The 121,235-nt window shown below is 55.7% G+C and overlaps 1 protein-coding gene and 1 long non-coding RNA gene across 4 annotated transcripts; one reads left to right on the plus strand and one right to left on the minus strand.

The window, feature by feature from the left end:
• Nucleotides 1-915: 915 nt before the first annotated feature.
• On the minus strand, nt 916-106,867 carry ZBTB16 (zinc finger and BTB domain containing 16). 3 transcript variants are annotated; one of them, XM_068916789.1, is made up of 7 exons: nt 106,784-106,867; nt 102,354-103,674; nt 60,507-60,604; nt 42,507-42,593; nt 11,861-12,031; nt 6,351-6,518; nt 916-5,223 (listed from the first exon to the last, which is right to left on the minus strand). In XM_068916789.1, exons 2-7 carry the CDS (start codon nt 103,598-103,600, stop codon nt 4,994-4,996), a joined length of 2,001 nt encoding a protein of 666 aa, XP_068772890.1. In that variant the 5' UTR covers nt 103,601-103,674; nt 106,784-106,867; the 3' UTR covers nt 916-4,993. The 3 variants fall into 3 exon arrangements, with proteins under 3 accessions (XP_068772890.1, XP_068772889.1, XP_068772888.1); XM_068916788.1 differs by lacking the exon at nt 106,784-106,867 and adding an exon at nt 104,028-104,155 and having other exon boundaries at nt 102,354-103,670; XM_068916787.1 differs by lacking the exon at nt 106,784-106,867 and adding an exon at nt 104,028-104,122.
• On the plus strand, nt 58,253-63,797 carry LOC138061910 (uncharacterized). Its single transcript, XR_011135917.1, has 2 exons — nt 58,253-60,409; nt 61,055-63,797. It is a non-coding gene; the product is annotated as an uncharacterized lncRNA (long non-coding RNA).
• Nucleotides 106,868-121,235: the final 14,368 nt, after the last annotated feature.

The raw sequence follows: 121,235 nt of genomic DNA on the forward strand, positions 1-121,235 counted from the left end.
CAAGCCCGGCTGGCTGCCTCCAGCTCGTCTGCCAAGGGACCACCGCCAGAGACCCCCAAGGACCGGGCGCCCTTGAGCGTGCACCCTCCAAGCAAGGCGGAGGCCGGGCGGCCCGGCACAGGTGGGAAGAGCACGACCCCTCCGGCTTTCACAACCGAAACGCCACAGCTCCACGCGCCCGTTCCTCTCCTCCAGCAAAAAAGAGAGGGCAGCAGCAAATCACCCGGTCAAGCAACACACAGCCCGCGACAAAACGCTGCCTGGGGATGCCAAGGGACCTGAGAGCAGGAGGCTCCTGCCAGCGTAAGGACCCTTGGCTACGCCACGGCACACAGGCACGTCCGCCTAAAGGAGACCAGGAGTAGTGGGAGCTGCTGGCTGTGAAAGACATTCTGGAGACCCACCAGGACGCACCTCGCTTTTCCCTGGAAAAGGATCTTCCAGCCGCCCGGCCTCAGGAAACCGGCAGCTCCGATTTGCCCCAAAGTGCAACCCCCCCCCGCCCCAAAGATGGAGAGACCAGGGGACTCGGACACCTTCGGGCTCGGGGCTGGGGGCGCAGCGCGGGACGCGGGGACACGTCCTGCGGCCGCAGCTCTCCCGGCACCTGCGGGGGGTGGCGCTTCACCCGCCTCTTCTCACCCGCGTCCCCGGCACCCACCTGGCGCGCCTCGGCCTCCGCTCCGACGCCATCTGCGAGAAAGCTGCTATGAAACGTGGTTGCAAAGGTGCAAATCTCGCCGCCTTTCCCCGTCTGTGGCGAGCGGCGGCGGGGCCGGCGCGGGCGCCGCGCTGGGAGGAGGCGCTGGCCGTCCCGCGGTCCCCGGCCGCCGCTGCGCCCCTGCCGCGGGCTGCTCCTCCTCCCGGCGGGGAAACGTCTAAGCAAAGAGCAGAAGAAAGAGGCAGCAGGCCGAGACAACTGAATTAACTTTATTATTTTTTCTAACTGCAGATTCAAGGTATACAACTGAACATTGCTATTTTTCTTATGAGACTTATAAATAAAAATACAAAAAATGTTCACTACAAAAAAATCTACTGTTAGTAGGATGTAAAAAATATTCTCTTTGCTCTAGAAGGCACGAACTTCACTTAGTGACACATGGAGAGAAAAAAACCTGCAGCAGTATACTTTTTTTTCTTTTTTTTCCTCTGTCAGAAACACTGAAGTTTTACAAAGAAATGCATCTGAATCTACACAGAATGAAGGCAGATGTGGAGAGCTGCAACTAGAAGACACCACAACTTGGGATTTTTTTAATTTTTTTTAACTTTTCAGCTAACTGCGTCTGTGGCTAGAGAACAGAGAGGACTCGCAAGCAGTACTGCAAAGAAACAAACAGAACGAGAAAGCAGAAACAGAGAAAGAGTTGTACAAAAAATAGTAACCAATAATCTGGAAAACCAAAAACAAAAAATTGGGCACCTTCTAAAATGAGGCTAACAGGAGGTGCTGAGGTAGACGGAACTATAACATCAATTAATTCAAAACACTATTTTTAATACAGAGCAATCAGACTGGCACTTGGGCTGTCACGACATAAAAGACAAGCAATGAAAGAAAGCCTTATTTGCTTGGTCCAGCAGGGCAGTTGGTCCTCAGTGCTATAATATACATATATATATAGTCAGATATATATATGGATAGGCGTCAAGGAGCTTTACCACGGCTTCTTAGCCTTAAAAGATCATGCATACGTAACACTATGGCAAACAAATACTATGACGCACACCCGGACGCTGGTACTGGCAGCGGGAGAGGCACGGCGCTGCTGCGAGGCCGGCACCGCGGCGCGGCACGGCACCGCAGCACGGCAAGGCATGGCACCGCGGCGCGGCACCGCGGCGCGGCACGGCACAGCGCGGCGCGGCACGGCACAGCGCGGCGCGGCAGAGCACAGACAACACCCGCGCAAACGTTACCGGCTGCTCCGACAACTTCTCGCTCGACCGCCTCCTGCTCTGCAGCTCTAAACACCGCCGAGACTTCCACCTCGCGCTGCTGGGTTTTGCCTTTTTGTTTGGAACTAACAAGAAACAAAACTTGAGCTTTGCACCGCGCCGAGCTCTGAAGCCAAAACACGCCGATATCCACGCTGAAAGGGGGCAGGGGAGCAGGGAGCGGGGAGGGGACGTGGTGACACAGCAACAGAAAGTGCCACGTGAGCTCGGCCGGGCGCTCCGCGGCACCAGGACGCCCCGCGACCGGCAGTACCAGCTCACCGCAGAAGGGTACCGTACACCTGTGAGGGACTGCAGCAACTTTTCGTAGGAAGGAACTGGTTTTTGTGTGTGTGTGTCTGTGTTTTTTTTATTTCACTTTATTTTATTTTTTTAGGCACAAAGATTCAGCAAGCCGTTCTCCAAAGTCGCATCCTGGATTGCACTCAAGCAGCGTCGGTCCTGCTCCTCCCTCGCAACGCGGAGCGGCGACGGCAGCATGGGTCGCATGTGCCCGTGGACGTACGGAGGCAGCGGGGCCGGGCGCGCGGGGCGCGTGACGGTGGGGCCGCCGCACGGCCGCGCAGGCAGGCCGGGGGCAGCAGCCGCCTCGCCGGCGACACGGCTGCGAGCAGCGCGGACACGGCTCGCGGGGGCGAGACGGGGCGACAGCCCGCAGGGCCGCCGCCGCCGCTCGCCCCGGTTCTGCCCTCGCTGTTCTCGCGCTCACGTGTTTCACATTATAAACAACGCTCTACGCTCTACCCACATATTCAAGTTTAACTCTTTCCTTTCCAAAGTACTAAATCGTCACTAGACGGCAACTGACCCCGCTCCACCGCCGCGTGAACTTATCTCCCCCAGTTTAAGGCCTTCAGTTTTTTCCCGACAGTCGAGACGGGGCTGGGACAGCCGTAGAAACCTTCCGCCCCTTCCGTTCGGTTCCCTTTACTCCCATCTACAAAACATCTCCCTAACTTTTTTTTTTTTTCCATTTAATACAAACGCAGCTAAGTTACAAAATAAGATACAACGGCAAGTAAAGCATGAGATGAAAACCGCACTGACGTCACAAAGCAAACACAAATATTGCAAAATGTGCTTCTGTAACTGCAAAGTAAAACAAAACAAAAACATAAGAGGTAGCTTTCAGAATCAACGAGCCAGGCTCTGTCAGGCAGGCCGTTCAACAAAATACCAATTTTGGTAACGATAATGCACGAAAGGAGGCCGACAAAACCATCCACCCTAACGTCCCTGCCACGGCTGCCCCGGCGCGGCCGCACTCGCGCCGAGCGGGCGGCTCGCACGCCGCCCCTCCGGGACGCGGCCCGCACACAGCCCGGGCACTTCAAAAAGCAACACCCCCGCCCCCGCTCCCCCCAAATCAATAAAAGCTCATGAGGTCACAAAAAAACGAGGTAATTTCAAGTAAAATGTGCTAAACACAGAAATAGTCAAAAATTTTAAAAACAAACACGAAGCAAAAAACACGAAGCGAAGCCATCTCTCGCCGTCCGCTCCTTCATAGGTTCCTAGAGTCGAGGGCTGGGCAAAAAATCACGGGCATGTTCCAAAAGCCCCAAAAAGGGGAAAACAAGAAGAAAAGCAACAACAGCCAAGTCTCCCCGGGGAGGGAGCGCGCAGCTCCTTGCAGCCAGCGGGGACGGGTCTCCGCAGGGCCCCGGCCGGGCAGGGCAGCGCCCCGCGGCCCCCAGCCCTCGCAGACTGGGGTCGGGCCGCGGCAGCAGGAGCGACGGCTCCTTCGGGGACGGGGGCGGGCGCCCCCAGGAGGAGACGATCAAAAGCAAACGCATAGAGAGGTCTTTGGTCAGGAGAGAGGGTGGCGGGCTCCGGGCGACGTCTGCCGCCGCCCTCCCGGCTCTTGAACAGACTGGCGTGTGCCCGAGGCACGGAAACAGCCTTTATCGTCGCGGGACAACCACCGAGGCCGGCACGGCCGCCGTCCGAGCGCCCAGCGCAACGCTGCAGGCACCAAGGGCGCCGGCGGCCGGCGGTTCTTCCGCGGCGAGGCAGGGGCAGCGGGCGCCGCGAGCGCCGGCCGCCAGCCCCTTTCGCTCCCTTCCCTTCCCCGCCCCGCTCCGTTTCCAGCCCCGGGGCTGCGCTCGCCCGTCGCGGCACCGCTGCCGGACAGCGGCCGCTTGGCCGTTACTGAAAAGGCTGGAGGAAAGCCTGCACCGCCCGCGACGCGGCAGGCCAGGAGCGCCTGGACGGGGCTCACCTCTCCTGCGCCCAGGCCGGCGGGCGGCACCTCCCCGCGCGGCCCCGGCGCCTGCCGCAAGGTGCTGAGCCAAGACGCTGCTTTCAGCAGGAGGGTTCCCAGCAGGTCCGCCCAAGCCTTCTTGCGGTGATGGAGGGAGGGGAAGGAGGAAGGAAAACATTTTAAAAAAGGGAAAAAATTAAAGCCTCCCCAAATCACCGGTCATTGCAAAATCGGGGGCTGCAACACAAACCGCGTCATCGGGGCGCAATCCTCCGCATACAGTCTTTCACATCGAGAGCCATCTGTGCTGGCTATGACTAGTGACAGTCAAGTTAGGGAAACGCCTCTAACCTGGGGCTTTAAACGATGCAGCTTTTCCCCACCTTGCCGCCCACAGGCCAGGTTGCAAGTGCAGCAGGTAATGGAGGGTGGGTGAGCAAGGAACTGCGGAGAGGGAGCAAGAGCAAAGACTTTGGTGGGGAGAGGACAACTCGCGAGACCCGCAGCCCTGGCAGTGCTGTCAACAGACCCCGTCCAGCGCGCGTGCCCTGCTCGTCCCGACTCCTGGCGGCGGGCGGTCAGGAAACGCAACCGAGCGTTTGGCTATGGCTGGGTCCTGCTGCGTGCGCTCGCTGGCTGCAAGGAGAACACGAGAAACGGCCGCCGGCCGCCCTGCGCCCCCGCCGCGGCGGGCGGACGAGCCGCCAACAGAAACAGAGAATCCTTCTAGTAACAGCAACAAATGAAAAATAAAAACAAAAGGCCATGGATGATGCGTTTTTTTTGCCCAGTCCTCCATGACTCAAACCCACTTCCCCTCCGTGTCCCTTAAACATAGCACAGGTAGAGATAGGTCTTCTCTATCCTCCAGTCGGTGGGGATCTCCTCTGGCTTGTGGCCCTTCATGTGTTTCTGCATGGCGGAGAGGCTGGGGCAGTACTCCAGGCAGATAGTGCACTGGTACGGGGAAGCGCCGTTGTGGGTCCGGAGGTGTTTGATCATGGCCGAGTAATCTCGGGACCGCTGGTGACACAGCTTGCATTCAAAGGGTTTCTCACCTGCAGGCCGCGCGGGGAACAGAAACACAGGGGAAACGGGAGCGTGAGCTGCCAGCGCTGCTCAGCCGTCCCGCGGCGCCGACAGCGAGCACCTCGGGAGAGCTCGGCTCTGCGGCGAGAGCCTCCGACGAGCAGCGCGAGGGCGCGTCCCACGGACAGGCCACCCTTCGCCGGCGAGGGCTGCGCGCCCTTCCGCGCGGGGCTGGCTGAAGCCCTCTCGCCAGGCGGCTGCCGACGCCGGCGGACCGCGGCTCTCGTAGCTCTGGCACCGACTCGGCTGCCCGAGAGCGGGGCGCTCGGGAGGGAGCTGACGACGGCTCCCGGCCGGGACGCCTGCGGTCTCTGGCTGCTCGGCTGGAGAAGCATTTTGATAACATGTGAGGCCCCAGCTGAGATTTCAGGGCCTCGCTTCGGTGCAGTAATTAACTGCCCAGCCTTCCCGATATTGATACTCGCTCTGTGCACAGACACAGCGAATAATGAAGTAATGAACAGCAAAAGTGATCTAAATATTGATCCACTATTTACAATAGTTACATGCTGACGCATTCAATGATTCATTATCCCCAGCAGCAAACCTGGATTCCTTAGGAGCCGCAGCTGCCTTCCCACAGCCCCAGCCTACGCTGCAGGCACCTTTGCATGGGGAAATATTTCCAGCCTAAATGGAAAGACTGCCACGGTGCTGGGTTTGCAGGAGAAGGCTCGCAGCTCTCCCTGTTGCTCCCCAGACTCAAGCTGCTCGAAAGCCAGGGGAGCAGCGGGTTTGGCAGCGCAGGGCATGGCAGGACCTGTTTTGGGAGGAGCCACCGGTGCAGAGGTGGCCGCAGCCTCACGGAGGGACGGTCCAACGCCCAGCCTCTGCCCGGGGGACAACCGGATCCCCACGGAGCAACACCTGGCCCCTACGGCTGCTGGAGCCAGCATGGCGCAGGAGACGTGTGCCCCAACACCAGGGCCACCGGGCGCTTGCTAGGGCACGGGGCCCTGCGCTCTCCATCCTGCAGCGGTCGAGGCGCCCCAGGGAGGGTCCCAGCGCGCCGCAGCACCGGGCCAGCTCTCATTAGCTTACAGGGCCCCTGCAGGGCCGTCCTGGCTGGCCGCGGAGCCGGGCGCGCAGCACATACCTGTGTGAACCCGGTAGTGGGTCTCCAGCTGGTGCTTGAGGCTGAACTTTTTGCCGCAGCCGTTGCATTCGTAAGGTTTCTCTCCAGTGTGGATGCGCTTGTGGCCCTTCAGTGTGCTCTCGTCCCGGAAGCAGCTGCCGCAGAACTCGCACTCGTAGGGGTGGTCGCCTGCAACCACACGAGGACGGTGTTAGAGGCACCGCGCGGAGCCCGGGGCAAACCCAGCGTCACCAGCGTGCCTCCAGAGCCCGCTTGGGAGGTCCTGCGATCTGCCCTGGCGCCAGGGCACGGCTCCTGCCCCTCCGCGGGGACGGACCGGCTGCTGTCGGGACCCCTCGGGCGGCAGCGCAATGCTCCTCTCACCCCACCGCAGCAGATGCCCCAGCTCAGCAGCTCCCGGACGGCTTTCCAGCCTCCCGGCCCCGCTGCCACCCTAGCCCCAACGGGGAGCCCCGCGCTCGCAGACGGCCACCGTCCCCGGCTCGGGGTGAGTCGGGGCATTTAAAATGCTCCGGATCGGGCGGCTGATAAATGAACTTCAGTTCAGCACCACACTCCGAATTATTTGAATGAAAGGTGAGGGCTCCAGCTACTTATTTATTACAGCAGTGAAGGCAAGGACAATAAAGATAGATTGATCGTCCAAGACTTTGTTCATGAATATTTAAATATTACTGATTTGTCTTGTCACTGTAATTACAATTTCTCTGTGCTGCATATCCTACAACCACAGTTTATGGTAAAGAATGGCCAACTGTATTTCACTTGTCCTACTGCAGATGTGCAGAGCTGCCAAGCGTGTAATGTTCCTCGCATTTCATACATTTTCTTCAGCTGTGAAGGCTTAAGTCATCCACAATGACCTACGTTTTTTCATTATCCCCATGTCAAACTGCACTCGTGCCTGGGCATAAATTGTCCTTCTAGTTATATACTCACATGCCTGTGCTTTCACTTCCTCTTTAAAATGATATTTTACTCTCTCTGTTTTCTCTTCAGACCTGGAGACAAAATCCACAGCCCTTTGCCCCCTCCCAAAGACAGACCCCCACCACATAAATCCTCGCTCCGCACCCGAGTTTGCAGCCCTGCCAGCAGCGCTACGTGATTATTCTTGTTAGAGCTTTGCACGTAGCAACGCTGCGATATTTCAGATTATTATTTTGTGATCACTGGGAACTAGCGGCGAGCTTGCAGGGCTGAAATGCATCTGCTCCGGCAAATCCCTCCATCCGCAGAGCTCCCCAGCAGGCTCCCGCTCCCGTTACTGCCCGAATACTCCATTTGGCTCCTCGCTCCTAAAACCGAAGAGACCGATTTCACTGCCAGGCCCCCATGTCAGGGCTCACAGCATTTCCATTTGTTAATTTTTTGAAAGAACATGTGTAAATAGAAGCCAGGTGAATAATTCCTATGTTTAACCTAAGCCACCGAGGGGAGCAGCAATTTTTTTCCTTCTCCTGCTGCTTCTTTGCAGCATCCTAGTACTTTAAATGAAGTGTTAAACTCAGGAGCTAGTTTGACAGGATCTTCGCGAATTTAATTATCAGCCCGATCACATGCTAAATGAGTTTAAACACAGCACCTCCAGAGTCAGACCAACACAAAAATGCAAGCAGGCAGCACCTGGCTGTAATCCTGGCACGGGGACATTAATCGGACCCAAGTCCTTACAGCATGCTCAGCCCTGGCTGCAGAACTGGCAAAAAAAAATCCAATTTGTGGCACGTTGATTAACTTTGCAGGGCCCCTTAATGAGCCTGGCGTTAAGCGCAGGACAAAGGGGAGGAATTAGAGCCCCCCTGGCCGGCCCCCTGCACCTGCCACCCCGCTTTTATACCGCTACCTGGCGCACGCGCGAGCCCGCTGCACAGCCCACCGCAGGGCCATAAAACGCCTTTTCGCCACAGCCGGGAGTTTATTGCCGGATGCGCCGCGGCCCCGTGCGGCGGCGCTGGCGCTGATGTGTGCCGGCTTGGACGCAGCGCTGCGGCGCAGGGGCTTCGCGCCACCCACCCGGCGCCTCGCGAATTCACGGGCGCTGGGAGCCGAGAGCAGACGCGAACCGCCCGCCGCCAAGGCCGAGTCGGCGCGCGAGACAAAGCGTCGGGGGAAAAACACTAATTATTCCCATTCTCCAGACAGGAAATGGAGGTAGAGAGATTAAACCGCCCATACAACTGCGCTAAGAAAATCAAGGGAAGTGTTTGGTTTAAAAATAACCAGTAGCAGAGTCCCGGTCTCACTTTTCACCTACCGCACCAACAATTCCTCCTCTGTCTTACCCGCTTCTACGCCGCTTGCGCTGCTTTCGTGGAATTTTTTGCACTCAGAAAAAAAATCATCATACCTGAGCCGGGAAGCACAACTGCACAATCACGAAGCACTACACGATCCTGATTTTCTTCAGATCAGGACCTAATAAACTATCACAGGTTGTGATGCAATCCATATGGTATAAGCTGCAATCCGGGTCAGTGCATTACTTGCTATAAATATCTATTGCACGTGGTATTAACGTGCCTATAGCCACTGAGCTAGCCTTTGAGTCGGTCCAGCATTCTTCTAATATCTGCTAGCCATGAATGGCACTGAAGATTAATTGCAACTAAAAACCTTACAACACATTTGACTAAAGGTAAAACACCGCCTGTGGAGGCATCCCTTCCGTAACCTAAGGACCAGAAGCTGCATCCCTGAGCGTACCTTTCCTGATTAAAACCTGCAGAAAGGGCCAGGTCAGACTTTTTCCATTTTGGCCTTAGCTAGTCTTTGTGAAGAAAAGGTGAGGGTCGCCTGGAGAAGCATGGTGATCTGACCGGGGCTTGGCTTGAAGAGGGCCCTGCGGAGGCTCAGCAAACACGTGGTGCTCGTGTTCCTCACTCGGACCAAGAGCCCACCCAAACGCGCAGCTCTGGAAATCACAGCTCCAAGCGCCTGGGACAGAGCTCACCTTTTGGAGATACCGCCAACGCATCCCCTGGCAGCCAGCATCCCCCTTTCAAGGCAGTATGCAAACTGCAACCCTATTAAAAGTGGGAAGGAAAAGAGAGATCCAGACTTCATACATATTTGCCAAGCTACCAGAAATAAAACTGCTATCAGAACGAAGCCGCGGAGGGAGTACGAGCCTCCAACTCCTGTTGGAAAAAGACGGGAGAGGAGCGCTCTCTCCACCCACCTGCAAGCCATCCTCTCCTCCCCACCACCAAAAAAAGCAATTTCAGTGCCTATGATTCATAGCAAAGCCGCAAATTACAGGCCAGCGTCCCCGCCACACAGCGCGGCACAATCCAGCTAATCACCGTGCCCGGCAATAGGTCACCGGCCCCCCGGGACTCATCAGGAAGCGTTTCTTTTCTACGGCGCGGCACGTGCGAGCGATGGGTGAGGCTCTGCCCGTCCGTCTTCGCCCCGGCACGGGGAGTCGCAGGTTCGGGAAGCGCCAGCCGCCCTCCCCCAGGACGGAGGGCAGCGCCCGTGCCGAGGGGCCGCGAGCACTCACCGGCGGCAGCCCCGAGGCAGCTCGGGGCACTGGCAGCGACGCCGGCGGGCCGAGGCTTGGGCTGGGAAGAGGCAGGGCAGAGGAGGAGGAGCAGGGAAGGGGCACGGCCACCAGGACGGCTCGGCTCCGCGCCCAGCTGCCTGCGTGACCGGCAGCGGGGTGCCTCGTGCCGCCGTTCGCTCACGCGCGGTAATACTTGACCCGTCTCTGCAAAGCTGTCGAGGTGCTCAGACGAACCGTCTTATGCTAATGTCGAGAGCCCGCTGGGAAAGGCACGTGGCGCCCGGAGGCGCCCGCGGCGCTGTGCTGCGACCAAGCAGCCCCTGCAGCCCTCCGGGCTACGCAGCAAACCGCTGCGGTGTCTATGTGTCCCCGTGCATGGAGAAGCAAGGCAGAAGGCAAAAAGCCAGCAAAAAAGGCAAAAATCAGCAAAAACCTATTACTCCTAAACTCCAGCACGCCTGCGTCCAGACGCAGACCCAAGTAGCACATGCATTGCTGCTCAAAAGAAAAAAGCAAGCTCCACTAACTTTAGGCCAGGATTTAGCAGCAAAAGGCTACTGAAATGCAGAGATCGGGATATTCAGCTCCTTTAGACTCCGGTTTTCGGATGAGACAGCTGTGACCGGTGAAGCCTGGCTTAGGTCCAGCTCCTCTGCCCCTCGCCGCCAGCACCCTGCACGTGTGTTCTCCCTCTCCGTTTTGCACCATTCTCCCAGCTTAATGGGAAAAGCACACAAACAGCCTATCCAAACAGGCTGCTATCTCTCAGATGCTCTGCACAAGTAAAAATTTCCAGGGAAACCATCCTGCTCCTGTGCAAGCATTTTCCATAAGTGATGACCAGTTTTGGGTGCCCGACCGGACAGAAGCAGCGTAGTGATTTTGCAGGGGACAACTAGCTTAGCACTGTCAGAAAGCGTCTGTTGTAGTACTTCAAATCAGGTAGCTAAGCCTACCAGCAAAGCTTTGAAATCTTTACTTTTCAGTTCTGTCTTGAACGTTACGGACGTATACACACCCATTTCTCACATATGACCACTCTTCAGTTGTCAATATTCTAAGAATTGCTTGTTCTTACACTGTAAGCAGTGAAGTTCTATAACTGGCATCAGATCACAGCGCTTATATTAGTAGGAAGCGGTGCTCCTGTCAGGGGACGTCTCGAGGAAGACATCGCTGCTCCGACCGGAGCCGTCAAGCGCGAGGCTGGGCTCGCTATACCGATTCTGCCGAAGGAGGGTACTGCCGTTCCCTTTTCTCAAAGCTCGGGTCACTCCTGGCAGCCAGGATTTGCTCCGCGAAGCGTGGCAGAGCACCTGAGGACACGGCTCAGCAGCCTGGCAGCGTGCTCCAGAGCTGCAACGAGCGCGGCCGTTCTCCAGCAGGCAGTCTGAGGACACCGCCTTACGCGGTCCCGTCGGTGCTTTCACACCCTGACTCTCCTCCAACCCAACAGCACTTTGGTGGAGCATGCGATTCAAACACCATCTAGACGTAGCACGGGCCGCTATAACCCCATCAAGGCTGAGGACCAGCTGATTATGTGCATCTACTGCGTGTAAGCCGATGAAGCGGGCTATGATTGCACATCCCCTAAGAAGGTCACATGTCACATTATACCGGATCAACTTATTACATGGGGCTTTTTTTCCTTTGTTTTGTTTTTTAAACCCAAACAACCTCAGTTGTGGGTTACAGCTGCCTTGATGCTTTTTGCTTTTTTTTTAAGTACGGTTTGACTTGGTTTTTTTTAAGTAAAAATGCAAAGCAAGCCTCTCCAAGTCATCCTTGCAGCTAGAGCCCTGACTGGCCCCAGGTTAGCAGGGATCGCTCCTCGACCGGCTGCGGCAGAGCGCGCCCGGGGCAGGGGACGCGCGCGGGGCGGTGCTCCACCGCCGTGGGCGGCTACAGAGCTCCCCGTGCCGCTGCTTGCAACTCGGGACGCTCCAGCCCGCCCGGCGCACTCGCGCAGCGAGCCGCCAAAGGGCGCGCGCCGCCTTACCTGTGTGCGAGCGCAGGTGCCTCTTGAGGGCCGTGTGGCTGGGGAAGGTGCGGTTGCACTCGCTGCAGATGTAGCTGCGCACTCCGGCGTGCACCTCCATGTGCTGCTGCAGGGCCGTCTGCGTCTGGAAGCGCTTGCCGCACAGCAGGCAGAACACGGCCATGTCCGTACCTGGCAGGAGAGGCAGAGATGCTCCTCAGTCACCCCGTCGGCAGGCGGGCCCCCCCGGCGCGCGCCCCCCGCCCCCGCGGTGCCCGCTTGCCCCTCCGCGAGAACGTGCCTCCCCGCGGGGCGGCGCGCGGAAAGGGCCGGGGAAAAAGCAGAGCGCGCCGCCCGGCCGCGGGGACCGGCCACCCGCCCACGCTGCCTGCTGCTGCCCCGACCCCACGCGCAGAGCTCCCCGCGCTCTTCTCCCTGCCCGAACGCCCGGCCCGGCCCGGCCCGGCGGCGCAGCGCTCCTTCCCCGGGGGCGAGGCAGCACCCGGCGGCGCTTCAAGCCCCTTCCCCCGGCCCGAGCGAGTGGCTTCACGCTCGAACCCCTGCCGGGCCGGGCAGCGCGGCAGCTCTCCAGCCGCTACCAGCCGCTCCGCGAAGGGCACGTTGTCCAGAGCGCCCCAGTACGCAGCCTGCTTGCGCCGGCCAAGCGGCAAACCAAAGGACAAAGACGGCGGGTGCGCATACGCGGGCTTTCAGGTGTCATCGGCGTAGGCGGCAGGGAACGCGTTCCTGACGGGCACCCGAACACGGAGCGCGAGAGGCTGTTTTGCGGGGAAGCGAAAAGCTATTAGCCGCTCTCCCCAAAGCGCCTCGGCGGGCAGTCGAGGGAAGGGGAGGGAAGGGAGTGCTTCTGCACGGCGCTTTCTCCGACAGCCGCGGATAACGGGAGCGTGACGGGCAGACGGTGCCTGCCCCGGCCGAGAGCCGCGTCGGTGCTGCAGGAGCCGCTGCGGGCCTCCGTCTCGCACGCGCGCCAGCGCTCGCGCCACCAACAGGACAGGACGCGACTCCTCGGGCCCCGGCCCCGGCGCTGCCCGCTCCTCGCCGCGGCGCCCGGCGCCGCCCTCCCTTGCCCGCAGCGGCCTTCGACGGCACGAGGCGCAGCGGGGAGCCCGGCGGCGCTCCTGGCAGCCGCCTCCCCTGCGCCCACCGCCCAGGCGCTGCCGCGTCCCCGGCCGTGCCGCCTCCTGCGCCCCCGCGGCCCTGGGAGGCTGCGCCGGAGGGCGGGCGGGCGGGCTGAGCGCGGGCGGGCAGCGGCCCCCTGCCAGCTGCACCCGCGCTACCAGAACATCGGCTGCAACAGCAGAGGAGCAAAGGTAAGGCACGTCAGCGCCGCCGCCGCGCCGTCAACAAGGACATAGGGCCTTTGTGTCGTTAAACCGTTGCTTTTGGTTGATCCGTAGCTGATTGCTCCGAACCGGAGTTGGTGCAAACTGTATTGCGCTGGGAGATCAAGCAAACAAACGCTAGCTTTTTGGAGACGTTAAAACGTGAGGACTATGGAAATACAATTATCTAGAAGATCGTATTAGCAATTCATTAGCGGCAGCAAGACGTTCAAGGTAACCGGCGCATCTGCACTGCCTTAAAAACCACCACCGAAAGGGGGGCGCGTGTCACGGTGCCAACGCCAACGGCCGGGGCGGGCAGGGCAGCGCCCTCCGCCCGGGCCGGGGTGCCACCGCTGCAGCGCGGCGCGTGTCCTCCGAGGAAGAGCAACGGCAACGGGCACCCCAGGGACGTCCTGGCTGCAGAGACGGCAGCTCAGCAAGGGAGGCAGGTCACGCGCGGCTCCTGCTGCTCGAACCGCAAGAGCAACAGGAACGCGTCTCCTAATGCTGTCCGTCGCGCCAAGGCAGGGGGAAAGGAGGGTCCCGAGAAAGGACGTGGGAAGCAAAGGGGGAAACAGACACAAGCGCCAAGGCAGCGCTCGGGCCACGCTTCGCCTCTGCCCGTCCTGCCAGCGCGCGGGAGCGACACCACGGCGTCTCCTCTCGGCTCGCTGCCCCGAGCTCGCCTTGCAAGGCGGGGACGCGTGGGCTGCGCGCGCGGGGAGAGCGCCGGGCCCCAGGTGCCGCGCTCTGCGCCCCACCGGGCAAAGCGAACGGCAGGGCAACGGCAACGCTGGCGGCGGGCGAGGCGGCTGGGGCGGCCAGGCAAGGGGGCCCGCCGCCCCGCACGCAGCTGCGCACAGGGCTCTGCCCAGCGCCCGGGAAACAAAAAAACAAAACCAAAAAAAAAGCAAAACCCCCAAACGGGTCGCGCGAAGCAAATCCCAAGAGGTATGCGGCCCGCCGGCCTGCAACTTTCAACATGACAGCAGGACGGGTCAAAGGTCCCCGGGGCTGAGCCCCGAGCGCCGCGGCCAGCTGCGGAGCGGAGGCCCCGGCCCGCGGGACGCCGGCCCGCCTAAGCCTGCGCTAAGCAGCACCCGCTGGGGCGGCGAACAATGGGCCCTCGCGGGGCCGGCGCGGAGGACAATGCCGCCGGGCCAGTGCGCAGGCCCGTAACAAATCCTCCGTGGCACCGCAGGGCCCTCATTTGTGAAACTAATTGGCCCCCGATGGAAAAATTGCACTAACTTGAGGGGCCGGAGCGCGGCGGATGAGCTGCCTTTTGCAAGCGGCGGCGGCGGCGGGGGAAAGAGGGGCGCAGCCCCGAGGCGGCGGGGCGCGCGGGCACCCGAGGCCGGGGGCGCCGGCTGGGACGCCGCCGCGACGCCCTGGCGGGGAGCCGCTGCCCGAGGGAACGGCGCCCTGGGGGTGCTGCTCGCCGAAACCGGGAGCGGCGGGCCTCGGGGGCTGCGCGGCGCAAGGCCAGCACGCGCAGGGAGGTCAGCTGGGCAAGGCAACAGGTCGCGCGAGCCACCCGCCCTCAAGGAGAAGGCCGCAGGCAAAGCTCTAGGCGCAGGAGACGCGGCGGGGCAGGAGACGGCCCCGGAGGCCCTGCCCGGACCGGCCGGGCGCCTGCGGCTGCCCGGCGAGACGAGCGGGCGTCGAAACGCCGCGGGTGTCCAGCCCCGAGGCAGAGGGGATGCACGGCCCCGGAGCACTAAGGAGGGCGGCAGGACGGGGAGCCGCGGGCTCGCCGCCCGCTGCCGGGCTGCAGGCCTTGGCCCGAGCAAGCCGCCGGCGCCTCCTCCGGCCCCTCGTTCGGGGGCTGCGGGAGCCCCGCAGGGACGGGCTCGCGGTGCTGGCCCAGCTCCTGCGCGCCGCCGGGGCGGGGGCGGACTCGGACGCCTCCGCCCGCGCCGGGGAGCGAGGACGGCACAGAGGGGAGCCCATCACGGGGCGCCGGCGCCTGCACGCGAACCCGGGGCAGGCGAGGCAGCGGCTGGGACAGAGCCAGGGGCGCTGGGGCCGCCACGCGCCCCCCAGCCCGGACGGCTCCCGGCGCAGGCGAGAGCCGGGGCAAGCAGCCCCCCGGCAGACGCTGGGGAGCACGCTGGCCCTCTTGCGAGCCCGCGTGGGCGTGCCACTCCCTGGCACCCCTCCAGCAAAGAACAAGCTTTCTGCAAGCAAAGCCGCCCAAGGTGACACGGGGACTCGACCCAGCCGCCGGCAACACGCCTCAGGCCACCGCGCCACCCCACCGCACGGAGCCGGGCCACGCACAGCGCTGCGGCCAGGCGGTGCCGGGAGAGCCCCCACGGCCGCCGGGCACCGCCGGGCTGCGGGAAACGCCCGGGCCAAGGTGCCAAGATGGACAAAGCAAGGCTGGGGGGGAGGAGGAGCGGCGCAAAGGGAAGACGCGACGCCAGACGCGCTCATCCTAACAACGCCGCGAGCCTCGCGCTCACCCACCGCCGGCAGAGGCGGCGCCGAATTCCCCACCTCGCAAAAGGGGGCGAAAAGGCCGACGCCGGGGCGGGACGCACCCGCAGGGCGGCCGGCGGGCGCCCCGGCGCCTCCCCGCGCATGCCACATGCCACGCGGCCCTTCAAGCCCTTGCAGAGCCGCCGGCGTGCGTGCGTGCGTGCTCAGCCCTTGAAAGAAAAATCGCCCTCGATAAATAAACACCGCCGCCACCACATACACACAAAAAGAGAAAGACGGATTTATTCATTTCCCTGACGTTTTAATGGTTTCTCTCCTTTTTCTGGAAGATGATTACAAATTAAGCAGCATTTAAACGCTTTTTACTGTCAACAATTAAAAGGAGCGAATATGGAACAGAAAGTATAGTGACCATTCATTTCCACGGTAACGCTGCTATCAGAGAACACCAAGGGGCCTTTCCTGTACTGTACGCTGCACAATGGCAAAAAGTGTACCATTAATTTTGCAGGACATTCAAAAGCAAATTAAAATATAAAAAGCTCTAGGCACAAAGATAGATACCAAGAGAGAGGGCAGAATAGGTCAAGCTTGTGGAATTAAAGTCTTAGCAACAGCGGAGGTTTAAGCACAGCCCTATTACACTACATTCAATAGCCACCTTCTCGCATTTTTTTCCTTTTAAGACACTATCTGCTGTTTTCTTAAAGCCAGCAGTAGTAAACAATTAATACAGCGTGCACCAGCGCTGAGGGTTTCAACGACAGAAGCAATAGTCTGCCACCGAGATGAGATTCTGGATGCAACGTTAACCGTTTGGAAGAGAGCACCGTCTGAGCTGAGCAAGGCGGGTTTAAAGGACCGAGCGTTACAGGACGGGTACTTACTCAAGGGAGCAAAAACCCCAAGCGGAGCAGGCCATAGAGTGCATATGCACGTCTCGGGTTTGTCGGAGCATTTCTTCTTGCTCTCAAAACAAGGATTTTTAGTCATCTATGACCAGGGATTTAAAAGACCAACGAGGTGCATTTCACATCTACTCGAGGACTTTTCTTCCCTTTTCAAACTTCTGGTGAGGAGAGATTAAAATCAGCACAATATTGCACACAGCACTTTGTTCACCCTCTAACTCCACAGCAGAAGGAACTAAAAGAAAACGTGCTTGGAGGTCGGCATCTGGCAACGATGCGGGGTGGGCTTTGGTGCCATTCTTTAAGGGGAGCCCTGTACGTTTCTGTACCGTAAAGTTTAACATGCAGGAGGTATGCCACAGAAATAAAAGAGACACGTCCCCTTTAAAAGGAAATATAATTTACAGTGTGCAGCCAGGCGGTCCATAGTTTCAATCTCGTTTACTATAGAGAAAACTCTGCTAGCTGTTCTCTATCCCACAAATCCGATTTAATCAGACAAGCCAGCCAGCGTGGCTTGAAGTAAAAACGGATAATTAGTAAACAGAGAGCTACTTCAGTGCTTCATTGGCATTCGAGCCGGGCTAGTGTGTCGCATTTAAAATGCAGTCTGATGAAGTTTACAAAATCAAACCATTTGTTACTCCTATTGAAGAGGCTTCAGGCCACTTGCAATTAAATTGGAATTAGTGCTCAGAATGAGATACAGCAAATTCATACTAAAAAGGGATCTGACTTTGAGACATTTGACTTCAAGTTTTTCCCCACCGCGTGCGTGCGTGTGCGCGTGGGCGGGCGGGCGGGCGCCAGAGCCGCTCTCCGGGCGGTGGAGGACCGGGCCGCCCGACGGCCCCCAGCCGCGCGGCAGCACCGTGGCTCGGGGAGCGAAACGGGACCGCCAGCCCCGCCGGAGGCCAGCGGGAGCCCCCGACGGCCTGGGACCACGCGAAGGGACAGCCCTGCCGAGGGAGCCAGCCCTGCCTTTGGGGCAGGGCAGCGAGCGAGAGGAGCTCCGGCGCTGCCGGCGAGGCGAGGACGGCCGACGCACGCCGGCTGGGCGAGCGCCGCCCGCCCGCTGACCGGCGAGGCTCGCAGGAGCCCCGGAGCAGCCTGTGCTGCTTCGTCAAATGTTAATCCTTACACTTCTCATTACCCTTCCCTCCACAGTCCTGATCGAGTGTAAGAGCCGGAGGGCAGGACGTGTGTTTGCCTTCTCTGCTGCTTCACCTCGAGGCATGGTGATGCCCCTCCTCGCCTTCAGGCTGAGAAAACCCAGGTCATCCCACCCCACTAAGTCTTCCAAGCACTAGGAGACATTGAATGAGCGGGGTGCGGAAAGCCTCCAAAAGCCAGAGAGGTTGCACTGTACCCTGCATCTTGCAGACCCATTTCAGCCTACACAAGGGCAGGTTTTCCTCCCCTAGCACCTCGCGGGGTGCAAGGAAGGGCTTGCTTATCCCGTTTATTCTGGATCTGCTCTGAGAGCCACTGCTCTGGCTGTTCATCGAGGTGAGGTATCTCCCAGCCAAGCTGGAGACCGGGTCCGCACACCTCCCACAGCCCCTCGTCACGGAGCACAGTTACTGCCTGTCACATCCACTGCAAACTTCCAGCCACGTGACTCATCTGCGGCAGGAGCGGCTCTCCCTGTCCTGGAGGGAGGCACTGACGTGCACAGTGACTCGCCTCAGGTCATGGAGCAGCTCCACGGACAGATCACTCATCTTCACTATTCCTCCACGCTGCTTCCTGCACACAAGGTGAACCTTTTCCTGCCACTCTAATAACGTACACAGGAGGAGACCAATTTTAATTGTGAGCTACGTAACTAAAAAATGCATACACGTGCATACGCACATGCACCTGGCCAGGGCCTCCAGCAAGACTTGGCCTTCGTTCAACCTTTTTATCTAATTAAATCTCTTGAACAACATACATTCAAAAGAGATACGCTAAACTTATTGTCATCATAGTCAAGACGGAGTTCGAATGCTCCCAAAAATCCTTGCAACGCAAAAGAGAGAGTCCAAGAGCTGGCTGTTGCAAGATTAGGTCTCAGAGAGGTCCGAAATTTTTTGGCCAGCATGTCAAGCGCTCCTTAGCAGCCACCATCTCTGGGACAAGCCTTCTCCTCCTGGCAGCTGGAGCTCATGGCTTCAGTGCCCAAGCCCAGGAGTGACTCTGGGCCCTGCCCCAACCTTTATTTTGGTTTCCTAAATATGTCAAGTGAGTTCGGTGGATGAAGCAGAGGTATAAATTGCTAAAGGTCTCTGCTTGTTCTTGGCAGCGTTGCGGTGCCCCTGCCTGGGGCTTGGTGCCGCCCCCCTCCCCAGAAAGGCGCTTAAGTAGGGATTGAGAACTATCAGAGTCCCTGGGACCTAAGCCTGTACCCGCAGCCCGGGGTGCAGCACCGCACTTGGTGTAATACTTTCACCTCTCACGACAGCGGCGGCAGGGACCGCACGCAGGGCACCAAGCACACTGACGGGGTCCTTTGGCTTGAGCTGCTGCCTGAGAGGCATCTCCTGCCAGGACAGCAGTCCAGGAGGAGGACAGACCGCTGCAGGAAACGCAGCAGCCCCAGGCCCAACATGCAGCTCGGCCCCGGCCGCACGCGCTTCCCCGTGGAGCTCGTGCCGAGGCTCCGGCTCGGCAGCAGCCTCCGCCCAGCGCACAGAGACGGCGTTTCGCCCCGACCTGCCGTGGATCTGCACTGCTAAGTGTAAGAAGATTAACCTACTTTCGGTATCTGGTTTTGTGATCGTTAGGAAAACAGAAACGGCATTTTGGTGGGCAGCAGCAAGGTAAACCATGCAGACTGAGCGAAAGTGAACTATGATAACAGTGTTTTCCCGAAAGCCGTTTTGCACACACAGACCTCTATATAATGCATGTATTTGCACACGAGTATGTAGCTATTTTCTAAAAGCATCATCCAAGAGCTCAGCAGACCCATGCTTTTACGATGGCCCCTCTCCTGTCACTCGGGCAATGCTTCTCCCTGAAACAAAGGCCCTATTGAGGGGCGAGTGCTGCTGCCTGCTCACCCGGCAGCCGGGCTGGCAGGCGACAAGCATATTCTGCACTAGGGATGCTGCATCTGAAGCACCTTCCAAGGGCTGAGCGTGGCAGCAGCGGTCCGAGCCGCGGCAGACGGGCCGGGCGGCTGCAGGCAGGGTGGGAGCGGCACACGGAGAGCTGCCAGCGGAGCGGGAGCAGAAAACCCACCGGGGCTAGCAGGGGGCCGGGAGCCAGGAGGTGGCCAAGGCTGACCCGCTCGCCACTGCTGCCCTGCTGGGGCGGCCTCGGCACGTCCCCTTGTCCTTCTGCCTCGGCAAAACAAACAACGTTCATCCCGCGAAAGGCAGCTGAGAGCGGAGAGGACGGGGCCGGACTGCAGCGGCACGAACGCGCTGGGGCGCCGCCGCGCTGGCCGCCGAGCCCCGGCCCACCAGCGGGAGCACGGCCCGGGGCTCCCAGGCACGCGGCCGGGCCGTAGGGAGAACGCCCCTTCCCTCACAAACGTCCAGGCAGCCTGCCAGCGAGCAGAGGCGCCTGCAAGGAAATACAGCCCCCCCACCCGACCGCCGGCATGCGTAAGGGGAGAGAGGGGGGAAAAACACAGGACGAACAAATGACACAGGCTCGTTTTGCGCCGGAATCACCAAATCAGCCCACTTTCAGAGGCTGCCTCTAGACTCTGCAACTGAGCTTTCATGCTAATTAACATCTTTATAGACGGCAAATTCTCTCAAGGGGGTATTTGTTTGATTATTATTATTTACTCAGAGATACCACAGCTTTCTTCCCAAGTTTAACTGACTGCAGAAAATTAATTCTTAAGCAGCAGCAGCAGCAGCACAAGCTGCCTGCTGCACCGCCGCTCGTTCTCCCGGCCGGGCGCGCCGGGGCTGCAGGCGCGCGGGGAGGAGAGCTGGCCGCAGCTGGCGGCACGAGCTCGCTTCCGCCACCAGGAGCGGCCCCTGCGCACGCTGCCTTTTCTCTCTTTCCTTTCGACCTGCACCCGCTCATCGCACCCAGAAGAGCTCACGTCCCTCACAGCAGACCCCCTTGCAGGGCCGTCGAACGTGCAAGCGCAGGCGGCTACCGAGAAAGCCCCCAGGGGCTCGGCCCTGCGGCGGCGCGCGGAGCGGGGCGAGCGAAAACCTGCACGGCGCGTTTGCCGGGAGCTTCCGAGCGCCCGCGCCGGGCGGCCACCTTCCAACGGCCCTCTGCTCTCGCACGGGCGGCAGGGAAGCGGCGCGGGCGGTAACGCCCCGCGGCGGAGGTGCCGGGGCAGGGCGCGGAAGCGGGGAGCGCCGCCGACCCGCGGAGGGGCGGCGCGCGGGGCAGCGCCTCCGCCGGGCAGCGCGGCCTCGGCGCCCCGAGCGGCCGCCCGCCCGCCCGGGCCGGGCCCTCGCTGCCGTCGCTAGCGGCTCGCCGGCGAGCGGTTGAGCAAACATGCCTGGACTGGAAGTTTGCTTATGCCCGAGGTGATTTATTCCGAGGGCCATCTGGACGCGGGGAACAATGCGGTCCCATATCTGAATGACCCGGCACATTAGTCACAGCCTCCTCGCTCGACCTCTCCGTCCCTAATCTTCACACTTTCTCTCATTCTCTTTGAGCGAGGCAAAATGACCGGATCCGCTTCTCACCTCTCCTGCGGCCGGCGCGGTTCACAGGCCCGGCGAGACAAAAGGCCCCGCGCCGCGCGGCGTGTCGGGGCCGCGCTCGGCAGCGACAGCCCGCATAAAAATGATGCATGTGGCCTCCGGCCCCCCGCGCGCCCGGCAAGGGCGCCTTCGCGCCGCCCGGCCCGGCCCCGCGCGCACGAGCCCCGGCGCAGCGCCCGGCGGTCCCTCCTGCCAGGCGCTGCTGCGCGGGCTGGCAGCCGGCAGCCGCCGCGCAAGGCCCTCTCCCTCCCCGCTGCCGCCCTTCGCCGCCATCCCTTTACTCCTTTATTGCACTTCCCGGCGACTGCTCCGGGAAGAATTATTACGAGGGAGCGCAAGCCGGGAGAAAAATCAAGTGACTATTAGCGGCGGTGGCTTTATTGCAACAGGCACAGAACTCATTCATTTCATGTTTTGCAGAATATAAAAGCACTGAAACATTTTAATTTTAAATTCTTATCATTGAATTTACTGCTTTTCTCTCGCAATGATTTGTGTTGCTTTTTAATTTTTACAGTCTCTACAGAAGCCAGATGCTACCGCCTCGGGCCAAAATAATAAAAACCTACTGCAGTCATGAGTTACCGAACAAAAAAGAAACGCACAGTTGACAGAAGTTAATATCTCAATTTAACAGTGCTGCTTTGCTAATGATCCTTTGATATGTGTTTATTTAGAAAGGTCTGATCTTGACCTTGAAAGCAAACTAAACCACAAAGTCTTTATAAGAAGAGAGAAAGACTTTATTTATAGAATGGCTTTATGTCAATCACGGCAGCAGCTGGACTCGAGGTGAAAAATCGCCAAGAAGGGAGCGGGTTCATATGTACCTCTCGGATTAACACCTTATTTAGATATCTGGGGGGAGAGCATGAATTTCAGCCGGAGACAGGACACGCGACCGCAGCGAGCTCGCGGCCTCCAGGCGACGCCGCAAAACCTTTGCGCGCGAGCCGCAAGGCGCCTGCCCAGCGAAGGATGGCGTGGGGCGCTGTGCGGCGCCGGCACCGCCGCCCCGGCCGTGGCGCCTGCCCTGCGCCCGCCCCGCGCCCGCCCCGCGCCCGCCGCTTCCGCGCGTTGCGGAGGAGACGCCACGCTTTCGGGAAAGCCGATCAGGCGCACTGCGTTACAGCTCCGGGGCCACGGAGCGACCGAGGCGGGCGGGCTATTCTACGACACCAACGCCTTTCGTCGTCCGCCGCGGGCGCGCGCAGCTCCCGCGCAGGGCTCCCCGCGGCTCCGGGAGAAGCCAGAGCCACCCAACAGGCGCAGGCCGGAAGAAGCCTCCTTCCGCGGCAAAGCCGTCCAGGGCGCAGCTCCTGCGCGCGAGCACCTCAGGGCGCGGGGCGCCCGAACCTCGCGCCGCCGGCCGGCCTGCCGTGCCTGCCGCCGGCCCGGGAGGCGCTCCCTTCTCGTTTGGCGCTCGCTAACCCTCTCTGTCCGCGGCGGGAGGCAGGCAAGAGCTGCCTCAGGGCGGCGGGCGCGCGCTCTCGCCGGCTCTGTCCCAGCGCGGCAGCCGCCAGGGCCCTCCGGCGGCTGCGGGCGCCCGTGGCAATCCCCGACGAGGGGACCCGCGTGCCGCCCCCGCCGCCGGCCCCGCCAGCGCGAGCCCCGGGCGAGGCTCCGACGCCCCCGGGGAAGGCAGGTCTCACGCGCCCTCCGCCCACACGGCAGGGACAGGTTTGCCTCCTGAAGACACCGACAATCGCACAAACCTTCTGTTTTGAAATGAAAATAAGATTAACTTTTTATAGGCCAATTACGTTTTACTGCATCCCCACCACGCGCTGGGGAGACAGGAGCGTTTGCTACACCCCGAACGCCGTGCGAGCCTGGAAACGTCAGCGGGCTATGGAGATGCCACGTTTAACGTGCTCCGCACATTCAAATCCACTTTCAACTTCTTTCTTTCTAGGTCAAACAGTTTTTTGGCTACATTTAAAAACCCCAGGTCCTGTCTGATGAAACGGGAGGCATTCCTCCCTCCTCCTGCTCCTTCTTGCTCCTGACTTCCTACTCCGGGAGGCTAGCAAAAGTCTTAGTCCTCAAAGTTGTTATCAAGTAAATATCACAAGCGTTCAGAAGGCCAAAAATTTAGCATATCAGAGGGGACGACCTTCACTTTTCAGCCCTGGGAGTACTCATTAGGTATTTCGGTACCAATTAGCTTACAGTCGCCGAGAGAACTGTAACAGCGGAACTATAACCTGCTCCGCAGAGCCTGCGTTGGACGCACGGCCCGGCGGCCTTTACATCCTTCTGCTGCGAAACAACGCCAACCCGAGCCTGAGGCGGGTACAGAAGACCTCTGTGCAGAGACCTGAAGGCTGCTGTAGAGTCCATCTGGCCGGGCAGCTGAACAGGGAAAGCTTAGTGATATCGCACAGCCACAAATGGGGCTAACTATAGACACACGAGGGAGACAGCAATGCTATTTCAACCCTAAAACAGGTGTGGAAGGTTGCAAGCTTCACGGCGGGCTTAAGCCAGAAGCAACTTTGCCTCCGAAGGGAAAGGCAAGTCCTTGCTGGTGTCCCTCGGGCGGCACGAGCCGCCCGCTCGGCAGCCAGCCCGCCTCATCCGGTCCCGGCGCGCAAAGCCACCTCGTGTGCACACATAGCCTAAATATTAGTGCCTTTGTTCACCTCTATTTCCTGGCAAAAGAGGCCTCGTTCGCCCAAAAAGGCATTAATGTCGTTGGCGTGCTGGTACGTCGGCAGAGCACCTCCTCGCCGCGCGGCTCCCAAGGCCTCCGTGCCTGCTGCTCTCCTCTGAAAGGCGGGCAGCGAGCTAGCTCCCCGCGCGCTCGCGCTCGCGCGCCCAGCTCTGCCCAGCAGCAGCTTCGCGCGCTGCCCAGCCAGGAAGCAATTCTTCCGCTTCCCAAGCGCAAACGCTTTCCCCTAGTCAACCAAAAGCAAATTGCTACGGCGTTTTTTGCCACCGCCTCACAAGCGAAGCTGTCATCCGCTTACTTACTCGTTGTCACCATTAAGGCTTCCCACATTTCTTCTTCCCAATAGGAATTTCAAATGAAACCAGCTGAAAAAATAATTTTTTGTTTTCTGTCGAAAATGTAACATGTTTTTCTCATTGCTTTTGTAATGATACTCACAGTAATTTGCTAGAAACCGCATGGAGGTCTCCATTTTTAAACAAAGAGCCTCAATGAGGAGATGAAATCCACAGCAGCGTTTCTGTTCAGTCAAAAGCCCCTCCTCCCCTTTTCTTTTTGGCCAAAGAGTCTCTATTATTAGCACTGGCAAACTGAAAGCGGTATTTTCAGAAACCTGGCCTGCTGACTTTTTCCCTCCCGTTTCCTCTGGACACTCATCCAAGTCCATTTGTATCCCCTCTCTCTGCACGGTTTTGGGACACCTCCCTAGTTAACGTTAGCAGCAGGCTGCACACGGCGGTCGGTGTCTCGTCGGAAGCCGCGCGGAGCGGGGACGCGGCCGCCGTCCGTGGCCCGCCGCAGCCGCGCGCCCGCGTCCCAGCGCCCTTGCTTTGGCCCTTTCTGGGAGAAGGTGTTGTCGCATTTCCTGCAGGGCAAAAAGCCCTCGGGGAGTCCTGGGTTGCCAACCAGCACGCAAAACTCTCCTTTGGCGGGGACCCCGCGCCAGAGCACACTGGTGGCATCGGCAGCGCTTGCAGACAAAAAGTACGGATCCACAAAGTCCGCTTAGTATTCCTGAAGCTCCATTGTCCAAAACCCCACCAAGACTCAAAACGGCGCTCAGCAAAATCTTGGAGACACTAAATAGTAACGGAAAGAAACATGTCCCCCACAATTTTTTTTTTTTTTTTTAAAGTAGAGAGACAAGAATCGCAGGACACAAAAGTAACTGTTAAGGTAAGTTAAACCTTGTCAAGATGAACTTTCCTGCTACTTTTAATTAAAAGTTCTTTAGAATTAAAAAGGACACTATTCAGAAAAGACTGAAAAAAAAATTCATTGACACCAGCCCGCCCCCCTCCCCTTTTTCCCAAGGAAAAGAAAAAGCTGTTTTTGTGTGTCTGCTCACCCAGCCCTCACTGTACAAAAGGAAGCGGATTTGCAGCAAGACACATGAGATGACCCTTTGACCCCAAACTGCTGAAAAGTCCTCAATGGCATAAATACCAGATAATCAATCACATACCAGGAGGGCCGGTCCCCCTGCCCTTACCCCAGTGGCCGAGTTTATGAGAGATGCACTGTAAATGGACACCAGCTTTTTACGGGAGGCCCCTTTCGGCATTCCTCGACGAAGCTGGAATATTTTACTCGGGCCGGGAGACCCCTGACATCTATTTTACGGCTTTCGCGGCTATTCTCCGCGGCCGGGGCCGGCTCTGTGGGCACCCGCGCGGAAGGCCCCGGGCACCCACGGCCAGGCGCTCGCCCGCAGCCCGGGCGCTCCCGGACCCGGCGCACCGGACAGCGCAGCTCAAGCGGCCCAAGAGCCCCTCTACCCTGCTGCAGCGGCGGGCAAAGCGCAACGCCCAGCCCCAAACGAGACGCAGCGGCGCTCGGCTGCTCTCTGCGCCAGGCTAGCGCCCTGCCATGACGGCGCCCGTCCGGAGCCGCGCGGCCAGCGTGCGGGCGGACGCGTGCACAAACGAAGGGGAAACCCGCCTGCCCGCCCGCCCGATGCACCGAGACCCCCAGAAGTTGCGAGTGCTTGGGGCGGTTCTGCTTGTTTTTCGAAACCGTAGGCAAGTTCCAACACCAACTGTACAAAGCTGCCGTCTCTTATCTGGGCTCTGACAGCCATCTCCAACCCAAACAGAGAAGAGGACTGCTAAATCGCTGAATGTTCCTAAGGCAACAATAGATTTTAAAGCTTTGAAGGAAAAAAAAAAAATTGCTGAGATACTGAACTAGTTCAGTTAAATGGGGAACCACTTGGCAACTAAATTTGATAATGCTTTTGTTTGCGGGTCAGAGGTTAAATATGTTCACACTAATCCCCTTCATCTAGAGTTAAAGGACAAGAAAGATTTTTCTGTAGCTTAGCAAGAGGGCTTTTCTCATCGCAGTTTAAATAGTATTTGCACAGGAAAATTAAACGTAGAACATCGGCCGTTCATTTTAAATACAAACGCATAGCGCTTCTACGCTTTTATTTGTTTGTTTATTTTTAGGTAAATATGTCGCAGCATGTGAACCCCAACGCCACTGCAGTCCCTGACAATTTGATCTTTAGAATATAAAGTCACTTTGAAGTTCACTGAATTTGTGTTTTTGTTTAATTTAAAGGTTAAAAAAAAAAAGTGATTTGAAAGCCAGAGAGATTCCCAGTTCTAGGAATGTGTGTTCGGACTCAGATTTCAAGCACTGTCACAGAACATTACTGTCACACAAAGAGGCTCTGTGTTGCACATCCAAGAACTGAACAACTTAAAAACCCACAAAAGCCAAGACTTTTCAGTTAAAGGAGCAAACGCTAACCTTAGCTCACCCTGATGGGCGCGCGGCATTCGCTCTGCGATAACCCCCTGCACGCGGAGGCCCGCGGCGCCCCGCTCCCGCAGCGCACCGGGCGCGGGAGCCCGGGAGCAGGGCTCAATGCCCACGGGGGACGCGCACCAAGCGCGGGGACAGCGAAGCGCTGCGCCCCTTGGCGGGACGCGGCGGGGAAGCCCTCTGCACGCTTAACGCGCCCTTGCCCGCGCAGCTTCGCTCTGCCCCGCGTGCCGCAGGACGACGCGGCGCCGCAACCGCAGGCAGCGCTCGTACGTGGCAGAGGGCAGCGCCAGCCGGGCGCCCGACCCGTGCCAAATCGTGATGGACCCAGCAGAGCCGCTCACGGAGCCCTCTGAGCGGGCACAGCCTGCCTGCTAGCAGGAAAATCATGAAGGCTGCTGCAGAAGTTAATTTGCCATGCTTAATACATCAAGTTACACACTTTTCCCTAAATCAGGCCTGTTGCATTCAGTGCCAGAGTCAGGCTCTAGAAGGAACGGGAACGCGTTACTGCAACAAGGACAAGTTATTGCTAAAATTTTTCACCAGTTGGAGCGTGCAGTGGAAACCCCACGTTCAAGTCAGGTAACAGCAGCCTGCCACAGTCACGAGGCGCAAAAGGGATTTATCTGGATTAGAGCAAGCGTGTCCCAAACCAACTATTTCTTTTTTTGATATACTTTCTGATGTCCTTCCCAAAGCTAAAAATGCACAACACACCTTTTGGGGATGAGTCTTGAACACCAAAGAGCTCGCTCTTCAACCCTGATCAAACTCTCACTCTGGGCCTGAGCCTCTCAGCCCGAGGACTGACTTCAACCCGCAGGAGAAAAACAAAGCCCGAGACCTTAATAACGGGGAACACGGACAAAAGTTTTGCTAAGACACTGCTGGTGGGTGAGGTGCATCACCAGAGTGCTTTTACGTACTCAAATTAATCTCATCGAGGCACAGAGCTATAGGCAGGCAGAAACACTGCTATCTAATAGACAGTGGCAAGCTTCAGACGCTCATGCTGGGATTTTTGCATTTGTCAATGTCTACATCAGGTTCTATTTAGCTCTAATTACACACGTTTGTGTATGCAGCCAATTAAAATCCAGCAGACCTTTTAAGAGATCTGGGGTATCTTCAAGGTATCTGAATTTCTCCATCTCCTCAAAACAGTACATCTGTCTAAAAACGTGCTGTCCTTGAGCCTGGCAAATGGATCTCAGTGAATCATCTCTCAGGACTATGTTGGATCTCACCAGCTCTGTGCACTCAACGGTTGACATGTTAAGCAGGGTGGCGATAATAGCAGATAGTGCAACTCCCAAGCAAGCTATTAATCTGCTCCTACAAACTCCATGGCAGGGCACATCTCCTTCCAGACAAGAGGACTGTGCCCACAGTTACTCCGGGAAGACAAGCAACAGTCCAGAACAGAGCTGAACTGAGCACATCCCCATAGGAACACAGCAATCAAGGGAAAAACAAACTTTTCTAATTCTTCATGTGCATACAAACACTAATTCTGGAGCGCTGAAGACCTGAAAGGAAGCCCAGGCCCAAACAGCCCTCTGTTAAACTGTTCTGCTATAAACACACAGACAACTTTTGGCTCTGCAGGATCAAACACAACACACGCTTAAAACTTTTATCTGAGTTTTTGCTGGCTGGGACACTCGGGGAGACGCGAGGCTTGTTCACATGACAAGAATGCCGGGCGTTTGATTTCTGACAGACCGCCAAAACACACAGCAAAACAATTCCGCTGGAAATTGTACGGTTCAGATTATGGAAGGAACCTTTGGAGAGACACTGGCTGCAGGACGCTCTGTCCCCAGCCGGCCAGTGGCACGCTTTCAAGGACGTGAGGAAGGTCGTGGCACGGCGAGCCACGCTCGCGCTGCTCCTCTCAAAGACCGCTTGTGACACTGTGGGGCCAGAAGTTAAACTCAGGCTCCCGACTCCATTTTTGGGCAGTCTAATAAATGGCCTGATTTCAAATGTGCTAGAGAGTCGGTGTCCTAATTGGGACGCGCGCTCCCCACAAGGCTTCGGGGAAGAGGGTGAACCACCAAATAAGAACAGGCCACTGTCCTGAACGCCTAAATATGGATTAAGGCTCTCGCGCTTGCAAAGCTTACCCCAGAGGCATGAAAAAACAGCTATCCGTTTGCAACGCCATCCCCGCCGAGGCTCGGCAGCGCCTACGAGCATCCCCGCCGCTGCACAAAGTGCATCGAAGTGCCGGGCTCCCGAAGTTGCAGCTCAGTCACGGGGCTAGAAAACGTCCTGAAAAGAACCGCCGCTCCATGCTCGTTTTTATCTTTAAAGGCTGCCCGTTTGTTAAACTGTCATCGTGAATTACGCTCCTAAATTAAGAAGGCTTCCGATGGGAAGTTTAGCTGTCACAGTCATTGTTTTTATAGAAATAAATGTCCGCAAAAACCGCTTCCCTTTGAAGATGTCAGCTTCCATATAAAGAGCACTCAGGCTATGCAGAACAGAAGTACAGGAGCGGGGGTAGTCTTTAGTTAAACAACCTTGCTTATACTTCTCTTGACTTACGCTGTTTTCAGCCCTCTTTTGCAAATAAGCCTTGGACAACAGTGCTCTCGTCGCCTGCCTACACGAAGCCCGTGTCGGGAGCCGCTGCGCTCGGCAGGATGATAACAAGGTGGCAATTCAATACAACGTTCATCCTCCTGGAGGAGGAGTTCATACGGAAAGGAAAAGGGGTGAGCTTGGTGTCTCTCTCGCTCTTGCTTTTGCAAAGGGACACGATTTATTCTTAAATCACAATTTGCAAGACAAAACTCAAGACTAGCGCTGCGGGGAGCTGCCCGCTCCATAAGAAGCGAACCTTCGGACTATGCCAACCGGCAGCTTCCCAAACTGCTGTCGGCAGGTCAGCCAGGTCTGCGGTGCGTTCCCCAGGCACTCGCGGTAGGACTGCTCCCTGCTTTCAGCTGCTAAACCGCTTGCTAAAACAAGCTCGGTGGTTATTAAGATATCAGCTCGTCATGATCTGATTAAGATGGATGTTTTGCCTCCCTATACTCGTCCAGCTGCCATTTTTAGCTTGGACTGCGTTTTGAAAGGAAGCTGCTCTCTTTATTTAAAAACTTGGTGGAAGAGTTTTTATTTTGGAAGTGTTCTGATCGCTCCCCTTTAAAGCCCTCTGCTTCATCCTTTCTTGGGTCACCTTTCTTGTTGCCTTCTCCACAGCTGGATGTTTGAGGTAATGAGTCCCTCTCCCTGCAGAGCATCTACAGCTAAGCACATACCATGTTCTCCAAGGTGCTTATGATTATACTTGCAGAGCGTGCTGCATGAAAGAGGCCTTGCCGGAACTGGGCAAAGCCGGCTCCGACTGGACGCCTGAACCCAAAAGCGTACTCTCCAAAGAGATGATGTGGCTGTGACTTCCCACGTGCTACTGGAGCGTTGGAGACCTCTCGGTGCAGTGTGCGGCAATGGCTCGATGTGACGAGCGAGGCCCTGGACACGAGGGCTCGGTCACTGAGCGCCCTGCTGTGTCTCAGAGCCCCGCGCCTGGCTGCGTCCCGAACCACTGGTGATGGAAACCAGCTCTGCTCCGGGGAGCTTCTGCGCTGGACCGCACTGCAGCGGCACCATGGATGGCCTGATTACACCAGGCCTGACGCTTGGCTCTGACGTTTTCACCATATCACAAATAACATCAGTTTGGTGCTGAATTTCCATGGTCTGATACGGACATCAGCGGAAAGACACTCAGGACCTGACACCGAGTATCGTCTGTAGGACACAATGCTCCTTGAGACAACGCTTCTCTAAAGCAACTTGGTTATTCCATGTCAGCAAGGAAATAGCTTGTCGAAGGCTGATCAATAAGTTAAACAAAAGTGGGGCTGTGCACTGGAAAACTGCTTGACTGCATGCGCGCGCAATCCCCAGAACCAGCTTTTCGTTTGGTAGAAAACACGTCAGACGCTGGATGTTCAGCTGATCCTGTCAGCTCATCAAAAAAACTGTAATGCGAGTTTTCGGTGCATATTTTGAAGGAGGAAAGGTGGAAATAGGTGTCAAGGTGGAAACACACACATATGCAGAGGGGGCACAAATATCTACTCAGTCACAGCCGCATATTTATTGTCTGCTTATCCAAAAGCCATAAAGGCATCTTCACAACTGCCATTTCTCATTTTCAGAGGTGCCTGAGTTGTTGAAACAACAAACCCCAGGAGGTGTCTCTTTTAGCAGCTCCCCCTGTGCCAAATTCAACTTTTTTTTTTACACTCAGTAAACAATTCCTGTTTGATCTCTTGGGCGCCGTGGGTATTTAAAGACGCCAGGAACAACGCCTTCTGCACCCTCTGCATGCAATGGCTAAAATTTCGGGAAACAGTGCAGCATTTCACTGGAAATCAGACCTATTTCATAAGCTCAGATTTTGCAGTTCACTTTCACCCCCAGCTTAGAAAATCGAACATCAGTTTTTTCCATTCTAGCTCACAATGTCGCACTCCTGCCTTCTATGTTAAAAAAAAAAAAAAGCATTCCTGCACCCGCATCAAAACACATAAGCCTCGAGCCTGCAAACACTAGTCACAGCCACGGGCACAAGCATTACCGGAATCGGGACTGTGGCGTGCTGAAAGATCGGAACAAGCGGTATTTCCAAACCCAAGCGTTCAAAAATCACACCTACTTCCAAAAGAAAAATCACGAGCATTTAATGAAAAGTTGTGAACAACTCTGGAGTTGATGTTTTTTTCGAAAACGAATTTTGCATTTCGTTTTTGTTTTCCAGCTTTTGCTATGTGCTTCTCTCAGATGCGTTCATGGGACTCCAGGTCTGTAAAGCACCGTGAGACCAGCCAAAAATGTTGCAACATTTGGCAATCATTTCTTAAACATTCTTCTCTGGCATAAAAGAAGCTGTGGAACAAAAAGTTTGCTACGTTGTGGAAAAATCCACAATTTGTGTATTCTCTAATTTAGCCACTCAGCCTCTACTCCACCCTCTCCCATTATACTTGTTGTTCACATTGCAAAGACCTGGCAGAGACGCATGGAGTGAGAGAATCCATGCCCGTTACCTGAGGACGCTTCCAGCAGGGCGGGAGCGCAAGGCGGGCCGCGAAGCGCCGCAGCGGTCATCGGTGACGCACCAGGGTCTTCTCTGGGGGGCGGCCCAACAGCCCAGCGCTGGCTCAGCTCTTGCTTTCTCCGTGTTGAAATCCGGGGCATCGGCAGAGGCCGTCCGCACAGCGGGGTGATGCTAGGGTCCTGCAGGGACTTGCATCCTCGGCAACCGCCCGCCCAGGGTTTGCTCTGAAAGTCATTTGTGCTGACAGGCTCCAAGGAGCATTTCTGTGCGAGTAAACCAGGGCTTTCCTTAAAGAAGAGTTATATTGGGAGCACGGTTAGGGAAAGGGGCTGAAACGTTTACATTCTGTCAGTGGGTAAAGCTGGCTCTTTATCAACACCCTGCTGAAAGCCACGGCTGGTGGATAACCGTGTCGGCATTTTCCTCCACGGGGTCTTGGTTGCGCCCCGCAGCTCCAGGCTCCCGCACGCTGAGACCCAGGGCCCCGGCGCAGGCTCGGCCTCCGTGCCGCCTGGCGTCCCCTCGCAGCACGCCCTGGGGACGTGCGGCACAGCAGCGCCTTCCACGCTTCTCCTGGCCTGGGACGAGGTGCAGCAGGAAGGGCAGAGCTTCACCACGCTGCAGTGGGGCACAGCAGAATTGGAAGGACGAGCACGGGTACGTTTAGCTGTCGGCACGTTTTCCCTGGCGACGGCTGCACGCACCTTGGGCGCAGCAGAGCAGGCAGATCTAAGCGGGGGAAGAAACCAGCCTGGTGGTCCAAGACTCTCGCGTTCAGGGAAGTTTTCTCTTCTTAATGAAAAACCAAAGTGTTTATTGTTCCCTTGTCTGTATTTGCATCTGAAATTGGAGCCATTACAGGGCAGACAAGCCAACGCTTCACTCAGCTAGGCAACGCACACTGGAGCCTGCAACTGCAATTTTAAATTTAACTGTTTTGTTTGTTTTTTAATAGTCAACAAGAGTCTAACAACGATTGAAAGGCTGAACTGGGAAAGTCCAGTTCTAAACAGATCGGTCCACGCACGGAAGAAACAGAAACGATGCGCAGGCTCACGTCGGAAGCCCTGCTCCTGGAGCAGCCTTGTGACACAACCTGGCCACAGTGACTTTCACCAGCCATCAGGAGAAGCATCTCTGCTGCAGCCTATGCAGCTGCACCATCCTAAGGGGAACCCGGAGAAGAGCCTGAAAGCCCAGTTCTGGTTTTGCCTAACGAATGCCTGGCTATTTTCTCTATTTACACTCAACCCCACACCTGCTATGCCTTTTCCTCTTCCATTTTGGGTCATGTAACTGAAATGAACATGGGAGAGAGAATTACCTTTAAACACGCTTAATACTACAGTACATTATCCCTATCTATGGAGAAAAATGCTATCTGATAGGATTTCTCCCATAAGCTTAATCAAGCTGCTCTCTTAAAACTCTCAGGAGTACCGTGAAACAGTAATAGAAAGTCATAGGCAGTCTGGGAAGATTTTATATTTGTTTTGTTCAGGAAACGAGCAGACTGTTTGCAGGCAGGCGCGCTGATAGGTATCGTTTTAAACATGCAGCGGCGTCTATCTGCAGTTATTCCACCACTGGGTCAACTGGTACTGAAAGTGTGGAAGACGGGCCCAAAACTTTGAAGCAAACCTCTACTCCGTGTCTCAAGTAGAAACGTGATTTTTCATTCGGGTTTTCTGGTTCTGGCTGGGCCACGGGACTGAGGGATGTTGATGGAAATTACTCCCTCTGGGCTCCGTGAGCTTTTGATCAAGCCTTCGATGAGAAAGCACTGAGAGGCGGCAAGACATGCAGCTCCTGGCTCCACCTGGCCTGCCTCTGGAGCAGGGAAATTTCAGAGGGTTTTGGAAGGATGGCGAGTGCTAGCCCATGGCCAAGGAAACCTCGGCGTGAACAAACGCGCGAAGACCAGCCTCCCCGCCCGGCCCAGGGGATCAGCAGGAGGTTCCAAAGTGCGTTCAGATCTCCAGGTGCCCGGCTGGACCTCCTGAAGTTTTGTGCTTCCCTCCTTACCGCCACGCGTGCTTTACACATTCTCCCAAAGTACTCAGAAAAACCTGCTGCAAAACAGCATTTGAGATGGAACATCTGTGCAGCCAAAGACACTTTCCAGGGTTTGAAAACAAGCTACCGAAGGCCCCTACGCGAACGCACTGAGTAACTTCAGCAGAGATGTCCGACAGACCCTGCTCATCCTGCTGACAGAAGAACCAGAAGATAACTGATAACGTGCTACATAACAGCCAGAGTAAATCTCCCTGCACAAAATGCACTGATAGCAGAGTTTATTTGGACACATGTTAAGAGGAACACCTGCACAGAGAAGCGTAGGGTCCCCTTTGCCCCAACACCTTTTTTGTTTGGTTAAGCAGCAGCCTATTATTTAAAAAGGATTAAGCTGTTCAGATTTTGAATTTGCCTCGCCCTTTGTTTGGAGGGCGCCCGCTTGCCGTGGCCTCCGTCCCCGCAGCGCTCCCCTGGATCTCTGCCAAACCTACCAGCCCGGACGCGGGGCTCCCCTCCGCTTCCCAACCGAGCGCCGCGCTCGCCACGGCTGGTCGTGCTGTGCTTAGTACGAGGCCAAGGCGGCACTAAAGAACGGCGTTATTTTGCCCTGCTCCATAATTAATGCTTGATGCCAACAAACTTGCACGTTGCACTTACTGAAAAACCTTAACCTCTCGTACTGGGAAAAATAACCTTCTGCGTGCAAATAAAAACATTAATTTTTCTAGGCTAGCACCGTTTTGAGGCAGAGAAGGTGAAGCAAGAGAAAGGAGATGAGATGAATACGTAATCAACAGGATCAGTGTAGATTTGCCAAGAACGCACAAAGACGGTGGCTGACACTGGGAAAACGGAGCCTCGCTCGGTCCTGCCCTCCGCCTGCGACAGGGCCCCACTGCCCAGCTCGGTCCCTGCACACCTGAAACCTGGAAACCCGAAAGAGCAACGTGGTTTCCGGGATGCTCTTCCACAGATAACCGCCACATGCTCAGTGCGGCATGGACTAAAAAACACAACAACAAAAACAAACCCGACTCACTTCAGGCACCTCCGTGAGGATTTAGAGCAGCAGCAGCAGCAGCTTTGGAAAAAAAGAAATAACGAGGAAATGAAACCGACAGCCAAGTCCCGACGCGCGCTGGGGAGCTGGGCTGACTTTCGGGCCGGCCCCCAGCGACGCTTTGCGCCGGACGACGCGCAGCGCGGCGGGCCTTCGGCCCCGGCAGCTCGAGCGGCGCCCCGGAGCGGAAGGCAGGGCCGCTGCCGAGCTCTCCTCTGCCCACAGCCTTCCTCTCGCGCGCAGGGCTTTTTTTTTTTTCCCTTTGTACCTCTGCTTACCGCACTACTGTTTTGAATCTCTAAAATAATGTGACAAGTTAATGATGGCACAATTATCTAAATGTTTAACAGACATGTTATCTAAGTGAATCGGATTGAGATTCCATCCCGCTGACAATAAACATCAATGGGAGAGCAGAAAGTGATAGGCAAATTATCGCAAACCCTGCAATTTCAATGCTATTAAATTTGGAGGAATAACAGCCCTGAGGCCTGTAAACTCCGAATAAAATAGACCCTTGTGTTTGTCCAACTATTAAATCAAAATGCTACCAACATCCCAGGAAAAAAAAAGGAGATTTATAGCTTTTCAATTTTCAGTTACACATTGGTGTTATTAACTCCTTTCTGCTCGCCGCGCCCCAGCGCTGGTATTGCCACGGAGGCAGCTCTGCTGGGTAGGAGAAGGGGGAGCGACAGGAGGCAGCAGCCCCAAAATCAGGCTTCTGCAGACAGAAGGTGAGTTTACAACCGACACGGAAATCCTTGAGCAGGGGCAGAGTACGGCCTTCCGTTCCTGGAGCTGCCGGCAATTACTGGCGCGTTCGGAAAAGCCTGGCTCAAGCAGGCAGATTGGTTCAGCGAAGCGCAGCGCTCCCAGAAACGGCCAAGTGATTTCGGAGCGCGAGGCTGGTTCTCCAAAGAAACCCAAGTCGCAACCTGCTAAGAAGTTACTCTCGCAAGGGAAACGAGGGCGTTGAACCCTCCGGCCCTCTGGAAAAATTTCACTCCCGAGTGAGAGACTTTGAGAAGCTCAAGGAGCCCGAAGGGGGCCCAGAGACCGGGCAGCACCAAGACAGCTGACGAGCGGGTGAAAGGGGTCGCCTGCACTGGCCCCGTCTCGTCCCCTTGTGAATGAGGAAGCACTGGCTGGGGAGGGGGCCTGCGGAAAGGCTCCCCCGGCAAGGAGACGCCCCGGCGCTGGGGGGAAGCGGCCGCGCAAGCCAGCGGGACGCCGCGGCCCGCCCGCCGAGGGGCAGAGCGGCACGACCGCGGCCGAGGAGGATGGCGGTCGCCGGGGCGCGGAGCCGACTTCCCCGGCAGAAGAAGGCAAGGTCAGGGAAGGCGCGGCGCGGCGCATGGGGGACACGGCGCGGCGAGAGCGGGACGGCCCGGGAAGCAGCAGGCCTGCACGACCTTCGTTAACACGGCGTTGCCAGGAGAGCCGCGACGGGCACGACCCGCGGCCGACGCTCCCGGGGAGCGGCGGGGTCCCCCGTCAGCAGGCACCGCTCCCCGCTCGGCGCTAACGCGGCAAGGCCTTCGCTCAGGACTGTAACAGCTCCTTCCCGAGGGCTTCCGAGGCGGGGAGCCGCGGCGGCCCGCCAGCGCCGCGGCAGACCAGCACCTTGCTGAGGCGTCCCCTGCCAGGGACGGAGCAGGAGCGCACTGACCCCACAAATCAAAAAGGCAACTACATGCCGGGAGGGAGGCGAGGCCATCTGCGAAGAAAATAAATGCTATATTAGGCATCAAACATGCCCGTGTAGTAACGCTGCGAAATTAGGTCAGGAGTAAATCTCTGCTAGCGTACTGACTGTGCAAACACCAGCACATGACACCGGCTCCCAGGCGCGTATGACGTTACACAGCGTTTCTCTATCTGCAGCTTTTGCATGTTACATGCTTTGGCAAACTGCAGGAAATTCTATACAAATCACCTCTGGTATTTATAGACGCGCACGGCTCGCACACGCTCGGCTCAGCGGCCAGCCCGCAGCCAGCCAGCGTGAACGCCAGCACCAGGCGTTACCAGCAGGCCACGAGCGGAAGCATGGTTGCTTGGCGGTAGGTGGGTTTTTTCCTGAACCCGTTTCATTTTTTCTTTAAATTTTAGGAGAACAGTAAGGAATTTTCCACACTCTCCCGCCGGCACGGCACTGAGCTTACACTGCTATGAAGACGAGCCAGAACAGTTGCTGCTTTTCCTATTGCTGTAGGCTCGAGGCCAAGGAAAGTGAACACCCAGAAAGAACCTCGCAGTCCCGAGTCAGCTGGGCTACATGCAACACAGCCGTCCCCATGTTCACAGGCAGAAGCCACTTTTTTCTTTCTCTTCCCCCCCCCCTTTTACCTTGCATCTGAAATAAGGGTTTAACTTTTCTATCTAATATTAGAGTCGGCCACTGTTTGACAGCGATCCGCACACGACAAGTTTACGCCAAGCTGGGTTAATATTTTGCGTCGTCTTTCAGGGAAGCAGTGAGATGATGAAAAAACGTCAGACAAGCGGGGGGTTCCTGCAGCCCAACTGCTCACCCCAGAAATGGCTCCATATTTGGGAAAGAAACCAAGAGATTCCTTTCTCTGATCCATCCATTGCAGCGATATCTCTCGAGCTTTAGGTGATCTAGAAAAAGAGCTGGTATTTTCAGTTTTCGGGAGGCCTGCACCAAATAAGCCCTCTTTACACTGCTAATTTTTTGAGCTCCTCCCCGCAGAATTTCTAAACCATGCTTGAAATCCTCTACCAGAGAATCTACCAGAAAGGGATAAATCTTTTTTCTGGAAAGTCTGAAGGCCTTTCACAAAGTTTGCCAAACAACCTGCTGCTGGTAAGGACAAAAGGAGGACGCCCAAAAATCTTTTCTGGGAGATGTTATTTGGAAAATGAGATAATTATAGCAACTATATTAAAGGAATGTTTTTTTATGCCGCAGGCAGCACTATTTGAGAGCTACCCAACAACAGGAAGCTATTAATTTCAGTGAGCGTGGGTTCCTTTGGCCACAAAGCCCATTTCTGATGTGTAACTGAGACGCGTCTGTTTACAGCGCGAGGAGGTGATGATAAACCTGTTTAACTCGGGTCATTGTGTTCCACCATGCTAAGTTTGCATGTCACCATTTGAGCTCTGGCATGAACACAGTTCTCTTTGGCAGCCTCTGCCCCGTTCCAGCCCAAGGTTTTAAACCAAGTAGACTTTAATCTCCTCCGAATTTTCAAGGTCATTAGTGAAACCTAGTAGCTGCTCTGTTTTACCTGTTTAGATGCGGTCGTCATTAAAGACCTGCCTGAGAGGGTGCATTCCTGAAGTTCTGCCTGCTTGGGCAGAGGTTGCAAAGCCCTGGTTAGCGGAAGGTGCTGGGCAGCCACGGGCTCCCACGCACTTCACTGAGAGCGCGCGAAGCTCCACGGCTCCGGAAGAAATAACGAGACCAGGAACTAGCTGCTCTTCGATGGTTCACTAGTGCTTGGCTAATTCAAAAGTATCTGTGTTAAAGGCAGCTTTTCAGCTCTGCAACTGCCCACCTTCCTGATAAATCCTTGCTGCTCCCAGGCTAGCTCAGCGCAGGGGAAGAGGCCGCAGCCTTGGAAGGCTCTTCCCCTCATTCCCGGTCCTTCATCTCCACAAAGTTGAGCAGACTAAGAACATACATAGACCCGCAGAAAGCATGACAAAGTCCCTGCCGGTACCTACAAAACTTCTCTCCCGGTAGCAGGGACCGTTTCTGTAACATAAACATAGGAATTGCCATCAAAGGCATGGCATGTTTAATCCAGCCTATTTAATCCATCATTCTGCAGCAGGCAGCGGGCAAACCCTTGCTCCCCAAAGGAAGGTGCAGGCTATTCAACCGGCGTTGCTCACTACCTCTCTTGCCACCACCCGGCCGTATCAGCAGTTTCAGGCAGTTGGGAGATTGCCTAAATACTCCATTCCAGAAAGCTTTCAGGGTGCTACAGTACTTGAAACCTGAAAGTCTATCTGGTTTAACTGAACGTTGTCTGCGTTTTGGGGAGATCATCTTAATACATCGCTAACAATTCTGGAGGTCAGCCAAATTCCAAGCCCACCAAGCTCTTCTAGAGTCATCCACCTCGGATGGCGCGCTTAGACTGTGACATTCAGAGAGGCTCACACAAACGTGTGGCATGGGATACACGTCAAAGTGGGTCCCTTTTGCTTTGCTGGCTTGCCCCTTCCAAGTCTTTTTCTCCTTCTTAACCTACAGTATATATGGTAGTTACAAAGATTATGATTTGTAAAGTCCAACCCCCATTAATATGACTCTGAGTAAGGAGGGCAAATACTTTAAAATTTATTAACTGCTGCTTGGCCAGCAAAGTTTCCAGATCAGATGACGTGGTGAACCTATTCCTGTCCAGTGATGCAGCAATTTGTATTACGGATCGGTCATTAAAACCTCTGGCATAAAACCGGTCATGTTTCCCATGCCAAGATAGTGTTCATGCATCAAATTTCAACCTCCGAGTACAGATTCAGCCATTAATGGTATTTACCTTTTTTTTCAGCATTAAAAGACTAGCTTGTACTAATTTAAACTGTTCCTAATATAATAAAGAAAGGAGTGGGCTCTTTCCTCCTCTCCATTTGTTCAGGAACTGTTCGAAGACTCTGAAGTTAAGTGGCATACAGACTCTGCCTGAAACTGCCGGGATGGCAATTCCTCGACCCTCTGCAACGAATCCACGCTAGAAAATGCGGCATTTGCAATATCTGTTTTCACCATACACAAAACAAAGAGGTCCTGGAGCTTACCAATGACCGCACCTACACCAAAGAACTTAAAAGTGTGATGCAAAGAAATGTGGCAAACTGTTGACAGAACTTTGGAACTTTGGAACTGACCAGTATTTTGCTCACGGAGCAGTCAAATTAGCTTGCATTTTGGAAACAACATTTCCTACGTGCATATTTTTGCACTACGCAATAATTGCAATAGAGCTTTAGGGGGTTGGCACCATGTGTCTAGGTTTTACTGGGAGAACAGATCAGGCTACCTCACGCTTACAAATCACAGAAGTTAAGATAATGCTGCAATATAAACCTTCCTGTTTATTAGTCTGGTGCATCACACAATGGTTTGCAAAAGTGACTCACTACGCATAGATGGGTCTTTATTTGCCTGAACATTGTGTGCTCGCTAGAGTCACTGCAGGCTCAACTTCTGATTGTGAGAAAGCAGATGGGGTTCTGCTCTTCAATATACAGATTTGCTGGAGCCAGCAGTACCGCATGTTAAAAACAGGCAATTTATTAACACGAAATCCAAGCCCACAGACAGAATAGGAGAGTTTGGAAAAACACCGAGAGGAAGCTCAGCGTGCCCGGCAGTGAGTCCTCCGGGCCCCCGAGCAGGCAGGCAGGGCCCAAGGAAGTGACCAGCTGAAGCACCAGGGCAGAGGCAGGCCAGGCCCCGCCAGGGGAACCGCTCCAATCACGTTTTTCAAGCTGCACGAACACACAGCAGAACCACCTCAGCCAGGGTTGTTTTGTGCAAATCAGTCATGTGTGCCAAAAAAGGGATGCAGAGACCTCTCTCCAGGAGGGCTGCATACAGACGGCCCTCCCTCCAGGTGCGCGCCCGAGGTCCAGCCTTCCCCAAAGGCCAGCTCTCCACCCCGCAGGGCCCATTCTCAGGTGAGACATCAGGCAACACCTTTTCCTAAAACCTGAAGAGACAAGGCTGTGTACCCATTCGCGCTGCACAGCCCAGCAGATACTTGAATCAATGGATAATCCTCACGGCAACAATACAAAACCTCCACTCTAGGCACAGGGCAATGCAATTATCCATATAAATGCTCTGAAAATGGGAACAACGCTATCAAAGTAGGTAGGGATTGTCAAATGATTTATAACTCACCGCTCTTGCGCTCCTGAGCCCCAAAACTCTTCTGACGATGTTATTTATCCGGCAGAAACCTTCCCCTAAAATCTTAAAAGGTGGCTAAGTACTATGATAATGCTCGAATTTGGCAAGCGCTTGATGAGTATTATACCTGAATTTTAGATCTGTATTTACAACTTCAGACCTTTCACCAGAAGAACAACAAACCAATCATTTAGAAGGCGGCAAGGAAATTAAAAAGACGTGCAAACTTCTGGTTTCAACAAGTTGAACAAAGCAGACTGGTGCCCAGCAGATTGGGGAAACATGATCAAGTGATACCTACTGCATGGATGCTGCCCACTGCAATTACTTCAGACCCTCTGGTCTACGGTCTGGTGCAAGGGCAGTCATAGTCCCTGGCCAAGTCCTCAACGCCCTGCACGCCTCTCAGCTAGCTTTCTGCTAGAGCAGAAGCAAATATGGAAAGCACCAGTGTAGTCTGGCTTCTCTGGGTCTCCCCAGCGGGCAGCGAGCTGAGACATGAGCGAGTGGAGAACCAGCTGTTCTACTGGAAGCTCGGTAGCACCATGGTTGCGGCTAGTGCACACGAGCTATCCGTATCCCAGGGATCCACTCAGCACGACCACAGACTTGTAAAAACTGAACTGCCAATAACGTCTGCATTGATTCCTCCGCATCCCGTCCAGGTTTTTGGCATATAAGGCTCAGAAAACACGGATAACCAACCATCTCAACAGTTCAGAAGACACTCGCTGTAATCACAGAGACGGGCTGCGATACTCCTTTCACCAGCATCACCCAGAAAGCCATTTGGGAAGGCTTTTCTTGTAAACTCCGCAAACACATTTAAGCACATGAATAAAAACGTTGCGAAGTAAGAGTTGGGGCGGGACGGGACCAATCTACCTTAATCAAATTAATTGTAAGACAGAAACGGACCTGGTTGGCCAGAAGCAGGACCTGCAAAGGGTTAATCTTTCGGCTTGGCAGAAACTTGCACAGGAAGTCTAAATATTTAACTTAGGTCTGAATTTTGTTTGATAATGAGGCACTTAGCGGTAGTTTTGTTTCCCAAAAAGTTTAAAAAATAGAGCAGGTGACAAAGCAACAGCCCCAAGCCATCTAGCAACCTAGGAGAGCAAGGCTTTTGGGGAGAGCTGCCCAGCCTGGGGCGCCCCAGCCGACGTGCACCGATTCCTGCGGCACCGTGGCCTCACCTAGCCCCCTCGGGAACAACCGAGGTTTGCTAATGCAGGCCTCCCCCGACAGCGCTGTTTCACACAATCTTTTTTCAATCTAATTTGGAGCCTCCTTGAAACCAAGGCCTCAGCGCTCTCCTTCAGCACGAACTGAACGGACCAGGCCAAAGAGGGAGAGTTAAGTTAAGGGCTTTCTCCCTTCTCTGCCATCGGCACCAAGAAAAGCTCTTGTGATTACAATTTACTTTTTAACTCGTTGCAGATCGAGCTCTGAGTTTGGGCTTGGAAAGCTGACGCCCTCCAGAAGCAGCTCTGCACGGGGTCGGAAGAAAAAGGATAAATAAAGGGCGGCTCGAGCAAGGAGGTCTCGCTGGGCTTGGGTTCTGCTGTCTTCCTAGGGAGCGCGGTGCTGGGATGCAGCATTGATGCCTCCCTAATCAGACGTAAGGGCTAATCCAAGGGAGAGGTCAGGGGAGCCTCTCTGGCTCCAGGAAGGATTCCTGGAAAGCCTAGCCTCCCCGGGCCGGTGTCACCGTACACACCGCTTCCTTCTCCGCTTGTTTGTTTGGAGAATGAGAGAGAGGAAAAAAAGTCAACATACCAGTATGCGTCTGCCTGTGTGTCTCCAGGGCATCTTCTTTTGAAAACTGCGCACCACACTGATCGCAGACAAACGCTTTGGCACCCGCTAGAAAGACAAAGAGGAAAAAAGTACGTTATTAAGACAGCGTGCACAATGGATGGCTTCAGATGAACCGAGCTGGGAAAACCGCTGCAGCAAAAGATAGTGCCAAGTTGGCCATTTAATCTACGAGCCCCCTCACTGTCGCTGAAGCTACTGCAATGCTGGTGACCAAACCCGTACCGGGGAAGGGCAAGAGCACAGGCCGCTCTGAAGCGGCTTCTACTGGGGTAAGAGCACAGCAGAGCCTCCCAAGCCCTGCAGTCGTCAACGTGGATACGGCCTGTTGCAAGCCGAAGCAGACCGCAGTAAGTCAGTAGCAAACGTCCAAAATCAAAATAGTCTTCTAATCAGCATCTGGTAAGAGGGTTTATCCACTCCTGAAGAGAAAGTACAATTCTCCACGGAGCAAGCAGCATGAGAGCGATAGGAAAAAGAGCCTCCTCTAGAAATACACGTACTTTTAAAGTCAGTCACTTCATAAAATGGGGAACCTGTTCAGTAAAAGGACTAAATGTTTTATAACCCATGCACAGCCACAAGAAGTAGCCACCCTACTTAATCCCGCTGTTGTATTAGTTCAAAATAATGGTGTAACACAGAGCTGTGCTATCGACGTTGCACTGCTCCTTCATTGTAAAGAGTTGCTCGCCAACAAGAAATTAAATATTTGTTTTTAAAAAATCATTAAACATCAATGAGTTTCATTAGAGTTGTAACTGATCTCATTTTAATTGCTTTCCTGCCCCTTCCAATTGTAGCAGTTGTTACCGGTATCTGAAGGCGAGAGAAGAGAGAAGGCAGTACCATCTGATAAGAAACGCGGCAGAAACAACACAATTTAGTGAAAAGCACAGATACTTCTGCGACTCTAATAGAGAGGTGTGGTGGTTGGGGGAATTCTTAGAAAATCACTATCAACACGTGCTGCGTGTAGTGGGTCAGAGGCTCTAGCTACAACGAGAAAAAAAACAGGATGTCTAACAGCAGATAAGTAACTTCCAGATAAAAATAGATTAACGATACACACGCTCTCCGAAGCATATGCTGCCAGGACAAAGCTGCGAACGCGTTTGCTAGGTTGTGAAGTTTGATTCGTCTGTTGCAAGGATCTAAGCACGGATTAGGAGACGACAGAGCAACCTTCACGATGGTTTGAAGGGAAAAACATTGAAAGCCACCGCACTTGTTCGTACCTTAGCTATAAAAGCTTCCCTCGCTACACTCACAAACGCTCCCGTCGCCCGGCCGCAGAACGCCCTGTGGCTTATTTCCAGGAATTCAAGTGCTGCTTCTCGGCCCTTTCCTATCCCCCTAACGCTCGGCCAGGAAACACTCCCCCCACACCTCTTCCCCGAGCGGAGGATTTGGAGCAAGGTGCGAACAAAAGGAGATACAGAAAGAGACAGGGGGCATCACGAGACCCATTAAAAAGAGAATTCCTTCGCCTTTAAATCGTCTTAGTAACGGCTGGCTCACAGGCAGAAATATTTGGCAGCAGTGAAATTAAAAGTGATAAATTTTCTCGCCAAGCTTTGATCGATAATAGAGGTCTCATCTGTTAATCAATAAGACAGTCTGCCTGTTTACTGTGCATATGTTGTTCTCTGCTGCCTTCAGTATGATGTCAAGTTTGCATTCAAAACAACTCGAGTGTGCATAAACCACATGGCTGTTCACAAAACCTAAATAAAAAAAAAAATGCATTGCAGTGACATCACGAAGCCAGGAACGCACTGAGGAGCCATCGGCGGGGACCCACTCCTTCCAGGCGCCTGCCAAGTGCAAGACGCGTATGTGTCTTGTGCGCGTGCAGATTATTTAAGAAGCCCCTGTACACAGGTGAGACCAGGTGACCGCACGGATGCGGGCAACCTGACCTCCAGGCAAACCCCCTCCACCTTCCTCGGAGAGGAAGGAGGCAGCAGCGCGGGCGACGCGCTGATGCCAGCCGCCCCCTCCCTCCACCACCAAAGCGCTGCTTTAATAATAAACACGGCTCTATTACCAGCATAATTAGAAAGGTCACTTCTATTTGGGCACCACTGCAGGCCGCCCTGCCGGAGCCTGCTCGGAGAATGTTTTGTTCCCGGATCAGTGACCCAAAAGGCCGGGCTGGCCCCCGCGGGCGCTGCAGCCCCGCGGCCGAGCGGGCTGCTTGCCGCGCATGCTACCGCATTCAAAACCCATTTAGGTTTACACGCAACGATAAAGCACAGCCTCCGTTCTACCCCAAGTGCTTACTAATTTGTGGTGCAGTGTGATTTTTTTTTCCTTTTATGTTTTTCGAGCAGGACGCGCTGAACGGGATGTGCAGGAACCCAAGACCGCTCAGCTCTCCTGGCCGACGGCGCTGCAGGCGAAGCAGCAACTTCTAACGAGAGGAAGTGCGTTCACCCGGCTCGGCGCAGCCCGGGAGCGCTACCTGCGCAGCCGATAAGCGAGGGGGCTCCCTGCCCTGCCCGTCCTCGCGCGGGGCTCGCTCCTGAGCAGAAGAGCCGACGCAGCTGACCCGCAGCCAGGCTCCAGCAGCTCGAGCCTTTACAGAGCGTCCAGGCCCCAAAATCACCACTTAGACATGAGGAGGATTCAGAAACACCCAGCAAGTTTCCAGGTCCCGTCACCGACTTTGCTGGTAACAGCAGCCCCACCAGCCTGAAGCGGGGGCGCGCGTTCGCCACGCTCGGCTGGCTTCCAGCAAGCACGGGCGAGGGAAGCACCTGCAGCCTCCACTGGAGGCCGCATCCTGAACTTGAAGGGAGGAACAGCCTCTGGCCTAATAGGCCCTTTCAATCTCGGGCTTCCCTGGAGCTTGTGATATACAGAAGACCTTGTTATCTTCCTCTCTTGCGCATTGTTAAAGCAAACGCAGCTTCTTTGATGAAAAACTGTCCAGCGCTTCTCAGCCCAGCTTTACGTTATTACAGCCTCACACTACAAACTCCTGGGACAGCAGCGGGAAAACGACGGAAAGGCCGAGCATCCCAACAGAGGCAGGTGAAAAGGGAAGGTCTGGCCAGCTCCTTCAGCAGGGCCAGCGAGACGGAGCACGTTTCAGAGAGCGGGGGCAGCGCGGAGGGGCTGAGCCGTGCCGGAGCACCCACGGGACTCGCATGGATAGGGCATCCCTTCGGAGCAGCCTCCCGACACAGGTGATGTGCGGCAGGCAGTTGCCAAGGCGATGACTCCGCGCGGCCGCCGGGAGCTCTTTGGGACCCGCTGCTGCGGAGCGGCGCCCGAGCCACGGGCTGCGGCAGCCCGCCGCGGCGACGAGCCTTGCCCCTGCGCGCAGCCCGTGCCCCGGGGCCGCGAGGCCGCCCCCCGCCCGCCCGGCAGGGCTGCCAGCGGAGGTTTTGCTTTCTTCCCTCCTCTGCATTTGGGGCAAGGACTACACACACCGGTGAACCCTGCCGGGAAGCCAGGAGCTCCAGTACGCAGACACTGGAGCACAAACCCACCGGACCGGGACCCTGTCACCGGCGGTTGCAGGCTCCCCCCTCTCTGCCGCTATCTTCCTCGTTCAAGGAAGCATGCGCCGTGGCAAGACAAAGTTGTACCAAGTACTGTCAACAACACCAACAGCAGAATGCCCCATAGCTTTCATTTCTCCAGCCCAACATGTTGTTTTGCAAACGGGGAGAAAGCAGGGCGCGCACGCGCTCGGAGGTGCTGGGCCACATGCCATCCAGCGACCAGGCGTGAGGCACAGCCGCAACTGGAAAAGGAAAAGAAATCTCAAAGATAACTATTACAAACGCAAAACAACAAAATAAAAAGAGCTTGCCAGCATCTAATGGGGGGACAGAAAAATTCCTTGAGATTTTAAAATAAACATCTTGAATGTTCTGATGAGATATGCGTGCTTGGTTACATAAGGAAGTACAGAGTGTACCAAAACAGCATACCCAAAAAAAGCAGAAGCTGTCAGAACAATAAGTACAGACATAGGGCATTTTACAACAGGCTATGCTGTACAGTTTTATTTACAGTACCTCTTATCAGCGAGGGAACAGCACGCTGCCTGCCAATTTCCAAAGGCCAGTACTGTGTGTTCTTTCACTCAAGTAGATGTGTACTCCAGGCAGGGAATTTTTTTCTAATCAACAAAACAAAAACTGATCCAGCGCCAGAATTCCTGTAATGTACACACGCTCGGGGGAGAGGAGGAGGAGGAGGAGGAGGACAGACTACGGCGACTGAATATGTAAATAGTTCAAGGTTAATTTTACTACGTGAGTCACCAGGAAAAATGTCATCCAACATCTGAGTTTATTATAACAGGGCTTAGAAAAAACAGTTAGATGTTTATTAAAGGGAGCATGACATATTTGAAAGCAATACATCAAGGGGCTGTGTCAGGGCTTTTTTTGTTGCTGGCTTTTTTTTTTCTCTCTCTCTCTCTCTCTCTCTTTTTTTTTTTTTTAAGTAACACCCATAGAAACTATTAGTCTACTAGAATGTAAACAGACGCTTTGGAGGGGTATTTTTAGTGAAGGGCTCGCATTGCCTACAGTATGTAGATATCTTCAGATGATCTTCCCAACGGGCCGGGACGTAACGTGCTGCCAGGGACCAGCGGCGTCCGCGAGCATGCCTCCCAGCTGGCACAGCCGTCTCCCTCTCGCATTTGCATCCGCGCACGCAAATTTATAGCTCCTGCCTAATAAAGGTCCTCGCAGCAAGAGGCCGGCGCAGCCGCGGGCGGAGGGGCGGCTTTTTCCGCTCAGGCCGTTCTGCAGAGTCACCGCCGCCCTCCGGCCCGGCGGCCCCGGACAGGGCATCTGCCCGGCGGGATTTGCCCCTTACGACCTCGTCAGGCGCGGACGGGACATGCCGCGAGAAACGCCCCTGCCTGCGCGCTGGGGAGAACGGTTTCACCCTCCCAAGCGCGGCCTGGCTTTCCTGGGGAGCCGGCCAACGCCGAGGGAACCCTGGCGGTCCCTCCCCAGAACCGCCAAGCCAAGGCCGATCCTCACTTCAAAAGCTTCCCCCGCAGCAGAGGGAAGACGACGGCCTCTGTCCCCACCTGGGCGCCGTCAGCCCCAAAAGCCTGCTCCGCTTCCCCGCGTGGCCGCGCTGGGCCGCAGCGCCTGGGCTGCAGCGTCGCGCCCCGCGAAGCCTCCCAGCGCCGCGCGCCTTCCCGCCGGCCGCGGCGCCCCGCGCCGAGCTCCTCCGGCTTTCCTCCCCGCGGGGCTCAGCACCGGGACGAACGACGAACGACGCTTGTCTTGACGACGCCGAATGAACGACGCGCCCGGCCTTCAAACGGCTCTCGGAAATTAGATCCCTGAAACCGTCACGTCAAGAATTGCCATCCACAAAACTCGCTGCCGGCGGGCGAGGGAGCGGCGGCGGCGGCGGGCGGCTCCCTGCGGACCGGGGGATGCCGGCGCGGCACCCGGGCCGGTGCAGGCACGAGCGCCTCGCTCGCTCTGCTCGGGGCTATTGCCCCGCTTCCAGCCTCCTTGCCCAGAGCCCAGGGGGACGTGCACGTCCCAGCGATGCTCTGCGGAGCCTTCACACAGGCCCCCACCCAGCTCCGGGCTTGGGACCCCCCATCCCGGGGCGATGTCCGCAAGCGGCAGGCGCGGAGCAGCGGGGACATCCCAGGAGCACGCGCGGGAGGCAGCTCACAGCCCCCGGGTACGACACGGAAATGGCAAACCGGCTCCTGGAGATCTCCCCGCTCGCCTCCCATGCGGCTCGACTCCTTTTCCTGCCTTGTCCCCCCCCAGCGCTGCCGTCTCGCAGATTCACCTGCCCACAGGTAGCGGCCCGGCCGGCGGCTCGAGCAGCTGCGCCGCCCCCGGGCCGCGCGCACCGACACCTTCCGGGGGCAGCAAACGGACAGCGAAGCCCTTGGTGAGCTTTACCCCATATTCCAAGGACACCCAAGAACCACAGTCCCTGAGCCCTCACTATTTTTAATTCATTTAAAAGAAAGAATAGATTCCTGCAGACTCCCCTGGGCATTTACGCTGCAAAACGCTGAGACAATTGATCAACTGCCAGCTGTCTGGCTCAACTTTTACTTTGGAATAAAGCAAACAGCAAGCCTTATCGCTTGACTGTATCTTCTGCAAAACATCCCGAGTCTCAAAGACTCAACTTAAAGCTTCTCCTTAAGCAATACCACTAGGACAGCTCTACGCCTTCAGAAAAGGCTCCGTGGATCTGAAAGCAGAGCTTTTCTATTTTTAGTCCCTATCAACCTAATAATACTTCCCAACACTCATTCAGTTTAATTACTTTATTGAGGACAAGAAATAGGCTCTCCAGTTTTAACACTTCTGATGTTAGGAAGTAGTAAAATGTTCTAACTGGTTAAAAACGACACTCGTTTGCCTGCCTTTAGTGTTCCTGAAACCTTAATTGTGGCTCCGGCAGCATGTCTACAGCTCCTCGCCTGTGTCACAGCTTTGATTTCTCCCCCTTCACCATAATTGAGGTGTTGCATTCCAGCAAGTGCAGCAGGGACATTTCCACAGTTAAAAGCAAAAAATTATATGGATATACATAGATACATTTTCCCCCGAAACACAAAGGGTTTGCTAAGAAAGTAGGAACTCGGTCCATCATTTAACGATCCTCAGCTTCTCTTGCCGCTGCTGCAAGGCCGTGCCGGAGGCTCGTGCGCCTAAGTGTTTTTACTGTATTCTGTGCACAGCGCTGGAGCCTCCCCGAGGGCCGCAAGGGCCTCACCCGAGCGCCTGGACAGGGAGGTTTGGCCGGCACGGAGCGAAGGGAAAGGGGCTGGCGCGGTCCCACGCACCCACAGGCTCTTTGCAAACAGGGACTTTCTAACTTTTCTACCACGCAAAACTAAGACCAAACTGACTGTTTCTACCTCAAACACTGGCTTTAGGGGCACTCTGTTCCCTCCTCTTTCTACTGGGTTTCAAACGGAGCTATAAACGTTATCAAGAGACCAGCGAGAGCGCATCTGTTCAAACAGGGATTTTCAGAAGAGAAGCGCCGTGCCACCGGCCCAGCCCTTTGCTTAGGTGCTCAGCTACCCACGGAAACCTGCCTTCCGACAAAGGCAGACACGCGATGCCTCATTACCCCTCCAAACTAATTTTACAATTTGCTAAAGCGCTGTTTTCCTGCGCCCATTTAACCATCCCTGACTGTGATAAACTTTTATGGGGCTGGTGGCCAGGAGAAAGCCGAAAGGAGGCTGAGGCTGCAGAAAGAGAGATACTTCAAAAAATGCAAAGTGTAACCCACGTGCTGCCAAAAAATTAGCAGCGATCGCTCAGTCCTCTGCTGCAGGCGCTCTTCTCCAGAGAGCCCTCTTCCGCCCTCCGACTCGCTCGGTCACGGGTGCCTCGGCCAGAAAGCACGCTTGCTAGCACCCGTCCCGTCCACCTCTCGGCACGCCGGAGACGGCACGCCAGCTCAGCCCAGCGCTAGGGCGGCCACCAGCTCAGGACCTGCGCGAGGGCCACGTCTCCGCTTCCCAACGCGCCCGTGGGCTCTGCGGCGACGCTCCCCGCTCACCCTGGACTTCTCTCGTTTATTCACCTTTCCTGACGTAAGAAAGCAAAGAAAGGCCGGTTCAGCCTGCCGTGAACCTCCGGAGCCTTGCCGGCCTCCTGAAAGGCGCTTCTCCCACGGAGAGTGATTTTCGGAGGGTTGGCCTAACTCCCTGCAGTGGAGGAGCCAGCTGGAGCAGGCTGACGGCAGGCTGCTCCACCAGACGCAGCCGGCCCGCTCCCAGCAGCGGCTGTGCGCGACCCAGGGCTTCACCCCTTCCGTACACACAGCAAGGGGCAAAAACAACGGTCTTGCCTCGGAGAGCAAGCTAACGAGATCGCCGGGAGCACCGCAGCGCGCCCGGGCCCGGCGCGGGCACAGAGGCCAACGTGGAGCGACCACCACGTCCAGGAGCCGGCGCGCGCGCCGTCGGGCTGGGCAGCCTCAGCCCGGCGCGTCCCGGCCTCTCGGAGAGGGGACGTCCAAAGGGACCCGCGTGACGGCGAGCGCGTCCGACCCCTTTCCAGCTACGGCTATCCTAGTGCGCGTTTTCTGAAGGGACAGTGCAAGGATGACACAAAATTTATTCCGCGCACCACCCCCCGCCACCCTCAAGCACGAGGGATTAATAAAAATTTGGGATTATATATTATTAAAGTGCTGTAATTGGCAAGGGGGTGGAGAGAGAAAAATATGGATTAAAAAAATTGCCAAGTAAATTTATGCACTGTCGTTGCTTTACTACCTAATTAATTCAGTAATTTCAAAAACAATTTTATTTATGTTCCATTTACCACATCAAAAGTGCAAAGAAAAAAAACCCACAGTGATGCTAAAATAATACCTCAAGGCATCTATTTTTAATCAGTTTAAAAAAAAAAAAAAAAAAAGTCCAAACGCGGGTTTCTATACAATCTCTCTTGGGCAGACCACCAACTCTAAGGGAGAGAAAACAGCCGAGCCCTCTGTGAGTGCCTTCCTGGCTGCCGAAAACAGAGCTTGTCAAAAAAAAACAAATCCATAATGGCCTGAGGCTCCTCTCCAATCTATTTTCTGCTCAGCTGGTTTTAAATGAAGTTATTATGAGTCATTAAAACACCCGCAAGCCTGTGGAAGTCAGCCAATTACAATTTTAAATTTAGCCTGTTCTCTACCCCATTCTCTTGTTTTCTTCTTTTGCCCACATAAAGCTGCTTTTTTATTTTTATTATTATTATTGTTATTATTTCCCTTCTCCCCTATTTCACCCCAGTGGCAGAGACAGTTACGCAGATCTCTAGTACTTTACACTAAAAAACAAAAATAAAAGAATCTAAATAGGGCCAAAAAAGATCAAACCACAAAATCAGCTGGGAATTAGGAAGGCAAAAGGCTTTTCTCTTTGTTCTTTTCTGAAGTATCATAAAAATGCAATGATTGAGCGGAAAAATAAAATAAACTGAAATAAAAGCACGGGTTTTAGCACGGGTACAGACAGACGCCCAAGGCGAGCAGGACGGCAGCGCGTTCAGCACGCCGGACGGGCTCGCGTGGCGGCGGGGCCCGGGGCCGGGCGGCGCGGGGGCCCCGGGGCTGCGCTGCGCTGCGCTCGCCCGCCCGCCCGGCCGCGCCGCCAACAGCCGCGTACGGCGCCGGCGCCTTCGGTTACGCGCAATTAGGTCTGCAGCAAGTTGCTACGGACGTTCAGACGACTGGCACAGCCTCGCGAGCGGGCGGCGCGCAGGCAGGCGGATCGCGACCGTCGTGCGCTGGTCCGGCCCGACCCGGCTCTTCCGCTGCTCTTCCCCTTGCAAGCCCCCCGGGCTGTTGCCAACCGCCCCATCCCGCGGACGTCCGCGGAGCCGCCCCGGGCGGCCAGCGGCAGCCCCTCCGCGGCGCTCCCCAGCTTTCTCCCCCAGAGCCACATCCAGTCTACGTTGCAGGGCGATGCGTTTCCACAAGGACCAGCTCAAAGGTCCGCCGCTCTCGGGCACGACCCCGCGGAGGCAGGCTGAGCCACTTCTGCTCCCTCCTGAGGGTCACACCGCTGACTGCCCAGAGGAAGCCCTACGAGCACGGCGCTCTTGGAAGGGGCAGAGCTCCCCCAGGGAGGCTCGTTTGCTCTTGGCAGTTTCCTAAGGAAAGGCAAAAGGCCACGTTGTGAACGGCCGCTAGCTGTCCTTATCTAACGTAAAAAGAAAGGAAGAAAAAAAGAAACGGTGAAAAGATGAGATGCAGGTAGCGCAGGAGGAAGGTCTATTCTGGGGAAGAAACCTTAATCATTTCTACATATTTTGCCAAGTAGTCACCAAAGAGCAACAAAACGTACCCAAACACAGCCTGGACCACAGCGGTTAAGCCAAAGGCATCCTCACTGGAGGCTCATCCGCTTGGAGAAGTTCTGGCTGAACTATGAAGGTGTTTTTGAGTTGCAATGCAAGAGGAGACCCTTTGGCAGCTATTCTTGCCCTGCAAAAATCAGGAGGCTTAGAAAAACCTCTTTGGAAGCAGGAACGGGTCAACCTAGGATGGAGGAGAAGGGAAGCGATGCACCCAGAGGAGCGGGGTCACTCAGCCCAGTGCTGAGCTCCCGAGGAGGACGTGTTTGCAGAGGCCTGCTAGCCGGGAGCCACAACATGGCTGCCCAGGGGCCGAGATGAAGGCTGGCCGCCGGCCGGGAACTTTGCCCAGGGTTGTTGTGCTTTGGTGCCACATCACCCAACTGAGTCACGCACCCGCAAGCAGCCTGAGGGTTGAAGGACACCCGTCACCCTGCCTCAGCCTGGCTGGCTTTGCTGCCCTCCCTGGTCGTGCACCGAGAAAGGCTGAACAGCGTGTGCAGAGGGGCGTTGCCACCATGGGGGCCCGCGTTCTGCTGAAGAAGCCTTTCTCCACCAGCATCTCACAAGCCACTCAAGAGAGAAAAAGCACGCGTGCAGGGGAAACCTTGGATCTAGAGAAAAGCATACACGAGAGGTAGGGAGAGTTGTCCGAGTGCCACCAGCACCGTCCTATAAACTTCATTAATCAGCTCTGCAAATTCAAAAGCTGTTTGGGGACAAGGGGAGAGAAGAGGGCGAGGGGGATATTTTCAGATTAAAAATAATAATAATCATTTTAGTTTAGCAACAAAAAAGAAAGGTTATTACATAATTCCCACTTTTCCTCCACCCTTAAAGTAATGTTCTATCTGACAGCCTCCTCTCAGAGGGGAAAAAATGACAAATCCAATCCAAAATTCAACAGCCTGTGTTCTGTTCAGAAAGCACACAGTGTACTATACAGCCCATAAAACTCCAAACAGCCTCCAGACACTTCTGCAATCGTCCTCCATCAAAACACTTTGTCTTGCATACAAAAATAAGATACAGTGCTGAACGGAATACGAAATCAGCCCATTACAGTACAGGGAGGCTGCTACTTAGCAACAAGGGGGCTTTAAAGCCGCGATGCTCTACAGGAAACAAAATCTGTCAAGCCTGTTGGGCAAATGATAAACATTAGCAGTATTAAAAAACACAAAAGCCATGTAAATGGATCGTACGCAGCGCGGGGAGGGATGGAGAGCAGGAATCTTGGGGCACGGGGGGAGGACGCTGGGCCGCACGGCGCTCCCCCCGAAACCTGGGCGGAAAGGTATTAGCGCGTTTCTGCTCTCCCCTCCCCGGAGACGGGGGCGGGAGGGTTTCGAGCGCGATGACCTACAATGAACTTTGAGAACTTTCCCATCTAGCATGCACAACGAGGAACCTGAAAGAAAATGGGCTGCACTGCGATGATCACATATATTTAGCAGTATTAATGTAGACAGATGTGCATAAGATTTATTTGCTACAGAGAGCACTACGGTGTAATGGGTCCTGGCATCACACTCTGCATAATGCTTAGCACAACACCTTAAATAACAAAAAGCAGCCAAAAGAGGGGAGAAAGGAGAAGCAGTGACAGATGAAAAATAAATATATTTCATCAGGTAAAGGGGAAAAAATAAGCTGGCTCTGAATCAGCAGCTGGGTCTAGGATTCCAGCCAAAACAGGAGCTAAAAAGCAAACCATATTCTTCTAGTCTCAGCTTAGACTCTTGAGGCAGAAAGGGGGGGGGGGGGAGGAATGTATTTTTCATCAGCCAGTGTATAATTTATAAACAGCATTAAACAGTTTTTGTTTTCTTTTTTCCTCTCTCCTGTGTATGAGGCTTGGCCAGCAGTCAAGCCTGCATTAATTTCTGCTTTGGGTACAGTGTGTTCTTGGATGCACATCTGCGAATGATCATAAACTCTCTGGAATGCTGGCAGAACATCCAGACCTGCCGGCAAGCCGATGACATCACTCTGGGAATAAGTTTGGGAGACCGGCCAAAATTGGGGGGGGGGGGGAAGGGCACGCGGGGGGAGGGTGAAAAATCCCCAAAGAATCTCAGTGCTTCCCTTTCTTCTTAATTTTACATCGCGGCAGCCACTGATGGGGGCAAACACGAGCAGCCCGCATCCACCCCGGCGGCAGCAGCGCGGCAGGCAGCGCGATGCCGAGACGAGCTATCTCCTCCATCTCTGACACCCTGCGATAAAACATCTTCCCGAGCGCAATGCTTAATAAGGAGATAACCACGGAACACGAAGAGGAAGAAAAGTTTACATTCATTAGAGAGATAGGCAGCAAATGAATTAGCCGCAGCGCTAGATCTTGGCAGGATAAACCCCGTCCCTGGAAAACACCGGGCGGGCATGCCAGCGGAGGGGAGAGGGGACGGGGCTGGCAGCGCACAGCAAGCAGCCGGTGCGCCGCAACGGCTCGCGGGCCGGGCAGCCCTGCTCCCCGCGTGCTGCCGCTGCCTCCGTCTCGCCTCGCGGCCTCCTGCGAGCCGGGCCTGGATTTCAGCTGTCGGCGCGCTGCTTCGTCGCCGCCGCAGAGCCGGCGGCACCTTGCCTCCGGGCCGCGCCGGTGACGCACCTCGGCGGGAGCCCGGCCAGAGCTGCCGCCGGCAGCAGCTCCCTGCGGAGGCCGCTTTCAGTGCCCTCCTCGATGCCCCACTGCTGCTTTTCCAGGCACTATCCTCCCCACAAACACTTTACATCCCCTTCCCCAGACCCCTCCTGCTCCTGTCGAGCCCTGACCCACGCGATCCCTCCTCACCGGGGCGGCTCTTGGCTGCCGAGAAGAGATCCAGCAGAGAGCAAGGGCCAGCTTTGGACCGCACACAGCAAAGCGGCACCTCGCTCCTCGCCAAGGGCCCGTCGTGGGCTCTGCTGGGGCGGGCGGGAAGGAGAAAGCCTCCCTCCTGGTTTTGAGGGTTCACCACCCTGAGATGGTCACATTCACAGCCCCTACCCTGGTCCCCACACAGGGCCCTTCATGTTACCAAACGGCAGTTTGGTGCTTTTTGTCTCTCCTCACGACCCAAGAAGAGCTTGGCGTGTCCAGATGGGGATGAAAACAGGCCGGCTGCCTTCCCGCTCCCAGCACCTCCGCGATAAGACCGGTCATCGCTCTGCAACTGGGTCAGAGCAATACAAATGCAAGGGCGCTCTTCCCAAGGCTGGGTTTTGCTCTCCTCCCTAGGAAGGCATCCTTCCTTCTGCAAAGGTACCACCTGGCCACCACCTTGCTAAGCATCGGTGGGGGAGCATCTTCACTCCTCAGGGCGATTCTAACGCTCCAGGCTCTCGTGTGCACTGGTCACCAAAGCTTGCACAATGCTCGGGCGTTTCGAAAGCTGTTTGCAAGAAGGGGCACGCAGCGCCGGGGCAGCGTCGCTGGCACTGCCCGTTTGCTGTGGAGCCGCACGCAACTGCCCACGCACAACACCCGTGCTGGCACGGCAGCCGGCAGAGCGTAGCCGCAGCGCTTGCCCAAGTTTACCCCCGCTTGCAGGGTGGAGCTGAGAAAGCCCACGACTTCCCTCTGCCCGGCAGAGAGATTTCCGACCGGAAGGAAAGGCGAAGGGAGCGAGAAGCGCAGAGCTCTCCTTTCCTCCCAGGGACGCAGGCCGGCGAGAGCGCGAAGCGAGGCTCCCGCGCGCGCAGCTTGCCGCCGGCGCACGGGGCCGAGGACTGCCCGCGACGAACATCAGGTCAATGCAGGCACTTGGTAACTGCCACCTGCGGGTGCAGAGACCCATGTGAAAGCAGATGCGCTGAGCACGTTTGTGAAGCTAGCTACAGATACACTCGGTCCTGAGCAAGCTGCGCACGTTCGGTCAGCAGCACTTATAAACCATACGACCAGTAAGTCAGGATTCTCTCACTTTCCCCGGCAACTTTTCTGGGAGAGGAAGAACTCTGCTATTCTTTTAATACATATTTTACAAGTTTTTAAAAGCACATCTCCACTTCGGAATAGGCAGTCGTAACGCAGCCACGCAGCGCATACATAAATACTTTACACTTCATTAAGGGTAAGCTTATATCGAAACGTAAACATTTGGTGGAGTATTTATCACGCACCTGAAAGGCTGCTGAGATAACACTGCCAAATAACCTCCGTATCACAGCAGGCACCACAAAGCCCCGTGGGGCTGGTTTGGGCATTTGTAAGGATTATAATTATTACAGCTACCCACACAATATTCACATCTTCCCCCCCCCCATAAGTTTCCATGAGAAATGCACCCACGCAAGCTGCAAAGCGTGAGGACAACAACTATCTGCTTTACTGGAGGATGGCATTTTTCCAAAGCCCTTCCCCACTCACTCTCTCGCCGGTCCGGTCTCTCAGTGGTACCCTACCGCGTCGCCACTCCGGGCGCCGGGAGAGCCTGCGTGCAGCGTTGGGAATCGGGGCCGCAGAGCCCCGTCCCACGGGCGGTGAGCGTGCTCACGCACGTGCGCACACCTAGCCCAGGACTCGGGCAACTCACAGCCAGAGAAAGCAACGCACCGCGGGCAAAGGTGGGCGCCAAAGCCAGGACGCGGCTGGAGGAAGAGAGCGCTCTGCCATCGCCATCCCCCCGTTCCCACGCCGGGCTGTCCGTGCGGAGCAGCTGAGGTCTCAGGGCGACCCGAGGGGACGAGGTGAAGCAGGGAGGACAGTGACATCATGGCCCAACTCTGGCAGAGCCCTCACGCCCGAGGGAAGGGTCCGCGCTCGTGGGCAACTTTTTCGGAAGGCTGCATTTGGAACGACCTGAAGCGACTAATAGTCACGAGCGTTACACAAACAAATCCCAGTCGGTTCTGCAGTTTGCCTTCCTGAGCTAGAACATTTCCACTTGAGAAACGTCACCATTTCTCCACAATCACGAAAACGAGAAAAGTTTGTTTAAAAAACACAAATAAAGGAGTGAAGATGACTGAATAGCAAGGCAGCTCTGGCAGCCAAGGCTTAGGAGGCAAAACAAAGAACCCCCCCAAACCCACCAAAGACTGAGAGACTCCTCCCAAACCCGCTGACGCCTACAGCGGTGCCTAGCCACCTCTCTAGGTGGTAGCACCCTCAGTAGAAGCGACGGTGAGAGAGCGAGAGGTCCCCACGTTGGCCTGCAGGACCGAGCATCGGCTCTGCCTCGCGGCAGGCAGGGAGCGGGACTGCCTGGATGGGTCTTATTGGTCCATTGGGTGCTTGGGTCTTTGCTAGTCTAGGCCTTTCTTTATCATCAGCTGTCTCTCATAAACACTTGATTAGTTAAACGCATCCAACCCCAAAGGAAAACTTCATCTCCACGTTTCCTAGCAGTGGGGTTGAAGGCCTTTGGAGGGGCAGCTGCTGGGGCGGGGGACAAGCCACCCTGCCAGCGCGCTCTCCGGCAGGGCGAGCTTCTAACCGAACAAACCGTCAATTTGCACACAACGCACACTGGTTTGGGAGCATAATTTTAGTACGCCAGTTGCTGCAAACAAGACCTCGCGCTGCCGACCCAGTACAACCTCGTTTCATCCTGGACTGGGGAGGGAGGAGAAGAGAGGGGTGCAAAGGTCTCATGCTTTAATAAACAACAGGGCTGGAATTTAATGTGGCTGTTTTCAAGCACCAGAACAGCCCTCGCTGCCTCCCCCCGCCGCCTCTCACCCCACCCTTGCCAGGTTAGAAAAAAAATTAATCTTGTGTGATGACAAACTTGGCTCAACGTTCACTGTACATACTGTACCCACAAAGCTGGCAGCCAGCCAGGGACTGGCTGGGAGCCAAAACTACAATAACAAACACGAGCGGCGCGAGCCAGGAGCCGGGGGGGCGGGGGGGAGGGATGCGCGGCCGAGCGGGGTGCGCGGAGCCCGCCGTGCGCGGCCCGGGGCCCCGGGGGCCAGGCGGGCGGCCCCGCTCCCCGCCGGGTGCCGCGCGGGCAGACACCCCGCACACCGACACCAAACAGAGAGCCGCAAGCGCGAGTCCTGCGAACGCTGCAGCCGGCTCCACGCTGACTGCTGTCGCCGGGACGTGGGAACTTGCGATTCCCTCCTCAGCAGCGAGGAGCGAATGCGCCTCCGGGAATTGCCCAGGTCTCCCCCGGCAAGCTGGGGGGCAGGAACGCAGTGGGGCCAACTAGAAACCTCCCCAAGAAAACCTGCTGCCTGCCCAAAGTTATCACTACAAAGCTCGGTGCTGTCGGCTCTCCTGGGGACGTAGGCATGGAGAAGGTACAGTGGGGGGGAAACAGATACACGTGCCCCGAGTACATCGCTGCCAGAAGGGCGAGCAAGGGAGGTGGGCAGGAAGAACCAAGCGCAGAAGCATCTGGAGTCAGCTGGAAGCGGGGAGGGCCTGCGAGGCTTTGCAGAAGTTAACCTGACAGCCAGCAGCTTTTCGGCTCAGGCTGGCCCTGGGATCTCAGGCACGGCACCGGAGAGGTTTGCCCAAGCCACGGCATGCGTCCGGGGCCAGCACCGCTCTTCTGGCTTGGGCTAGAAGACCCCAGCCACGGCCACGTCCCACCGTCACTGCTTGCACCGGGACCCTTACCCCTTCCCTGGTAGGCTAGCCAGTCTTGGAACCGACCCTTTGGAAACCACAGCTCGGTGCCTCGCTCCCAACGCTCCCCTCCTCCTTCCCGAGCTGTGCCGCAGCCGTGAGGATTAAGACAAAGGCAGCAGTGAATACCCAGGTCAAAGTACGCCCGTGAGAAAAACCCAAACAAAACCACACGGAAACCTCACACATCAGCGCAACCCCGCAGAAAGAGCACCAGGCTCATCCTACACAGAGGACAATTTGAGAAGCGTTCCAAAATCCGAGGGTGTTTACTGTGCATCCTTCCTTTTTCAGCGGTTTGTCCCACCTTTGTGGGCATGTCTGCGGTTAGCGTTGCAGCAGTTCTCCCTCCATGCAGGCTGCCCACCTCACTTGCTTTCTCTGTGTCAGGACCTCCATGACGCAGATGCTAATGACAGATGTCAAAATGAACCCAGAGGTGCCTGCTGAAGGTACCTGCTAGGGAAACCCATGCGTTTCCCTTCACGCAGAGTTCAGGACTCTCTGGGCTTGAAGGAGCAGCTCTCCAGGCTTCGAAGAGGACACAAACACTCGCCCTCAAAACGCAAGAGGCTGAGCTAGCGAGTCACCTGCCCTCCAGCTGCTCCCCTTCCCTTGCTACCAGCGACCTGCACCACAACCAGGAGGATTTTTCACACTTTCAGAGCGCTGAGCAGATACTAGCTAGTTCTCACTTCTCTCCCCGTCGAGTTCTGTGGGGACCCAAATGACGCCCGCCCCTTCTGACACTTTGGAGGGAGTGAGGGAAGTAAGCTAGGGGACGAGCTCCAGCCCGGAGCCAGCACCAGGCCCGGCAGGGCTGGAATTTGGCACTCGGCTCAGTGCGGCGACTCCAAGGACACGGACAAGGATTCCTACGCACATTTGAGCAAACGGGTCCAGTGGCTCCTGCATTTTTTTAAAATAAGAAACCTACTTGTACATGGGGTTGCATACCCAACAGGAATCTCAGACTGCATTAACTTGCAGAACGCAGAGTCTTCTCACCAGCTTAGCATTCCAACCTTTCTATATCTATTTAATTAAAGGGCCTGCATAATTTGAAGCTGATAGTTAGATTCATTAGACAGAGAATACCTAATTCTGCAACGGTTTTGCTAATGAAACTGCAATGGGTGTTTGTACGTGAAGAGTACGGTGTTGGGACAGGCACATTAACTGACACACGCAGAAGCTGCAGAGAAGGGAATACACATGCTGTTCGAGACCTCTTTGTGGCAGGAGGGGAGACAGAGAACTGAGTAACAAACAGCCGCGTGGTATTTGAAGTTTGTTATTCCAAGCTGCTTAGCCTAGAAAATATTTCCCCAATTAAAGAATTGAAAACTTGAAAACAAACTCAAAAAAAAAAAAAAAAGCAAATTACTGGCACTGGAATAGAAGTTTGCAATTCCCTGATCTGAAGAGGGTACAGTAACCTCTGCGTGCATCTCTCCCAGGTAAGGCATGGGAGCCAGGCGGCTCCAGCGCGTGCGGGCGGGCCACCGCGGACACAGGCAGCACGCGCTTCCCGCGCGCCGCCGTTTCCAAACGTACCTGAGTGCGCCAGTAAGTGCATTCGCAGTCGCAAGCTATCCAGAAACCGCTTCCCACACAACTCGCATCCGTACGTCTTCATACCGCTGTGCAGCTTCCTAGGGGGAAACAGAGACGCGTTAGTCCTCTTGCGTTTTTCGGCGAGGGGAGGGGGCGAAGGGGGGGGGGTTTGTTTAAAACGGTAACGCTGAGAACCTCCGGAACCTTTCATGAAATCTACACGTTATCCGGGAATTCGCTCATTAACTCAGTGGGAATACAAATCACAACGACGCTCGCTCCCAGCCAGCCGCAGGGACGGACGGGCTTCCCCGGGCCGGCAGCAGCGGGGGCTCCAAGCAGCGCCTGCCGCGCCGCCCCGGGGCCGGCCGGCCCCGAGGGAGCTGCTCGCCCAGCCGGGGCACGCCGGCCTCGAGGCCCACGCTGCCAGGGATCAGTTCTGGGTGAAAAAGTACTTTTTCTAACGTACTGATGGGAGGTCCTGCTGGAGCTTTCAGGATGGGCTAAGATTAGCTTCTCCTGTTTAATGTTTGTCATCGTTTTTTCAGTTGGAGTCTCTAAACAAACCTCATCAATCTGAAATTACGACAGTTTACACTGAACTACTTCATTTCAAATCATCTGAATAGATTGAACTATTCAAATATCTTCAAAATATATATTTGCCCCTGCCACAGTGGGAAAGAAAAGCAGCGGCCGAGCTGCGGAGCCAGACAAGGCGCAGCGCCTGCCGCAACGCGCTGAGCCAGCTTCTGGCGTACCGCAGCTTTCTGCAGGTGAAGAAACGGCATTTCCTCCGTTTCCATTCATTCAACTAATTCAGCCTGGCCTTTCGAAGGCAGAAATCAACTGGGAGTTCAAACACCAGGAAAGGTTACTTTTCTCTCTAACATACATTGGGTAACGCAATCGGTGGAAGAAGAGACCTCTTCGCTCCGGACGGCCACGGCAGACAAGCCGGCAGGGAGCCGGCCCGGCCCGTTCATTAGCCGTTCTGCCCGGTAACGCAACATAGGTTTTGACAAACTTCTTTCCTACGCATCAAGCGTTTTGTAAAAAAGGCAGCGTTAGCCGACAAAATTTTCAAGAGGTTGTTCACATGCGTTTTAAGGTGAATCGCAATTTCCACCCCAAGTCAGCTGGCCAGAAGTCACAAGCGCCCGGGTAATCAGGGGCTAGCAAACGGGAGAGGCGGCACTGCCGCCCTCCGCGCGTCGCCCGCCGGGGCCGCCCCATCCCACCCGCCGCCGCGGCGCCTACGGCTCCAGCTCGACGGCAGACGGCGCGGATGCCCTGAACGGGCGCTCAGCGCTGCGACTCCGCCACGGCGTCAGATGTTGAGAAACAGACTGCTTTTACCAACCCGCTACGCTTTGTAATTGACACAAGCGTTTCAGAAAAACACACACCCAACCAACAAACGCTTCCGGCCACGTTTGCGAGCTTCTCCCTGAGACACACCTCATTTAACAGGATCTTTTTAGGCTGAGGGCAGGACAGGGTTTGAGCTGCTGTAAACAGACAGCTCTGCGTATGTGCTTGAGAAGTAATACAGCAAATTTCTACACGTCGACCTCTGATCAAATCCACCGTTTATCATCGCTTTGCAATAAGACAAGCGTATTTGTATTGTGCTGTTGCCAAAGACAAGACAGAAACGGCCCTGCACGGGACCGCAGAGCGGCTGCCACGGGAAAGCAGCAGCCCCTGGGCAGGCCCGCTGCCGAGCCGAGCTCCTCGGCCACCCGACGCGGAGAAACGCCGCAGCGCGCGCGCGCACCGACGGCGAGCGCCGCCGCGCACCTTCGGCACACCGTGCCGGCACGGGCGAGGGCACGCGTCACTTTTATCCCGCATGATTTCTGTTATCCTGGTGCATAAAGGAACCAGCTGCTATCCCTGCCGTGCTCAACACCCAACCCCGCGCAGGAGCGCCCCTTCCAACACCCCGCTCGCAGCCCCCCGGAAAGCGAACAAGAGCCAGCAGCCCCAGGCCTTCCCCTCACGCTTCCACGCGGACGGCAGAGCACGGTGAGCGGTCTGGGTTCCTCGCGAGCATGCACGAACACGTCACGCCGAGAAGATGCCGGTGTCCAAAGCAATTTAAAATGGGAGGGGGCTACAGGGATTTCATTCACGGGCAAAGGCGCTTGCAAAAGGCTCGGAACGGGGTTTGCTTTTCTCGGATTTGCTTGCAAGCATTCAGTCATTTCATGTGTACAGAGAACGACATTCCTTTGCCCTTCTCAATGCAAGACCAGCGCGCACAAATATTTGTCAACATTACAGGTGCTTAGAGGGTTAAGACCACCAAAAGGAATTGCATACCTGAAAGCGCCGCTCTTAGTGAGCATTCTTTCATAACACTTTAGGAGAAGGTCATTAATTCAGCTCACAGACAGATTACTGAAATCACGCGGCTAGATGCTCTAGTCAGAGACTGAAAAGTTTTTTCCGAGCTTGCACCATGAAAGAAAACTGTCCGTCCATAACTTATCTCAAGACAGCGCAGTAGCGTGATGCACTCTGTACAAAGTCACTTCCCACCAGGCACGTCACAGAGCCTCCGGGCAGGTGCTGTGCGAAGCGCCGAGCCCCGCGTCCTGCCTCGCAGGCAAGCTGCCCGCGCGTGCCAAGCTGCAGCGCTCGCCACGCCAGGCTGTGGAAGAAGCGCTGCGACGTTCCTACCGAGCAAACACTCAAGAACAAAAAAAAAAAGAAGGGAGAAAAAACGGAAAAGAGCAAGTTTCTTTCAACTCTTAACTTTGCTGTATAATATAATTATTAATCGAGCTTGTCCTGAATTCGGTGTGTCATAGCAGAGGATTAAGAGTCATGCACGAATTCAGGCCAAGAAGGTTTAGAATCCAAAGGATTTATCTGCCTTGCAAAAATAAATAAAACACAGGCCTCCTGACAGATTTCTACTGCCAAGAAGTCAGCTAAATAAGTGACAATCTTCTATTTTTGCATTTTTAATTACGGACATGCCTGTCACAGTTCCACGGTTAAGGCTCAGTTGAGTTCTGCACTTAAAGCGAGGGCTAAACCACTTTGTTAGGAAGAACAGAGCATCTCCTTTGCCAAAGCTGCAGCGCTCGCCTCTCTGCGACTAGAATGTATTCAGTGAATTAAAATGTAATTGGTTAATTAGTTCAAGTAAAACTTGCATTTTTTTAAAGCGAGTCCTAAGAAATGTATTACTTGGGTTTAGAATATTTTTGTCCAAAGCAATCTTGAGAACAACAAACACTTTTAACGTCTCAAAATAAAATATTATCTATAATTACACTGACTGCATTCAAGCATTTTATTTCAGGAAATAATGGCTATTTTTTCCTGTTGATTCTCTTTCTCTGGATGCTTTTCTACAAGCGAAGACAAATTACGTTCTGCAGCAATGAACTCTGCTAAAAAACGCCTTCCTTCCAAAGCGCTGCCACCTCTCCTTGTCGGGCTGAAGGTCACCCAGGACCTCAGCTAAGACATCCATCTCCAAGCCAAGCGCGCTCCGCCAGGGCAGCGGGCAGGGCTGCCCTCCAAGAGGCGACGGTCCCGCACGGAAACGCCCCATCGGCGGCACGTGGCACCAAATCAATAGGGACACATCGCACTCTCCCGGTGCTTGCTTCCGCGATTTTAACCGCTAAATCGCGTGACCGAGGCGAGGCAGCCGGAGGGCTTCTCGCCCTGCCAAACGCCCCCCTCCCGCGTGCTCGAGGTGGGGTGGCACCGGCACGGGTTCAAGGGGGACGTGTTTTCTGCCCAATGCCGCAAGAGACCTGCTCATCTTCAAAGCACACGGAAGAAAAACCCCAAGCTCGTTTTGGTTGTGGCCAGGAAAGATATTCCCTTCTTGTTTTCTAGAGGGGGACGCCGATGTATGAAGTGTCTCCTACAGGCGGGGCAGGGCGCAAAGCGGGAGGGCGGACGGAGAAAAACGTAAGGGGGGGGGGGAAAAATAGTTAGGTTTCTCTGCATTGCACGACCCTACAGAAACAACAACAAAATCACTGCGGTTCCATTAGAGATACCGGTGAGTCAGGCCAAGCACGGGTCAAATTTACGCTATCTTCTCAAGTGCAGTAATTTATTCTCGGCCGCGTAACTACAAGACAGACCGCAGCATCTGATGCCAACCGCGGCCCTGGAGAAGGGCTTGCAGATAAGCCTCCCTCCTCCACCTTCCCCAGCAAAACGAGGGAAAACGGGGGGAAAAACGGACCAGCGTGTCAGAAACAACCAAAGTGCCCATTAATCTTACCGGTGCCACGGCTCCCTGGGATCTACATCTGCCATCAAATGTTGGCATTGATATTTCCAGTAGTTACATAACCTGCTTATTGTTTTAAAATGCTCAAGTTCTCACCGAGTAATTTATTTTCAATATCTCTATCAACAAATTTCCACCAGGAACAAAAGTTTTTCATTTGGCGCCTGCTTGTAGGACGATCTTATCGTTCGCAATCTTATACAGTCTCTTTCAACAAGGTCTTAAAGCGCTTTATCTGCTGGGTCCCTGGTAGCAAAATATGATTGAAATGTTCTATTTATGCTCACTGGATTAAGGAGATGTTGCAAAACGGCACAAAAACCTGGCAGATGTAAGCAAGGTATTACAGCTGCTCGGGCTGTTAAGATCTGAGGGAAAAGATCAATATGTGTTTCTGCAGTTTTGCTAAAGTTGTGCCTTTAAAAAGGAAAAAAAAAAAACCCAAACCTTAAGTACCTTAAAATACATCGCTTCTTGGCGATACTGTCCAAATTTGAGTACAAAAGGATGAACTATGCTTTATTATTCCAGCCTGATGCTAAAATTAAAGCCCAAGTATTCCATTCATCCTGAAAAGTCCCCAGGAACACGTTCAACCAAAAGGTGCTCATGGCATTGAAAGCGCTCCAGAAAAGGAAAAACAAACAAACAAACACATTTATATAGATATATGTATATATTTATATATATTTATTTTTAATCGTGCCCTGAGTCCTGGCCCGTCCCCTGTGTGGGCACTGCTAGGGAGCTTTGCCTCCCCTTCCAGAAACGAGGGCGGAAAAGGCTGCCCCGCGCCGGGGAGCTGCAAAATCCAGCGTAAGCGCTGCGGAGGGACCGTGGCTTTGGGAACGCTCCCCTCCACCTCCCTGCTGCAGCTCCTACCGCTCAAAGCGAGACGCATGGATCCTGGACATTTGATTACTTTTAAGTGTATATTTTTCCCTCAAATAGACTGAATACAATGGTTAGGAAATTTGACAGAAAACTATTCTGAGCCATTTATTGCCTTAATACGCACCTTTGTCCAACAGGCAGTTTTGACAAGAGCGATAAATTCCAAATTTATGTCAACAGAGCATATGTTGAACACCTCATTTCTGAGCTAAAGCGGCATGCTGCCCCATAAATCACAGTTCTGTTTGAAATGAAAGTAGATTACAGGCCTGTGTTATTGAGCAGTTAGAGCTATAGTCATATAAATCAGAACTTTTAACTCTAGGCGATCCGTGGTGCAATTAACTAAAGGGTACTTTGTCATTTCAAGGCTTGTGCGCAGACTTGGCAGGACGCACAGCTACTGGGGAAAGGCAAGAGGGGAAAAAAAGAAAAAAGGAAAAAAAACCTTATTGGCAAGTAAAGGCTTTAATACTGCAGAGTTTTGCTAAATACCTGTTGAAGTACTTACCTCCAACAACAAAAGCAAAAACCCCAATAAGCCCCCAAAACGCCACCGCAAACAAGCCTCAGCACTCAACGCGTGCAGCTGACGTTACAGACTGCCAACTCCGCCGCCGCCTTCCACGCGCGCCTCCAAAACGCAAATATTCCCGCGCAGCCCCCCGCACGCACACGTGCGGCGCAGAGCGCTGGGGCGGAGGACGCCGGCACGCGCGCAACCTTGGCGCACGCCTCGCTTTACGCTCTGCAGAGCGCCAGGAAACATCACGGGAGCTCAAATAATAAAAAAGGCAACGTGACATTCCCAACAAGGTGAACCACTCGCTTCCAATTTTGCAGGGAACAGAAGTAGCGCCTCGAAAGAAAACCTCACCTCAGCCCTGCTGCCAGCACGAGGCGTTAGCGCTCGTGGCTACGCGTCTTTAACGTTTCGGGATTAGTCGGTGGCCGACACTTTACGCGTAGCGCTTGCATCGCGCTCATCGCCAGCCCTTCACCGCCAGGCTTTCCACGGGGAAAAGCAGCGCCGCACGGCCGGCCGAGGGCAGAGCACGCAGGGCAGCAGCGGTCCTGCTTCTATGTCTTTGCCTTTCCTCCCCCTCCCAAGCTGCTCGTTCCAAATAACATAAAGGTCTTAAAAAAACCAAACTACTGTCCAGCTCAGTCAGCTGGATTTATTGCTCCGGCAACCTTGAAACCATCCCTCTAAAATGAAAAGCTGCATTGGTTTCCTTCCTCGCAGCCACGGGAAGGGCAGCGGGCGACGGTAACGGTAACTTCTCGGGCACGTCCTCCTGTGCCTACCTCCACATACATGTCACGCAACTAAACGGAAAAACTGCAGACTGTACAAGATGCACCAAAAAAGACCACCAGGTACTGACTGTGCAAATAGCGCTTGCCATCAGAAAAGGTACAGCTCAGGCAACGGCTGCCAAGAAGTTTCCAGCGATGCCTACAGCAGCCTACCAGACCAACTGGGAGGGGGGGACTTCCTTTCTTATTTATTAGAATAGCACAATAAGGACGCAATATCTGAAGTTAAGGGTGTTTGAGAAGACAACAGGCTCGTGCTATAAGCCATCGCTTCTGGCCAGTCATCCTGCTACCATCTCAGATACGAAGGCAAAGCACAAATTGTCCAAAAAGAACAAACAGGTTCCTCTTCAAAGAGGCCGGTTTCTCAAGGTACGACACTGATCTACCCCAACAGTAAAGTCACATTTACCTATGGTTTTCTTTGATCAAATCAAGGAGCACTTTTACAGTATAAGCAAGCAACCCCAGCACAAAATGCATAGGTAAGCTATTCCGTGCCATCCCCCAAATGCATGATGACTACTGCAGAACAACTAGCACACTTCAAGAATTGCTACAGTAAAGGAGAAGAGTTTTAGAAGCACAGCAAATTGCCAAATCCCACTGTGCGTTAGGTATTTAAATGCCACCGATGCTTTTGAAGATCTCTTGTTCAGAACGATTTGACATCCAGCAGGTATACCCTGCAAGGTTCGCGAGGATCCAGCGACGTTCAGGCATTTCTTGTTCTTCAGTGTTTGGAGTGCGTCCTCCGGCAGCATCTCGTGACATGTACTACAGCAGCACCTCGCAGCAAAACACTGCTCACGCGGTTCAGCCCTAGTCCTTGCTCAAGCCCAGCAACACGCGGAGGAAAACAAAGGAGCATCGCCACCTTTCTGAAACTTGTTTTCAGAAGAAAACGTTAAAAGAGGAGTCCTACCTCGGCATAGGTCCTTACTTTCAAGGTAGGAGCGGATCTACCGAAGGGCTACAACTGAAGTGCAAAAGGAAGGGAGGAGTGAGAGGAAACATGTAAAGTCGGAAAAGATTTTAATTCAGAAATTAAACGACCTCAATGGCACGACGTCGTTTCTTGTCAAGAAAACCGGAGGTAAGCAGCAGCCCAGGACAAACCCGGGCCCCCGCTCACAGCAGAGCGCGGAACGCGGAGGCACTGCCTGTTCTTCCCCACGTTATGGCAAATCCACTTCTCCGGCTATTTGGAATATTTCAATATCCTGTCTTCCTCAAGTCTCGTAAAGCAAACACCAACGTCTATTCACTGCAACGGGGCAAGCTCATAAATTCACAGCCCACAATTAGGGCTGTTACGTGCCTGCGCCCAGCACAAAAGCAGAGCTGTAGCCCGTGATTTCGAACACTGCTCGGCGCTGAGCACGACGTCTCTCCAAAGAGGGCCGGAGGAGCGCGCCCGGGGGCAGCTCCCCGCCGCGCCTGGGGCCGGACCTCACGAGAGCGACGCCGCTTGGCTGAACGCCGCGTGGAAACACGCCGCTGGCCGCGTCCGCGGCATCTGCAGCACTTCGAGAAAAGCCCCACGACGTGCAGTCACCGGGGAAGCCTGCTCCCACGACTGGGGAGTGGGAAAAGGCACGCCAAGCGCCTGCGAGGCAGAGGCGGCGAGCGCGGGGGCCGGGCAGGCACGGGGGACGTTCTCCACCGCCCCGCAGGGAAAGGCATTCGGGATTTTCACGAGATCGGCTGTAGAAACCCTGCCCTGAGTCCTCCAGGGAAAGACCCCAAGGTCTTAAAAGCGCAACCCAGTATTTGGCTTAAAAGAACTGCGTGCTCCCGCTCTTATTTTGAACAGGAAAGGAAGGGACAGACGGACGGACACCCTCAGATCCACGTGCTCCCCCGAGAACCAAGTCCGCTCCGCCGGCAGGCAAAGCGAAGCCCAGAGCAGCCAAGGAGGTCGCTGCGCCCGCCCTCCCCAAACCCCGCGAGTAAAACCGCCAGCGCCGGGGAGACTGAGGAGCCCGTGCCTCGTTCCAGCAGCCCCCGCGGCGCGCCGGCCGCTCCGCTCCGCGCCGCTCAGCCCCGTCCTCCGGGCACGAGGGCCGTCCGCTTCGGCCACGAGCGGCACAGCGAAGGGGAGCTCCCGGGAGCGCCTGGCGGAGAGCGAGGCCCGGCCCTGCCCCGAGGGCTCCCGGGCGCTCAGGGTCGCGGCGAGGGAAGCGCCCGCCGCCGCGCTCGCCCAGGACGGCACGTCCGAGCGGCGGGCTCTGGCCCAGCCCCACGCAGCAGCTCTTCTGCACCGCCGCAATCCTCCTCGCGCCCGCAGGACCGTCCGTCCGCGTGCGTTTCCTCAGGCGCTAGCAACCTCTTCTCCGTTCTTGCCTCTTCGCTTGCACCCGGCTTGAAGGCGGGAAAAGGAGGAAGGGAAAGGCAGGAAAGCTGACCCAGGACGCGCTTCCAGAGTGGAAATACAAGGCCCGTACTGCCGAAACGCCGTCCGGAGCTGGCAGATCAAAACCAAAGGCCTGCAGAGGCTTGCAAAGCACTTCCCCATGCCTCCCAAGGCCTATTTTGGCTGCCAGTTAAAGCACAGTGCAGAAATCACACGGCAGGCATAACACAAGCAGACTTTCAGGGTCCTAATAAAGTAAAAGCAAGATAAAAATATGCATTAATGCAGCATTAGGAGTCCTGCACTGACTTGACAAAAAGCTGCTGAAAGAAACCTGTCCTTAGCAATTCCCCAGCAGTTTTGCTTGCTTTGGCGGTGCAACAGCTACGAATCCTAGCACCCCACGTGACGCAGCACTGGGTTTCAGCATTTACGTCTCTTCTCCCTCCCAAACGCTGCAAAGTGAAGCAAATCGTTGCTCTGCCCAGGCTACAGAGACCCCTCAGAGGCCACGCGGGCGCTCGGAGGACGCGATTTCGGTGGCGGCGGCAGGCCGGAGCGGCCGAGCCTTCGCAGGCTGGCGTGGGAGCGCGGCCCGAGGGGCCCGCGGCCCGGCCACGCTGCGCGCTCCCGGGGCCCCGGCAGCCGCGACGCGGTGCCCGACGCTCTGCAGTCGCCGGCGCGTCGCGCTCAGCGCGCGAGGGAGGCCAAGGCTCTAGAGCCCGGAGACGAAGCGCCACGCGGCCCGGGGGCTCGCGCTCACGGGGGCCGTCTTCGCCAGGATCGCAGCTTCCAGCAAGGTCAGGCAGGCTTGGGGCTCTCCCCGCGCCGCGGTGGAGCCGGGCGCGCTCACGGGGCAGCTTTAGACCCGCGCGGCGGCCGAGCAAGCTGCGAGGAGGCCGACGGGGTCAAGCGCTGCCCTGGAAGCGGGGTCCCCAGGCGCAGAGAAGCCGGGGGGCTGCCGCAGTTGTGCGCCAGCTCTGCAAGGTTACCACCCTTGTAAGCAGCGGCGCTATAAAAAGATTCAGACTCCAAGTATTTCCTTTCCTATAAAATATTCATTGCAGTATGTGAGAGCCAAGTAGCAGAAACCTCAAGCATTTCTAACTTTGTACTGCAGTAATAACAGAGTTTTATAGGAGCCTTCTGATTTTATTTATATCAGGCTATAAATACGTTGCTCCATCAGATATAGGACTGTAGGCAGAGACGTCCCCTTCTCAGCGCGTACAACGCACAGACGTAAACCTAAGGGGACGAAACAGGACTGGTGCGGCTCAGCCTTTTAAATGAAACTGGGTGAAATAATTTGCAAAAGAAAAAGAAACGAAGCACTCCCCGACGGCGACGGCTTCGGTGGGGAAAGGCCACGCGTTGCCGCGGGCGGCCGCCGAGGGCCACGAGCATACACAGCATCTCTGCCGCTTAAGCTCGCTTATCCTGCTGAAGGAAGTCAGGGCAGCGCCGCGCGCCCCGGAGCCCGAGCAGCGGGGCGGCGCAAGGTGCCCGGAGAGCCCCGCCGCCGCCGCCGCGCGCTGGGCAGCGCCCCCGGAGCGCCGGCCCCGGGCCACGCGCAGCGCCCCGCGGCTGCGGGCAGGGACCCGCCGGCCCAGCGCCGCCCGGCCGGCACGCCGCCCCCAGCGCCCCGCGCCCAGCCCTCCTCCCGCCTCTCCTTCAGAGACGCCTGATTTCCACCCTCGCCTCTCCTGCCTCAGTAGGTCGATATGAAAATCAATTCATCCGCTGATATATTTTATCAAGATACATGCGGCGATGCCACATTTCATTTGCAGTGCAGATCTCGTGGAAACCCAAGGTCACCGGAGAGAAAACCGCCTGCAAAAACCACGTTACACGTTGGCTGCAATAGAAAAGTGAATGAAACGGGGAGGAGAGAGAGGAGAGGAGCCGGGGGACGCAGCCGTCGCTGCTCAGGGGAAGCACGGCATCGCTTGGCCTTGCCAGGCTCGCTTAGCTGTGACGCGCGTTCGGGGACCAGGGGCACGGGGCCCGGGGCGCTTTCCCGAGACCCTGTCCAAAGCCGCGTGCCGGGGGCGAGGGAGGAGCGTCTCGCGGCGCGCCGGAGCCCCGCCGGCCAGCGCGGGCCGCCGCCGGGCGCCCACCGGAACCGCGCAGACCGGAGCGGCAGGGCGGGAGCACAAGGCGGTTTGCAGCCGGCGACGAGGAGGAAGGGAGCGCGCGCGCCCCAGGCCAGGCCGGCACAGCTGTATCTCAGGGAGGGCTCTTCTTCCCCCCCCCACGATTATTCGCTGCAGGCAGCGACACCCAACCGGCGCGCTGGCCAGCCGGCGGCGGGCGCCCTGGCCCTGCTGGGTCACTGCCAGCCCGGCTGCCCCTCGCCCCAGCCCCGCAGGGGCAGGAGGAGCTCACAGCCACCCCGCTCCCCCCGCCTGGCTCCTTAAGAAAGTTAAAAAGGAAACGTCCTCAAACTGAGACTGCTACTGAAAAAAACAGGCAAGGAACAAAAATCTCACAAAAGCAGGAAATAAAGATTTTATCATCTCTGATTTTTTTTTTAAAAAAAACGGGAAATAGCTATCCAGAGAGAGCACTAATGTTCTTTGGCTGTATAATCATTATATTTACCATGAGCTAGTTTATAATTGCGGCTTAAAACAGATGCTGTGACATGCCTTTTTTTTTTTTTTTTTAAAACCAACATGCCAATACTTCCCCCCTTTTTTCTAAAGGGTAGAGAAAAGGATCCCTCCTATTTTGCCTCACCTTATAAAAAAAAAAAGAAAGGAAAATGTCAAAAGGACACTTCTAAATCTCCTTCTAGAGCCTGCACATAAAACAGTGCTAATAAACGCTGTAAAAGGGATGCAGCCGCTCAAATTTACTGTATGTCCAGGGACAGCGCATGCAGGCAGCATCTTCCACCCAGATGCTCGCAAGCTCCCTCCTCGAAACAGCGCCTGGTGTTAGGCCTAGCGGCTGCAACATCGTTCACCAGGGAAGAGAGAAACATTGGCAAGAGCAAACGGGGATGGAGAGGTTTTTTCCCCTCCTCCCCCCAATTTATTCCCATGCCCCGGATGGGGATCAGCTTTCTTGGTTCAATATTCATTACTGCTCACTGGCCTTGCAATGCGAACGTGTTGCACGTCGCGGGTTTTGCGGGGCAGGAGCTGAAGCGCCGCTTCTGCCGCACGCGCTCTGCCTGTCCGCTCCCGCTCCCGCTCCGGGGGGCCCGGCCGCGGCGGCTGCACGGGGCGCCGTGCGGAGCCCCCTCGCCGCCGCTCGCCCGTGCCCGCGGCGCTCTGCAATAACACGGTCACAAAACTGGTAAAACACGCACACACACACACACAAAAAAAGAAAAAAGAAACGACAGGCAGGGAAAGGATTCACGGAAGACGCCGCAGAGGCCGGGGCAAAGCCAGCAGCAGGAAACGTCTCCTGCCTCCTGCAACCGGAGCAGAGCAGCGCAAACGCCAGTCCGAGGTCCGAGTGCCGTGCGAGACCTCGGCAAGTCTGCCAGTGCGTCCTTTGAAAAATCTTCCAGAAGGACGTTTTGCATGCAATAGTTGGATGACACTGTCTGTACTAGAGGCTCCGCAAGCTAAAATAACTGGTCAAAGCAGCTGTGCTCCTGCTCTCCCAGGAAATACTAACTGCGCCTCCATCTTACCCCTTCCAGTGCCGGTTACTGGAGAACTATGCAAAAATTCCCAAATTTAAAAAAGTAAGCCTGCTCGCACAGCCGACTGCTAAAGGATTTTGAAAACCGAGGTCAACCCCGTTTCGGCTCTCGGTACTTTTCCACGCCGGCGTCAGCTGCGCCTGGCACTTTACAATTTTCACCTTGAGACCCCAATACCTCAGTGTCCGCTGCGAGTTGTACAAAGCGACGAAAGCACGTCGACTTCGGCAGCTGTCCACGGAGCGCCGCCGCTAGACGACGGCGGGCTCTAAGGAGTTAACCGACGAGCATCACAACTCACCAAGGTTTTCTTCAGTAAAACCCCTGGGCTATGGAAATGGGGATTTCACTGACGCTGAAGCGTTAATGCATCTTATCGGCAGGCTGAAGTGCAAGCGCCAACGGGTTAAGGTACCGTGATGCATACAGCCCTACTTAGAACAACCAGCACTAATTCAGCAGTCCAAAATCATCATCCATATTCTTTGGGCATCTGCTGACACTGATGTATTGAAAAATAAAAGAATAGTGTTTGCTTTCATGGGTTACATTGACCCTGCAGGGCCGCGCTTGGCATAACGCTTGTTTTGACTAGTAAGTTGAGCAAACATGACATGGATGTCAGAGGTGTCAAAGAGAGAACTAGAGGAACTTATTTTTAAAAATACAAAATTTAAACAAAAAAGCAAAGTGACCTTAAAGCAGAATACATCTGCTGCAGCAATGAAGCGATTATTCATATGTTTTGATTCCTAATTCAGAAATAATAAGTGGTTCATGGAGTCCAAGTTTAAAAATATATTCATCATCTGGTTTCCTTAGCAGCACGTATCCCATTGGAGCATTAACACATTCCACAAATTGTGAAGTGCTGGGTTTGTCCTTTTACTAGTTTTAACCGCAAGTGATGGGAACGCAGGGAAAATGGTAAGCAGAGCAAATCAAGTGGTACTTTGTCATAATGCTGCAAGTCTTGAATCAGATTTGTTTTGACGTGAGAACCAAACACTGTGTTTTGCATGCGCAGCAGACCCCACAGCAAAAGATCAGATGTACTTCTAAGATAACACCACATCACAACAGAGCTAATTATTCCCCCGGCTCCCGGGCGTTTGACTCGAGCGCCCTGAGCCAGCACCCACACTCTCCGCGAGTCTACCTTCCTCCGTTGCCTGCCCAGCAAACCTAGGACGTTCACAGAAGAAGGTCAAAAGCTGGGGCGCAAAGACCACATATACTTCAGCTTTTGAAGGAACAACTAGGAGCATCGAGGACTCCCAGAGTAAAAGCCCCAAAGCTCCTAACTGCGTGGCGGTCCCACTTCAACAGGCAGAAGGTAATGGTCCAGTACAGCTTTATATCTTTAGAACAACTAATTATAAATGAGAGCTTTCGCTCTGCTTGTGTAACAGACACACACAGCAGGTCCTGAGTCGCCCAAGAGGGTGGGAGACTGAAGCAACGAGTCAGTGGAGCTCCACCAACCCGTGGCAGCTCTGGATTCAGTCCACTCCTTTTACAGCTGGGTATGGTCTTCTGGACTGCAAGGACCTGCTGGGATCCTTTCTGGGGACAGGCTAGGACGGGTCCACGGATGGTAAAGGCAGCGTTGTCCCGAGACGTGGGGAGATGCTCCGGACACATCCTCAAGGAGTGGCGGAGGCCTCTCTGTGTCCCCTCGCCACTGACTTTACAGTAGGGCTATGCTCAGCCTTATTTTCACAGCGAGTTTTGCACGGCATCTTCCTCTCTCGCGAGTCCCATTCCCACCGTTTCCCTCCTCCTACAGCTAGAAGGGTGCACAGATCTGCACGCTTGCTAGCTCACTGCAGAAACCGTCCCTTTGGGTCACTCATACTGGATGAAATAAATCTATCAAAAGCTCAGCTGCTCTGTCAGGCCAGGGAGATGTGTGTTTCCCAGCCACTCATCTCATTACAACATCCTCCCAGCCTGAGCCCCCCATCCCTTATGCAGTGTTTATAATTGTTTTCTAACCGCAGTCCCCTCCCTCAGTAGCAGTCAGGCTGGTAACTTAAAACATTAACTGCACACACGCAGAAATGAGAAGCAAACGTTTCCTTTCAAATGAGCGGCCCAGATCCTGAGGATTTTTATAAGGTAATCAAATATGCAATAGATTCAACAAACTAATTTCAAGAACACACCTGGGGTCCTCTGATAATGTCAGTTGTGTCTATACAGCGCAAGGATTAAAATTTCATAGAGTCATGATTTCATCAGTCACTAAACTACAAAGGATTAATTAACAGCAAGGGAAGAGCTCATGGGTTGAAAATACAGTCTTAAGGAAAATATCTATCTCTGCTCTCCAGATGTCAGCACATATATGAATAAAGCACTTTGATGAACACACTTTCTTATTATTAGGGACTCCAAAACATTGTTTTTGCGGCTAGAATTAAATATGCCTAATTCCAATTACTCCTAAGCAATCTTCAGCCATCTAAACCCCCAGCTGCAACGGAGCCTCCCTTTAGCCCCTGCGACTCCCCAAATACAAGCAAGACAGCAAAACCTCTCACCCCGAACAGCTTTCAGAAAGTCCCCGCGAGCGTAAAACGAAGCTTTTCCCAAAAGGGGAAATACGGCTAGAACACCACACCAGAGCGCACCTGAGAGAGGTTTGCACAGAGCATTGGGAAAAGGATAATAAAAAAACAGAAGAAAAAGCCTTGCCAATGGTACAAAGGACGGGGGGACCGAAGGGAGAGAAGTGCAGGGCGAGCAGCTGACCGGCGCGCCGGCACGACCAACAGCACCTCACAGCCTACTCCGAGGAGGAGGAGGAGGATGGCGGAGCCACGCGACGACAGCGCCCACAAGTTCCTTCATCGCACTGCTGCTCCCAGTTTCTCAACGCAGGACCAGCCTGGGGGAGGGCACGGAAAAGGCCAAGGCTCGGGACGCTCTCCTCTCCATGCCCTTCTCCCACATTTGCACCTTGCTTATGACCCCCTGCTGCGCCAAAAGGGGAGAGGGTTAAGCCAGGTCCTTTTCTGGGCTTACCACAGTCCAGGCTCAGGGATGACAGTGACAGCAGCAGAGCCATCGACAGCCGGGAGACGTTTCCTCCGCACACAGGACGGCAGGGAAGTTGCGCGTGGGGACTAACATGCCCGAAAGCAATGTATTATTCACAACCGCTGGTGAAGCGGCAGCAGCGTCACCTCGTGCCGTCTCGCCCGTCCCCAGCACCCAGCGCACCGTTTCCCCTCGGGAGGTTCGCTCCGGGTGCTGCTGCGCCCGCGCGGGGACCTCATCGCCGCCCGCGCACCATGCCCGCCCGGGGGCACAGCAAAGGCAAGGCGGCCAGCTTTTACGCACGTATTTTTCAGGATCAGCAGAGATGCTTCCCTCACTCAGGAGACAAGAAGAAAAACAAACATCGCCCTTCGCGATAACTCCTCCGAACTCTTCCCCAGGTTGCATCCGAGCTTGGCTCGGGGTCTCTGCGTGTCGCCCTGCCTCAGGCTAACGCAGGCAGGGGTCCCTCGGCTGCGCCTCCCCGCTCTAAAACAAGACAAGTCTGAACAGCGGAAAGAGCAACAGGACACCAAATAACTCAATCCGAATGACACTGCGCAGTCCCACTGCTTCGCACTGCGTCCCACACGGAAACAAGAGTACTTCATTAAGCAGCCAAGCAGCAGCTCTTGCTAGGGAAAAAAAGAAAAAGAAAAAGGAACAACTAGCAAGAGGGGAATGAAAAAAAGAACAAAACCTTCCCCGTTCGAGTATGTCAGCAGACCACTTTAGCAAACGCTGGGGTCCCGCTGCCTGCAAAGCTCAGCCTCGCTGCATCAGGAGCACAACGGGGCCCCGACGCCACGCCAAAACGCCCCCTTGGCCCAGGGCACGCTGCCTCCTGGACAGTCCTCACAAAAGGTTTACCGCCTCTGCTTTGCTTGACAATTTTGGAAAGCATCCGAGGGTCTGCACACCTGGGCACCAAAGGCTCAGGGCTGACCAGAGCCGGGTCCTACAGCACAAAGCGCTGAAGAGAGCGCGCTGGGGACAAAGCTGCGTCCTCCACGGTACCAGATGCTCCCCAGCCAAATTTCCTCATTAAAATCCATATTCACGTACGCATTAACGTGGAGTTCTGTTTTTCACTCTCTCAGCCTTGGGATAAAGGCTAGGAACCAGGGAAAAGTACTTCTGCACAAGGGCCAAAGCATACGTGTATTTACGCACAGGCGTTTGGGTTTTTGGCTGGTGCAGGGACCAAGGCGTAACACTCTGCTCCATGCCGAAACACGCCAAGCGCAGAGGCTAAACCCCCTTCAGGACGCACCTCCGCTCAGCCACAGAGCGCTGCAAACAAGCGATTGCTGAAGTTGTCGTAGCGCAGGGAGATCGCAGCGGGCTTCCCGCCCCTCTTCCCTGGGAAGATGAATTAGCAAGCCGTCAGCAAAGGACAGCCAAAGCCGTTGTGTTTCTGTAAAGGGGCAGTGGAAGTGTCTTTGATTAATGAAACCTCACTACTTGGCTGCTACGCAGCCTTTCTTCAGACGGTCCCGAGAAGACAGATCCCTTCAGACAGACTTAAGATACCAAGATTTGTAAGGATTCCCCAAAAAGATCTCTTTCAACCACAGTTTGTTTTTGCTCTGGAAAGAATTAATTTTGTCTTTCCTTTTTTGTATCACGCTTAAAAGAAAAAAAAAAAAAAAGGGAGCGAGGGAAAGCAGGGGGGTACGGACGGGGTTCCTCCCAAGCGGCAGGCTGCAGGTGCCACGCACCCACCGCCACCGCCACCGCGACGCCTGTGGCCTGCACCGCCGGCCCCAAGCTCCTAGCGAGCAGTTCACTGCCCTAAAGCAAAACTCCCCTTGAGAGGGGCAAAGTCAAAAGGAGGCGTTGGCGGGTCCCCTTCTCCCCTGCTAGCGCTCACCTGCGGGCGCGGGGCCGGAGCCGCACGCCACCCTTCGGCCACCGGCCGGTGCCCGTCCGCAAGGAAGAGCCCCCCAGGCGCAGGCAAACCCTCAGCACTGGCAGGGCGCACCAGGAGGCAAAGGGCGGAGGACGAGGCGGGGGGCGCGCGCCCCGGGGCCCTGCCTGCTCCTTCCCAGCTCCCGGCCCTCACCGGCTCTGCCCCACCTCCTCAGCAGTCCCACCTGCTGACAAAGAGCTAATTAGTCCCCATTAGAAGCTGCGAGATGAACGTTATGTACTTCGTCCGGCCGGTGAACGGCGCTGGGCTGGCAGAGGCAGGGGGCAGCGAGGGCTGCCGCCAGGCAGCAGAGCCGGACCCACCGCGGCCCAGCCGCCGGCCGGCCCCGGGCAGCCCCTTCTGCCTAGGCGCTTTCTTCACTGGAGGCGTCAGCTGGTCCCCCTGCAAAACACACCAGCTAGAAACGTACTGCGACGTGGTCAGAGCCAGAAGCGTTTAAAACCCAACCCCACCCCACCCCACCCCGCCACGCAGAGAAATCAGTGCCTGCTCTCTGCTCTCCTCTTTACAGTGCCAAGGACCCTGGCAGGTAGAGGCAGCTGGCGAGCGCTCTGGAGATCGCAGACGGTCAGGATCACCAGGAGTATAAAATCAAGGGGAAGCCCGTTTCAGGAAACAATGACCACTTATACTGCGGCCGTTTATGCAAGGTTTGTAGCCATAAACCTCCCGTTTTTTCCAAACAAGTTCCCAAGGTGGAGAAACAAAATGCTTATTATCAGCATTTCATAAGCATGATTTCTGAAAATATTTTTACTGCCGCTAAAAGAAAAAAAAAAGATGTGCATGTGGAGCAGCAGAGAAAGGAGCATTGTTGGTGTAAGAGACTGACAGCTGGAATGAATGGAAAAGCTCGGCCTTGGATTATGTCCGTTAGAAAGTCCATCTGATAGCGAAACTTTCCTAAGTAAAACATACTTTTCGGGAAAGACTATCAAATCAGGAGGTGTCAAAATAGCTTGTATAAACGAACTCCCAGAGGAGTTTTCAATATTGTACGGCACATGGTGGTCTCCGTATCTCATTCATAATGTTTGGTTTGGCTTCAGTTCCAAAACCACAAAAACATCTGTACAGAAGGAAGCAAGTGATTCAGTGAAATCATTCTGGAAACTTTTAACATATTTAGAGTAATCTCATGAAAGAACAATGCACTTAAATGTTACTCGCTGGAAGAACACTGCGGTTAGCGGCTCGCGCCAGGGCCTCTCACCAGAGGCTGCAGGGACGGCGGACAGGGAAAGAGGATGGAGAAAAGAAAATATACATATAATATTATTTTTTTCTTTTCTTTCTTTCTTTTTTTTTTTTTTTAAATAAAAGAGCCTCCTCAATTATGCAGCCTGGCATTAATTTTAACCCTGGTACATTAATACTTAAAGTGATGCCTTCAGCTCTCTGCAAACTACAGTATAATTAGTTCTACTCAGCTTAAAACGTATTTAGCTTGAAAATAAATAAATAGATCATGAGTTAGCCAAGTTCTTACACATGCACAAACCCTAAAGGCACGCTCCACTCCCCCAAAAGATTGCAGCCAAAAGTACGCAGCGTACCTAACCACACAAGCCCAACGGTTTCTGGACTGTCCTTGCGTTGTGTGACCTTCTTAAAAGAAGTTCTCACAATTAATTTATGAATAGTTTCACCCCCGCTCCCCAACATGCACAACAGGTTCCATGCAAATTCGGGAACTTTTAGATTATACTGTTAATGAAAGCAAATAAAGGCAGTTAAAAGGCAATTTGCTCAATTAGTGTTAATATTTAAGCACAGCATGTGTAAAAACAAGATCACAGAATCCAGTTTTTCCTAAAGAAAACTTTTGGTCGCAACTTTTCATCAAAAAGCATCAAATGCATTTGAAGTATTTCGGACGTGTTTTCGTTAGTTTTTAAGCCCCCCCCTTAGCATCAGGTAATGAGGCTTTTTATTAAGTAAATTTTCCCCATTAGCCTCAGCAGCTTCTACCGCCCAGAAATCCCAATCTATAAAATGAAATCGGCTTAATCACATTTAGATGAGATCCCGCGTCCTGGAGGCGAACTGAACTGCCCAGTTTAGCGCTGAGAGAAAAAAAAACCACTCGGCCAAACGCAACGGCAGCTGCCAGGCTGGACGCTCCTGGAAACCCACCACCCACTTGGCTGCCTCTGCCAGCCCAAAGCCGCCTGCTCAGTCTTCTTCCTTCCAACACGGCCTCCTCGTCCCTGCAAGGCGCCGACCCCGACCCCCAGCCTGCACACCGCAACCCTTCGCGCACCGTTTTTTACAGTAAAGATGAATCCAGAGCTGGAACAGCCGCAGCTTCAGCGAGCGGCCTGGGACCCTGCCCGAAGCTCTGCACGGCACATCCTTAGGGAGGGAAAGCCTCGACTGTTGGCCAAAACCGTCTTAGCGTTAACATAACGCTGGTCTCAAGCAGTAAGGCTGCAACGCGGGAGAGAGTCAACGCAAAAAACAAAATGCAAGCCAAAAATTACGTTGCCGAGAAGGTCCCGGGCAGCCCAGTGGGACCCGCGGCTCCTTGGGCAGGACAGAGGATCTAGATGCGGGAGAAACGCGGGAATACTGAGAGCATGGAGGCCACAGGGCGCTTCCCAAGCTCCGGCACTGGGGCACCGCGGCCCCGTCTCCTTTTAACTAAAAACACAAAATCCACGCTCTCTGCGCGCGCTCTGCCCGGGGCCCGCAGCAGCTGCCTTAGCACAGTGCCGCTGCAGAAGGGCTCATCACCGCTCCTATAAAACTTTTTAGATAAATTTCTAGAGAAAAACACCACCGTCACATCAAAATGCTGCATAGCAGCAGCTGCTGAAGTAAAAACGAGTACAGGAATTAACAGAAACAATTCTGGCTTTGCGGCACAAGTTAGAAAACGCTACAAGCAGATTTAAAGCAAACTACTAGATTAAATCATAAAAGAGTGATCCAGCATCCGAATAATGCTAAAAAACGCAATCCTTCCTTCCTTTTGTAAAACACAAAGTTGGTTTTGTCACTGGAGAAAGTGGAAAGTTTTATGTTATGTAACACACAAAATAAAGGCAAGTATACAGCTAAGGAAATGCCACTTCTTAAGTTTCTAAAGTGCAATTACGAACAACAAAAACACAGCTAACATTTGCCTATTAATGAAGTTTCACTTTTGGAAATGTCACATTTTTAAAGTTATGACGCTTTCGTATAAATGCACTTTCAAAGCAGGAGCTGCCAGTGAATAAGAACTTGATTTCTAATGGTTGGAAATATTTTGTACACTCTGCTGCTCCCTCTGTACCCCTTTGTCGGGGCCAAGGTCTTCGAGCTAAAGTGTGTACCAAAAGACCATCTGTAGCTACCGTCTTTACAGAGAAGTTTAAATAGAAGGATGAATGAACACAGGAATTAATGAATGATAAAGCCGTATGGTCTCAGTCAGCCTCCTACGCTTGTATGTGGTATTCAAACCCTCCCAGCCTTCTGCCACAAAGAGAGGTTTCTAAGCTACAAAAAAAAAAGAAGTGAGCGTGTGTGTGTGTGTGTGTGTGTGTGTGTGTGTGTGTGTTTGTGCGCGCGCGCACACACAGGTTTTTAAAAACAAAACCAGCAACTTGCCTCAAAGTTCCCACAAGATTACTCTGCTGATATTTGGGGCAAAAAGCACATGTTCATTCAAAGGAGAGAGCAAAACGGGTGTTTTTATTAGTGCCAACGGCCAAAACTCCCCTTCAGCATCAAGAGAAATCCAAGAGATTCAGCTTTGGGATTTATCAACGCTAATGGACGAGTCTTACTTAAGAGCAAGCATTTCCAGGGAGATCCGAGGCAGATCCTTGGGACGGGGGAAGGCAGCCAGCTTGACTTCTTGGAGATTTTTCCCTTGTGTAAGAAGCTCAGGTAATGAAAAGAGAAATCTGAATAATTCAGGAAGCAAAAAAAAAAAAAAAAAAGTCACATAAATCTCGAGCATTTGGCGTACGCACATACCCTTCGAGAAGTCTTTCACATAAAGCATCTGCGCTAAAGAAGATCTCTCCCGAGAAAGAGGACTTCAGACAACAGTGCTAATTCATAGACCAAAGGCACCACTTTAATCATCTCGGAAGGAAAATGTGGCATTAATTAAGCAGTGAATCCAATTCTTCGGCGCACAAGATGCTGCGAAGTGTCAGCTGGCAAGTCACGGGGGCCTGCCTGCCGGCCCGCTCCCAGTGACCCTGCACGGGCACAGCGCCTTCACCTCTGCTCTGACCACTATATCTGCCCAGAACAAGGAGCGCTGCCTCGAGGGATTATCAATAGCCTGGAAGTAATAGATGGGCTGCTACTTAAAACGCAGCCTTCGCTTGGACGCTTACCAACGCGGCAAGAGGAGCGGGCAGCTTGGAAAGCAAGGGGAACGTTTGATAGGTTTTGCCCCAGCAAAGCCGGGTAGTTTTCGGTTGAGCAGCCTGGCCCCGTCTCCTTCCACATCTCCTGCCGTCAGCGTGCCCACCCCCCCCAACCATTTGGTACAGATTAAACACGTCCATTAAAAGCTAACAAACCTTAAAAGGCCCTAATGGGTATTTTAAGCAAGGGGTCGTGGCGAGGGTGTGCTCTGTGCTCAGAAGCGCATCCATTATGAAACAGCTCCATAAAAACCCCTAGCACGGAGCAGAGGGATGCAGGCTGAGATGTCATCCCGGAGCTCGGTGGCGACTGGTGACTCACAGCTGGAGGCTGCCTTTGCGCTGCTCGATGAATGCTAACAACGCGGGGCCGATGGCTCCCTTCCTCTCCACGAGCGCTTGGAAGAACGCTTGCAAAAATGATAACCGGTTCCTGGGGTTACCGAAAAGCAGAACCACCACCACCACCACCCCCCGACCAGTTACACCGAGTGTCACGTAACTGAGCGTGGTGGGGATACACCTAAACTGCACCGGAGAAGCACTGTCTGCGCGCCTGATTTTCCGCTGCTTATCAGCAGCGTGTCAACGGTGCAAGTGCTGACTCCGCAACGTGAGACAGTTTCGACACCGTGAAAACTGGTAGCGAGGTGTGAGAACAGCGATGAAGTTTTGTTTTTCACTTTTCTCCCCTCTTCCTCGCCTCAGTTTTGTTTTTTGCTTTCCTCCTCTTCCTCACCTCCACCCAGAGAGCTTTTGTCAGTGATGCCAAACCACTTACTCTGGCGCTCAGGCCAGAGAAGAAAAGATGATATGGCTCATTGTGCTGCTCGGGGGAGATTAAAAGGTGACATTGGGAGAAAGACAAAGAAACAGATGGAATCACCTACTTGCTGTCAAAGGAGAGCTTGTACCCGGCCAAAAATACTAACGAGGTAAACTGAGGATCAAAAGCCCTGAATCTTTCAGATTCTTGTTCAAGATCTTTTTTCTGCAAGGGGCTGTTGGGGGGGGGGGGGGAATCATCCTTCCTAAAATAAACTTCTGCTGCAAAAGGTTAATGCAGACATGAAAAAAGCATTATGTGATATTAGAATGCTACTTTTATTTTAAAAGCCATCATGTGTAAAGCATTAGTGTTTTTGAAATTGCATTCTTCAGTTAATTAAATGGACAATCTTTTATACATAAAAAGTGAAAGAAAGCAATTAAAAGCTAAACGAAGAGAAACTGCCTTTTCATAGTTGTGCACTACCCCATTCCCTTTGTATTAACTTCTCCTGAACACGAGCGTCTCAATGGTGCCACTGTCCAAATGTGGTGTTTATAGCACCCTGGGTGACAGTTTGAGCAGTATTTGTCTTCCTGCTAAGTTTACCTACGAGATTTAGCATAACAAAAACCCTCACTTGGGCAGCGTTTTGCAAACAAACACGGAAGCCAGGAGGAAGAGGCAGAGCTTTGCAGCTTTGGAATTAATAAACAGCAGCTAAATGCTGCTCGGGGCTCCCGGGATGTCGAGCAAAGCCCCAGCACGGAGGGGTAAGGAGGCTCACGTGTGCTCAACGGAGCGCCTACGTCGGGGGCGAAGGCGAAAGGAAACTAATTTTGGGAAACAAGAACAGAAAAAAGGACGCTTTGGGCCGTTGTGGGATACCCAAGTCCTGAACCCGAAAGGCTGGTGGCCCGGCGGTTCCCACGCGCGTGCTCCCGAGGGCAGGTCCCCACCAGGAGGTTGACGAGCACCACTGCTGGAGCAGTCCTCTCCGTCCCGGCAAGGCTACACCTCTGATCCTGCTGATTTTACAGCCACAAACCCCTTTCGGCACAGCTTTGCATATATTATTTTACAACTCAGGAGTCTAGTGTGCTATGCAACACATGCAAACAATCCTGTACATCTCTTTTAACCACCCACGTTAATGAGATGGATTCGTTATGACTCCATTTATGACTATTTAAAAGGGAATTTGCAGTTTCTTTTCTTGGGCAAGGTGGGGGAGGAGAAGAGACATATAAAGTATAATTTCCTCATAATAAATGACAGGCAAGATATTTCCATACGCATAAATTGTTTGCCAATATTTAAGTCTGACGGTATACCCAAATGCTGTAGCTTCATAAATACTGGCACAATTCCAACTTTTGAAAGAAAAGGAAGGAAGCAAGAGTCAACTTCCAACCTGTCATAAGGAGGGAACCGCGTTTCCATAAAGAAGGCACTGACCTCCCAGACAACTGCAAAGAAACGCAGCGATGGCTGAATCTCTCTCGACTAAGGCTAGAAAGCAAACTTTGAAGGAAAAGAGCGAGATGTTTCCAACTTTTTTTTTTCGCCAAATGTTATATCCAAAAGGGAGCACAGTTAGGAACGGCCGGCAGCCAGGAATTCTGCTTTTCAGGATTTTTGATCCCTATTACAATGACGAATTTGCTAAGGAATCTAACTCCATCTATAGAGGACAATTGCTTGCTCTGTAAAATAAAAGATAGCAAATACCTCTTAAAAAAATAAAAAAAAGAGGTGGCAGAAATCTTTTCTTCTGCAATTTCAGTCATTGCTCACTGCAACGCTAACTAAGGCTTCCATTTTTCCCTACGGAAAAATAATTGCCATACAGTTCAAGAATGGTTTTCCTCATCCTTTGTGCTCTGCAAGCGTGGCGATAGCCCAGGGTAATCGTACGCACCCCACAGAGTAAAGGGTATACCAGACTTCCTACGTGCACGTTGGTCTACTGGGGCTATACGTGGGCTCAATAACCACATTTCCCATCTAGAGAGATATTTACTGGCTAGCAATGGCGTGAAAACTAGCCGCAGTTATCTTACTGCAATAAAAACCCGACCTTCAGTTTTAGGAAGGAGGTAAAGTTCACTATTGATTAGACCCACCGTAATCTGTTTATAATTACTATTATCTCTGACTTCATCTTGTAAGAGGTCAACAGTTTTACAAAAATCTTGCAAGTCATGTCTTTCACCCCCCCAACTTCATAACTGTGTTGAAAGGTCAGTTCCTTCGGCTTGCTAACTGGCGCTGCCGGGCCGCCGCTGCTCGCTGCCTTGCCCACGCATCGCTCCTCCACCCTCCCGCACCTAGCCACGGCCACCCACGTTTCACATCCCTCAGCCACGCAACGTCTTTGTGAGATAGAAGCAGCGTCAGATCACCAAAAAGGGTGCTTCTCACGGAAATTTCCACGCTGACCGCCCCCCCCCCCCCCGAGGCAATTTCTCCCTTACCAAAAGCCTCGAGAGAAGCACTTTGAGGAGCCCTTTGCAAACTCTCACCCATCGGTCTCTGCCGCTCTGTGGAGGACCTGTTCCCATCCGCACAGCCCAGCCATCGAACGATGGCGGCACGCGCAGACATCACCCCACGGGGCAGTCAAACCACCCCAGTGCTTCCAGCATCGGGGTCTCTGACGCCCTTCGAGGTCAACAGGGAGAGTTTTCTTGGGGCTGGCTAATCCAGGGGCTAGAGCTCCACGGGGCTAACCACCGTCCAGAAATTCAACCCACCTGGCGTCGCTGTTTGCAAGATGAGGGCCCCCAACGGTGAGGTTTTTGGGGCAGGGAACCTGCCCTCGTGCTGCGAGGCAGCAGGCAGGCTTTGTGCTAATAACGCGGACACGCAGGTCCCCTGCCCCTCAGCCTCAGCGACTGTTTTGGCTGTTCCAGCAGCTGACGTGTCAGAAGACATCAACTGCCACGGAGAAAGCACAAGACCTTCTCGCTTATTGACGTGGCCGCCTGCCTTCCCTGGCGCATCAAATGAGCATTTAAGAGAAGGGATGCGCTCCCGTACCCGTTATTGGGAGATGACAAATTGAAGCGCAGGAGAAATCAGGAGGGGGCCAGGGAGAAACCCCGACAGCGCACGAAGAGGCGACCTGATCTCCCATCCTGCTAGGCGCATCCTTTACTCCGCGCGGCTGTGCGGTATAATCGAATGTCATCACTCACATTATTGTACCGTTTCCCTTTTCCCCCCTCCACGGGAGCCGGCTCTGCTGCTGCCAGGCACCACTGCTCTGAGCGCCGCACACCACCATACTTAGAAAACCAAAATCAATAGCTGTTGCTGCACCTTCTCCCGTAAGATCACGACTCTGTTTTCGGGGGATACGAGCCTCTGAAGCGCGGCCTTAACAAACAGAGCATTGCTCAACTGTTCTGGAAGCAGGTGTCATAAACAAGCAGGCACATGGCAAACATATTGATTTCCCGGACCTTATCGCGCAGCAACCAGTGCTCAGTTACCAGGCTACTTTAATATGTAATTTACTGCAAGAAGAGAGAACTCGGCTGAGGATGTCTGAAATATTTACTGTAGAATCGACGGGAAGGTTGAATGCATATGGATGGCTCGCTGCACTGTATCGTGGGCAAATACGAGGGCAGAGACTCTATTTGTTGCTTCTAGCAGTCATTAGTATTTCCAAACTATTAAAAAAAACCCTCTCCGCTGCAATAAACTGTTTACGCAGATGCTATTAATCTTCTTCCGCAACTGTTTACGCTATGAAAATATAGTCTCGGCTGCCTGGGTCCTCCGTCTCCTTAATTTAAATTCAGATGCTTAATTTCTGTCAGAAGAGAGCCCACCGAAATTACCTCCGTCCATTTCGGGTGGTGGAGGCGCCCGGCCGTCGCAGAGGCCGCGCGCCCGCCGCGCAGCGGGAGGGAGACGGGGCGGACGGCGGCAAGGAAGGGCAAGGCGCTCCACGAGAAGGACGTGCCCGGCCGCCCGCGCAGCGGGGAAAGCGAGGCTTGAGCGCCGCCCGCTCTGGGTGCCCAGCGGCGCCCAGGGGAGCGGAGGGCACGTCGCCCGAGGCCGCGCGGCCCCCTGGCCCCGGAGGAGGCCGCGGCCGGCGGGAGGCTCAGCGGCTCCTTCGCTTTCCCCAGCGCACCGCCAGCGAGCGTCACGAACGCCCTCAGACCTTTAAGCGCGGCGACGCGTTTCGCTGCGGCGTCGAAGCCATCGCCACCTGCACCCTGTTTGCCCAGATTAAAAGAACCAACATTGCAATCCATCGGGTTATGAAAATAAAAGCTTTCTAATGCTACCACAGCAAATACCCGGCCAGAGATAACATCGCGTTACAGAAAGGCTCGCGTGACGCCGCTGCTGCCGAAAGCCTCATTTTCGGTGCCGTTCGCGGCAGTTCAGCATCGGAAGCAAGAGCTAATAAAGGATTTGTGGGGTACAGTAAACCTAACACAACAGTTTAATGGAAGAATTAACATGTTTTAACAGAGCGAGGCCCTTTGTAGAAACAACTGCGTTAAAAGGCTAAGCTATACCTAGCGTAACGCTGTTATACACCGACGGACAAATTAACACGTCAGAGGCCCTGGTGGACCTACAGCACCTTCACTGAAGGAAACCACCCATAGACTACACCGGCGTTTCTGTCAATCTCCCAGTACGATCAATATTTTAACACTGTGATAGCATCTGTTTCAGCAGCGAAAGCAGAGTGTGAGAGGATGGTAGCTTCAGATAGTTTCTTTCAATTAACTGAAAATATAATTACCTACAGATACTTCTGCATGACAGCCACCATCTCAGCAGCCATCCACGCCTAAAGCCTGCGGACGGGGCCGCGGCAGGAGGGAAGGAGGCCGTCGTCTCCTTGCTTACACGCGGAGCGACGTTACGCTCGTTTGAGCGCGTTTCGCAAACGTAATATTAGTGAATCCACCCGCTCTACCTATTAGGAGTGTGCATTTTCGCAGTATAAACTTTTTAAAAATCCTTTTTATACAGTGCCTTTAAGTAGATCTTTTGGAATTTACAAGATAAATACTGGTAATTTGATTCTTATCTTCTTCAAATCCAATTCTAAGCCAATTCTGGGTAAAAAGGACGCTAATTATAGCCTACAGGGAAAGAAAAGGTAACCTATCAGTGCGAATACACTTGAAACGTTTAAAAGGGTATGGGACATTGAAAAGTTAAATAGATTTCAAATCTGCTCCTGCAAGAACAATAATTTGTTACGTGAAAATTATTCTCTGTGCCCTTTCTACGCCCTAGCGTGTCTTTTTTTGTGATCTTCTCAGTGCTGCACTGAAAATAATTGCAGCCAGTTTTGCATCTAGTCTCCTATCACTTAGTTTGCCTGCAGATCTTTCCGAGACCATCCAACCTTTCGGCGAGCAAAGCTAAGAGGAAACAACAAGAAGGCGGCTAATCACATCTCTACGGAAAGACAGGTGCATTAATTCTTACCCCTCATTCACACTCTTGAGAAAAACAGACTTTAATAAGGGAGTACTTCCATTTCAAGACAGTATTTTGCTCCGCAATTGTTCTGGCAAGGGGTGCAACGCCTCGGACAAACGTTGGCGGCACACGGGTTAGGAAACCGCCACGCCGCCACTGCACGGCACCGTTTGACCCCGTTTGCTGCTCTGCACCGAAGAGCCCTGCGCAATGCAGAGACGCAGCGCCATGAAGCCGAAGGAAGAGCATCTCAGGTGACACGGCGCGGCACAGGCCCTGCCAGCGGCACCTCCTTGGGCAGTGGGGCCTCTGCTGTTTATAAACACGTCTGAATTAGATTAACTCGATTACACAATAAATAGCATAAAATATACCAACCGTTGCAACACGCTTACTCTGTAGCCCAAATATTTCATATTTGCCTCTTTGCCCCAAACCTACACATAGACAGGTGCAATTCTTGCTCCCGAAGCGACACGCAGACAAGGACCGAGGATCTGCTCAATGACCCGAAACGCTCCGTTTTCACCCTGGGCCCCTCACGCGCACCGGTTTGGGGAGGAAGCTGGAGGGGAAATCAAACAGTGACCATTGCACAACAGTATTTGAACCTTACGGCACCTATAAAATAATAAAAATCCCACCCCATGACACAGAGCCAGGATGTGGAGAAAGATCCGGGAAGAATCAAAGGCATCTGGCAATCTAAGCAGCGTTTTGTTTAGCGAGTGCCGAGGGCTGTAACTTCACACACCTCGGCCTGGCCCGGCCCCGTGCAATTCCCCACGGAAAGGCCACCGGGGCACAAAGCAGCACCGGCAACGCGGCGCTTGCTCCCGGACCTCCACGAACGGCTCCCGTGCCTGGGCTCGGCCGAGTAGCTACGGTTATCCCGGACGCCGTAGCGTTTCCAAAGAATTTGGCTGACATCACCGGTGGGACACGGCAAGGAGGACGAAGGGATGACACCACCACACTGCAGGCGCTCCTGTGCAGAACAGCCCAAGAAGTCCCAACTTGATCTGATTTTTTGACTTCAGCTTTTCCTTCCTACTTCCGAAGTCAAGCATCTTTTCGCCTGCTCCAAAATTAATGTAACGTGAGGCAAGGGTTTCTGACAAAGAAGGGATACTTGACAAGGGCACAACCATCAATTATGGAATTTATTATTTATTTTACACAGGGGGCAGGGAAAACTGCCCTCTCCGCAGCCCAGGTCTGGCTATCGTCACTTGGCAGTGTGGCCTCCAGCTGCGAGGAGCGTGAAGTACCTGAGCCACGACCCTAGGAGGCACCAGCACGGCACTTCTGCACTGGCGCCCAGGCTGCAAAAATCTCACCGTCAACATCTTCCATGCAGGGCGGCTGCGCACCTCCCCAGCAGACACCATCTCCAAGCAGGCAGCCGTTGCCCGCACACGGCGTTGCCTTCCTTGAGCTACCTTCTCAGCAGCTTCCTTCCGACTGGACGCCACAGGCCAAAGCCTTCCCTTCGCTGTCTCGAGGGGCCGCGTTGGCCCCGGCAGAGGTGGCTCTGGCCGTTGGAGAAGGCACCTCGGCAGCGTGGGCCAAATCCTGCTATTCCTCAGCCCCAGGAGGATCCGGAGCGCAAGGAAGAGCTCAGGCCCCAGGAGATGAGGGGGATTAAGCAGCAAAAAAATCCAACAGCAACAGAAAGAGCATTCAGATTACCTAGGAAAAGGCTTATTTTGTTTCTTTAGTTAAAAGTTTAGAATTAACCCTTCGAGGCAGACCTCTGGCAGAGGGAACGACACACGCGAGTTTCCAGTTAGCGAGGGTTGATCCACCTTCCCTCAACCTACCGGAGACGAGAGCCAGAGACCCAAGACCGTTCTATACCGCACGCTCCACTCAAAGCCTTGGCAAGAGGAACAAAGGCCCCAAGACATGCCAGCAACAGTTCAAGCCGCTTTAAGAACTACTGTTTCTCAAAATCACGGGCGCAAACATTTCCTATTAGTGCTCTTCCATGATTCAGCAGCTCCAGTCTAAATAATAAAAAGTGCGATAATCCACATATTTGTGTGGCAAATGGTAAATTCATGCCGTCAGTGACTTCTGAGCGCTATGCCGGTAGGAAAAGGCGTTTTTCTTTTCTCACGCCCAAGGAAAAATAGAGTTATTAAAAAATGGGAGAAGAATCAGCTCATTAGTTAATAGCAGTGAGAAACCTTACCACCAGAAAACACAGCGGCTGGAGAGCGAAGCAAGAATTAAGCCCATGCGTGTAAAGAAGGAAAAGCCCCGCGTACAATACGCACCCAGCCCCGAACCATAAATTAGCTTAAAGAGAGGAGAGAAGATGCCTAAACAAACAGAAAACCCTTCGGAGGCCTCACGCCATCGCCCCTTTTCTGCGCCGGGCCGGGCCGCGCCGCACAATGAGCCCCTTGAGCCCACCACCACGGCCCAGCTTTGTGCGCGCGCTCGGCGGCCCGGGAAGGCCTGACTGAGCAAACACAGTACCCTTTCAGCCTGGCCCTGGGGGGATCCTGTTTCACTCGCCCAATGAAAGGCACTACTGTAAATAAAAGCGGCCGGCTTGACCTGCCCGCCGTCCCCGGACCCCGCGCCCACCCCGCTGTAACCGAGCCGGCCCGCCGCAAAGCGCCGGCGCCGTGGCCCTGCCCGACGCCGCGCGGGACCGCGGCCCGCCCGGCTCTGCGCCCTCGCCGGGACGCTGCTTGCTGAGCCAGGCGCGAGCCGTCGAGGCGCAAAGGGGGCCTCTCTGCAAGGGCGCATCTGCGCGCGTCGTGCCCAAGGGGGGGGGGGGGGGACCCCCCAAAACAGCTACGCCTCCAGGAGGGGGGTGCACGGCACGCGGAAGCAACCTACGCCTAGGCAGCCAGTCTCCCTTGAACGCCGGCCTCAGCGCTTGCAGCAGGGCCAAGCGCGGCCCGGCCCGATTGGCGATGCGGCCCGGGCAACGCTGCGCGGGCGCGGGCCGTCGTCAGGCGAGCCGCGGGACCGGCTCCCCGCCGCGCGCGGGGCCGCGGGCCGGAGGAGCGCTCCTTGTCCCACCGGCGGCCAGAAGAGCGAACCTTCGCAAGGGCACGCGGCGAGCGGGAGGACGCCCGCTTTCCTCACAACACGCAGCCCCTCGCTGCGTTCAGGAGGAAAGGGGGGCAAGGCCCGTACTGGGGGAGGGCCCTGCTTCTGGCCCCGCAGAGCAGGCAAACGCGGCGCCTGCCGCGGGGTCTGCGGGCAGCCGTTTCCTCGTGGAAACGCAGCGCAGCGTTTCTTCCTCGTTTTAGCAGGGAGGGCGCCTCCATTGCTTGCTTTAGGCCCGCGACTCGTCTCGCGCCCCACGGGCAGGTAGCGCTAAGGGCCCAAGCAAGTGCCGGGAGGGGAACGAACTCCCTTCGCCGCGCGTCCCCGGCCTGCTTTCCGCTGCGACGGAGCGGGCAAACAGCCCTCGGCGCGCCGATGCCCGCGGCCGCGCCACGAGCATCGCGTTGCGCCTGCCCTTCACGGCCCCGCTCCCAGGCGGCCGCCCGCCCGCCCCGGCGTCGCTCGCTCAGCAGCAGAGGTGCCGCGGCCGGGCGCCCGTCCGCCACGGCCCTGCTTCCCGCGCCCGGCCCCCCGCGCGGGGGCTCGGCCGCCGCCAGCCCGGTGCGCGCGCCAGCCCGCCTCGACCCCAGCTCCGGGGCAGCCTGCGGCAGCTTCCACCCCGCTAAATAATGCATTTACCGGCCCTAATTAACGCGAGGGGAAGGATGATATACGTTTCTCCGTTGCTTTCAGTTACATCTGGTTAGACACTGAGAGAAGAGCAGCCTCTAGCTAAGGGTCGGATAAGCCGAAAATCAATACAAGCCACTGCCTCTGAATCCTTAACGCCAGCCGCCCCCCCAAAGCCTCGGCAGAGCCCGCCGAGGCGCCCGGCCGCGGCGCTCCCGAGCCCGGCCCGCTGCCCCCGGCCCCGGCCCACGCTAAGCCCGGGGGCGGGGGGGGATCCCTTCAAGCAGAGTTCAAACGCCACACGACGCGACGCTGGCGGAAGGCACGTGTCCCGTCTCTCACGGCAAAAGAGGCCGGGACGCGGGAGGCAGGACCGCGCGCAGCCCCAAGGCAGCGAGCAGGCTTCGCTTCTCGCACGGGAAAAATCTTTGCTCCAGGATGAAGTTTTCCTGCAAAAGCCTCTTTTTGGCGGGTGAGGCGGCTCGGCAGGTTTGACCCCGCGCCGCCGATCCCCGCGGGCTCGGCCTCGCGCAGGCCGAGGGCGAGCCGGGCTCCTCCGCCTCCCCCGCGCAGCGGGGCGCCCTGCCCGCCCCGGGACGGGCGCGAGGCGCGGGCCGGCCGCGGTTAGCAGCGGCGGGGGAGCCGCCGCGGCACGGGCAAACAGACAATGCCATTGCACAACGCCTCCGCCTTATCTCTCCCACGCAAAGCCAGTTTGCACACGCTGCGCAGCGAACCGCAGCCCGGCCCGGCGGCAGATAAGACGCCCGCGGCGGCGTTAGCGCCCGCGCTGCGCGGCCCCGAGGGCGCCGGCGGGGGGGCCGGCCGCGCCGCTCCGCACGAAGCGCGCTGCGCCAGGCGGCTGGGAAGGGGAAGGGAAGGGGCGGCGCGGGCGCCAGCCGGGGGGGCGGCAGCCCCGCCGGGCAGAGGAGCAGTGCTGCGGTTAGGGCGCGCGGGCGCCCGGCCCCACAAGCGCGGCGTCCCTCTGAACGCACGCGGCGCAGGCGGGCGCAGCGACGCCGGTAACAACCTCACAAGCGCGTGACCCACGACCAGAGAACCTCTGCCCAGGGAGACGACGAGCACGGCGGGGCTGCACCGGCCGGCCGCAGCTCGCGCTACGAAAAGCCTTCCGGGGCGCAGGGTCGCAAGCCTGGGGCTCGCCGGCTTCCTGCCCGCCCCGCGCCCCCCGGCCGCGCTTCCTCCCCCCCGGCCAAGCGCCAGCAGAGCCGCGGGAGGCCCTAGCCCCGGCCCACGAGGAGGCACGGAGGGGTGGTGAAGCCTGCAAACTGCTGAGCTGCCCCACAAGCCTTCCGCTGGCTCGCACGCCTGCACCCTTCCAAGATGACAGAGTGGGCTTTGGGGGCTTGGCTTTCCTTAATTTTTTTTAAACGTATAATCTGTGCTGCGGTTAAATCTAATTTCTTAGACTTGCAGCGTTCACAGGTTTAGTCTGTACGCTCCCAAATTAGTGCAACCTGCCCTTAAACACCATAACACAAAACACATAGTAAGCACTCTGCCTTTATTTATGTCACCAATGGTTTCAAGCGGGATGAATCACACTTCCTCTTTAGCGCTCCTTTCTAATATGATTTACTATAAATAACGAACACAGCGAAGAACGGGGGAGGCTGACAAAGGGCAAAGCGCGGAGCGCGGGTCCCCCGCCAGCGCAGGGCCCAAAGCGCGTCGGGAAGGACGCGCACCCCTTCTGAGAGGGGCGCTGCGTCTCCGAGCAGGGGGTGCGCGTTGCGACTACCGCAGCGCAGCGCACAGGGCCTACACGCAAACGTAAACGCAGTCAGTGCTGACCAACGCGTGCATTCTTGCGTGTGAACTGCACCCCATCCTCAAGGAAACCACTACAGAAAGTATTTACAAGTAAGAACCAGTCCTCCCTAAGTCAACGGGGAAAAGGCTGCGCGGCCTCCCCGGGGCCGGGAGCTGGCCTCCGCGGCGGCGAGCGGGAACCGCCTGCGGCCAGGCTGCCCCGGGCCCGCTCCGCCGGCGCCCCGTCCCAACGGCGGCAGGCGCCCGCCACCCGCGGCCGCCGCGCCGACCCGGAGGGCGTCGCGCAGGGGCCCCGCGCGGCCCGGGGCCCCGCGCCTGCCTGCCTGCCGCGGCGCCTCCTTTCTGCTCTCGCCGCCTTCTGAGTAAGCAGGGCATGGAAACGCTCTGGGGTTTGAGGGTTTTTTTTAGGTGTTTTTTTTCTTTCCGCTCGTTCGATTTCTGACTTCTTTGTAGGTCACCACCACGAAAGCAGGTGCCCTGCTCCCCACCACCGGACGTTACCTGAGGCCGCGCGGCCGGGCGCAGGGGGAGCCGGCGCCGGCGAGAAGCCGCCGCTCCCCGAGCCTCCCGCTGCCTGCGCAGAGCCGCGCGGCGTGGGGGGTCACCGGCCGAGCCGGCGCGCGCCCGGGAAGCGGTGCGTTTAACTCGGATCTACTGCAAGTGCTTCTACTTAAGACTGCATGCACGTCACACCGCTTTTGTTTAAATAGAAAAATTATTTCCTAAACTGCAAATTGCAGGCTTGTTTATTAAACAGTGTGCCAATAAAACAGCAACAAAGATTAAGAAGGTCAATGGGAAACTAAACTAGCACAGTGGGACATGTATCCAGGCATAAGCTACTTAAAATCAGTTAAGAACACTACAGCGAAAATGACATAGACTGCACTGGACTCCATCCAAAATGCATAGGCTGGGCCTGAAAGGCTCAAGGCAACGAGCTCGGTCCTACGTCCCCGCTCTCACCCTGCTGGAGCCAAACTCCTTTAGCAAAGCTCTTTTTTTCAGAAAGGGGAAAACGAGACAGAAGATCCCAGAAAACAACAGAGCAGGCAGGTAGATGCTCTTGTAGGACAGAAACAAAATTCTTTGTTTGAGAAAACTAGTGATCAAAGAACATTTATTATTCCTGTAAATAGATCTGTTTCTCAACACGTAGGCCACCGCAGCTATCCAGAACGTTTCAAGCACAAACCAGTGCTCAGAAACGGTAACAAGCACCTCAGGAACGCTTTAGAGCGGATGAAGATTATCCGGAGGGAATAAACACGTAACGTTCCTGAACGCCCCCAAACCGTTCTTTACGACCAGACTCAAGCCTTGGAGTAAAAATAGACGTCACTAACAAACGGAAAGTACTCGAGCCCGTCAGTCTGCATTAAAACGTATCTAACTTCTCCACGCAGGGACTTTGCTCGCCACCTTTGTTTTCACTCATTCCAAAGGATGCATAAACCTTTCTTTTCCACGTGTTATACACCTCTCTTCTGTCCTCATTTCTTGTAGGGGCCATATCCTTTATTTCACTGGAAATCTACCCCACGGTAATTTTTTGATTACTACTCTTCTCTGCTGCTGGAAAAAACACAAATTTCCAGGAAGAGCAACCAGATCTGTGATATTTAGCCCGAGCACAAGTGCTTCAGATGAAAACCCCAAACTGCTTCACGCAAGAAGTTTGCTCTCTGGACTTCATGTCTCTAACGCATTTACCTTTTTCCGGTTAACTATGTAAAAACAAAAAACAACCTACCAACCCCCTGCAACAGCAAGAGTCAGAACCCAAAATAACAGCTTTCGGGCCAAAAGCGAATGGCAGCGTTTTGCTTATCACTCTCATCGCTTATCCGCTCTGTGGTTTGCACGGACTGTGACATGCTTCAAAACCGTGCCCCGAGACCTTGTCTTTAAGGTGGCCACGGGCCCCGGGCGCGAAAGGCGCCACCAGCCCTGCTGCTCTCGCCCGTTTGTGCAGCCTCCCATAGCCAAGCCTGGCGCTTCCCTGCTACAGCCGCGTGTGCGTTATTTCAAAAAACAATTGCATCCAGCAACATAAAGACGACACGACGGCCAAGCGCATGTCCCCCAGGGAGGCGCGTTCGGGCTTTGTCGCAAGAGCAAAAGCAGTTTCGGGGGAGCTGGGACAGGCACTCAAAGCTCCACGTCTTCACAACGCCGCACGCCACGGTACGGGAGTGACTGATGCCAAACGAAGAATTAAACCTACTATAAAGCACTTAGCTGCCTAACACCAGGCCAGGGAAAAAAATTGCAAGAAGAATGACACAATCCAGGGCTGCCCAGAAAGAAAGAATGAATGGAATAGGCTAATTTACACAGGAAGTGAGCACTTACCAGACCCTTCATCCTAACACACAAAACCCTCTGCCATATCTGGAAGCAATTACATCCAGTTAACATGATCTGCCTGCCACTAAAATTAACTGCAAACAGAAATATTTTTCACTTTTGCAACAGGAGATGCCATGGCCCCGTGTTTGGCTGCCGGGAAATATTTAGTAATTACTCATTTAAAGTCTCTCTTGAAGCTGTCAAGGCGGGGGGGGGGGGAGAAGAGAGGGGGGGGGAAAAGTAAAACAAAATTCTTGCTAATTATGAACAAAAAGGAAAACGCAGATCATTTTACCGGGTACAAAGGAAAGAGACCTACATGCACCAGCGCAGCTCGACAGTCGCTGTCGTGCGCAGCGAAGGCGGCTGCGCCGAGACTTTGTCGTAAACTTACTGCGCCGCTCTGCACCGTTTCCACACGCCGAGGGGGAAAAGACGGATCTGACCGCGTCGCCCCTGGGACACCACGTTCTCTCTGGGCATTTGCTGTGCAATCCATAAGCAGCGTTTTAACCAAGACCACTTCACAAGTTACAATAAGACCCGAAAAGACTCCGTGGAGTGCACTGCACTGTCGTCCAGGAATTGAAGGAAAAGCATGCTTTTGGGGAAGGGGGGAACAACCCCACCAGAAACAACCCCCCCGCAAGGCCTTTGCGCTCGGGTTTCCCACGCCGAGCTTCCAGCCCCAGAGTCGACGGCAGTCGGGGAGTTAAGGGCATCTGCCGGCCCGGAGCGCCCTGCCTGGCATCACGGGAAAGTCACGGGCGCGGGGGGAGGCGCCGGCGCTCGCGCAGCCCCTCTGCCGGGCACGCCGCGGGAAGGCGCGCGCGCGGGGGGCCGTGAGCACCCCGAGCCGAGGCGCGCACCTCCGGCGGGGCCGGGAGGCCGCTGCCCCCCGAGCGCCGGCCGCACGGAGGTCACCTCCTCCGCAGGCAGCGCCTCGGTAGCAGAGCGGCACAAACAACTCCTGGCGCTTCGGGGCGAGAATCGCGGGATCCCGCTTCCATCGGCGCCCCGCGCGCTGCTAGACGCGGCCGCAAGCCGCCCGCCCGCCCCGCATGGAAACGGTTAAGTCCCCCACTGAATAAATCAAAGTTCAAGGCTGCAGCATACCACAGCGGATTCCCTCTTCGCCCCTGACAAGAACCAGAGCGAGCCCCGAAGCCCCGGCATCCTGCGCGGGGTCTCGGCCGGCGCTCGCAGGTTAGCCGAGGGGGTCAGCGCCGCGGCCCTCGGCGGCAACCTTCATTTCCGGCGCGGGGCGAGCGCTCCGGCCCATAAAGCTAATCACGACTTCCCCGCGCCCGGCCGGCCGCGCCGGAGCGGGGCCCTGCTTCCCATTAGCGCGTTATGATGCCAGGTGCCACTAATAAGCCCCATCAGCGAGAAACAAGAGCTGCCAAGTTGTCCTCCAACTCTGGAAATAATCACGGGCAGAGTTTGCGGGGCTTTTTCCCCTTTCTTTTTCTTTTTTAAGTTTCACTTGCAGCTGAGTTCAGTGGAACATAAATTGCGAACGCTAAAAAATAAAAAAACAAAAACAAAACAAAAAACGACTGTATCAGGCTACCAAAATTAACACTAATAACATCTCGCAAAGCACTTGGGATCTGATTTATCATGTTTATTGCTTTAATGGTATACTGCATCTGTTTCTCACTGTGACATGTTGAGCAGTGCCAACGTGCCTAATGGCATTAGTATTACAATGCTCAGCTAATCCACTCGAAGACAAATGGGGGTGAGGCTGGCAACCAAAGAGCCAAAAGCAGTCATATTTCCCTCCGCAGCTACTTACAATTTGCCACGGTATTAATGTCACAGCTCCGCGAAAAGCGGCACGTGGCGAGGACCGCCAGCCGTCGCTGACCGCGCGTAGGTCCTCGCAGCCTCCCAGGCCCGCGCTATCCTTGCTTCCTCGCGCGCCCAGCGGGGTGCCCGCGCCCCGGGTGCGAGGTGCCGCCGAACACCCAGCACAACAACCGCGTCCCACCACGAGCTCGGAGCCAGGGGCCCTTCCTTCCAACGCCGGGCCTCGCTCTGCGCGACCGCTCCGGGGCGAACGCAGCGACCTCCCAACGCAAGCGGGAATTCCCTGGGCCTTCCCCAACCCGGGGCTCTTCCTTACGGCTCCTGGGGTCCATCCTGGTGCGCTGCACGGCGCCAAGCTCAACGCTCACGTCCGTCTTCTCACGTCAGACCTCGCTCCGAGGCGCCAACCTCAACCCGCTCCCGTTCACGGGTGGCTACATCTACCCTTCCCCGTGCTTCAGGAGCAGGAGAACGGGGCAAAAACCTGCCTGTGGCCTGCAGCAGGGCTCACCAAAATCAAAGCTCTGTGGAAAGCAGGCTCATCTCCCCGCTCCCTGCTACAAAATGAGGAAGAAGAGATGCTCATCTTCTACATGAACTTTGAGGTACTAGGACCAGCCAGCAGCAACAGCAGAAGAGCAAGTTTCCCCCTTTCCTAGCCCTAAACCAGTCCACTGGACATGTCTTTTAGATGACAGCTCAACTATGAAAACTGTTTCTACCTCTTGCAAAATCCAGACGCAAAAATCTGGAGAGAGGCTTCCCAAGCGGGGTGTTACGCCAGCATCCACCACGTGACAAAGCGGCTCAGTTTTGGGGCTATTGAGAACAGGCACCTTTCACCAAAACATGCCCAAGGCGCCAAAAACGTACCCAGCAGAACGTTTCACCTCGCCCTAGTCATGACTTGTCTAACGACGACATCAGTGTAAAGCACTTTCACTTTTCAGCCAAGCATCTCCATATCACAGAAAACATGAAAAAACACCGCCAGCAAACCCGGCGGGAGGCGTGCCCAGGAGCGCGGCCCGCGCGAGGCACCGGTACGAGGAGCCCCGAGCCAGAAAGCACGCGGCCTCAGGAGAGCGGCCGAGCGGCAAAGGGGACCGTCGCGCAGCCCGTGGACCCCACCGAATCCCAGCACCTGCCGCGCGTCGTCCCGTTGCTTTCAAAGCTAAGAAGAACAAAACTTTCCAGAACGCGTACCAGGGCGTTTAACTTCACAGGCAAGAGTCATTCCCATCTCAGCGCTCCGCTTTCGTCAGAAGCCTGCAGAGATTTTCCCTTGCGCAAACATGCCAAGGAGAAGCGCTGCTGAACCCTAGCTTTTTGTCTGCAATTAGAAGCGACAATCAATACTAACATTAGATTAAGTTTGAACTTTTCTGAACCTAAAAGGAAATCTTTTATTAAAAAAAAAAAAAAAAATTAAAGAGTCCCCAGCTCAATATACACTCAATTACTCAAAATCATAAGCTCGGAAAGCAAGAGAAAACGGAGCGCAGAGGGGCCGAGCGGTTGCAGCAGTTGACGGGAAGGCCGCGGCCCGGCCTTGGCACGGGCCGAGCACCGCGCTCCCGCTGCCCGGGCCTCGCAACGCACGTCCTCGCCCGGCGCGCCGGGACCCCGCCAGCCCGCCAGCGCCCTCCTGACGAAAGGTGGAAGAGCGGCACCGCTAGCGGCCCTGGGGCTCCGACGCGCCCCGAGGCTCTGCCACGCGCGGGAGCGCGCCGCGGTGCCGCTGCCTCCGCGAGCAGAACGGCTCCAGCAGGGAATTACGGATCCCGATGCAGCGTGGATGCTGTTTAACAGCTCCATAAATACAATAGGATCCCACAAATCCTCTCGCAATGGCAATTTTCACCATGTATTAGAAAGTAAACGCTATAAAAAAGCCACATGAGACCTTGTCTGCACACAGACTGCCTTGGATTTAGGGTTTTTTTGTTTTGTTTTTGGAAAGCGTATTTGACTGTCGCCCGATATCTCTCAGCACGGACAGCCTTACAAAGCCGTGTAACGCTGGCTCAGAGGAGCCGGCTTCCCCTGCAAAGTTTACCGGCCCAAGGTAACCGTGCCCGAACGTGCTCTGAAAGGAAGAGCAGCCAAACAAAGTTTGGCACCGGCGTCAAGGCTGCGTTTTCAGCCGGCGTCGTTCAGCGCTCGCGCTCGGCTCAGAGCCCCGACCTGAGCGCGCGGCGCACCGAGGCGCTCGATAGCGCCGTAAACAGCTGCGAAAGGAGGCACGACTGCAGCCACGGTTGTCCAAACAAACCCCGTACGCCTCGCGAGGCAGGGAGGGGATTCAAGCACGCGCTGCTCCGGGCAGCGCAGGGGCTCGCTCGCGCCGGAGCCCCGGCCGCCGGGCGCAGCAAGGGCCCGACCTCGCGGCAGGAGCACCCGGGGCGGGCGCCACGGGCAGCCCCCGCGCTTCAGCGCCCAGCGCAACCGCTGCCCCGTCAATCCTCCCGCCGAGTTTCCAGGGGTGTTTTTGTAAGGTGGTCCCCCCCCGCCCCCCCCCCCGGCATCAGGTGCCGTCCTCGCAGGCAGCGGGAGCGGGCGAGACGCTCAGGACGGCGGCAGAAAGCCACGTCAACGTTCGCCCTGGGCGCTCGCCGCAGCCCCGCGGTCTGCGCCGCCTTCCAGCGAGCGCGGCCCGCTGCTCCCCCCGCCGCGGGCGCAGGGCACCTCCGCCCGTCTCGGCCGCCCCGGCGGAGCGGCGCGCGAGGTGCCGCCGCGCTCAGCACAAAGGGGAGGCGCGGGGGCCGCCCGAGCAGCAGCGCGCCCAGGCCGGGGCCGCGCTGGCCGAGCGCTCCGGCGCCGCGTTAGGAGAGCGCGCGGCCCCGGCAGCAGGGACTCGCGCAGGGCCCCCGGCGCGGCGCGGCGCGCCCCAGCACTTGTTGATGCGCTACAAGTCGGAAGGACGCGGGGCTGGGGGCGCGCCGTGGGTCTCACGCAGGGGCGGGCAGGCTGCCGGTGCAGCCGGCGCGTCCATCACCCTGAGCGCCCGCGGCCAGGTCCCCGCGCGGAGCAGCAGGGCTGCGGCGGCCGCCCCAGCGGGCACGCAGCGCGGCGCAGCGCTCCCGCTGGGGCGGTCGTTGACGCAGCTCAATTCCCCGGCCAAATTCAAGAACAAGTTTTGATTCCTGCTCTTACAACGCAGAGGCAGAAAAAAGCCCCAGGAGGGCCGAAGCGGCGTGCCGACAGGAGCGGCGGCGCTCGCCAGCCCCCGACCTCCGCCGAGCGAGCGCGGGACCCTCCCGCGCTAACCAGCGGCCTGATGTCACCCCCCCCCGACAGCTGAATTACGAGCTCTCCGCGCAGGGCCAGAGCGATGCTCCCACGCAGCAGCAATCTGCTACGTGATACTTTGCGCAAAGTGCAAATATTTCACAAACTAGGAAGCTGAGCAGCATCGCCGAAGCGGGAGACGACGGCAGCATTAGCAGCCACCCGGGAAACACGCTGATCCTAAACGTCATCTTTTCAAAACTCTAGCAGCCCTCACTCTTGCAAGCGCCGTCCCTGCGCAGACCTCGCGCGCCGGGGCTGAGCGCCCGGCCGAGGCCAGGAGAGCGCTGCGGCTCCGCACGGCGTGCCCCCGGCAGCCGGGGCGGGCACGGCGAAGGCAGCCGTTTACGCACGCATGTCTAGGCTCGCGGGGCGGCAGCCACCACGCTACCCCATCCAGGGGGACCGGCGCGGTGCGTGCTCGCCAGAAACGGCTCCAACGCGAGCCTCTCCGCGGCCGCTCCCCCCCACCCCCCGGCACTTGCTGGGGGGAAGCCTCTGGCGCGGCTGCCAAAGCCGGAAAAGTCACGGCAGCTGTCCCCGCGGCCGCGCTACGCCCGGTCGGGGCGCGCGGGGGAACTCGGAGGACTTTGCGCGGGTCCTTCACAGCGGGCTGCGCCGCAGCCGGCCAAACAGCGCGCACCTCCATCGCGATGGCGCCCGCTCGCCGTCACTGCACCCGCTTAGGGCGTAAAACACAAAAAGCAGCAACGCGTTGCCGCGCAAGCGGGAAACACCCGGCCGAGAGCGGGGCAGCCTAACGCGAGCGAGGGCCCGCCGCCGCCGCCAGGACTCACCTGTGCTGCTCGACCGTCTCGTTGTCCGGCAGGTCCGCGCCGCACACGCTGCACTGCTCGCCCACGGCTCTGCTCTCCGTCTTCATGCCCGCTGCCAGCTCCCCCAGCTTGCTGAACAGCTCCCGCTGGATAAAGCCCTGGGGCAGAAGCCCCCCGTAAGCGCTGAAGTCCATGGACACGGCGAGAGCCGGCTGCATGTGGAGGGCGGATGTCATGGAGGGCGGCACGCCGAGCAGAGAGTCAGTTTTGTGATTTGGCAGCACGGAGTAGACCCCCAGGGGCTTCTCGCCCTGCGACACGGACTGCTCCGGCCCGAGCGGCAGCCCCTGGCCGGCCTCGGCAGGCGGCTCCGCGCTCTCGTCGCGGACGTAGTGCAGTTCACGGGCACTTGTGATAACGCTGCTGCGGGTTGGGGTACCGGGGCCCTCTTTACTCTTGTCGTCGGGCTTCTCCCCGCCGGAAGCGCTGGACTCCGCTGTCCGGGGGCTCTCGTGGCTGGAGCCTTCCTCCACTTGCATGACTTCTGTTTTGACCTCGGCGAGGCCCGGGTGGCGGCCGCTGGTGGAGTGCAAGTCCTCGGAGGCGCTCTGCTGCAAAGCTCCCTGCAGCAGCGACTGCCCGATGGTCATCAGACTGTCCACCGCGGCCTTGGTGGGGCTCATCGTGGAGAGCCCGAAGGACGTGGAGACAGACGGGCTCTGCTCCACCATGGCTCCGGCGAGGCTCTGGCTGGCCATGCTGGCGTAGCCGCTCTCCTCGCTGGAATGCTTGGAGATGAACAGGCTCTTGAGGTACCTCGACTTCCTGTCCTCCTCGTCTTCGGCGCCTCCATCCGTCATGGTAACTTCAGTGTCGTTGTCGTCGGAAGCCTGGATGGTCTCCAGGATCTTCAGACACTGCTCTTCCAGGTACTCTATTTCGAGGATCTCGGCCGCATAGAGCAGGTCGTCCAAGTCTTCAACCCTTGCCTGGAGGGTGGCAGTGTAAGCGTACTCCAGTATCTGCTGGAAAGTCTTTGGTGAGAGGAAGTCCAGGGTGTAATGCTGACTGTTGCGGTGGAAGAGGATCTCGAACATCTTGCTAGTGCACGCCAACACCGTCCGGTGAGCGTGGAACTCCTGGCTGTCCACCATGATGACCACGTCGCACAGCGTCCCCGCCAGGCGCATCTGGTTGGCTTTGTGCAGCAGCCCCGTGGGGTGGCAGGGGTTCTGCAGCTGTATCATGCCCATCTTAGTCACATCCATAGCGCTCCCGAGACTCACTCATGAGGGTGCCTTGCCTTCGCTCAAATCTGGGACTAGCTTTGTGTGCCGACTATCTGCGAAAACAAAAGATGGGGGGGTGGGGAGGGAGGGGAAAAAAAAAAAAAAGAAAAAAGAAAAAAGAGGAGGGACGGGGGGAGGAGAGAACGGCGGAGCGAGGTTAGCCGGGGAGCGCGGCAGCGAGTCGCGACGCGGCGAAAAGTTTGCGCCGCTCGGCTCGGCTCGGCTCGGGGCCGGCGGCAGCGCAGAGCCGGGCCGGGCGCCGCCGCCGCTGCCGCGCCCCGGCCCGACGGCACCGGCGGAGCGGGCGCCCGCGGGGGGCAACGTCCATCAGGTGGCGGGGGCGCCCCCCGCCCCGCTGCGCGCCCCGCGGCCCCGCTCCGCTGCGCTCCGCGCTGCGCGCACTCACGGCGGGCGGCTGCTGCGGCAGTTCGCACTGCCCGCTCTCATCGCCGCCGCCGCCGCCGGCCGCGCCGCGCAGCAAATCACCGCGGCGCCGGCCCCGCGGGCCGCCCCGCGCCCACGTCAGGCCGCCCCCGGCCCGCCCCCGGCCCCGGCCCCGCCGCCGCCGCCCCCGCCGCCCGCTCCATCTTGACTGCTGGCGCCGCCGCCCCGGCCCGCCCCGGCCCGCCCCGACGGGGCCCCGCGCAGCGCCGCCCGCCCGCCGCCGCCGCCGCCGCGGGGCCGCGCAGCCGGGGCGGGGGGGCGGCGGCTGCTGCTGGACAGCGCTCCGCTCCGCCGGCCTCTGCCAACAACAAACATGGAGGCGGCGGCGGCAGCCAATGAAGCGGCGCCGGCGGCGCGGCCCCCCCGGCCGCCACCTGCAGCCCCCGCCGCGCCGTCGGGGCCGCGCCGCCCCCGGGCGCAGGCAGGCAGGCAGGGCGGCCCCCCCCCTCCGCCCCCCCCCCCCCCAAAACAGCCGCTGCCCTCCGCGAACTCCGCGCCTCGGCCCCGGGCGCAGCGCTGCCGCCGCCGCTGAAGGGCTGCGGACGGTGACACCGGGGGGGGGACGGGGACGGGGGGCGCACGTCGGCTCCGTGCAGCGCGTTTGGTAAAAACAAAGACAGGGCGAAGCAGCTGGCCGCCCCCGGCCCGGGCAGGCAGGTGCCGGAGCCTCAGGAGCAGCGCGGAAAGCGCGGCGCGGTTTGCTGCCGCGGCCCCTAGCAGCGAGCGCAGCCAGGAGGCAGCGCGGACGGACAGCCGCCGCCGCCCAGCCCGGGCCGCCCCACGTCCCCACCACCGCCCCACAACGGCATTAGTACAAAGATACCCTTGGGGGGGTAAAGCGGTGCGAACGCAAGCGGCAGAGAATGTTACAGGGAAGTGTGTTTATAATTATAATGGGATTTAATGTACTTTGGGACCAGCTGATAGAGGTCATTTAACAAGAACAGCCTAATCACAGAGGCCTTATAATGAAAGGCGACAGCGCTGAGGTTATTAGATAAGTATTATAATGTAGCATTCGCAGTAGTATAGTTAAGGATAAGGCATCAGCCACCCCCATTTTCCAGGGGTTATAACTCTGCCATTTTAATCGGCAGAAAGCTAAAATTTGGAGTGCCATCAGTCAGCATGAGCGCTGGGTTTTTTTTTTCCTTTTTAATTGCTTAAAACTGCTCGAGTTCCCCCCCCACACACACTTTTAACTCAAAATGAATGGGAGTGGAGAACAGCAAGACAGTGTGGTTTCAGGTGTTTGTTTACCCTCCTCTAACTTTTAAAAGGCTTGATTTCAGAACTGAAATTTTGCAGACAGTTAGGGGTATGTTTTTAGTGTAGCTTGCATGAAATTAAGCTGCATGAGTCCCATTAGCAATAATGGAAATCCCACGGCTAAATTCCCATGCAGCATGCTGAAAATTAACCCCCCAGTCCTTGCTGCGAACTGGTGCATTGCACTTTTTGTTGCTGTTTTAATATATATAATAAAAGCTACCGAGTTGTTTAAGAGACTCGCTTCCTACAGCTACTTTTTTCCCCAGAAAGTATTGGATTGTTGACCCTGAAAGCAGAAATCCTGCCTTTATCCACTGACTAGGTGCATCTTAGGTAGTGATGTGCCTAAATCCTTCAGGGGTTTCAAGCTGTGCCGCAGTGTTTACTGCAGTGGCTCCCGGAGACCCTAGGCAGAATCAAGCCTCTGTTTTACTGTAGGCTGAAAAAATGTGAACTGACTTCGGTTATTCATATGCCTTTTTGTTTTTTGTTTTTTTTCCCTGCTTGCATTGCAATACCATGTAAGAATCTTTAGTTCTAGACATTGCACAAACAGTGCAAAAAAGATGGTGTCCCCCCGCAGAAGAGGGGCAGAAGAGCTGGTCAGAAGCTCTCACCAGAACGTCCTTCTAAAAATCCAAATTTGTCAGTGTATTGCACTCACGGCGTTAAGCCGAGATGACTCAATAGTGGAGAGTTTCCTGCAGCTCAGCCCCCAATAAACTACCACCGCTGAGCACGGTTCAAAACTCACCTGTCTGCCTGCAGCTGGACTTAGAAAAAGCCGAGTCCCCCTCAAACTACCACCGCGGTCTCTCTCCCTGCCCCTCCAGCCAGGCCACCTGGGCTCTGCACACGCTCACCACGGCCAAGAGCCGAGTTGCTTTCCTTGCCTCGACTGTTGAGGCGACAAGTTAATTGAGGCCCCAACCAACTGCTACTTACTCCTTAGAGGTTAAGTAGGAGTTTCAGGGAGTACTAGCACGAGTACTAGTTCCATCAGCTTTCTGCAATACACCAGCCAAGCGCATCTTTGACAACGCCAGAAACAGCTTTTCCCCTCAGAAAGCACACGATTTAGGAGGAGTTGCCCCTGTTTCCTTCCATATGCTTGCAGCCCTCCACGCTCCTGCGCGCACATGGAGCTGGGAAACCCCTTACTAGCCACAAGGCAGAGAGAGTATGAAAAGTATAAAACAGGAAAGAGCCAAAAACTCTTGTCCACAACCTTAAACATCATCGCACTCTCTCCCAGCAAGGCCCCACACTGACAGCGTAGAGGAAACATTAAAAAAATGCAAATTCCTCACTGCACCAGCTCCAGCAAGCATGCTCAAGGCACCTATACCCTCGCTTACAGCAGGTGACTGACTTCCTGTGGAAAAAGAAAGGTCCAACCGCGGAAAGTTCACCCGTCTAAGAGGAGGAACAAACGCGACCACTTGCCTTGGTGTCCCTGCCCTGGAGGGCAGCAGAAACGCAAGGAGCCACCTCCTGCCAGGTTCACGCACCGGACGTGCCGCCTCCAACCTCCTCGCCAGGCTGCAAGTGCTGCGGCTGGGGCAGGGGCGGGAACAGGAGCACCCCCAGGCAGGGCCCCCGCTGCCCCCAGGTGGGCCCCGTAAGGAGGCGGCAGCACCGCCCCAGCCTCCCGCAGCTGGTGCAAAGGGCAGAGCCCAGGCGCTGCCCAGGAGAAATCACCCTCACAAACGGCAGCCTTGGCCCCCGCGGTGGTGTCCCAGCACCCAGCGCGGGAGTTACGGGCTAGTACCCCCAGCAGGGCCCCCCCAGCATATTCCATTTCACTCTCATCTCTCCCCATCAGTTTCCAATTTATCTGCTGTTCTGAAGTTAATCCTCACCTTGTAGTGTGACGTGTTTATTACAGAAGAACCAGCACACTAAACGAAGCCAAGCTGGGTTTCTCCTGTTAAATAGCAGTCACGCCCAAGCGGCTCTCCATGTGCCATTACTCCAAGTGATTGAGGCAATTTCTTCCTCTGCCATGAGTTTAAGTTGTAAATCTCTCAACCAGATACAGAGGCAATGATGTGCTGCCTATTGTGATTATTATTAACCTTTAGCATTAAACTTGTGAGACTTGCACGACGCCTAGAAGCTCTTCACGGGACAGCCACACGTAGCGTAGCGTGCGGGTCCGCATGCGCATCCCTCCCAGGAAACGGAGCGATCGCCGCACAGTAACTTTTTCTCCCGAGTTATTCGTGTATTTTGGATGGGGAGACACAGACATTCACTTTCTTAACATAAATAGCATGGTAAGTGTTTGCAGGCAGACAGAAAGATAAGATTTGCAAACGAAACATGTGCCAAGTTGATGGCCTCTAAGTATTTCAAGGGATAAGGGAAGGCGGTTCCTTGGGCTGCTCCTTGGGCACTCAGCTAGGCATACAGGGACGAAAAGGAGAGGTTAGCCCTGGAGAAAAGGCTTTAGACGCACAAGGTCGTTCCACAGAATTTTCCCAAAACTGCAGCAGAAAAGGGAGTTCCTTGTTTGGGATATGTAGCCCAGCACTCAGGTCTGAAAGCCGCCGGGGAGCGGGGCGCGCTCGGGCTGCCTCGGCTCCGTCAGCCCGCGGCTGCTCCTTCCCCTCCAGCGCGGGGACGGCCCGCGCAGGCGCAGGCTCCTTGCCCCCGCTCTCCACCCCAGAGACGATGACACGACTCCTTATGACTTCTTCAGCCTGCTGAGCCCTACAACGCTTTGGGATGAAGTAAGCCCAACTCCTACAGCTGCACTTTGCTGCGATTTCTTTTACGTCCCCCCCAATACAAGCGAGCAGCTTGGCCTGCCCTAGCTCTGCTCCTGCGCCAAACCGGCGAGGGGGCACCCGCGTCGCACGCAAGCTGCAGAAACGTTAACTTCCCCGCGCTCAGACTAGCGCATTTTGGTATGGGTACCGTTGTGTTCCCTTAGCTGTGGCGGGTTCGGGCAGTTTCCTGGTCTCGCTGCTGTGCGGCCCAATGCTCTAACAGTGGAACGAGGATTTTCGGTGTACCTTAGCGATTTGGGGGCAGGGTGGGAAAGAGCAGCCGTTTTAACCTAAATCATAAAAATCCATGACTTGGGCCATCCCTTTTAAAAGCTGATTTGCGACATTACTCCCAACTCTGGGCGAAGGTTTCAACATGCAAACGCTCGTGCGTAAGCGCACGCGCGACAAGCGCCTGCCCTAGCGCTGTTAGGCACGTCCAGTTCGCTCTGCGACTGAGAGCAGTTCGGCGCTCTGCTGCATATAAGACACACTGACAGGTCATGAAAGAGATGATTAAATGTGCTAGACTTCATTTAAAAAAGAACGCGTCAAGCCGTTTGCGAGGAGGAGCGGGGAGAAGCGCCACGGGCCGGCAGCTCGGGGTGCAGCCCCGGCGCGGCGCTGATCGGCCCCGCGCGCGCCGTGGCCGCACGCGGGAGGAGGGAGTCGTGAGCAGCCCTTCATCGTGCCACCGGCTGCCGTGCCAAGGCAACCGAGAGGGCGCAGCTGCTTTGGGGGACTTTGGGGGCGGCACGATGGTTGGTTGTTTGAAATCCGGGCTCCTTTAAGGAGCATCGCAGCAGAGCAAGAAGCTGGGACCCGAAGTCAGCGCAGCTCAGGCCTTGCCGTGACATTTAGGCTGCAAGCACCTCTGAGTCACACCTAAGCTAGCCCAAAAACCGTGGCTGGCAGCGTTTGCTGCGCAGCGGCGAGGGCTGCGAAAGGCTACAGCGGTGCAATTGCATCAAAAGAGTGAATTAAATTCCCTGCTGGATTTTAAGAACGATGGCTTTTGAGATACCAAGTACCCCCGAAAGGAAACGAGAAACTGCCGTTCCTCCCTCGTAGGCTTTGGCACGCACACGATCGTTTCCAAGGCTTGCAGTTTCCCTGCCCTTTCGCCGTTCCTCCCCCTTGGCCCAGGTTACGCGCGCTGGGAAGCCCGTAAGACAATAAGGCTAATTAGTGGCTTACGGCCCTAAGCCTGCAAACAGCGCGAGCCGGCGGCGAGCTGCGACTGCGGCGGGAGCCGGCGGCGGCCAGCCCGCCTGCATTCCACCCCAAATCCCGGCACAAAGGGGATTTATCCACCGTGACTCAGCGAAGGAGCACAAACTTTACAGCGCTGCAAAACAGGCAGCCAGGCTTTGAACTGGTGTGTTTGTTATATATTGCCCCACCGCCACCACCGCCGCACAGCCTGGTTAGTAATTAAATAAAAATGTCTCCCTCTAGCAGGCGATGACCTAATCATTTGTACAGTACCTATTTTTAGCATTACCCTTTGTATGCATTCAAGACAGCTCGAGCCAGAAGCAGCAACTTCTGAAGCGTTAATAAGCTGGGGTGTGGGGACACTTTGTTTAATTTACTGTGCAATTATTTTTCCTCTTCTCCCCTTCTTTTAACCTAAAATATTTGACATCTCGCACGGGACGGGAAGGAAGATGTGCCAGGACTCTAAATGCCGGCCCGAACCGCACGGCGCCGAGGCGGTCGCGCGTGCGCTGGGTAAATTTCATCCCCCCAAACCCAGGACAGACAAGAGGAGGCCCCAGCACGGCAGTCCGCGGGGGCCGGCCTCATCCTCGGCAATATTAGACCATCTCATTCGAGAGATGCGTTTCTGGATGGTATCCTCCCTTTCCTCTGTGCCCCCGCCCTCGCTTCGGCTTTCCCTGCTCTCCAGAGCGGACATAGCGCTGGGGAAGGGCGATAGTTTCCCTGCAGCACACCAATAATGCTGGCTTTCCCCCAGAACCAGGGTACAGGGCGGTAACTCCCTAAGGGGATGTTCATTCCCCACCGGGCTCGTGCCCAGCTTTGGATACCAACAAGAATTGCAAACTAGTTCTGCAATTCTCATGCTTTCCTGAGCGTGTGATATTAATATATCCTTAACATATTTCTTCAGCTCCTTGCTGCCTTGAAGCAGCGCAGTTCTAGAGCCTCAACGACGCTGGAGCGTAGACCTCGCTTTGGAAAGTGAGTCAGGAACATAACTGGCATTAGCCATCCCATTGGGGAAAAAAAAAAAAAAAGTAAATCTGTATGCTATTTGGATGCTTTTGGCTCAGTTTCATGCTGGAAGGAGCAAGGTGCGTGTGGAGCTCCTGGCCCCAAGCGAACACCTTTACCCCCAGTTCATCCTTCCTCTCCAGCAAGGGCAAAGCTCCGAATCCCATTTCCAGTTGCATGAGTCATCTGTTCCCCTTTTGAAACACGTGTCTGCCAGTGCGCGCGTGTGTATGTGTAGAAGAGGTATTACTATTTTTGACAGTGCAAACAGGCTACAGTTGTGGAAGGTTTTCTCCTCCCCTCCTCTTTTTTCGCATGTGTGTGTGCTAAAGATGCACACAGAGTCCCCACACAGCTGGGGAAGCTTCTGTCCAAGCGGCTCCTCCTCCTTGTCGACTGATCTCCCGCACCAGGAAAAACCTAGGCGACCGAATCTCACACACACACACACACACACACACACAAACCTAGGCAGTTTCTAAAACATTCTGGCAGCCTTACGGAGGTATTTGCATCTCGAAGGAAATCCCCGTTCCTCTCTGCAGCCGTTCCTAACGCCCCTCTGCAAGCCACAGAACGCCAGGACTTACAAGAGAGTCGGAATAAAGTCTGCAGCCAAAAGTCAGTCTAGATCCAAAGTTACATATTAACAGATTTTATTTTCTTAATAATTGCCAGAAGATACAATAAACCCCGGGTATCTTATCTGCTTAGAAATTCCTAAGTGACTGAAACCTCAGATAACACTTGGATATCAAGACAGTTTGCAAACTACCCTTTTTAAGGGAGATATTTATGAATCCCTTGTGAAGGCTGGAAGAAATTTGTGCATTCCACATCGGTCACAACATATTTGCCCACCAGCGCGAATCCCACAGACGCACTTGGCGGCGTGTTCCGGCAGCTGGGTCAGCGCTGGGGCTGGCGGGACGGCGCTGCGGTGCCCTTGGCCCATAGGCCTGCCGTGCGGGAGGCAGGGTGGCACGCTCTGCTGTACCGAACACGTTCCCTGCCGGAATGACTCGGTCAGCCTCCAATGAATGACAGTCAACAGGCTCACAAAGCTTTTCCTGGATAAGAGCTATCTTCTGAGGGCCAGAGTTGCAAAAGTCGTCATGCAAGCCGCTAAGGCCGCAGATAGCTCCAGATAGAAGGGCCGGCAATCTAGGCAGCTGACACGGCTTTCAACGGCAGCTGGGTGCATCGCCCCGGCTCCAGAACTCCCCCTGGCTCCTCAAAAGCTATGAAGTACCGAAATACCTTTTAAAATCCAGCACATTTCTGACCAGCATGCCTCTCTGCCACCATTTCTAATACTTCAGATACTTTGTGCATAATCTAGGAAATGCCAGTTCCTCTACCAGTAGTGGGCCAGAGTTTTCTTTCTCTTTTCCATGGGAAAAGAGTTCCTCGGTAAAAAGCTGCTTGTCAGCGTGTTTGCGTTACCAGCCTGGCTACAGACATGAATACAACGTCACTAGCGACGGCGAGGTCGGTCTCACTGTGCGAAGGGATGGGCTGGGCAGCACTCCGGCCTTCGCAAAGGTCTAGCAGGACAACGGGAGGATGGCCCTCGAGTGGGGCTGCAGCCCAAGAGACTTTCAAAGGGACAAGTTTTTAAAGCATCCTCTCATGCTCTCTGAAGGGAGGGGCGGGGGGGGGGAGAATCACAACGCGTTAAAAAAAGTAATTAGCTCCAAGAAGTGTGAAATGGAGTAAGGGAGACCTCCAAAAGGCCGAAAAGCAGATAGGAGTCCAGCATGAAGCTACGCAGAACCTCTGCAAGGGTTTCTCACTGTTAAAGTCCCATTTTACATCAGTTTCCCCCTATCTTAGGAAGGCAATAGTTTTCGTATCGTACCAACTGTACTGCCAGGGCTGCCGAATTCATACCCCTAAACAGCTAATACGGAGAGGAAGAGTTGAGCAGCCAGGGCAACCCAGCTTGCATCTTCCAGCACAACCGTGGACTCTGCCTTGGCTTTTCACATCTTGGTCGGCCTTTTGAGCGAACAGGTCTAGAAAGGCACATGGTTTGTTAAATGGCTCCCGTTTGCTCCCCAATCGGTCTGTCTGGGCAGTATGACTTTGCATCTAATTCAAGCTGCATTTTCATTATTGCTTTTTTCAACTTGTATTTTGTCAGAATCACTTTTAGAGGTGGTTATTTTCCTTCTAAGGAGAGCCAGTCATACAACAAGTGTGGAAAAGGACTATCTCTTTCTTGCATACCACATAGTACCTGGGATGAGAGAATTCATGTCTCCTTGACTGCAAACGCTGCCCATGTCTGTCTCCTGTTCCTAAAGCGGCTGAAAATAAGAAGCAAGTGCAAGCGTTGTCTGCGTAACACTGACATCCTGAGTGGGGTGCAGACGCATGATCTTCTCCAAAGACCACTAAGCTGCTGTAAGACTAAGTTTCACTGAGTTCTCACTCTTGCCTGGTCTGGGGCAGAGAAAACCTAGCTTTATGTCCCACTCTTGGGCCCTTGACTGGCTCTTCCCCCTCGCGTATCCTCGCCCCTTATGGGTCATCCTAACGTAGCGCAAAAATGCCAGCATCTGGAGTGCCTTGATGAAGTGGCGAGAACTGTTTGTGCAGGGATGAAGTCTGAATTGGAACAAAAAGGAAATTCTCAATAACCGCATCCCCCCCACCTTAAGTTACAGGCACCGCTTGAGAGTATTCGTTTTCCACAAAGCCATTGCCATTAAAAAAGTGAAGGACTAGAGATATACCAAACTCTGATAAATACATTCTGCTTCCAGATCCTTGGCAATGAAGAAACCAAGAGATCGTGCATGCATATACAAATCTCCAAAAGATTAAAAGCTGAAGGATGAGAAAGGGATGAACAAGGGAACAAAAGACGTTGACTACAGAAACCAGACTCTTCCAAGATAATCTCTTCCTTCCCCTTCCCCTCAATTTTTGCCTAGAGCCAACAGATTATCCTTTTGCCTATTAAAACGGGAGGAAACTGCTACGGTTCTCCATGAAAATGGAAGAGGAATTCGAGAGAGGCCGTTGACAAGCAGCAGCGAACTCTGGGACGTTTCTAACTCTGTCATCCAGCCCTCGGCAGCCGGGGACCTGGACGGATCCTCCTCGTTCGCGTCTCTCAAAGCTTCACACTAAGAGCGAGGAGAAGTGCGCGGGGGAAGGAAGGGAGATGAGTGAGAGCGTTTCCTACTGCAAATATTGACATAACCATTACGGGCATGTATAAAACTCCCATTTGCGTTATGCAAGCGTTATATTCCTTGAATACTTCTGTCTCGAGGAATTCTTTATTTTGCTATAGAAGAAAAATGTTTTCATATTCTCTCCTGCCGTTCAGACCTGCAACCCAGCGAGCCCTTTTGCCCTTGAGAGCCATAACGTTATTTGTTAACATTTTTATGATGCCAAATGGTCTGTGCTAGAACGGGTGCCATTCTTTAGCTGGGAAACCATATGGCATGCCGAGTAATAAATAAGGTATTGTGATAGTTAATGAACCTAATTGCTAGCAAAGGCTTTAATACAGAGAATGTGCTGCTGAGAATTTAGCACCACATTAGAGATGCAGCAGAGCTCCTCTGACTTCTGAGGCTTAATTTAAGTTCTATATTGCAAACTCCAGAAAATAATTCCAAACCCTCCTGCTGGAAAAGCAACCTGCTGGTAGACTGTGATTATACTGAATTACTAAAATCGCAATCAATTTTATACACTCAGTTAACCCTTGCTAGGGAACTCTCCTCTCGATGATTTGCTAGGAAGCCACTTAAAGATGTATCGGAGCCAAATGAGTGCAAGCATTATGGTCATCATCATAACCGTTTCTCTCCCTGGCATCTCTCTTCTGGGAGCAACCCCCCCTTTAAGGGCCTCGCCACGCACCAGCCGAGCTGACTGTAGGCAACGCCAGGCATAAAAGCTGCAATTATGAACAGTCACTGATATTTTATTGAGTGACTCCAACTTATTAACTGCTGTCATCGAATCATGGCACCCGGACACAGCAGAGCGCAGATGCTGCACACGCCCAGCAGCCTCCTGAGAAACGCTCGAACTTCGGAGGAGCGGCGTCAGCTTGCAAAAGCACGTTTTGGTCTTGTTTTTACTCCTTCCGCCCTGGAGAACGGAGGAGCTCTTCCGGCCTGCCGACATCGCTACGATTCCTGTGGATCGCGCTGCCGAGGGCAAGAGCTGCGTTGCAGCCCCCGAGACCGTTAGGTGACTGCCGCATCTGCGGAGGGTGACCTGCGCGCGCCCAAGTGCTGCCCCTACGCCGTGGCCCGCACGCATGGGCAGCTGCGGTCGCTCCTGCTGCCTCCTCGCATGCAGGTTTCTTTAAGGAAGTAATTGGAGTCCAGGACACCAGGTATTCCCTGCTAGGCTCACGCAAAGCACGCCAAAGTCAGCAGGAAGATAAGGCGATGATACAGTTTAAGAAATGCTATTTCGGACGAGCTACCATTCTCCCGTTTCGGCACAGATGTCTCCGCAGCACCTGGCTGCGGCGTGCCCGCTCCCCCTTTCCGGACGGGAAACGGCGGTTATCGGCGTCTTTCTCACCCTGATGGCACTGGACCTCCCTACGGTCCTCCCGGTGGCTCTGCTCCCGCGGCGTAGCAGTGCCCGGGCGCTCCGTCCGGCGCTGAGGCCGCCTCGGCCCGCGGCCCTGCGCTGGCCACCCCGCGGGCTGCTGCGGGCGCGGGGCGGCCGGGGGCCGGCGCCGGGCGAGCCCCTCCGCGGCGGGCAGCTCCGGCAGGGCCCCGCGGGAGCTGCAGCGGGCCCGCCAACGCCCGAAGGCGCCGGTGCCGGCGCCGCAGCCTGCGAGCGAGCGGCAGCCCCCCGCGCCCGCCGATCGCGCAGGCGAGGCGAGCGCCGAGAGTCGCATAGCCTGGCTTTAATACTGTACATAAATACACTTTACAGTCGCAGGAAGGCTGTGCGCTAAGAGGGAACCATTGGAATATTTTATAGTGATGCAGATCGAGTGAAAAGACTGTGAATAAATAAAAGGGAAGATAATTATTTGATGGAGCTCTCTTAGGATGCGCCACAGCGGGGAATACTTACGGAGGGTACGTATTACTGGAGAGACACAGCTATTCAAGCATCAAACTAACCTATAAATTGTCACAGGCGAAAATTGGAGGAGAGGAATGGATGGGGCTTGGGCACCGCTCCCGTCATTAACGCCGGGCTCCGCTTTCCGCCGTCCCCGCGCCCGAGGAGCCGCGGTCCCCGCGCCGGGGGAAGGCTGCCGCTAATAAACGTCGCTCGGAAATTACGGCCGGGCCGCTACAGTAGGGAGACGCGTCATTTCTCTGCCAGCCTCGTGCGAGGGGGCGGGCTGGGGAGGTTCGCGGCTGACCGAGGGAGACCCTCGTCAACGCTCCCTTCCCGGCCGGGAAGGCGCGCGGAGGAAGGTCCTGCCGCGCAGCAGCCCGGCCAGGAGGGTTTCCCGGCTCCTTCCCAGCCCGCCTCCTGCGGCGGCGGCGCGGGTCGGGGTCTGCTGCGCCCCTCAAGCCCCAGATTAGCTGAAGCTGCAACCTTTTTCTGCAACACCGCAATGCTTTCTTAGCGCGCCTCCGACCACGCTTGCCGCGGCTTGCCAAGCGTGCCCAGCAGGATGCCGGCGGCGCGGTGCAAGCCCTGCGCGGCCCCGCCGCCCGGCCCCGCTCGGGGTCCCTCGCCCGCTCTCAGGGCCGAGGGAGCGATTGTCTGAAGTCGGAGCGCTTCCTAGAGGCAGAGCTGGAGACCGAGCCCCGACACCCTTCCCTCTGCCGGCACGCGCCTCAGGAGCGCCCGTTCCCCCTTAAAACCCTTCGCAGCATCCAGCCCACGGGTTAATGATTGATGTAATCATCCAAGTGACTGTTTCTATTAACCAGTATTCTTAAGGGCAGGTCACACCTGTAAATAACCCACAAAATCGTGACTGTAAAGTGTAAAAATTAGACAGAGCAGGCTGCAACAACTGTTGTGTGTCAAGCTGTCCGTTGTTAACGGGCGCCGGTGCAGACAGGCTGCCGCAGGAGGCGCGAACCCCCACGGCGCCGCCACGAACACGCGTGTGACAAGCGCAGGCCCACGACCCTTCTCCTCCTGTTCCGAGCGGCGTCCCGCTTGCAGCGCCCGCAGCCACGCTTCGCTTTCAAATAAGCCTGTTTTGCTGGGAAACAGCCAGATTTAAAGCCCCGGTTCTCATCGGGGGGAGACCTGCCATTGCCCAGAGTACAAACACTGCCGTGACGTTTCTATGCGAGTTTAATGAATATTACCGTAACCCAGCGGGCGTTCATTAGCCTTTCTCCTCCCCGACTAGTTGCAGGTTGAAAAATATAATCCTCGTGGTCTAGCTACTACGGGAAAAATCTCAAGTGGACATCCAAAACGTGATGGGACTTTTCTGCGAGGCTAGCGCAGGAGCCCTGTAAACACGGGCTGGAGGAAGTCGAAACCACGCGCGCGCACCGTCTCAAGGCGATAACTAGTTTCACAGCCTATTTAATCGAGCGGCGTTTCTGCTTTTTTTCCTGTTGCTGCTATTTTTGGCACTGGTGGAGGAGTGCCCGACGCCCACGGCTCGGGGGCCGCCGGGCCGCCCCGGGCCGAGCTCTTCGCGCCTGCAGACCAGGGCCAGCCCTGGGTGCAAACTGCCTGGGGAGCGCGCGCGGAGCAGCCACAGCGAGCGCTACCGGGCTGATGCCGCCGGCTGCGACCACCTCCGGCGGCCTCCCTAGGGCTTAAGGAGAGCTTCGGCTCCCTTGCGGGGACGATACCAGAGACGTCCCCCGCTGCGGCTGCGGCGGCTAACGCGGTCAGCAGCAACGCTCGCGACTCACCAGCGCTGCAGAGCCGAGCGGCGCCCGCGTGGGCTCGCTCCGACCGCAACGCGCGAGGCGGCCTGACGGCGGCAGCCCCCTCCCTGCCTCTGGGTCTGCCGGGGGGAACCGCTCCGTCGCCTGCGCCCGGAGCAGGGCTTTGCATTTGCTCCCGCCATTAATTCATTCCCCGCGAGTTAGTGGGGCCCCAGGGAGCGCGCAGCCCACCTGCTCCCGCTGCCTGCCGCCCCGCTCCCCGCCTTGACATTTGGAGCCTGGGTAACAGACACCGGTGCTGGCAAATGGTGCCATAAAGCATCCGATAATGCGATACCTGCCAGCTCGCGTCTGCCTCGATGCTCCTCGGGGGGGGGGGCAGCGCCGCGGGCCCGAGGCCGCTCGCCCCTCCGCGCGGTGCCCAGCCGCCGGCGCGGGCACTCGCACCTCCTGCGTTTTTAGAGCGGCCTTGATTTTCCCAGCCTCGACGTGCCCAGGAAAGCGGCTTTCAGCAGCGCAAGGCAGCGGGATGCTCGACAGACCGGGCAGGCGGGGGCACCGGCTGGCAGCGGCTCACGGCGGGCACCGCGGCCAGAACCCCGCTCGGACCCAGCTCCTTGGCCGGAGGCCGCGCGGACGAGCGTCCGCCCTCCCGTCCACGCGCCCGTCGCTGTTTAACCGCTGCCGCTCGGGGCCAGGCGGCGGGGCTGAGCAAGCGGGCCCTAAGCGCGCCTTGCGCGGCAGGACGTCCTGCGTTAGACGGGGACGGCAGGAGGGCGCTTGGGTTAACGCCACTGGGTCACCGTAAGGTGCCGGGATCACCGCGCGGCCCGTAAGGGGCTGAACGGGGCGGCTGCTGCCCCAGCCTGCCGCAGCCCCCGGCGGCCCGGGAGGAAGGGGTTGGCGCCCCCGCCTCGCTGCGCCCGTTGGCGCCCCCCGGGGCCCCCTCCGACGGCACTGTGCCGGAGCGCGTCCCCGCGCCGCGCCGCCGGCCGAGCCCAGGCCGGGAGCCGCCGTGAACCACGGCAGGATTTCCGGGCCAAGTCCCGCCGAGGACGCTGCTCGGAGCCGTTGCGGTCCTCGGTCAGGTAGGGTAGGGATGAAAGGCTTATTTATGAGTAAGATATATCTGCAGAGGGAGCAATAAACTGCAAAGCAAAGTATGAAGGTTTGCAGCAAATGCTGTAAAGTTTTATATTCCTGAAAACTAGGAATAAAAGATATAACCATTTAAAACAAAGTGGATAAGAGGGGTTTCCATAGGACTGTAAAACAGTCTTATAATAGTTAATTGCTAGTTTCTTGTTACAGCACAGAGAAATTTAAACCAGAAAAAGCGCAATTTAAATCTCCATCGAGGAGAGAAAAAGAGAAAAGAAAGGAAAGAGGGGAAAAAAAACCCCGAGAGCGCAGGGGAACAGGAATCTTTTGTTTCGGGATCCTCTGCACCGCAAGGAAGAGGAGGAGGAGGAGGAAGGTTTTGCTTCCAGGGAAGGAATTCCTGCGCGGCGCCGGCTCCCCTCTCCAGGGCGCCCGGCCCCCTCCAACCCGCAGACTCGCCCTGCTGGGATTTAGGCCCTCAGTGCTGAGGCCCGAGGCCGGATCCTGCCAACGGGCACGCCAAGGCCGTTTGTACAACGCGACATTAAAATCATACGGATATATGTGGAACAAGGAAAACCAGACAAGTGCTTTACTGCACTTTCTTCTCTCCCACAGAGGTGGAGAGAGGGAGATATGTGACAGCTGGGGTCATACACTGCTAAGTCCTGCTCCAGCTTATTTACACACACATATATGTATATATACACATATATATATATACACACACACATACACACACCACACACATATAAAAAACCCAGCCCACTTCTGTGCAAACGGCAAAGTCCCAGGTTGCCCCGTCACAGTTCAGGACCTGATCAGCGACAGTCACCGAGCGCAGCCAGGGGAGGTCAGACCAAGGATCTCCAGATGTTCAGGGTGGAAAAGCAGATAGAAAACTCAGTCATGTCTCCATGCATGTCTTACAGCTCCATGAGAGAGCATCCACCTAAGCTGTCTGAAAGCCTCCCATGGAAGCGCCAAAAAAAAAATTTGTTTAGCTGAGTAAAAATGTGTGTTCAGGAAAAATTGCTCAAGTTTTTTCTGCAGAAAGTAAAAAAAAAGCCAACAACAAACACTCCCTTCCAACCAGCTCCAGCAGAAACACTGTGACCTCAGAGGAACTCTGTGAGGACTATTTGAATTATTGCCTCATCCTCTATCCCGACCCATTGTCCTGCTGCAGAGAGCCCCACTTCAGGGGTGTCCATCGGTGGGGGTCTAGCAACGTTTATCACAGAAAGCTGAACACTTTGCAAAAAGCCCCCGAGGAGCTGTTTGAAAGCTGCATTTCAGAAAATAAGTGCCTTTTATCCTTTAAAAGCACAATTCTCTCCATTTTTATTCCAAATAATCAGTGCATTCAACAGAAGAGCAGTTTACTCCCCTTCTCCAAAAAGGGATCAGAAAACTAGGAACATTTGCCTTTTAAGGCACTTTTCTTTGCACATTTTGCTGCAAATAGAGGGGAGGGGAGCATCTAAACCTCGGTCCACTTAAAAGCACGTAAAACACCAGAGAGCACCTTTTTTTCCACCCCTGAACCTAACACACTTCTCCTTTCCCTTCCCACAGGGCTCGCACCCGGAGACGCCGCCTGCGCCGCGCGCCGCCCCAGGGACGCGGCGGCCTTCGTGGAAGGCATCGCTCGCGTTTCGCTCCTTTCTCTCTCCGCGGAGCGCGCGACAGGGTGCGGTCTCAAGGAGGTGCCTCGTGTCTTTGCCCTGAGACCTTCTCTGCACTTTAGCAGCCCACCGCCTATAAACACTGCCTTTTTCATTGCTATTTGCTTGGAAACCCACACCGAGGAGCAAAGCGCTCGGGGGCGCATGGGAAACGCAAACCGGCAGCAGCTGGGCCACACGCTGGACCCAGGCAGAACCAGGACTTACCCTGCGCCCCGCGCGGGCCAGACGGGGGAACCCGGCTCCCGGGCGTCAGCACGCGCCAAGCCCAGCACCGAGACTCGCAGCACCCACGAGGGGAGGGGCCCGGCCCCCACCTGCCCGGGTCGTGGGGCGGCTGCAGGTGCCCCTCGTCACCCTGACGAGGCCAAGAGCAGACACAGGCTGTCTCGTCAGGCAGAGCTCCTCCCCTCGAGGCACGACTTCTGCGGGAACCTTTTTTCCTATATATATTATTTTTCCTCCCTTTAATGACAGATGTGGTGCATCAGCCAGTCGAGTCACCGGCACAATGCACTGTGCTCCGCACAGCCTAAATACCAAAGTGCTGTTTGCATCCATCAGAGGAGCACTTAGGTGCCGGTGACAATGGCACCCGCAGAGCCCTAATCACATGCTTTGATTGAGCTAAAAGTACTGGGGAAAAGGGAAATCAGAGGCCTAGAGCGGAGATTTCAGTAGGGTCGGGAAGCGGCCAGGCGGGGAGGGCGGCGAGGCGTTCCCTTGGCCGGCTCTCTCGGCACCTTCCTTTGGCGGGGGGAGAACCACCGCCCTTCCGGGAGGCTTCTGGGCTGAGCCGGAGCCCCCAGCCTCAGGGCTGAGCGGGGCAAAGACTAGCGGGACGTTACCGCCCGGCGGGCCGACGTGGCGAGCGCCGGCGGCGTTGCGCCGCGGTGCCTCAGCCCCATGCCCAGACGCGCTCCTACCTCCTGGCCTGCTCCGAGCGACGGTCCCGCGCGCGTTCCCCGACGGACGTCCTCCCCCGGGGATGTTGCCGCTGCCGCGCGCAGCCCCCTGCCGCAGCTGTGACTGCAGGAGGCTTTCGCCGCGCGGCCCAGGGACGCTGCGCGTGCAGCCGGCGGGCTGAGCCGGGCGCCGCTGCGGGAGCCGCTTCCTCGGACCGCGGCGGCGAGGAGAGGGACTTGTTGCACTCGGCTTCCTCCGAGCAGCGGCTCCGTTCTGCCCCGCGCTGCTTGATTGCTGCAGGAGAGAAGTGAGCCCGGTAACCTTCCAAAAAGAGGCAAATGTGACCTGAGGGGCGAGAACAGGGGCC

The sequence above is a fragment of the Struthio camelus genome, chromosome 22 (assembly GCF_040807025.1).
Source record: "Struthio camelus isolate bStrCam1 chromosome 22, bStrCam1.hap1, whole genome shotgun sequence".
Taxonomy (NCBI): Eukaryota; Metazoa; Chordata; class Aves; order Struthioniformes; family Struthionidae; genus Struthio; species Struthio camelus.

Excerpts from the sequence above, each read along its gene's own strand:
- ZBTB16 (XM_068916789.1), bottom strand. The coding sequence starts at position 103,600 with ATGGATGTGACTAAGATGGGCATGATACAGCTGCAGAACCCCTGCCAC. Across the intron at positions 42,594-60,506 it reads GCACTTACTGGCGCACTCAG|CGGGTGCCAAAGCGTTTGTC; the intron begins GTACGTTTGGAA and ends TTGTCTTTCTAG. Across the intron at positions 6,519-11,860 it reads GCACCTGCGCTCGCACACAG|GCGACCACCCCTACGAGTGC; the intron begins GTAAGGCGGCGC and ends GTGTGGTTGCAG.